Raw genomic sequence first — 144,179 nt, 5'->3', positions numbered from 1 at the left:
AAAAGTCATGCCTTCCCTCTAAAACTTTGCTGACCTGATGCCTTGTGGGAAAACAAGGGCTACTGAAAACAGCTACTAGGAAGGGACGAATGCATAGAAGTGTTTGTCACCTCCAAGCTTAGTACATACATCAGGTACAACGTACAGTGACTAACCCTTTGTAAATAAGTAATTAGGGCACTTAATGTAATTGAATAGCATAATGAATAGTAGCAATAGAAATGAATTGCAAAATATTTCTGTCCTTCAGAGAAATGCATAGGTATGCAAAAAGCATTTGCTGGTATATGTTACCATGTTTGTGAGTGAGAGTCGTTATCAGAGAGACAGAAAGAAATCTTAGGTTTTCCACTCCAGTGTTCTTCTGGGGCAGATTTTGTTCCAGCAATGCACTTTACAGTATTTTGTTACAAGAACTATCAAAGGTAGATGAAATATATACTTTTTAGACATAGGTCCAAGAGCCGCCGTGGGTGTAGGCTGACAGAGAGCCACTGAAGCCAGCAGAGGTGTGCCAAGTTGCGCCGGCTGAATTAGCTAATGCACACACGGGTCAGGTCCTGCTGCGTCCCCCATGACTCTGCAAGCTCAGCAGATTTTTTCAGCGTTAGGAAAAGCCGGTGGCAGGCCAGGGCTGTGTCCTGCCTCCCACTCCCCCTCCAGTGCCGCCTGTCCTTTCCGTTTCTGCCTGGCTTGCTCCCCTGGCTGTGTAATGGGGTAGCACTTTCCTGCCTCAAAACCTGTTGTTAAGGGTCAGTCCATTAAAAGGATCATGAAGTGACTGAGTATCATGAGGAAAGAAACCATTTAATTATCTAATGTGAATCTACTGGAAGTTGTTGCTGGGTATCAGAGGGTTAGTTATAACTTAACTTCCGTAGACTGAAGTGTAAGGATATAGATCCTGGTATGTAATTAATGTTTATAGAAGTTTCATACACATAGCTCCCAAGTTACTACGGGAGCCAAATATTCATGAAGTATAACCCTAAGGAAAGCAGAGTGTCTGTATAGTTAGCCACGCCACCTTTTCCTTTAATTAAAAATTATCCTTTTTTCCCATTATTATTTTGTCTCTTGTGTTTGCTGAAGGCCTAATTCAGCTGCTTTTCAACTGTATAGCACGCTGTTCATGCTTGGCTGTAATCAGTTCTGTGTAAGGAAAGATGGGGAATTTGGTCCCAAAGGTGCCCTTCTGGTGGAAAACCAGATGGTCCTTTAACCTGCAGAGAGGTCATAGCTGGAGTTACCCCTCAAGCCTGGGCCCAGCATTTTGCACCCCCATGAGCTGCTTGCCAAGCCCATAGTGTACTCCAGGAGCCCAAGACGTTGCTCCTCACAAGGACTAAAAGAATACCACAAGTGAGCTGGCTGTGTAGTATATTTGGAGCTGTATTTGATGTGCTCATGTTTAATATAGTTCTCTAGGGTAACATATATAATACTGGCTTATTTTATGTATAATCTTCTATGCAAACTACAATTACAGATTTCTGTAGAGTTACATAATGCAGTTGTAAATCAGAACAATAAATAATATCTGAGTGAGTGAGAAATTAAGAGGTACAGGTAAATGAGAAAATATGTTTTCAGATGAGATCTGAAAAGAGATGGGGAGTCAATGCAGCATGTAAATGTATTCTTTAATCTACATAAAGGAACTTGTGCTCCAGAAGGATTTTACCAGTTACTAGAGTTTCTCCTTTAGGCTACAGAAGATCAAAACCACCTGGTGTCCTGGGCTGTAGCCAGGCTGCAAGCAGTCATCCCACAACACCGCACATCCTGGGGTTGCGCAGGACCAGAAGCAGCTTAAGAGATTTCAGAACAAAGCAGGATACAAAAGCGGTTCCTTGAATAAGAGATGCAATTTAGGGCAGAAAAACCTCCTCCTGCTGAGTCTCTCCTTTCCCCAAGGTGCATTCTCATTGTTGGGAGTGGTCCCCAGAAAAGCATCCCTCGCTCTGGTCTCTTTTCTCTGGTCTCTAACAGCTTAGCAGGCAACGTAAGTGCAGCACCTCAAGTTGCAAAGATGGGGAATCGCTCGAGCTGGTGTTGGGAGTGTGTATACATGCACATAAATTATGCGCACAAACCCTCAAGCATATATTGAACAGCAGAAGACCGAAGAACGATTTTCTGCAATTCAAATAATGACTATTTTAATTTTTTAAAAATCTAGGTTACCTGGGGTTTATTTAGACTAATCTTAACAGCCAAAATAAAATAATATGCTGAAATAAAATTAAGACTGCTAAACAGAACAGCATTTGGCAAATAGTCTGTTTTGTAAAACAAAGGGGTGGGTAATTCCTACCTGACCCATAATTTTGGTCTAACAGGAAAGACTCACTTGATTTAACAAAGAGCTAATTCAAGATAGTTGTGAAGTGTAGCAAACTAGGAATAAAAGTAGGGCTGTTTAATGGAAATTTTCAAAAGAATTAGTATTTTTTTCTTTCTTCTCTTCAACTTTTATCTGCCTGTTGGCTGAAGTATTTCAGGACTAGGTTAAACATTGTTTAAAATGTCCTTTTTTAAAGCTCTGCATCCCCTAGGTTTTTACTGTGATTTCTTTGAATGAACACAGTTTCTGCTTCTGAGTAAATGAGATGTCTTTGAGCTGCTCTTGTTGTGTGGTTTGTTTGTGTGCTTTTATAGGTTAAAAGCTGTCTGCATTCACATCTAACTGTGCTGGAAATGTATTCTTTTCCCTGAAATAAGCTTAGACAAATGCTTTCTGTCCTCCCAAGCCTGGAGTCCCTCAGGTATTTTATCCTTTAAATAATCCCTCCCAGTGAATGAAAAATGCCTTGTAGCTTCCCAGTCAGGAGGGCTGGTGAGATCCTCTGGTGGGACCGAGGCAGACGAGTTTCCCCTTGACCTGTGCCCCCTTCCCACCACCCCTGGGTCTCCAAGGACAGGGGAGGCCTGTGTCCTGGCACTTTGTACAAGCCACTGCTGATGCCATGGGGCTTTGAGCACCGCCAATGTGTGTGTTTAGACATCCTCCTCCTGCCCATCTTCTGCTTTGTTTTTCTCCTTGCACTGGGACACCCCAAAAGGCAGATGATGAGCCTTCTCATGACCCCGGCTGCTTGGCAGGGGGTCCCCTGTGGGCTTTGCAGGCCCTGACTTCTGCCATGCCTCCAGTGCTCACAATGAGCAGCTGTACAAAGCGTTTCCCTCCAGCACAGCCTGCAAGGAGCAGGCAGGCTGCAAGCCTGTCCGGGCAGGTGGCAAAATGCACCCAGCAAAATGCATTCAAGCCCTCCGGGGACCAGAGATCTGGTTACAAGAACCACATAAATCCCCAGGTTTTCTTATCAGGAGCCTGGCCACAGCTGCCAGTGCCTGCTCTGGCCGTTCCCCCCCGCTCCCTGTGGGACGTGGGGAAGGGGGGATGTGAAGCGGGGCGGTGGGGGGATGCGAGCCTGCGTGTGCTTGCCCATGCATGTGATGGTGGGGGGCAGTGCAGGGACAAGACCCATTAACAGCACGGCCGCTGTGCGGAGAGCTTGCTTTTCCAGTGATTTAGCCCAGACCGTGTGATTCGACACAGAAAGCTGTGCCTCACCTAGCTGATGCTTTATTAGGCACTTTCCCAGCTTCGACTTTGCATGGTTAAACAGACTTTGAACCCTATTACGTGACCTCTCGGGTCCTTGCCTGTCAATTGAGTTGCTTCCCACATGCTGCTCTCCCCATTCACAGCTAGCACCAGACCTTGCCCTCTTCGAAAAGCATCATGTGAGTGTGACCTACTGCTATTTTAAGTGAAACTCGGCTGTTACCAGCTATTCCTACCCATACCCCTCATTTACTGAGAGAGCAGGCAAAAACAGATGTGATGATTACAACCTGCATTTTCCCTCCCTTCCCCAAAGTGGCCTGAAACCCAAACCTTGGATTTATCTCTTCACCTACATACATACTGAGAAAGAGAGATAGTTGTTTCCAAAGTGGCCCTACCCTGCTTAATTTGGCTTGCACCAACGTGCAACACTCTGTCAAGCATTGTCTAAATTCAAGGCTATCTATGCAGGCTGGCTTGGGGAGAAAAGCCACAGGGACACTTCTCCCTTGTATCTGTCCCTGGGCTATTCAGGCCATAGGTGTTTGCTCCCAATGTGCAAAGGGGTGGAAAGAAGAAAGAGACCACCTAGAAGACTGCTGGGGCCCCATCCTCCTCTTGCTCCGGTGGTCCCGGGTGTCCCCGTGCCGGTAATCATGCACCGATTGTATGCTTTGCATTTCTGAAGAGCCAGTGTTTGCATTATAAGGTCCTTCATGCCCTACTGCAATTTACACGTTAAATAGTAATAAGATAATGAATTAATTATGCTTATTCTTCCTATTACATGCAACACAGTCATTCAAAAAGACCTAAGCAAATAAAGCCCTTTAATGTGAGAAAATTATAATTACATCAACGTTTGAAGTGAATTGTGCTCTTTTCAGTGAGTCTGGCAAAGGTATCTGAGAATATTTTAGATACGTATAGGTTTTACCTCAGAAAGGTAAAATGAACAAGACCCACCGTCATGTTTATTGCTTTTTTTTTTTTTTGCACAGCTACGAGATGTTAATGGTAAGTGAAAATACTGTTGATTTGAAAACAAGCAGAAACATTTTTTCTGTTCTGATAACTGGTTCATTTGAGATGCACAACGAATGCCAAAAGAAAGTAATTTTTCATCAGGAGAATTCCTGTTGAGGGACTTGCAGTATCTAATCTTTCAACCACAATCACTGTTTGTACTCATGCGTGATACAAAATAAAGTCAAGAGCACTTTCACCTACTGCTCTGACATATGGCATTGCTTGTCCACCCCACAAAATGTCTGGTGTGTCAGAAGGATGCAGCTGTCCCACTCTGAGATCTCCTCAGTATTGTTCCCTGTGGAGGAAAGCCTGTGTGGTGAAAGCAGAGGAGACTGGTGTTTGCATTGCTGTGCAAATTATTGCCTTACGTTCACGCGATGAAACAAAGTCCAGGGTTAGCCTGTATATCAGTGCTGTCAAAAATGTCTTCTAAAGGATTAAATTTTTTTTCTTTTTTTTTCCTTTTTTTTTTTCTTTTCTTTTTCAGCTGCCTGTTTTGAGAAGGGGGAACGTGAATAAAATGGGTCCTTCGGGTCTGAAATGCCCTGGTGCACTCCCAGCCTCTTTGGCAGGCACTGCTGCCTCAGCCAGGGACTGGAGCTGCAGCTTTCTGTGTTTGGAGGAGCCCCTCCTGTGCAAGGCAGAAGGCTGGGTCTCCGCCTTATTTTAAATGAGCTGGCACAGTAGGCCTGTGTGGACGAAGAAGCTGCAAATTTAAAGCTTTCTGTATTAAAAAAAAAAAGAAAATATCAACAACAACCCTCTTAATGGCAAAGGTAACCTTGACTAGCAAATGAAGAATTGCTTTACAAATTGCTGAAAACTACCATTGTATTTAAGGAACCCGCTGGATAACATAAGCTTCATTAAAAGCTGGTTTTCTGTTCCAGTGCTGCGGCTGCAAGGGCAAGGTCAAAGGCTCAGCCTGGGTGCAAGGCTGAGGGCAGAGGAAGCGGGTTCTGCTCTTGGCTTGGCCATTAACGGGATATAAAACCTGAACTAAGTCCCTTCATCTCTGTTTTGCCTTCCACCTCCTTGGATTTCTGACCTTGGTGGGTGCAGCTTTGATACAAGTAACAGCATCTCAGCAGAGACCTGCAGAGTTTAAGTAAGGAGCATGAAGTAATCTCAGCCTGGCCCTTGGTAAATCATGGGCTCTTAAGTTGTCTGGTGGCCCCCCTGTGCATCCTGCAGGCAGAGGTTTTAGCTGGGCTGAGCCATCTCACACCCCAAAGGCCTCATCCCAGCAGCCAAACAGCACACAGCCCAGGCTTCGCATGATGCAGAGGCGCTGGGATGCTGCTGTGACATCCCTGGCAGCTGGACTGTGTTCTTTGGCAAGGCCAAAAATCACTCCGCTCCCTCTCCTGTGTGCACTGACCATGACCACCGCTGTGTTTTCCTACAAAGACATGGCTCCCACTACCTCCCTTCAAGGTGGGGTGCACACTGACCCCATATGGCACATGGGAGCCAGCCTTTGCCTGATTATCCAACCTGAATTATCCCATTGGGGCGGTAGGTTCCCGCATACCCAAAAAATCATTGAAATGTGGCATTCAGCTCAGCTCAGTGAGCAGCCACAACCCATCCTGCTTGCTTCTCAGTGCTGGACAACCAGTACAGTATCTGCAGACACTGCTGTCAAAAATTTTATATCATCTTTTGGAATATTGATTAAAAGCAAATTAAATAATTTTGGCCCAAGACTCAGTCCTGTGAGAACCCTGCTGGATCTAGCCCCATTAGTAACTGTACTTTAGGATCTACCAGAGTGTCAGTTTGTAATTCATCTTCATGCACAATTAATGCAATATTGTTTTGGAACCAAAATGTGCATGTCTAGACTTTACTGGTGTTTGAAAATCCTGGAGGACAACATCTGCAGATGGGAACTTTAGCATAAATCAGAAATAGGTCTCAAGGCAAGACCTCCTTCCCTGCTCTTATCGCTCACAAAGATATGTGAATGTGAATACAGTGAGTGGCTGTATCAGGTCTGCTAACTGTCACAATGGTTTGTGCTGCGATTAAACGAAGGCTAACTAACAGAGGGGAAAGTTCACTGCTTCTAACATTTTCTCACAAACAATTGTTTTCTTTCAGGCTAATCTTTGGTATCTTGGTCTGACCTAAGAGATGCTGAAGGCTTGAATGATACTGATGTAAGCACTACCAGGGACATTCAAGAGACGAATGTGTTGCCCGTGTCTGTGGACAGGGCAAGTGAGGCAGCACAGCCAGCTCTGACGGTCAGTGGAGGCTGTGCGGGATGTACAGGGCAGTGGGGAGATGTACGGGGCCGGGGGGGATGCACGGGGTGGCGGGGGGATGCGCGGGGCGGAGGAAGCCTGCAGACAGTGTGAGAGCAGTGTAGGAAGAGGAGTGTGAACCTTCCTCGCCTGTCTCACGCTTACAGCGTAATTAGGATCACATAAATGCCAGTGCTGTTAACAACCACGGTGATGACTGTTGTATCAGAAAAATCCCCCCGCCGCCCGTCTCCCAGGTGTTTGCACTTACATATCACTTCCCATTAAAATGGTCTGCAGCAAGTGCCAGGGGTGTCAGAGCTGGGTGATGGAATTGAATTAGTTTGAATAACTGAATAAGTTTTAGATCTTGGACTGACAGCTTGTTCATATACATTTTAAATGCCCAGCAGCAGCTGCATAATTTGCTTTACCCAGGCACAGCTGTCCACAGCGGCATGGCAGGGCTGTACATGGCTGCTGCTTACTTTTAACCTCGCTGCCCTCAGGGTGCCTTCCTTGCGGGGAAGCTCTGAAAGACACAAACTCAAATGGTGTAACTGCAAATAATCAACTTATACATTTCTTTCTTTTTTTTTTTTTGAATTTGAGAGAACTGAGAAGCCTGTAAAGTTTCTCAGGTACAGAGCGGCTTCAGGTTCCCTGGGAAGTGTCTCTGCTGTGCCTTGCAGAAAATGGCATATATTCTGATTTATTCTGATTCTGCTTCATCCTGCACAGCACAGGCATGATGGCGAGGAGGCGAAAGTTTCATAAAGGCCTTTTGTGTATCTCGCTCTGAAATCTGGTATCAGTAGATGAAACGAAGACCGAGCAAGCAGATTTTGAAGAAACATTTAATAATTTATGATGTACTTGGCACTTGTATAGCACCTTTCATCCATGGTTCTTAAAAGACTTCAGAGATGTCAATAAGTGATACAAACATAATAATGTCTTATTATAATAAAGCCATTTTGCATGTCCATAAACAGGAAGAAAATGCATTCCTAGCAAGATGAATTGTTTTATCTATAACCAAAAAAGCTAGTCTGTAAGAAAGTGGGACATAAAAGCAGAAGTCTCTGTTTCCATCTCTTCCTTGTAAACTTTTTGAGGAAATTCATAGCTTTAGGCAGAAGAATTATTTCATCCTTTACCAGAAATACCTGCTTGACTGGCATTTATTATCCACGGTGCTTGTAAGGCCTCCTACACATAGTGGATGTTTGCCCTCCTGTTTGGTAGCCTGCCAGCAGAAAGGGTTTTACCTCTGTGTAAAGCAGCAATATGTGAAGCCTCTGTCTCTGTGATTAGGCTCATCTGCAGATATTTTCTTTTATATGTTACCAATAAATAAGATATTGTCTGTAAAGTCTGTTGCTCCCAAATGCAAAACAGGTGATGGATGGCTGTGAAAATCAGAGCCATCGTGTCCTCAGTCTCCCTTGGAGTTTCGGTTTGTTGCATTATTTCCCTCCATCATCTAAAGTATATATGGGCAAGTGTTTGAGATTTTGAAGCCAAAATTTCCAAGAGGTTTTTCAACTTACAGACAGGAGTTTAGGCTTTAATAAGGCATAAAGCAACCCAGAGGGAGGAAGGCTGAGGCTCAGTGTGTGGTACTGGCCAGCAGCGTGCACTGCTGAGAGCGACTGATCTCATTCACTTGGTGCTGTTGTATCCTATAGAAATGTCCTTTAACTGATGGCAAGTACAACAGTTGTTCACCAAGTGGCAATGTGGTGGATGTAGCTATGGAGGTGGGTTCAGAAAAGGTCTAACAAAATCTAAAAAGTACTGCACATTGAATTAAATGAAAATGTAGAAATTAAATGGAACTATTCAGAAGGAAAGTTCCTTAATGCGCAAAGGTCTTCAGGTGAGAATGTTACATGCAGTACTTACCATTAAAACATTGTTATTCACCAGTGCTTACCACATAGTGGCATCTGAGATGTTATTCTGATAAGCTATTCTAAACAGATGGGTTAACTGTGGTTTCTTGGAAAATGCACGCTTTTTAATTGCAGTAACATTACCTGCATTAATGGACATGGTAGGATGTGGGTGAATATGTACTGGTACTTAAGGCTGTCCAATATTTTCCACTGCAAGAAGCTGTTTGCTGCTGTTTATAGTATCACCAGGCTTTGTCCAGCAGGAACGCAGGGGCCTCTGCTAGGTGGGTGTTTCAAAACGATGTTGCTTCTGAAGTACCAAGAGTAGTGGTTTGTGCAGCCATGGTGAGGCAGCTTCTCCCTGCCCCATCTGAAAGCCTCTAACGCCTTCTCGTTTTGAAGTTTCAGGCATGCTTTGCAATAGTGCAAGCTTCTGAAACGTAGTGGGGGATTAGGGTTCTGTTAGCCCAGTCAAAATCCTTTTCACTCTGACTGAAACACACACTTCAGGAGCTATGTCAATACATAATCCCAGGAAGTTTGTTAGCATCTGACAGTGAATCTTCTTGATGCTCTCATATGCAGACAGACAAGCTAACTATGTATTTTACCATGTTGCTTTGCATTCCACTTTTACTTTCCTGGCAGTTTGCCTGACTTCCTTTATTTGTTATTTGGCTCAGTTCTTGCTTCAGTTACAGAAGCCTTCTTTTATTTTTCTATTAAACATAGGGTATTAAAAAAATACATATAAATATACAAATACCTGATGGGAGGGAGCCAGGCTATTCTCAGTGGTATGCAGTGACAGGACAAGCAGCAATGGGCACACACTGAAATACAGGAAATTCTGTTTAAACATAAGAAAAACCTTTTTTTATTGTGGAGGTGATCTAACACTGGAACAGGTTGCTGAGAGAGGCTGTGGTGTCTCCATCCGTGGAGATACTCGAAACCCAGGTGGACACAGTCGTGGGCAGCCTGCTCTAGCTGACACTGCTGGAGCAGGGGGGTTGGACGAGATGGCCTCTGGAGGTCCCTGCCAGTCTCAGATGTTCTCTGAGCCTATGAATACATCTGGATTCTGTAACACGCACAAATATACATTAAAAAATGATGATTTCATTATGTGGTCTGGGGACCTGGTCTTATCTCTGCCAGCCCAAGCTGCTGCCCAGCAGAGCTTGCCCAGCCTGTGTGGGGTGTTACAGCTCTCCAGTGCTTCCTCTCTGGCACAGCCAGGGTCACAGCAGGGACCAAAAACATCCTGAGATGAGAGGAAGGAGGAAGAGGATGTGGTCCTGCTCCAAGTTGCTGGGACTGAAGATCTTCCAGGCCTCCTTGGCACAGCTGCCGGTCGGGGATGGCAGGCAGCCTCCTCCCCTGCCCCGGCGCCGAGGCACAAGGCTCACCGCCATACAGGGCAGCAAAGGAGAGCAGGAAAAGAAAGGCATTGCCATGTGCATTGTGCTGGTCATGCAGACAGCCCGTTGGCAATTAATCTGTGGGACCTTCCTGGCCCTCCCTAGCCGGGAACACAGAACAGCCCTGGGAAAGGGACAGCAGCCGAAATAGCCGTGCATGGTAGGTAGCCCTTACATTCTGGCACTAGCTTCCACTTAAAATAAAAATAAACCCATACAAACCCTCTATAAATAGAGAGAAAGGCTAAGTGAAGACCCTCCAAGCTACTTTGACAGCAGCAGTACAGCTGATGACTGATTAGAGAGGTAGCTCACCGAAGCCCAATTATAATCTAGTGTTTAATTGCTCCTGGCCAGCGCCAGCCCCTTGGGCAGGAGGCAGCTGACTGCCTGCAGTCCTCATACCCAGGAGGAGAAGGGGAAAAAACTTTGCTGGCTCTGTGGGTTTTTTGTCTTTGGCTCAATTTGGAAACAAATCACTCATCATTTTTATTGCTGTAAATGTTACTTTTTTTTCTTTCCTTTACGTGAGGCAACCTTTAATTAGCTACATGAGTAAGACCACACCATCTCTCTTAAATTACTTAAATTCTAGCCTCATAAGGTTATTTCTTTTGTGGGAAGCTAGCAGGTTTCTCAGCACCATCTACTCCTACCCTCCTCATGGAAAAGCCTGCTGTTGCGCCCACCCTGCCCCCCTACATTGCTTTCTTCCATGACCGTGACCTTCACACTTCATTTCTGAGGGAAAGGTGAAGTCTCCGAGACCCCTGGGCACCTTGCTGTGCCTCACCCCAGTGGCAATGCTGCTCCCTGGGGAGGGAGCCCCTCCTTCGCACCTGCCACCCCTGGGCTGCAGCACCGGGGCAGCTCCCTGCTGCCCCTGCTAAGCAGCCCTTTGCTTGCCCGGTAAAGCCATGTGGAGCTAAAAAAGGTGCAAATGGCTACTTTCTGGCAGGTTTTCTACAGCTATCAAACCTCACTTTCGAAGGGACAAGGAGAGGAGGGAGAAGGGATTGGTGATTGTCAGCTCTTGAAAAATAAACTTCAAATTACCACTGCTGGGAAGAAGTTGCTGTACCAAAAATTGAATATATGCAGTTAATTTGTTGTATACTATCAAGCTGAGTATTGTTTTTTAATATATATAAAATACATGTAATATATCTGTAATATAGCTTATATATTATATATGTAAATTATAGAAATATTTATATCTATATTATAATATCTTTTATATATCTATCAATAAAGTTGAAGTTTTATGGTCAAATTGCTGCAGGATGGCTTCTGAGAGCAGAAATCCCATGATGCTGGAGGCATCCCCTTTGCCTGCCCATCCCTTGGCAGCTGGCCGTGCCATGAGCGTCTGTGCAGCGTTGAGGGCAGGACAGGGGCTGTGGGGCACAGGGGGGCTGGTATGAGCTGGTGGTTCAGCCCATCACCCGCGGGTGGACACACATCTCTCCAGGCAAGGCAGTGACGTGCTCTGTGGAGACCCCCCCCAAGTCACCTGCAGCCCTCGCCCCCCAGGGCAGCATGCTGCTTTCCTTCCCTGCTCTCACACCACCAGCTTCCCTTTTTATTCTTCTTCCACTCTGTGGGAAGGGACATTTTTTTGTTCCTGGATCCTTTTGCGTGAAACAGGAGTTCCCGCATGCCTGTCCTATTTGGAAATTCTTGAGAAAAGATAATTCTTTTTCTTTCAAACCCCCTTCTTTTTTTCCTCTGTTTCTGCCACCTGACTCTGTGGGCTCTGGAGCTGTGCCTTTCCTCAAAGCTGCCAGTTAAACCAGGCAGTTTGAAAGAGAATGTGGATGAGAGTGACCTGGGAACTTGTGACTGCCGCTTTCCCTGCTGCTGGTTTGCAGGTAGCCTGGGACAAACTGGCTTCAGTCCTCGCTTTGCCTGCTCATGAAATGGGTCATCCAGCCTATTCTGCATCAAAGTAGCCTCAGCTGGGCCAGCAGCAAGATAAGGAGGAAAGGAGAGAAAAGAAGAATTTAAAAAGGAACAGCCTGATTCAAACTCCTTTTGAACTACATGAAGGTTCCCTGCATTCTTCAAATCAGGTTGAAGGCACCTGTGGAGGCCCACAGACTTCCAGGCTGGAAGGCAGTAAGAGCCACTTTTGTGCAGCCACCGCAGAGGACTGTGAGCATCCTTGCCGGAGGCTGATCCTTGCACCCACAGCCATTCCCCCCGCCCCGCACCGCTCACAGCACTTGTGTTTTGCAGTGCCAGCCACAGGAGCAGTGGTGACTCTCAGCCCTTCAGTTTTTTTTATTGCTTTTAGGCCAACTCTAATTATAAGTACAGTCCTTCCCAGCATTGTAGCAGCTAGTAGTTCAATCTTCAGGTAAGCTTGTTTTTCTTACTTTCATTGGAAAACTAAGATGAACAAAAAACCCTACTAAATTGTATTTGTTATACAAAATGCCATGTTCATCTAAAAGCAAATACTCTGGAGACTGTTTAGTTTTCAGCCAGCCAGCCTAATGCATTTCATATTTTCTGTTCAAGTATCAGAGAAGATCTTGTATCATCTGTGATTAAGGGTGAGACTGGCTTCTGGACAGTCTAAATAAACTAGGTGGTGAGCTGGTTACGCTGGGAGACAAAGCCAAAGCCCCAGCATCGCAGGCTGACTAACTCATGACTCTTCTCCATCTCAGAAAGCCCCTGCCTGAAAGTCAGGTTTCCCTGCATTGACTAATATTTAGTATGAATTACTCACATTGGTAAATGTGTTTGTCTGTATAGGGTTTTTAATCTTTAAATGCAGATGTACTGCAGTTAGGAGATATTTAAATGTACACGTTACACTAAATGAGAGCTGTTTGAATGTAGCTGTGAATTATTTAAATCTTTGGTAACTGGGCACCCAGAGTAAACAGTTTAGGACAGTGGGGAAGTGGGATACATTGCTACTCAGAAAATGTTTATATAACCATAGTGCATCTCTGGGCTTGATTACCTGCTGATCTTAAAGATGAAATCTCATTTAAATGCATATTAGTCCTATTAGCACAGCAGAGCCAGTACAGCAGAGGATGAACAAAACAGTGTTACAGGCTGCAACAGCCAAGACCTATTCCTCTACCCTTGGTGTTTCCGACATGGCCACGAGGACAGCTGGTGGGTACCACGCAGGCTAACCGATACGTCCACACAGAGTCAGTGGGACATGAGCAAGGAGAGTGGAAGAAAGGCCCAAGTCTGCAATTTACCTTCATTGGCATGGCACTGCTTTATGCCTGCTCAGCTCTGTCAGGTAACTCCTTGAGGTTTCCTGGCTTGAAGGGCAGTTGTTCTTGGGAAAGATGCATGGCTGGCTGCTCTGGGTTGGTGTGGGCTCAGCACCATTCTTAATGTGGCTAGCATGTTTTCTTCAGGAGAGGCCTTGGGGCCCTGCCCGGAAAAGTGGTTTTTCAGGCCCAGTTTTAAAACTGGGAGCTCACTGGATGAAATTATGCTTAAAATTAAGTCTTTCCCTGGGTCAGCACCTGTGCTTCTGGCAGGAATGCACTCCAGCTCTTCCAGGGTGCTCATCTGGATCCAAACACTGCTCTCTCCTTTACCCCTGGTCACCCTGCCAAATTCAGTAGTTCCCCAAAGTTCACATTTCTGCACCGACAGTAAACGTCAGCCCTTAATCTACCTGCTGCTTGGGCTATGCTGTGCTTATAAAGATGAGTGAACATCTCAGGACATTTTTCTGTGATTTTTTTCCCCCCTGTTTGTCAGTTACCTGCAGCAGAGAAACACTCCAGGAACTATTCCCAGGACCAGATTCGGACACATCACCATGCATACTCCAGCTTGCCATTGTCCCAGGCTCTGCTCGAGGCACGAAGGATCATCTGCTGCAGCAAGGTGGTAAAATTTAGCAGCTGGGGTGGGAAGGCAGCACTAGGGATCAGTACATTGGGTGCCTGCTTCTCAAAGACACAGTCCAGTTAACTTGGGAAGGTTTGCTGTCTGAGGCTGCCAGGGACAGCTGGTGCTGCCTCTGTCATCTATGAATGATGCTCTGCTTAAACTAAATGCTGTTGTTTCTGAAATACGGGCTTGCCCTTTCTCCGAACCAGGCAAAGGGAGTCCTAAGATCCCGTTCCTATCCCCAGTCCTGTTCAAATCTTTTACCCAGTGATGGTATATTGCAAAGCAACTTCTTCTAAAATATCTTGTGAGAAATTAGGTGTGCCCTCACCACTAGCCTTGCTGAGGCTTGGGCCTTGTCGATCTGGATCTGTTGCCTTGTATGCACTGTCGTAGTGCTTCTGCAGTTGGGCCAGCATGCTTTTTTAATTGGACATAATGCTGGGCAGAACTGCATGGGTCTGGGTACCCAGGTTGCAGCTGGGAGGATGAAGGATATGTTAGCAGCACTGCACAGGGTCACATATTGTCTACCTAAGGACTTCAGTGTATCAAGGTCTTGAGAATTGTCAGGGCTGGGGAAAGCATTTTATACATCAATATTTCCGCAGTCTTTTAACATGCATAGGAAATGCACCTAATGCTGTGTCACTATTATCATCATCATTATATGACAGCAGTACAACTAATGAAAGAGGCATGCAGTCAGGTAAATTCAGACATAGTTATCTCGTTTGGATAAACAGCTAAGTTTTCCCAGTTAGAAGCTTTGGGTTTCTGGGTACACATTATTTCCACATAGGGAAGGGCAAAGTGCTTCTCTCAGATGGGCAGAGTATTAGGCTTTAATTAAAAGGAAGATCTGGACATGTGTCTGATCTTCCTATAACACACATGTCCAGATCTCTGATTAGCGTTGCAGGGTGCTGGTTTCTGCTCTACTCCCACCAATTTATATTGTGTAGTATAGGCTCCATACAGAGGAGAAAATACACTGGGTCAGGCATGAGGACTGTCTGAAACTTGAAATTTGGCTCTGAGAATTTTCAGTTATTGTTTTTTTCCTTATTCTGAAACCATGGTGCTACGGATGAAAAGGCTTGGTTTTGATAAAAAATTTTCTTTTCTGTTTAAAGAAGACATTTGATTATCAAAGAGAAAAATGTCCTTCAGATTGTGGGTTGCTGTGGTACAGGCTTGTTCTGTTCTTGTGATACCATCAAAAGGTAAAATTGGCCAGCAATACCATACACCACACCAAAAAAAAAAAAAAAAAAAAAAAAAAGAGGGTCAGGAGAAACACACACTCGCACACACAAGTCCTTGAACTTCCACAAAGAGATATCACGTTACATTTTGCAGTGTTTCCTAGGAAACCATTTTAGTGTAAAAGGAACTCTTTGTCTCCTGCTCTTTGCAAAATTGTTTGAACCACCATATCTCATAAAAGGTTGCTTCACAGGCAATTTAAGCAGCATTAAAAAAAGCTCAATCTGCAGTTTGCTGCACCATCAGAGGCAATACCTTTATCAGCAGCCTGAATACTTTAGATTGTATTATTTGTTGAGAATTGATAAGTTTATGTCATAATACCTAAACGTCAGAGAAATAAAATCTTGTTTTCTTTTTTTTTTTTTTCCTTTTCCAACATGGAGTGCCTTTCTCTACACAGTAAGGCAGTACTAAAAAAAAAAAGGGCAGAAATTGTTTTGGGAACCTCTTATCAGTACCTTTTTACTTGCATGTTGGCTGAGGCAAAGGTACATTTTGGTTTTTTTTTCCTTTGACCACAGAAGAAGCTGGAACAGGATTTCCGCAAGCATGGCTCTTACTCCCTGGTGTTAGCTATCGTGTGGCTGTGCCCACGTGCTGATGTGTGCCACCTGCGAGCCCAAATCCAGCAGATCAGAATGAAGGACTCGTCCACCCTGAATTACTTGTGCCCTTCACTCCCGCAGGCTGAGCCCCTTGGCTGTGCAAGGTGCTGCCTCAAAACGGGGCAGTTTCTCAGCTGGTGCCGGGGGTGGCAGTTTTGCCACACCGGGGGCAGCCTGACCTGGCAGTGTGACCGCACTGGAGGGTGCAACCATACCAGTCCTGGGCTGCAGATGGGGGGAAAGTGCTCCATGGGGCTGAATGCTAGGGCAGAGCTTGCAGGCCAGAGAGAGAGCTGGGTTTCCACTGAGCTCTTTGCCAGCGACCTTTCGTTATTTATCATCTTCCTTTAAATCCAGCGTTAGACGTCTGCTATTTCATCTTAAGGAGGATGAATGTGAGGGCACGCAGTGCCTCCACCGCTGCCGGCAGGCTGGCCTGTGCTTCCCCTGCACTTTGCTTAAAGAGCTGACCTAATGAGTTTTGTTCCCTCCTGTAGTCCCTGTCATTTATAGTTGTTATAATTTCCTGTCATAGCTACTTTTTTCCTCCCCCCCTTGCAATATTGCAGGGTTCAGCTATATGGCTGATGTGCTCTGACTGCAGCCTGCTAGATTTGTCTTCGTCTTAATATATTATTTATGATGCTATTATTCCTTGCAGCGGACTGCCAGCCACACTCTGCATACAGTTGCTGGTCTTCCAAATGCATCATGGCCAGCAAAGGAAAACACTGATCTAATTGAATTAACAGTGGTGCTGTTAGCCTTAATAGAGTTTGTCATGAAACACTAAGCAGATGTGACAATGATCTTGGTTAGTCATATTTTTGTCCCTACTCCCAGACACAGTAACTGTTAGCCAGATCAGTGGGGAGGATAATTCTCCTTTGCTGATCAGTAATTGTGCTTACCTAGACATGTGGCAATCGCTTTGGACTGATGGTTGAAATAAGCCAAGGACTTGAATAGCAGAAAGTTTTATATTCTGATAATAAACTTGGCTAATTAAAACAAGATGCAGATGGTACTGCCACCTAGCAATTTTCACCTCACTTACTCTGACTCCAATTATAGCCTTTCCCTACTGACTTACACTGTTTAAATTACAAAGTCAGGGGATAGATGACTGTTTACCTGTTTCTATTCATACAAAGAAGTCTAACACATCATCGTTCTCCTGCACAAGGCATGTGATGATGGTCTTAATACTTACTCTGAAAAGTATCTATCTCCACTCCTTAAAAAAAAAAGGGAAAAAGTAATAAAAAGACTACTTAGAGACTCATTAGCAGACACACGCATCAGCAGGAAGCATATGAATATTACACACACAATGTGTTTCTCTAACACTTGTTGGTTGGAGCAGGTGTCATACTTCTGGGAAATTAACTTTAATTGGATAAATAGAAAACTGGCCTTAACTAAGCCAGTCCAACCCACTTTCTTAGCTTATTATTTTCTTTAGACACTCTGAAACGCTTGACGCTGATCCCTTGGGTGACTTTCGCTTCTTCCCAGGATAAAACACATTTACAAGGAGAGGTTAGACAATTAGTGGGGTAGACAAGAGTACCACTTGAGGTCCTCCACATTGCTTTAAACAAGCTTTATAAGCCATCTTTACAGAGCAAGAATCAATGATGTCCAGCCCTGGGAGAGAGCCCAGAGTAATCCTGCCATGCTAATTCTGTGACAGAAGAATCATCTGGAATTGCATCCCAGAAATTACTCTGGCCATCAGCTGGACCACTGTGTTGTTCCTAGTGTCGATGCGTTACTGTTCCGGCACTTTATTCTGGCACCCCCTTTCACGCAAAATCAGCCCTAGGTATTGCCATCCTGCTGGCAGTAAAGTGCACTGAACTGCCCACGGTTTTCCTGATTGTCTTAAGTTTTTTTTCATGTGAGGAGCTTTCAGGTGCAAAGTATTCCCTGCTGTAGAAGCTATAGTGGGGTAGGATTTGCAGTTATCTTTGAAACGACACTCTTGTGTAGTTTGAAAAGGTATGCCTATTGGAAGGAGAAGGAAGGAACAGGGTGGTGGACCAGGACTTATTTACAGAGACCTCTTGTTTTGAGTCATTCAGCTGGGTTCCATTTAGTGTAAAAATATGTACACAAAATAATGCTGATTGGAATGGAACTTCCATGCATCCTCGATGACATGCTAAATGAGGTCAACATGAATACCATTATTACGATGAATAAGGTGACGTTAACTTGACTGAAGTGCTCAAAGCACCCCTGCTTTCTCCTGGGCATCTTCTTTGCCCTGTTTCTGGGGTGTGGCACCAGTGGCCCCTGCAGGGGACGGATCTCATGATTCAGGTAGACAGTGGGTGGCTCAGAGGTCTCCTCCCCCGTCAAAAGCCACCATACTGGAGGCTGAGGGCACTGCCTCTTCCTGGGGGGGGGAGCTGTGGGTGCTCAATGGACGGACCTTTCCTTGGCGGGGTGCTGCTGTGGGTGCCTGCACTGCGCTTGGCTGGCCAAGACCCCACCAGGTCAGTGGGGTCTGATGCACCCTGTTTCCTTCATTTCCTCTCCTGGTCATTTCTGCACAGCAGTATGGTAAGACAGGTAAGACAGGTAAGTCAGAGACTAAGTGCGTGCCAGTGCAGACATGCACATTGCTCTAAGAGGCTAGGTTCACAGCTTCCTTTGGGCAGCAGTTTGTGACCACACAAACAGAGCCGTTACGGACCTCACATGGCTCATGCGTCAGGGCATCCCCCTTCTCACCCTCCCTCCTTCATGCCCATGCTTTAAATGGACCTTCCTTTCACTGGCAACAGATGGAGGCAGCCAGTGCCACTGCTAGAGTTGGTCTTGGGCCCCGTCCTCCAGGCAGCAGCCTGCAATTGTTTATAGAGGAATATGAATATTAATGTTAAAATAGAGGTATATCAATCTTTCTTTGAATAGCTTCACTAGGCGCTGCTTATATGAAGCATTTCAAACAAAGCTGGGCAAACTAACATCACTAAGGACTGGCTGCAGGACTGGAAATGATACATGTCTCTCAGCTCCTGGAGAGCATTTGCTTTCCCTTTTTCTGTGACTCTGGGAGCACACAGGTCAAATATAGCAGAGTGTGGAGCACTGTGTGACTGTACAGTGTTCCCCCATCCCCAGGCTAAGGGTCCCTCAGCATCACTCTGGGCAGCCTGCCAGGTCCCGACCGTGGCAGGCATCATCCCCACATCCATGCTGCACATCTGCATGCCAGTGGGCCTGGCTCAAAGGAAGCCTGCACCTGAGATAAGAAGAGAGATGTGTCTGTGGGCAAGGCACTGAAAAACCACGTTTGCAATGCTCTGCTCTTGTGTGTCACTGCTACACCAAAGCCACCACCTTCGGAGCCCTGGTGTCCTTCAGGGCAGAGAGGGGGAGATGGAGCTGTAGAGGGGCCTCCTGCTTTCCACTGAGGAGAGCACGCCAAGGCTTTGTGACTTCTCTTTTTAAATTCATCATGTCCTGCTCCTTGAGGAAAGCTAGTACTTCACCACTTTCTGCTGAGCCGGTGTCAGGGCTATCCGTGGTGCGAGGTCAGGGACCAGCACATATTGGTAAGGCTCCAGGTCCGGAATGAGGTGTCCTGGCAGGGCAGGAAAGCTGAGTATGACCTGAGCAAGGGTAAAATACTGCATCAGATCCCTCATTTCTACAGGGTCACACAAAACTCGTGTCACTAAACAAAATCACTAAGCCCACTAACTAACGTGACCAAGCGTTCACCTGTACTGTAATGGCTGAGTGTAAGTGAGTGATCCACAGTTACACAAAATCAATGTGGAAAACGCAGGTATGTTTTAATGATTCCCAGGACTAGGGAGATTATATACTCTTTTATCTATTCACTACCATTTTCTTGCAGAATTAAAGTCTCATGCAACATCCTCTAACGCAGGCCTATGAAGCACAACAGATTTATGCCTGCTAAAAGAAAACACAGCCTCCTCCGTTATTAATATGTAAAGCCTGGAGATGAAGTCACATCTGTATGATGATCTATTTTGGTGGACCATGCGTGCTTAAATCCCAGCCTTGATCTTTTAAACTATCAAGTCTGCCATAAATATTTGATGATGAACAAGCTCATAAAAAGAAAATGCAGAATATGAATAGAGCGAGAGCAAATGTGCGGTTCAATTTTTAATTACCATCACCTTACTCTAAAGTCAAGTTCATCTTCTGTGAGAGACAGAAAGTAACTAATTTCTTTCTTACCATAATCTGATCTAAATGATCATCACTGCATTTGCCTGTATTTTTTAAGGAAAAGGATAAGTCATCATAGAAACAGAAGAACCAGGACACAAGAAATAAGGTAGAACAGTCTGGTTTTATTACCATATGTAATCAAGAGCTTTTATTTCCCCTTTTCTCTTCCTTCTTGCTTTCTTTTTCTTTCTTGCTTTTTTTTTTTTTTTTTTTTTTTTACAACATACATTAAGTTGTGAATCAGATGTTAGGGGGATGTGGAAATGAAGGGAAACTGGTGACATCACAATACTTTACAACTTTACAACAAATGAGAGTCTGAATTTGTTGCATCTACCAGTGTATAGCAAGGGTGGAAAGCAAAGGCACACATAGGTTCATGAACCCCTCGAAACAAAGGGTGGAAGGGAACCGGGAGTGGGAAAGGATGAAAACAGAAGACCCACCGAGTACAAAACGCATGTTTCAAGGTCAACCTGGTAACTGGCGTGGTGTACATCGCGAAGGCAGATCGCTGCACAAGCTGTTGCCATAATTATTCGCCTCTACGTTTTTGGGAGAACGCTTCGTGGGGTAATATAAACGGGACCTGCGCATTTGGTGCACCAGGGGTTTGGAGCTTGGTAAAAAGGTTGCGAGTTGGTTCTTTTTAAAAAAATGACCTTGCTACCTACTGTTTTCAAAGGGGTTTCTGTTTGTTTTTATTAAAACAACAACATTGCTTTGGATACAGAACTATCTACTCCAGTCTGCATAGTTCACTAAGGGTGAACAAAACTGTTTCATAAAAGAAGCCATGATGAAATGAAAGAACATGCAAGCACCCTTGTTACACACTTTGGTCTAGACCATCCAGACTTTATATATACCATCTATAAGCTAATGGACTTAAAATCTGTCTTTTCAATCATTCAGAAACAAAACCAAAACCCTGAAAAACAAATGGAAGTATAAAATTTTAAAAAACAAATTGAAACAGAAACAACCACCTTACTCAAACATACTGTTCAGTAGATATATATATATATATAAAAAGCTTAGAAGCGATCCCCATCATTTTTCTACAGTATGTTGACACAGTTATTGTAACAGATTAAAAACACGCCTACGTTTTTGCATAAACTGAAAGACTGGAAAGGAACTTACACACCTGCGCGCGCACACACACACACGCACACACCTGTGCGCACGCACACTCCCACGCTAGCTACATGCACAGTCACACAAAAGAAACAAAGGAAAAAAAAAATACGTTTTTCCCCAAAGAAGTATATGCAGCATCCTTCTGAAGCAGCAGGTAGCTACAGCAGGAGCCCGCCTGCCTGTCCTAGCTCCATGTGCCCTGCATGCTGCGCAACATGCAGCTGGGCTTTCTGCGGGGCTTGGCCCCTCTTGCCGGCGCTTGTCCCCAGCCAGGGGACACACCAGCCCCATGGACAAGGGTGTTGGTCACTTCCCTGCCGCCCCGTGAGAATGATCCCCATGCTGACGTGTGGTAAAGGGGGACCAGGAGGTATGGGAAGGCAGAACCCCCAGCACGGTGCCTTGGGATCATCACTCCTTGTGGGTGGTTTTGAGAGAGGACTTGGCACAGCTAGAAAGTCAAATTGAAGCGGAGGGTATGGTGCTAGCCTAATTTCTTGAGGGACACGCGGTTATGACAATAACCACCACGTTCTTCTTTGAATGTCTTTACTCCAGTTCTTGAAGGGGCTCAATAAATATTTGCATTACTCAAAGGGGAAAAAGAAAAAGGTTTTACATACTACAGTTCACAAGTATACACAACTGAGGGTGTAAGGCACAAATTTACATGTGGAAGAAAACAGGCTATTCACAGATATATTCCCACGAAAAACCCGTGTGATAAGACCATAATTTATGCATGGTAACAGCCGGCATATTAACTAGTTCACACTGTTTGAGGATTTTGTTTGCCGTCTCACATGCAAGGTGAAATGAGATGGCACATCACAAGCTGGTGCCTTCACAGAAAGTATTAGCTACTGACAAAGCCATGTTGATAGCAATGGTGCACAAATGTGCAGCTTTTAAGAGTTTCTCTTGCAGTTGCGTTAGAAGTTATGAACTTGCGGTATTTGTTGCCGTCTTAGGTCAGAGGCCCAGCCAGCTAATTAGCTGAGAGACTTAAATAGATATCCCCTTTTTTTTCAGCTAATCAGGCAGTCCAGGCACAAAGTTCAGAATTCCAGCTCCAACTTATCTAACTCAGTGAATTCATTGGAAAAATAAAAGAGTTTTAATTACTCCAGTTAATGGGTTTCGCGTTAAATAGGTATAACTTTCAAGATACTTCTGAAGAGCTGCTCACAGATGATATGCAGAAGTCATTTCCTTAGGAAAAACAAAAGTTGAACAATAAATAAGAGGAGTTATTTGCGTTAACAGTCACGTGTTATTCATTAAAAGAGAAGGGTAGCAGAAATCTATGACATAGTTTGCCCAACATGGCATTTAACTGCTGTAACCAAACGGCTGTAACACTGATGGGCATCATCATTTCACAGTACCTGCACATAGTAAACTTCTGCCATTGTTAAGTCAGAGTTAGCTTTATCAATGGATTCTTTTTTTTCTTTTTTTTTCTTTTTAAAATTTGTTTGTTTTTGTAATTATTTGTTTTGTTTTTCAGAGCACTCTTTCCCAGTTCAGGAATGCGCTGTGCAGCTGCGGGGCGGGGTGAAATGTCACAGTCATCTTTCACCTGTGTGCTTTTGGCTCAAAGTTTGTGATGGAGGGTTAGTCTTTTGAGCAAAGAACTGGCGGGTTGTGGGGGAGAGTCCTGCAATTGCAAACCTTCAACCATGGGTCATATGGCTCGGGTTTAAAAAAATATTCCACTTTTCCCAGAGAGCAGAAATGCAACATGTCTTCAGCTTGCAACAACCATCTTCTCAGAGGAGCGAGTGGTAACAGTTGCAGAACACTGGCTTTCAAGGGCAACCTCTGCTTAATTGCTGTCCTCCACCCCCCCACCCCCCCCTCCACTCTGATTATGTACACGCGTCGTTGGGCTTCATGGATGTGGAGAGTGGAGCAAAGGAAGGTTTGGGAGGTACGTCTGGCTTTAGCGAGGGCGTGCGTTTCAACCCCGACCTCGTCAGCGAGTTGTAGGTGGTGAGACTCGGCTGCCGAGATACAGTCACAGCCTGTGCCTGCGCAGCGTGGACTTGTATCGAGTCCACTCGCTGCGGGGCCGGCGGCGGGTTGTCACCCCGGCCGAAGCTCTGATTGCGGGAAAGGTGGGACGAGTTAGAGGAGTTAGTGTTGTTTCTTTTGAGGGTCGACGTCTGGTGACTTCTCGTGAGCGAGTTTGTAGGGTAGCTTCTCTTGTAGTCCACGTTGTAAGCAGAAGAGTGCATCTCCAGCCGCTTGCTCAAGCCACTCTGTGACAGCGAGGCGCTCGGGGGCCCAAGGGAAGCTTCCCGCTGGGGTACTTTTGGTGGCATGCTGTCGAGATTTTCCACCAGGTTAACCCCGTGGCTGGGGCTTTTGCTACTCAGATGGTCCTTGATAGTTTTGTACTCAAGGGTGGCATTCTGGTCCTCCATAGGCATCTGAGCCCCATCGCTCATTTTTGGCTGGTCAACGTACTCATGCTGGTAGCCTTGCTGGGCTATGGGCAGGACCACAACACTGGGAATGTGGCTAGGAGAAGCCCTGAGCGGCAGGTCGGTTGGGATCACGGGCGAGGCCATCGGGGGGATATCTTTTGTGCAGGCATTGATGAGGTTCTGGTTTCTCTCCCATTCCCTGCTGCCACGGCTGGGCTTTCTCTTCTGTTGCAGTGTTGGGGTGGACTCAGGGGTTGGCAGGGCGGCCAGGTCCAGATGGTGCTGGTCAGCTTTGATTAGCATCTTGGCAGTGCTGCCTGGGGTAGCCAGCTTGCCATTGTGCATCAGAGGTGTGAGGATAGCTTCAGGCTTTGGCTCCTTGGACTGAGCGTCCCCAAAGAGGCCACTGAGCTTGGTAACACTGCTCATGGAGCCACGGCGGGAGTGGGTCAGCTCCTTCTCCTTCCTCTGCACAACAGCCACATCTCTGCGGCGATGGTCACAGATGCAGTACACTATGATTCCCGAAAAGACGGCCCCCATGACAAAAGCAAGAATAACAGCAATGGCCAACAGGGTGACTGGCACCAGCTGATCGTGACCTTTCAGGTAACTTTCACGAATCACTCCTGCAATAAACAGCATACAGTGGTTAAACAAACTAAGGACGGTGAAAAGCTACTTATCATTAACTACTTTGTTCAAAGGCACACCCTGGGAGGTTTGTTTGTGTTTTGCAAGGAGGAGACAGAAGCTCTGCAAATACCAGAGAAGTGCACCCCACATTGTTTAAGGCTTCTTTCTCTGCTCCTCATTCTGTTATCTTTATCATGTGTTTTAAACGTCAGTGTCACATGCCTGAGCTTCAGGAAGTCGCTTAAATAACTATGAAAGACAGAGCACAGTGTTGAAATCTATTGAGCCTGCTAGATGACTGTCCTTGCTATTTTAATTTTAAAAGCTCTCTCTCGTTTTGAACACATGAATAGGTCAACCTCTGTGCTGAAGCCTCTGCTTTCTCAGCTGAAAGCCCTGACTCGGAGGGCCTCATCTTGTAGTCCTGTGCTGTGGTCAGAGATCACTGTCAAATCTTACTCGGCCCTCCAAGCACCCGCTGTCAGAGAAGGCATCTTCGGCAGTGTGCACCTCCTCCATCTGAAGTCCCTAATACAGCATTCATCAATACCCTGAATTTCTGAAGAAAATAGTTTTTTCTGACATAGTTGGGCACCAAGCCAGCAGCACTAATGAAACACAAGCACAGAGCCTCTATTTGGCTTTTTTTCATTTCTGGTTTTGTTCTTAGTGCTTAACAAGAAGCAGCCACAGCCTGACAAGGAGCTGAAGGAACATCTCTCCCACCTCCTTCTCCAGAGAGGGTCCAAGTGCCAGGGCAGTAAAAGCTCCACATACTCTAAGGAAATGTAATCCTTGTCCTTATTACAGGAGAGACAGCAAGACAAAAAAATGTACCTCCAAGGGCTCTCCTGAGACTTCGTGAAGATACAAAACTTTCATGTTGTAAATCAACTCTTCCTAGAATAATGTCTTTTCATGTATTTGGCAGACAAGGTATTAGTGGCCCAGAATTAGAACCAAATGCAAAATATTCCTCAGCAAACTATGTTAAAAGAGCATGGAAAAGTTACCACTTTCTCACACAAACCTTTGACAAGTATTCTGGCTAGGTATAGTATTGCTTCTATAGTATATATTTTTCTGTTCCCATTTAATTGCAGCATTTAGGTGGACAAGGGACATTTGCTTACAAGATACGAACTTCATATTTAAAAGCAAACCAGGTCTTGAAATCATAAGCCCCTGTGTGTGACATCACAGCTGGTTGCCACGGAAATTATTGTGCTGTGACAAATAGAGGATTATGATTTCATGAGGAGAATAAATAGCAAGAGGGGATGATTGCTTAAGAAAATAAGATCCTGCATTCATATAAATGTCTTAATAGTAAAAAAGGGGAGGAAAGAAAATCTCAGAAAACGATATATAATTAGAAACAATCTTCAAATTAAGTATTTCTAAGAGAACCCTCTTTTAAAGCCCAGCAGCTTTTTAAGAAGCAGATTTTTCTATTTTTTGTCATCAGCACTTAATAAGTGGTGGTAGAACCTACCCCTTTAATTTAAATCCACATATGAAATTGCTGTATATAGACCAGAAGCACAGTCTAGTGGTTATGGCACAGTCAGCAGTAACTACATTTCACGGCAAAGGTGTTGGTCTTCTGTGGACCTTACACCTGCTGATATTTACATGCTAGATTCTGCAGCATTTTGAGACCAAATTTATTTACACTTGTAAAACTGTCTGTGGTCATTAACTGGAGAATTGGAAATAGACAGTCTTAAATGGGTGGGAAGGATGGTGAGGGAAGCATTAAGTCTTATCCAGAAATGCACTGCTGGGCATGAAGTTAAGGAAAGCTTGAACTTAAAAAGCCTTATTTAATGGACACCTTCCATGCACAAACTTCTGAGAGATATGCCCCTTTGAGCACTTAAGTCCAATTTTTTTTTTTATTTTTTTTTTTTTTGTGAAAAAGACTCAAAATCCCTGATCAGTGCCTACGTAAGGGTGTAAGCACCTACAGTCAAAGCCAGCATGGGTTCATGAAGGGAAAGTCATACCTTACTAACTTAATATCCTTTTATGTATAGACTAGGGGACAAGAGGCTGGAGTGCAGCCCCGCTGAAAGGGATCTGGTGGTTTTGGTTGACGGTAAGCTCAGTAAGAGTCAACAATGTGCCCTGTTGGCCAAAAGGGCCAACCGCATAAAAATATTAGAATGTATACAAAGGAGGGCAACAAAGATGGTGAAAAGGCTACAGGACATGACTGATGAGGAACGGCTGAAGATACTCGCTCTGTTCATCTTAGAGAAGAGGAGACCTCACTGATATCTAAAACTTCCTCATGATGGGGAGTGGAGTGGGAAGCGCTGGTCTGTCTCTCAGGTGCCTGGCGATAGGATGCGAGGCAATGGCTTAAAGCTCACATCCATGCCTGACATTTTCTACTGGCTAAGTGAGGTTGTTCTCCACCCTCAGCCTTCTGCTTTAGGCTCAGTCCTACTCTGCAAATGATAGCCTTGAGCACAAACCTGCATCACTGCATACAAAAGCAACATGAAATCTTCAGTTCTACATTACCAATGGATATTGAATCATTACTACTCATTTTACAAAATTACCACACAGTTCAGACTGAGTGACCATGTGTGTTCAAGAAAGGGGTAGCTAAAATGATATTGCTCACGCTGCAGGTGTTTTATCAGCAGAAATTTATGAGGGCCTTAAAACAGCTAGTTCCTCTTGAGTTCAAACTTTCTTGATGTTTATTATGTTTTCTGTACTAGAGTTAAAGGATATTTAACACTAGTGGCTTTGCTCTAGGCAGGCGGATTTTCTCTGGACATAATGTCAGGTTAATGATATAATTTATTTTTTATCATGGATCACATCCATGTGTCTTTAGTTATGCAAGCAATCCCAACAACTTTAACTTAAATGAAACAAGATGGGCAAGATTTGACCCTGCATTAATGTTTATGGAATAGATACAATTAAGTAATGAAAAAGTACAAGGAACATTCAGCATCCTACTGTCATGACCATGGGGGAGGCAATCTAATATGAAATAGGCTGATAATTACAGTCGTTGTCAATCAACATCACAAGCCCCTAGCATCAGTAGTAACTGCATTCACAGACTGGGATGAATAAGCGAGTGTGTGACTGCAACTATGTCCCCAAAACAAGCCAGTTTGACAGCAAACAGATAGTACAGTGTTCGTGCCACTTTACAGCCTGCATTGTGCGCCCTTCCCCTCTCCTGCAGTTCTTAAAAAAACAACACAGTCCCCAAGGGTCAGTCCAGCATCATTCATTAGCACTCACTATTCAAAGAATTAAAATAAATGGAAAAAATAATCAGAAGAATGTAGGGACTACATTTTTGAAAGTCAAGTAAACTATTCGGACTCCCAGCTTTGAGGAAATATATGCTGTTGAAAGGTCTTATAGCTATATATTATCTGACATCTTTCTAAGACATTATGTCCTGGAAAACTGACTGGGTTGGCTGCATAACATGCTATGGAAACAGACTGTAAAATATGATTGATATAAATACCACTATATTATTTTTATCTTATATTTAATAATAAAACAATTATTCTAAATTAAATACCTTTAAAATATTATGTCTAGCACTTTCTTGTTTGCAATATGTTCTTTCCAAGTGTGAAAATACATTGCTTATTTCAATTTATGGGGTCTGAACTGCTCATCCATACTCTTGACTGTTTTCTGTAGCATGTGGAAACTTATCACCATGGATAATAAACAACTATTCTTTGCAAAGGGATATTGTTGACAGAATTACCTGTATTAACATTATACTTGTGAGAGGTCTGGTGGTAGAAATAGTAGTAAAACTGAAAAAGCTTCAAAGACATAGACGAGGTTAAATATTTGCACCTTCAAGGATCAGACCTTACGTGTCGCTAATGTCACAAACATGCTGACACTTACCCATCTCCCTGAAGTCTTACAGTTTAGTCAAGCTCTGTCCCTTGCAAATCACGACTGGGCTTACGACTTCAGGGTCTTCCCACATGTGATGTACTATTATTTCTGGCTATTAAAAGAGCCAGGCTAGTCACTTGATACCCTCCACTTTTCATGGCCATTCTGATTCCTGCAGACAACCTGATCCTTCCTCCTCCACTAACTTTCTGTAATTTCATCCCATGTCCTTTTGTCTGCATCTCCTAACATCACCATTCATTTTACCAGTCAGTATGCCCTGTACCGTAACAGTCTGGAACATGCAAAATCACCTCTTCTTACTCATCTAATGAGAGAGAAGACCTGATATGGTATTGTATTATTCTGCTATACGTAATTCATTCTTTCTTCCAGCAGAGCTTGTAGGTAAGGCACACAGTGTTGGCTGGCTGGTTGGTTAAGAGAACATTAAGAAAAATGTTTCCAAACCTTCAAAGTGTTTCAATTCTGAAATGAGCTAGTGCTTAGATAAATCACGAGTAGAGTATTGATCTAGCTTGTTCACTAAAGGTAGCTGGGGAAAAAGCAAGGAGATGTTACATTTTATTTCAATAATACATATAATTTTTCTAAAGTTCTGGTAAAGGTGAGAAGCAGACTTGCTGAATGTCTCTGGGTGAAAATAAGAGAGAAAAGACCAGAAGTGATAAAATGATACAGATCTACTGTATACTAGATGATTGTAAGCAGAAGGGAGCTGAGGTTTCTTCTTTTCACCAATTAACAAAAGTATTCCAGGGTTAGGACTGTACCTCTATATCTGCTAAAAAACAAGTTAAAAAGGAAGGTGAGAGTATTATTGTATGAAAATGCTGATGAAGCTGTTCTGGACATGTTCTGCTCCTTCTAATTCTAACAGGAAAGAACTTCCAAGGGCAGAAATGTAATTAGGATGAAATAATCACAAAGGAATAGAGTTCATCATTCTAAAGAACACATGGCATGAGCATAACTAAATAAGAATAATGAATATCAGTACCATAAACTTCAATAAAGTAGGACAGATAAGAAAAGACATGGAGACTGAAGCATTTACTCCTTTTCCTGCTTCGCTTTTCAGCAAAAATCCCCACTCTGATCTGTGATCAGAAACGTAACAAAGTCAGGGAATAAGTGTTGACCAGAACAGAAAAAAAAGAGGTTAAAATACCTAGATAATGTAGATGTTTTCAAGTTGCCTAAAGGAACTGACTGCTTAAGGAGCTAGTCAAAGCAATTTCTAGACACTGTCCAGTATCTTGGAGAATGCTGGAGGAAGTATGAGTATCAAGAGCTCTGGAAAAGGACAAGCATATTACCTCCCTTTGAGATGAGCCAAAGGGATGACCTAACAAACTTCAGACCTGCCAGTCCAATTTTTAGAATGGGAATGACACTACAACAAGTGATTAAACAATCAATTTTATGAGCATCCAAAGGATGATAAAGTAATTAAAAAAAAAAAAACCCAAAGCAAATTTGCCAAGAATAAATTACATTAAACCAGACAAACTTCCTTTTTTGACAAGATTTATGGCTTACTTTTTATGGGGAAACATTAAGTATGATACCCTTTGTCTTCTGCAAAGTCTTTGACTTACTTCCTCAGAAGCAAATGAAAGTGAGCTAAAAACCTGCTGAAAAGCTGCAGTTGAAAAACATTGATCAAAGGTCTACCTGGAAAGAGATCTGAAGTAAGGTGTCTGTCTCAGGAGAACAGCAATTAACAGGCATCTGCAGAAGGGAGACCTCAACTCCAGAGGCCCAGCAAAAGAGCTGTGTCCTTTTAGCATGTACAGTATAGAAAGAAATATCCCATGATAACGCCTGAATTTCTTTGTCTCATCTGTGATCAGGGACAGGGATGGCAGAACATCAAGAAGAGCCTCACAGTCACATTCCTGTAAGTCTAGGTTCTGGTGTACGCTTTGCAGTGAGCACAAACAGAAATTCCAGCTTATAACCCTCACAACTGCTTGACGAATGAAAACAAACAACAAACTACTTCCCAGTTTGAATAGTGTAATGTGAGAATGTTTTAGTGGTACAATAGTCTGGATGCTGCCTTCTGTCACAACCAAGCTGAAGCCAGTGAGACTAACAAGAGCAGGGCAGAGAGCCATACCTGGTCCCATAATTACAAGTTCCTGTGTGTCAATAACCTAGTTACCTGTCACCAAAAGTAACGCCTTTCAGTTTAAGCGCTACAGTTAGCTGTAGTGTGGACACAAAGACACCTCTGTCCCAGAAATGATGTATGGCCGTGAGAGGCGTACCCCGGACCACACACCATGTGCATCAAGAACGCTCTGTGATCACCTCTGCAGGGAACTGTCATTGTCTAGCTTTCTGAAGTTGCCTGCAACAGATGGTAAAGTAATAACCCAAAATGGTGGCACACACAAAACTGAAACACAGAGGTGGGAAATGAAGAATGATGTTTTGGCAGGAAAGTGGGCGAATAACTATCAGGGAATAAGGTAATATTTATGTCTAGACCACACATTAACAGCAGTCAGGGAGAGAGTGTGATTGCTCTCTTAAACTTCACCTCTCTAGCTAAATGGGAATGAGCCCACTTCCATCTCCAACACCTACAAAATCACTTGATACTTTCCACAGAACAAGTCATTGTTCCAGAAAGGCACAATGATTTCTTTACTGTTGTTATTTAAGGGGAAAACCTTGCAGTTAATGTCATTCTTCAGTGCAAGCTTCCCTGTCTGATGTACGTCTCCCTCTGTTTAGACTTGCAAGAAATGCTGGTAGAGACTCATTATGAATGGAGGTTTTTATGGGCTTCAGAATATCTTTTTTAAATACCACTGAATAGGTTTTCAACATGTGTCTCCAGGTGTTAGAACTGTGTTTACAGGCAGTCTCATGCTGCTAAAAGACTACTTCAGCCTGGAAAATCCCTGCAGGTATTAACAAGCTTTCTTCCTCCTTTTTAACCAGCAATAGGAATAAAAAAAAAAATCAGATTAATTTAGACTGGACACCCTGACTTAAAATGATAGCAAATTCAGGAACGACCAGAGTCTACCACGCATTTCTGAGATCTTATTGTTTCTCTTGAAGGAATAATTTCAAGGTTTGACATAAACCAACCACATTATAATCCCAATGATTTGATGTTTGCCACTTTATTGGAACTTCTTTGTTGAAAACAGTAAGTAAGCTTTTTCCTTTATCTTCCTTCTGGCTGCCAGGACTTGTTCTGCTGACTCAGTGCAATTCTACCCAGTACTTGTTTTTCTGGACTCTTGGTGTCACCAGCTAGAAAAAAACAGCTCAAACATTCACAGTTAAAGCTGCTGGCAAATGCTTTTTTTTCCCTCCCCTCGCAGTAAAGCTGTATTGTTGATTTGTAAAGGTCTGCAACTCTAAGTTTTGCACAACTGTGCTAAGAAGAGCCATCCACCTCCCTCCAGATTCTGCCCTACGGCTCTCAAAGCCAGTTCCCCAAGCTAGCAGCCTGAGATATCCAGCAAACAAAAAGAGGATGCATGAGCTTGGAGGAAAGAATGAATGTGGTAAAGAAAAAACCTTGAGTTACAAGAGGCCTGGGGATCATTAGAGGTATGAGGAGAAATGGTACTTCAAAACTAAGAAAAGAAAATCAATATATAACGTGCCTGAAGTAACACGTAACAAAACCTTGAAAAGGATCTAAACAATCAGATCAGCCATAGTGGCCTCTGTCAGGATTGTCTGGCCCTTAATCAGACCTATTTCAGAAGCAATCCCTCCAGGATAGGTTCAGCTATTGATCTCTAAGGGTGGTTTTATTTCTCCTTTCAAATGGTCCAAATTATATCTCTCTGCACTTTTTATGAATGACTGTTGACATGACTCTCTATAGAAAAAAGATGGTTGTAACTTACTAAAAGAGGGGAGATCAACAGGTGGCTTTGGTCTCAATGAGAAGATGGAGAATTTTCATTCTAGTATTTTTTTAAGACAGATAAATTAACCAAGAAAGGTGAGAGAAATGACTCTGCCATGTCCATATGAGATAACCTGTGAGTCTTGAAGTAACGCTTTCAGAACAGATTTCAATTATCTATTTTTAGTTCAATTATGAGCCTGCAATCCAATTTTTCTGCATGCCACAGCGGCCATACAAAACGTACACCATGCCCACACTTGTGAATTTTGAGAAATTAGAAACAAGCAGCTCTTTTTTGAAAGGGATTGTATAGATGGAAATTACAAGATCTGAACAAGCAAATTCATGCTCAGACAACTCCCACCTCCACCGAAACAAAGGGGAAGCAGACCTGAAAAAGACTGGAATAGCAAGCTCTTAGACGTTTTTTAATTGTGTTACTTCTAAGCAGTATCTCTGTAAATAAACCAGTTTATTAAGTTTGCATGTATGGGAGAAGGTTTGAGAACCTCCTGGATCTGTAATACAATGATGAAAGTCATTGAAGTCCTGAAGCCAGCCCAATTTTATTTGTCCCAGCAGCTACGCTCAAGGCCAGCTCTTGCACTAGAAAGTGCTTGACAACCTTTCTCCCACTGGCAGGTGGTATGCGGTGGCTGATCATTTTGAACTTTCCTGATTTCAGTACCTTCCTTCACTTCTCACCCTTTCCCGGTGAGCAATGATAATTTTAGATGCCTCTGTGTGATAGCGAATAAGCAAACATAGCAGGTCCTTTAAAAAAGTAAAACACAGGCATTCATAGTAGTTAAAACAAGATGTATAAAATCCAAATGTCAAGGAAAATTAATTCTTTTGTAGCTTGTCTCGGCAGAGGCAAACTTTATGCTGCTTTGCATCTTAAAACACAAATTTCCTTTAAAATCTACTGCATTTCCTCCAATGACGTAAAAAAGGCTCAGTGCACATTCTGGGACCTTTCTATTATGCCTGGGATGAGCTTAAACGTATCCAGCTGCTCTTTATTAGTTTACTTCAGGGGATCTTTCACAGCTGGGTTAAACCAGATTTACATATGTTTGGCTGAATATGAGTCATAGAATCACAGAATCATAGAATCACAGAATCACAGAATGGGTTGGGCTGCAAAGATCATCTAGTTCCAACCCCTCTGCCATGGGCAGGGACACCTTCCACTAGATTACAAAGCCCCATCCAACCTGGCCTTGAACACTTCCAGGGATGGGGCATCCACAACTTCTCTGGGCAACCTGTTCCAGTGCCTCACCACCCTCATAGTGAAGAATTTCTTCCTTATATCTAATCTAAATTTACCCTCTTTCAGTTTAAAGCTGTTAATCCTTGTCATATCACTATGCTCCCTTGTAAAAAGTCCCTCCCCAGCTTTCTTATAACCCCCCGTCAGGTACTGGAAGGCTGCTGTAAGGTCTCCCCAGAGCCTTCTCTTCTCCAGGCTGAACAACACCAACTCTCTCAGCCTGTCTTCATAGGAGAGGTGCTCCAGCCCTCTGATCATCTTTGTGGCCCTCCTCTGGACACACTCCAACAGGTCCATGTCCTTCTGATGTTGGGGACCCCAGAACTGGACGCAGTACTCCAGATGCGGTCTCACCGGAGCAGAGTAGAGGGGCAGAATCACCTCCCTCGACCTGCTGGCCACCTGTCTTTTGATGCAGCCTAGGATATGGTTGGCTTTCTGGGCTGTTAAGCACACATTGCCAGCTCATGTTGACCTTCTCATCAAACAACACACCCAAGTCCTTCTCCTCAGGGCTGCTCTCAATCCATTGTCCACCCAGCATGATTTCAGGGATCCAGAGAATTACTGTAGCCTGCAAAGTGAATCTCTCATCTTCACAGTTCCCATTTCACCGCATGGAGCTCCTCTGATGGCGCAGAACAAATGCCTTTTTTTTTTTCCCCCTACTGTGGGCATTATGTATTCTGGGCAGCCCAGTGTCTTTCTGGAAGCAGTTTTTATGAACAGTGTCAAGGAAAGAGAAGCTGTCACTGAGAAATTCTGTGGCTTTTCCTCTCCTTTTTTACAGCCTGTTTTGAACTATGACCTTTCTGCACAACAGGGAAAAGTGAAGTTTGCTGATGTCAACATAAGCAGCTCTGCTTAGCAGGCTGAAGCTCAAAGCAGCCTTACGGAAGAATTGGGGTTAAATTTCAAACACTGCATACGACCTAAAAGCAAAAATTGTTTCCTCATCAGCTCTGATCTTCTTTAAAGACACAAAAATGGAAATGCTAGTTTTGAGCTACTAGTGTGACTGAACACATTACAGCTGAACTAACAACGGAACCACCTATTAAACATCCAAGATATTTAAATAATAAGACCGTACCCTATATATCCTATTCCCTGAGGTCTCTGGAAATTATTATTAAGCTGCTGAACAACTATGTGATGAAGCCAATAATGTTTACTCATGCACACAGACTGTATTTCTTAGGGATAGTCCCTCTGCCCACAGCGGGGTTGCTGGTGCATGTTAGGAACATGGCTGGACTGCATGCTAGGTCTGCTCTTATAGAGGGAGGATGAAACCTCTTCTGTCCTTAAAATGCCAGCACTGTGTATTTTCTGACAGAAAGCAAACACTGTGGATTAACTCTTCGTTTCTCCTACATTCATGAATACTGCAGGTGTAGTCAAAAGACCTAGTCTTAAGAATAAAAACATGCCCCCAGTGATCAGTAAAAGACAAGACCGCTTCTTCTAGAAATATTTGCAGGGCTGGTGCTGTAGGCAAAAAATAGCTTATACATGTCTGATGTTATTTTTATCATTTCCCTCCACATTGCAGTCCCATAGCCTCATCTGCCTTTGAATATATTAAGTGACTGAGGAATTGCGATGAGTTTGAAACACTGGCCATAACAGTCATCAAGACTAATTTCACTGCTATTTCTTCTTCTGTATCTCACTGCTCTTCCAGTATAAATACCACAAGTTTTCTTTCCTCTCAGTTACATTCACTCAAATCCACAGTATCTCCAGTAAAGCAAGCAGGGTTACTCCAGCCACATCCTGAGGTAAAAGACAGCATTTCCCTGATGGACTTCTTGTCCTGGTGCTGCTATCATCTCTCTCTGACTTACTTCATTTTCTGTCTCCAGGCGTGGCTTCCTTCATGAATTTTTCTCTGCATTTTTTGACCTAATTTTTTTTTATCGCCTCCCCACCTTGCAGGCACCGCATGTACATTTACACTTTGATGCCATCACTTCATTGATGTTTCTTGTCTGTGCATTTTTTAATGTGCTCAGTGATTACTCCAGCCAGTCTGCTTCCCTGGATGAGGTGAACCTGTAGCTTCATCTCAGAGGACATACTTTAGCAAGCAGGTGCCCAGCCCAGCTGCAAGAAAGCTGCCCTGGGGCCAGCAGCAATCTAGCCACAGTAGTGTGTGCAAACCAGTGTCTTCTCCGACATACATTCAAAGCCCATCCAGACACCCTCTTGACTGTCCAGCAGCAGGCCAGGCAGACGTACCTGTATATTTGCTTTATCACAGATCTCACAAGCAGCAGTGTTCCTGCTACAACAACTCCCCCAGCCTTCCACTCAGTTCTGGTACTGGATCAAATCTCCGTTTTCTGGATTTATTGTAGTGTTTGTTCAGTTTCTGCTCATGCTCTTTCTTTAAGCCAGTATTTTCCACTGCTGCAGGCAAACCAGGCAGCTTGCACAGCTAGTTAATCCACATGAAGGTAGGTGCTATAACAAGGAACATGATTGGCTTTTTTCATATCTGTAGACTAATTCTCAAGATACATTTACTGATCTACAGACATACAAATTTCCATGTGAGAGGTTAAACCTCATTTTTTTTCCCTAGCATTGTGAACTTAACAAATTCTATCACAATCTCTTTTCTCTCAGTAATACGTATTTACTCTCTTTCCTCCTTTCTAAATACAGTGTAGGTGAGACCAAACGCGGAAGCACAGCTGGTGTTATCAAGTTGTCTTGCCATGAGCAAGTAGAGATAAACTGTATTGTCTTCCCAGGTCTTGATGCTGGGTATATGAAAGTACTCACTGATTTGATATTAGTAATTCAGTTCAATGAGTGAGAACTGCACACTGAGATATACAAATCCCCCTGGGTATGGAAAATCAATTGCTCTCACTGGATGAGTGCCTCAGGGCATTGCCTGTAGCTTGCTCATATTTAGGCAAAAAGCATATAAAGTGCTGCAGGACTGTAAGACCTCTTTAAGACACTGAATAGAGACTAGTGTTTTGTAGAGATAAAGCTGAACGCTATCTGCAAAAAAAGAGCAGTGCTCTTTATGTTCTTTATTATGAGCTGTGATTGCCCAAACCTCTGGGCAGGCTCTGTGGTGAACACAAGAGGTTCAGTGGGGAGAGCAGGCAGAAGAAGGGACAGTGGGCACTCCTGCTCTGTGCCCTCCTTTGAAAGCCTCTGATTGGGACTCATTCAGCAACGAATACACACGGAGAATTGTTGAACTGTTTGATGGGAGCTATAAGCTGGTGGCAGGAATTAGATTTGTCCAGTGCTGACCACAGGCTCAAAGAAACTACCAACGGCCTTTTCTACACCACATGACAAGACCACTTCTGTTAGCTTCTTTAAAAACAAGCGGTACTCAGTGTGTACCCAGCATTATGGCTTCTCTCTCACTCACCCAGCTTGCTTCCAAACAGGAATTCAGCATAGTTTTCTGGTTTAAAGAATAAGGAAACATCTGGAAAATATGTGCTTCTCAAAATACTTTTGGAATTATTTTAATGAAGGCTTCGGTGTGCTGCTGCTCAGGAGGTGTTTCTGTGCACGCTTAAATTCCCTGTCTGTGCTGGTACTGTTTGTGTTTAGTAATTGCAGATCTTTCAGGCTCTCCAAAAAAACCTCTCTGTTTCTTTCTACAAGAACATGACACAGAATAACAGTAGCTTTGTAGAGCTTTAAAAATGTGCCTGCTTCCCCCCCACCCCTTTTTTAACAGCTGTTCTTTTATTTTCTATCACAATTGTGGGTAAGATGGGATGGAGCACGAACAAGATGGCATATTATTGACAGCATGCAGCTGGTGTTATTTTCCAATTAAAAAAATCCTTGTTGGGCATATGAAAGAACTGTCTAGTTTATGCCCAGTTGTGACAATGCTATCAAGTGGCACCTTCATCTGAGATTTTATTTCACAGAGGATAGCAATCTTCGGTTGCTGATGGGAGAACTACAGTTTAATATCCAGGGCTAACCACTTTGGTAGACGTGGGAGGCTGGAACTGGTTTGGAGGCTATCCACTGGGACTCACTATTTCAGAGTATTACAGGTATTCTTCCCAGCCAACACAAAGTTGGTGATGAATGTGCTGTTAGCCATTTCCAAACGTTTGCTGTATTGCACAGCTGTGCCAGAAATGCCTCTTAATGCTTCCTGAGCAACTTCTCTATAAACTGCCCTAAGCTCTTCTAATGCCAATGGAGCTGTTAAAATCTACTTCAGCAGGGACCCTGACTTATTCTGTTCTGCTGGGGCAGGGAGAACTGTCAGACTATCAGCTGGTGGTTAAAGTGCTTATCAGTCGCAGCACCAATGCTCAATGTACACGGAGTTGTCTATGTATTTAGTTGCCTAACTGTGACAAGTCTCTTCTGGGTATAAGGGCCTGAGATTTCTCAAAAACTTACAGCTTGGCCAATGAAGCTCCTTTTTCCCTCAGGGGGATGTCAGGATGCACATTTTTGATCTAATGGTAAACTTGCACTATCAGCTTCAAAACTTTCTCAATAAAATGCCCTTAAGACTCTTTTTTTGTAACATGAGAATAACAACATATTTTTCCCTATCCTCTTTCCCAGCTACTGGCACAGAGAATCTTAGAACACATGATTAAAGTCTAGCAAAAGTCACAGCAACGGTAATCGGACACCAGAGACTACAGTGTCTCACTAAATGACTATTAAAGAGCTCGAAGTAACACCTGCCTAAACACCTGACTAAACTAAGGATATTCACAGAAACGACTACTTTCCAAATGCAATGACATTTGTTATCTGTATTTTATGTTCAATAAAATTAACATGGTAAAATCTAAATTATGCCCTCTCCAGGATTTTCTTTCTTTAATTAAGTGCATGCTGTTAATCAGTAAGCACCAGCCCATCCTGATATAAAGAATTAAGCCCACCTTTTTTACAGTCTTAAGGAAAACTAAGAAAAGAAGGAAGAGAGTCTGTCAGGATCCTTCCTACTTACTGAAAGGGATGATGATACCATTCACTAAAAGGTTATCTATATGAGAAGAATGTAGGTGGTGTTTTGTACAGAGGCATGTAATTAAACAGTTCATAGTCCACAGACAGTATTAAAAGTGATCTGAACCAGGACTGTCAATGTTTAGGTCGTTGTAAAATTACTACAGGACATCTTACCTATTAATTAATATGATTATTGAAACTAGGCACATCCTATATGAGAAAAATTAATTATTCAAATATCTTTAACAGCATATTGACATTTTAATTGTACACTAGCATTAACTTAACACCAAAAGGCACTTTAAGTGTCTTTCAGCTACTAAATTTTCTGCTCTTAAATCCCTTCAAATTGCAAAGCAGTTTCAGAAATCTCTTAAACAGCTAGGTTGCCCTCCCAATTCAGCATCTTTGTATGGCACAACATCTCCCTATACTCAATATAAATGCCACAACAATGAAACTTGGTGTTACTTAACATCCAATTATGCTTTGCTATTTCCAGACAGAGCAGTGGCCCTGTGGGGCCAGCATACCCTAAAGTGAATTCCCAGCTCTTGATAAATATGTCAGTGCTACAAGGGTCAAACAAGAGCACGAGGCAGTCTGTGTTCCTCCACTGAGCTGTCCTCACCGGCTGATGTGGATGAATGCAGCTGTGGATCTAGTCCACCACACAGGGCTCTAATGCCCTGAACCCTGAGCAGCTGCCTTGACAAATTAGATGTGCCCTCTTTTATTGAAAAAGCAGATCAAGGTCCTGGGGCAATGACAGTTTTTCCCTGTTTTAGTAAGACAGGCTTCTACTGCTCATTGCAGCCTGGAAATGGATAGCCTGACTTTAAATCTATGCAGGCGGACAATTACAGGTCAAGGATACCTGCTGTTTCCTGCAGCCACATTTGACATTTGATGAGGTCTATTTTAAACTTCACCCTTATTTGTAGGATCCAGTAATTTGGGGACATTCAGAAAGAAAAGCTCTGTTGATAAGTTTTCATAACCTATTAACACTACCTCTGTTGATAGTTCTCAGTTGCACATTGACACAACCTCTTCTACTACCAATGATGTCTTTTTTTGGCTACTAAACAGCAAATTTTTCTTGGTTCTAATCTTGTTACTCACGTTTCCACTTCTGCTAGTTAAATCTGAAATCTGTACTGTTAGCAAAATGTAGAAACAATTTGATTTCTGAAAATTTTAAGTTAGTGCCAGTGCTGAAATATAGGCATTTCTTTAGGTGTGGCACAGGCAGTTGGTGTGTGTTGGATTATACCCCCTCTGTTATTTTGATTTCCTCATCCTTGCTTATCTTTTGCAGTGAAAACTGTTCCTCTCCTTATAGTTTCAGGTTACTATAGAAAATCTGTGACTACATGAGCCGCGGCTTTTTATGTAAAGTTTGAAATGAAGATTTAGTCACAGAGAAGACGATACACTAAATCACTGCCCTGTATTCTATTACAATCCTCATTTTTTATTAAAATTGGCTTAAGGATGTGGCCCTGTCCAGGGACTTAGGTTCTGTCATCTCTTCCGCATGCCTTTTCTCTTCTCTGTCTCTTCGCTCTTGTTCTCATAGAAACTTACAAAAACATAATGAAAACAAGTTTGAAGAAAGTCTGTTGTCAGAAACATCCTTCCAGCATTCTTCTTTCACAGATTTTATATACAATTTCCATTTTATTAATTAGCATCTAGTTTTCTACTGCCACTGTTTGAACTTGAGGATGCAATCTGAGATGATTAGCTGTCTCTAGCCCTGGGAGCAGACAGTTCGTACACGCAAGACAGAACAGAGGAAGGATCAGTGTCATTCCTCTGGACAAGTGTGGTGTGTTCCCTTAATCCTGACTGCACAGCCCTCTGGTGCATGTCACAGGATACCAGCGACTCCAGCATGGTGAGGTCGTCAATCTTCTGGCACGTTTGCTAGTTATTAGCCTGGTCTGGTGACACAGGTATCTGGCCATTAAAAACTCTGCTGAGAAATATGGTCCCATTTAACTGCTAACAGTGGCTTTCTGGTATTTATCCGATACAGAGCTAAAATGGTGCTCCACAGCAGGTATGCCGTGATTAGTCTGTGAGACATTCAGTTCCTGGACAAATTACTCATTAGAGCTATTCTAGACAAATATAAGGTTGTTTGTTTGTTTGTTTTAAAAAAAAAGATTTTTTTTAGTATTTCACCTAAGCAGCTAGTATATGTGACAAACCTAAATAAGCCCCCCTCTAGAAACAGGGATGTTTACAGTAAGCTGATGCTAATTTACCTAAGAACATTTTAGGGAAAAAAATCTATAGGGCTTTGTTTAGCATAGGCTCATCCAACCAACCTCTGTTTAAATCCTAATGGGAAAAGTAAGTAGGTTTTAATCTAGATGTGGATCTATACAAGTTTAAATGGACTAAGTCCTGTGTCTTCTTGTCTTGTGTAGCTGAAATCCCTTTGTGAAGCACTACAGCTCTGAGTAACCACACCTCTCACTTCAAACCTCAGCCAAATGCTACAGAATTGTAGACAGAATCAGGGCAAATTCCCTACTCCCTTCCTCACAGCACACTTTTACTAGACTGTGGGCAAAAGTATAGTAAGCGAAGGATGGGGTCCGATTCGATTTTCATTGTTTCCTCAGCACTTGAAACTGCTAGTGAACTGCAAAGTACTTGCAATCTGCTTTATGCTTGTGTGTACAATGGTTTGAGACATGGGAAGTAATAGCAATGTTTGTGTAGCTTCCTCCAGGCACGCATGCTTTGAGTTTATCGCTCTTCCCAAGTCCCACCCAGGCAGAACTGACTATGGTGCAACTCCGGCTCCCATTTGCCTAACACTTTTTTTACAATCAGTCAGTTCCTTCTGACAGTGCCAGGCCGACGATACAGATCAAATATAGAATATTTGCTTCACCTTGAAAATCCAAGCCCTTCCCCTCAGACCTGCAAACACTGACTCAAAGGATAAGTTTTGACAAATTTTGTGCCACTTTAAATCCTCTTCTGAATTATTACAAAATGCTAGCAAGATAATAACAACTTCTCCCTGCTTCCTCTGATAAAACACACTTTGAATCTTTCAGATCCTTGCACATATTAGCATATAACAACATTTTTGTGTAAAAACATACTCTGCAAATGTACTTCCTGGTGCAAAACTCAGCCCTCCCATAATGAACACCAGTTGTTTAATTTATGCAAAAAAGAGTCCAAAGCTTTGCTTTGTCACAGATTTTTTTTTTCTCTCGTTTCATGTCTACTTGTAAAGTATCTTGTTAAATCAGCACTTTACATTCTTTATCATAACTGTACCTGAAGTTTCATATAATTCTGTCTCACTGCAGCAGAATCTGCCTGAACATTTGCAGACTCTCCAGAGACAAGCATTGTCAGCACTTGGCAAATCTTTCAAGTAGCGATAATCACAGTAAAATTTAGTAACACTGCCACTTGTGTACAATATGAAATACCTTCTGGAGTCAGGTTTTGAAATGAACAGCCCTTGGGCTTCCCGATAGCACAGCCCTCTCCAAACAGAGGAGTTGACTATTGCTAATAATGTCTAATTCTGTACCAGAGGAAGGGCTGCAGTTATTATTATTATTAATAATAATTAAATTAATTACTAATAATTATATTATTAATTATTAATAAAATTAAATTATTATTAATAATAATAATAATAATAAAGATTCTACTCTATACAATAATAGGTTCTACCAGATACTGTATCTACAGGAACATTCTTGAGATCCAAATACACCAGCAACTCTTAACTTTCTAAACTGTGTCCATCACATCCCACTTCTAATCAGCTTTTTACCATTGTTACTTGGATATCGACAAAAGGCTTGTTAAGGAATGGAGATACCACGTCATAGTCTTCACTTGTGAAGTGTTGAAATAAGTAAAAATACAAACATTAAGCCCGCTAACAGCAACGCTACGCTTTTGTCATTCAGTGCCCTGCTCAGCCACGTCCACCTGAATGCTGCAGAGAAGCTGTAGCAGAATCACAAAATTGTAAGCTGAATTTGCAAGCAATTTATCAACACTGTGATTAAAAGGCAAGCTCCAGGCATTTAGGGAGCGAGTGAGAGAACCGAGCAGTTGGCTGCGTTTGTGCTAATGAACCCAGGACTTGAAAGGCATTTCTGAAGGGAAGCAGGAAGGACAGGAGGCAGCAGAGAAAGGCAGCAAGGTAATGAGGGGCAAGGCCAGCTACTCCTGAAGAAAATCACTTTGTTTTCTTCACATAGGCCTCTCTATGAGCAGTACGTGTCTACTCCCCCATTCGTTAGTAGAACAACTACAGAGAGACACAGCGCTACAGCACTACTGGGGTGTAAAGGGTAAAGCCTTGGAGCGCTCCACAGGAGGAGCTTCATGACTGTGGAGGGAGGGAGACCAAGTACAATGGCAGCAGGGGGGGAGGTTAGATGGCGAGGTTAGGGAAACTTTCGACAAAGGTGAGAAACACACAATTAAATTAACACTAAAACACAGCAAGAAAGGAAACAAAACATAAACATACTCTAGAACATGTTTTTTTTCTTTTTTTTTTTTTCTGGGAAGGAGATAGAGAATAAGAAAGAAGGGTGCAGTTTGCCCAATCAGAGCTGATTTTTTTTTTTTTTTTTTCCATTCTGCAATAGGAAGGGCAGGTTCCTTAATGGCCAAATTCAAAATGCCAGTGGGATGGCAACGCATAGTTCCCACTCTATGGATTGCACTACACATTTTCATCTTGGCAAGAAATGTGATGTAGCTCAGAAACAACAATCCCAGAGTATATTTAGCTACTAAAGCTGTGGCACACAAATGTCACATTCCCATGAGTCAACCCTTTTAAAGAACCCCCTCTTCACGCCCCCACAGATATTCCCCAAGATGCCTGCACTGAATTAAAAGTGAAGCATATGGATGGATGTGACATCATCAAAGCACCCATGTTACAGAAAAGAAAGCAGCAAGTGGATTCTGTACAATTAGTACAATCAGTAAGAAGTCATTTGTGAGCACAGGAAAAGAAAGAAAACACTGTCCAAAGGATTAGACACAACCAATGAAGAACACCACAAAGCACCTTGCAAAACAAAGAGAAAATGTTAAAAAAGAAAGGAGAATATTTGTTCTCTGTGAACGTGTGAAAGTAAGAGAAATTACAGCAAAAGTGAAAACAAAATCTTGATAAAAGGATAGTAAGCGTAACATTTTCTGATTTAATTTTGTGTAAGAACTCTTTCCTTTGCCCTTTTAAAACAACAAATCAATAGCAATTTTGGAGCCAACCGGCTCTGACTGGGCAAGGCAAGGAGGAATAACACACAAGTAGATGGTAATGGTAAACAACCATGCGGTCACCTCTGCCGCCATTGTTCTGATTGCGTGTAGACTGCTTCCAGCTTTGTCAATATTCATAATTAGGCACCAAAGAATGCATGATATTTAAATGACCCTGTCAAGTGTTAATAAGGCTCTCTGGTAACCATCAGTCCCTGGGGAGGGCACTATTGAATGTAAGCCACCTCATCAGTCAGTGAATTGAAGCGAAAATTATTAGAATCCAACAGCTACACATTTATTAATATTTTCACTGCATGCTTTTCTGGAAGCTGCTACTGGCATACAAGATGCTTGTAAGACCTAGCTTTCCATCTATTAAGCATTGCTTCGCACAAGATTTGTGAAGTAGGGACCCACACATAACAAACAGTGCCATTAAAATGCATACACATCTCCACATTCCTCCGGGTACATAAAAGGCCAGATCTTCCACTATCGGTGGTTTCTGACACTGCTCCCTTCTCTGACGCCAGCAGAATAGCTGGGTTCAAGGATCTCTTCCTTCCTTCTTCATCAAATTTGCTTAATGACATCCCCTCCTCTCAGGGTGGAGGAGAGAAAGATACCACTTACTTTCAGAAGAGGAAACACTGGATTTTCTAAGAAATGTCCTCTCACCTCAAGCATTTTGAATAACAGATGTTACTAAAGGACTGGACAGAAAAAGAAAAAAGCCTTATTTTTTGGCTGTCAGCATTATCACTGATTTGTTGCTAGGAGGAAAGAGAAGTGCTAGGTAAATCACATGCCATCTTTAGAAGAGCGTACAGGCTTATCTGCCTTCCCTCCTCTACATATGTTGTACCCAGAAATCACTTTTTCTGAATTGCCCCTCTATGGCTGAAGAGCAAGGGCTGAGGAATTAAAAAAATGAGGTCAATATGTCAAACTGAGCTTAAGCAGGAATTAGGAATCTGAGCTTTCATCTTCAGCACCCTCAGCCCCTTGCACCCTAAGTTACAGTTTTGAGTTTGAGTATTGGAGCTGCCTGAAATTCTTCCTCTGCTGCGGCTCAGCAGCCCATGGGTCTGCAGGGTGCAGAGCAGCTCTGTGTTTAACTCACATGTCAGCCTGATCAGGTTCTAGAAATTCTTTTTTTTGCTTTAGATTTGCAGTTATTCTCCCAGAATACCTACAGGATCATGCTCTGAAATAAATTTTTCGAACAGGGACCACTTCTAGAACCCAGTTGAAGTAAGAGTAAATGGCAGTTTTTCCCTTTTTTATAGGAAAAGCTCATTGCTGGGAGGTGGGAGACAAGTTCACACCCTCTGCCTGAGGGAATTCAAATCTTCATATTCCATTTCCTGTCATCAAGCCTAAAAGCCAAGGCTACTAGATTAATGTTTGCCATGGCATCTCAGGAAATTTTACTGCATCTCCTGCCTAATTTGACCGGCCTCCTCAGCTGGAAAAGTGCTTCAGGCTTTGTCTCTGCTGGGCCAGCCAGGTGATGCCCATTGCCTTCATGGCTAGGAACCGTGAAGGCTCTTTGAGGTCAATCCTGAGGAGTTCAGTGAGAAATCCAGGATATCGCAGGACTGCGGGAGGCACTGTTTCTGGGGCTGTTGTGCATAACAGGTGCCGAGTTCATAGTCAGGGTCCAGACCGCCACCAGCTGTTCCTGTAGCCCTGCTGAAGACTGTTCTGCAATGATAACGTGCTCATTATCCCCTGCTGAAAGTCTCCACAGCCAATGCAGAGAATTCAAAATTCACTGGGTTAAATGGAAGGGATGGAGTATGATTTAGTAACCTACTAGTTTGGGCAGACAACGCAAAGCAGCAGGTCTGGCATGCCAGTAGCTTCTCCAGGAACAGCTGATGCTTTTGTCTAATGAGTTTTTCATGTAAAATGCATGAACAATAGAGACTGGAATCCACATTTCAATTAATATTTTAAGTGTTTTATATCAAGTATTCATAGCAGAAAGGACTGAAGCTCATGTGTGTTCTTGCCCCTGGTGAGTGCCCTAACCACTCACCAAGTGAGTTTTGTTCATACCCATCCTCCTCCTGGCCCACTGAGTACTTAATTAGTCCATACAGAGCGAAACATCTTCAACAGAGAAGAGATTGAAAGAAGCGATCTAAGAACACCCTGGAGAAGAATAACAAGGACTCAGATCTCTCTAGGCAGTGGAGCTATTTGAACCTAAGTAAGTCCCCTATTTAGAAAGGAACCATTTTAACCTCTTTGAGACACAGACTAAAAGGAGCTGGGAGAATGATGGAGGGCCAAGATGGAATGAGGGGACACTGCCATCCTTACAGTGGAGAAAAGCTTCTTCTCTAAGCACATTCAAGTGGCAAATTTAGGTAATTCTCTGCCTAATTCTGCCTAAGTATAGCAAAGGGGGACTGGACGCCAAATGACAGGGCTGTCACTTGTATTAGACCCAAGTGTGCTTCAGCACAGGGCTGAACACTGTGAAACGACACCTAAATCCTAACCTTTTGGTGCTTTAAAAATGCAACACAGAATCTCTCTCCACCAGCAGTCACCTCTGTATCTTTTAAAATACGCTAGCAACGTCCTCAGCCCCCACTCTCAAAGGTATTTGATGCTCAGGTCTCACTGGAGACAGTGGGACTTAGGCCCAGTGGCTATGACTAGTGTCAGTTTTACTTCAATGGTTAAACTAGAGGAGCCCTTCAGTGTCTCTGTCTGTCCTTGTGAGACAGAAATAACGTGAAATTAGCCGAGATCTGCTGCGCTGCGCTGGGAATTCAGACAACAAGGCAATATTAAAGTGCATCCTTAAGAACAATGGGAAGCCACGGATATTCCTCTGCCAGACAACGGGGGAGATCAAGTTTAAAGAGAGATAAATCCACACTGTTTCCCTCCTTCCCGTACACATGCACAACACACACTGCAAAGGCATATACTTCTGTTTGTTTTGTGTGGTTTCCTCAGGCAGTGAATTATCTAGGACTGAGTCTGAGATTGGCTGTTTAGTTTCAGGCTTTATGATAAGCTTTTAATTATAGCACAGGAGTTTTATTACATGTTACTATGAGCCAGCTGGAAGCAGTTACACTTTAGTCCTCCCCCCCTCCCTCACCACAGGACGTCATTTCCAAGGCCTTACCCTTCTTGTCTTGATGATTATGGGATGAAACTGCCACATATGGATCTGTATTTTCAGATGAACCAAGCGGATCCTTCCAATCCAGCATGCGTCCCCTAGTATCATAACCCTGTTGAGCGCGAGAGTCAGAAGTGGTGGTGCTTGGGACTAGGGAACTGGAGTGTCCTGTTTACATTATAAATACAGGCAGGGAAGACAAGTCTCATTAGTCACTTACCACGCTACCTCACCACGCTCAGGAATGCACGCACCGCTTTTCTTCCATGACAGACGAACGTCTTGTCTTAGGCTGAGCAATGTTTCAAAAGTCCTTCAAAGCATTGCCCCAAGGAAACGGGATTTGAACCTTCCAGATCAGTCAGGCGGAGGGTGTTAAGGGGTGCGCACATGCCCTGGGCTGCTGCTGAGCTCGCAGTTGCGTGCTCTTACTCAACAGACTTAAATGCATGTGGAAGAGGGTGAACACACTTTATCGGAGTCAAGCATCCTTTGCTGGATTCAGTACACATGCCTGACTGACACTAAAGTGTCAGCCCACGCTGTCTGGTACTGGCTTAGTTAAAAAGCAATTTTAAAAACAATTTAAAATGGAACAACTTCTAATACAGCTGAAACTGAAGGGGAATGCCAGCAGAGCTACAAAAGGGCAATGTCCGTGGCTTTCTGCCCTGTGCCCCGGGGGGATGAAGGACTGCCCAGCACCGGTGTGCTTGCACCATGGCATTGCCTTCCGGATGGGAAATGTGCAGGGCCCATCAGCCGCTCGCACCCGCTAGCACCCTCGCCATCGGTCCTGTCTGAGCTGATGGTCCAAAATGGCTCTGAGATAAGCATGAAACTGAACATCATTTCTGCTCAGAGTGACAGTGAAGACACCTTGCTACGTGGATCTGCCCAAGAACCCATGACTCCAGCAGCTGCTGCCACAGCCTCCTCTTAGGACAGAGGTCTTGCATGCCCTTCTTCCATTACAACTACTCTAGACTTTGTTACTGCTGTCCTTAATAAGGCTGACGAGCTCCTCACCAATCAAATACACCCCAACAAACAGCACGTTCACAGGATATGCCCTGCTGGAAACACTGTACAATTTTAACAGTGGTTTGGCTGGGGCAGAGACGTGTTTGTAGATTCATACATCCTTTTCTGCTAGATGCTGAGAACTATGTCAGCACCCAAAATGCTTCGAGTGCTTGGAATCTATGGTCTCTGAAAGATGGCTCCAACCTGGACTTCCCAGTGGCCCGGGCTGTTCCCTTGCTGCTGGGGAGGGGGTACCAAAACTCCATCCACACCACAACATTTTGACCTTAAAAACGCACATGTCTCTGAAAGTTCGCTTTTGGCACATGCAACAAAATGTTATTTTCAGCAGGACTCAAGTGGCTCTGGGCCTGGTTAATTTGATGTGGAGTAACTCTATTTCCCTTCACCTACTTTCCTGAAAGAGCTCATCAAAAGAGGGGTTTTTGAAACATGCTGAAACACAAACTAACTGAATTGGATTATTCACAGACAGAATGGCAGATAACACTTTCTCTGCAGATACCGCTGGACAGACTGACAGCAGCCCGTCCTTTCTCCTGCCTCTTTTTTAACAGCCCCGCAAATTAATTTTCCTTCCTTAGATGTGAGTCTCCCTTGGAGAGGAGTCCAATCACCAGGCTACAGACTGCCCTAGCAGGGACCCACTGCCCGCTCCTTCCCTTGATGTTGTTTCACTGCTCAGAAAAATAATTTGAGACTCACTGGGGCAGAGACAGAGCAACACAAGGAGCCCAAATTTAGAGCCTCACAGGGAAGGCACGGAGCTGGGCAGGTAGAGGCCATGCTTCTGTATGTTATTTTAAACAGTCACTGCATAAGCATTAAGTTTTTGGAAGTTGTATCTCAAAAAGGCTGCTTTAGATGGCTTCTAAAGCAATCCAGCTTCAGCTCTCAGAAGCACACAGATTGCTGATGAACCTAGGTCCCCAGTTTCACTCTAGCAATCAAAAATCTGAATGTTGGCCACCAATGCTCCCGAGCTTTTTGATGCACCCATATGCATTCGTTTATCCAGCCCTTTCAGCAGCTTCATAGGGTTGAACTACTGATGAAGTCAGCAAAAAAGCTGCAGCTTCTATTAAGATGCTGCTATGATTTAAAGAAGTCCTGCTGAATATTAATCATCTTAGAAAGAAAGAAAATGCCTGTGCTCCTCCATATATTTTTGAGGAGCCCTTTTGATTTACTGCACAGGATTATATATGGCAGCACTGTGTGTGGACTGTTTTTTGCAGAGGACATGGATACAACTAACTCCTGTGACTGGTATGCTTAGCAGGGAAAATTGGTCAGATTCACAGGGTTCTCACCATGGAGCCAACCTTCAGCTACTACAACTAATCATTAACACAATTTAGCTCTGGACCTCAGGCTGAAGGCTTATACTGACAAGGGCACTATATTATTTTTTACCTTTCATGATAGGAAGTGTGGTTTCCCCCAGCCATCTTTCTTTAACATGTGAATTAGAGGCTGTGTTTTGTTGAAGACAGAGCATTTAATGTCGCTCAAATAGAAAAGAGAAGCCAAACATTATCCACTTCTAAAAAGTTTCCATAAGCTACAGCATGGCTGGGAGCATTGATTAACACACAGTTAGATGGATGATGGACTCCAATCCAAATGTGTTGCCTGCTCCACAGCAGTCCTGCAGCAGGGCTGCCTCTTTTCAAAAGTCCAGCGACTGAAAACACATGCCCTCCTGAAACAAGAATACACTGGAGCGTGAAAGCTTTCACCTCTATACCATTTTATGTTTGTCAATTCCTGTGCTCGTCCCCAAGAAATAAGAGAAATAATGGGACAGAGAACAGGCCAGAAAATGGAAATTATGAGATTTCCATGTCTTCTTTTCCCTAAGGACTAAACCACAGTGCCAGCATTCATGGGGTTCCAGTCTCCAAGTTAATACCCCATTCAGCAACCGCAATAATGTGTACAACATTTGGTCAGCCTACAAATAGTGCTGCACTCAACATAATAAAGCAATTAGTCATAGCTTGATAAGGAGGTAAAAGAGAAGAAAATCTTGCCAAGTAGCAATCATATTTTATGCCTATGTTGGATATGCATTTATATGCCCATATCTCTGTCCAGACACTTGCACTTTAGGTGTGCTTAAAGGGGGAATTCTAAGGAAAAGCCATAAGTACGGCTAAAGAAAAACATTTCTTAATACAGTAATCTAGAGGAAATATATGCCTAAGGGACACATTTTCTGAAAAAAAGATTTCCTGAACCATATGCTGCAAATACATAGAACTTCTTCGTAATGGAAAGCTAAGGCTTTGTGAAGATATTAATGTGTACCAGATGGTCGTTAGGTAGAGAAGGGTTTCACACAAACGCAAGAAATCACTCTATTCACTCTGTTACTAATGTGTTAGTCTAGTACACACTGAGAAACAACCTTCCACACGTAACTGAGATAAACTTTCTTCCATTTGATTTTGCGGAAGCAAGGCAGTAGCTGATCAGACCTTAATAGCCTGTCCCGCTTGTGTTAGAGCTGTATTCTGCAAACACTTAACTACTGGGCAGTGGCTGCTCCTGTAAGCAGAGCAGACACTGTGTCTTGTAACTGCCTGAACCGCCAGTCCCACTGGGTGAATTTCACCTCTGAGCAGAGTGGCACCACAAATGTATGAGCTAGTTAAGTTTCTCCCATAAACAGAGAAAAGGCTGAAGTGGCAGGCAACCCAGTCCTGGCCCTCTCACATGCAGCCATTATTAAACCTTTACAATGTGCTGTATAGTTTGCAACACGTAGTGGGCCTTTTTTTACCATTACACCATTTTTAGCACTCTGACTGTGTAAATAGGCTTCACTGCAATTTAAAGAGGCTTTAGCATATCTGAGATGTGGCCAGTACCTCTACGTTAATATTGGTTAATACCTAAACATCTAAAAAGACAATACTGCCTTTGTTTTAAAACAATCCATCTGAAAAACTGCAGACAGTGCTTTTCAAACTTCTTTGTTTAAAGCAAACACGTAAAAACCAAAATAGACACACTTTTAAAAAATCTGTTTTAGGTGCTTCCATTATTTGCAAAAACTTTTCATTTGGAGTGCTGTAATCAAGTAACAGAAGGAGAGTAAAAGCACTCAGTGTCTACAGGCATGGGTAATGATTCAGAAGGGCCGCGCTTCTGTAACTACAGCTCGTTCTGAAGTGCACTTGTAAAATATAAGGAGTTTTTTTTCAGGTTTAAAACAAAGACAGGGATTCAATACGTATTTGATAGTTGCTCTAATATGCACAAGTCATTAGGATCTCAGAGGTTAAGATGTCTGCACACTATCCTATTAACAGCTATAGCAACCTAATTAGACAATTAGAGGGAAAGGCTAAATCAATACTACAGAGGGAGAAAGAACTATGGCTACGGGGTAAAATAAGGGCCCAATTCACTAAGAATTGATGTTTCCAAAGGTAATTGAAGCTGCTTACAATTTTGCAGAGGAATCTAGCCTAATCTCCTCATTTAAATATGTGTCTCTTGCATCATTTCTCTCTGACCTTCTGCAGCCAGACCTTCAGCCTGCTATCTTCTCCTTGGGTGTCAAAGGGATGCACTTGAACAGTCACCTGTGTGGACTTTGCATTTTACTTGTTTACAACTGATCACATGAAACTGCCCCGGAAAAGGGAGCTCATCTGCCAAATTGAGGAGGAGGCTGCTGCCAAGAATACGAAGATTAAGGGCTTCGTTCTCCTTTCATTCATGCTGCTACAGATTGGTAGTAAGTCTGTTGAAGTGAGGTGATTTATAGTGGAGTAAATCAAGGGAATCAGGCATTAAGACTGCTTTTGCAACTGGAGTTTCAGATGCCTTTGGATATATTTAGACCACTGGATCCAAAAGCACCCTGAGCATTCACTTGGTTGGCATTCTGGTATATCCCAGTGTTCTATTACTAAACACCATTTACTTATGCATTTAACTGTACTCAATAACATTAAAATGCACCATTTATAAAATTTTAGTTTTCCTTAAAAAAGATGACTCAGAGCATTCACTACAGTTAGCAAACATGAGCATGTTTACTGAGACTGGTTTACTACCTCATGCTGGAATTTTTTATACTTCTCATGTGGCAGATCAATAGAGGAAACTAGCACATTTCCTTTCGTATTTTGCCATGGTAGGTGAAAAGAAACACTGGGTATGTCAGAAGGGGTATTTCAACTAAACCCATGAAAGGAAGAGCTGGCTTGCTTAGAGACCACATTATCAGGATGTACCTAAGGAGGGTCAATGAAATCATCTGCAAAGGCATGGCATTAATGGGAACCAATGTTAATGTTGGCTCACCATTTCTCCATTGCACCTGGCAGCAGGGTCCTACTTGAAGAGATGGCTTAATTCATGGAGTCTGTCTTTGGGCTTGACATGCTGGGACAGTAGAATGGGCCCCTTTTGTAACCTGTACTCCCCGAGACTGCAGCTTTTTTCACTCTTCTGCTCACTTGAACCATTTTTATGCTTTCTTGATCAGATGAAAATATCAGCTTTTCCTAATGTCCCTACTAATATGGTAGCTGATGGGATCCAGAACCACAGCCTCACAGCTATAACTCTGCAGCCTATGAATGCACCTAGAAGCAGGAAATCTAGGACATTTCTGGCACATCAGCACTATGCCCAAGGCCATTTTCTCCTTCTTTACATTCAGCAGTACAGATTTTATTATTACTGATCTTTAGTTACTACTCTGCCTTGGAAATACAGCAATTTTCAAATGAAAGAAAGTACAAGCTGTATATGCAGACGAAACCATGAGTCTTCTATACATTATGAAGTATCAACTTGTCTTTGATTTTGTACATTCCCTTCACTGGTTTCATTATCATACTTTCAAACAAGTTTCACCTGCACAGTTTCCATTTCCTGGTAATAAACAACATGGGGAATTTGATTTTATTTTTACAAATGTTGAACAGTATTACTGTGCATCCAGTTATTTATATTCTGCTGTACTGCGCTGTCATTGGTTCTGCTTTGTACCTACATATTTTGCAGGCATGAGATGAAGGGATCAATTAAATGTTCATCGCAACTGCACACTAACCTCTTGCTACATTCAGCCAAACACATGGTGAATTTGCCCTAGCTCTGATGAACTGCTAGTATTGTACAGCCTGAAAGTAACTTCACAAGCAAGCTCCCATCCCACGTGGAAATTTGCCGTTTACTTTACTGGGAGCAATACCACACACCCTCTCAGCTTGTGAGTACTTTGTTCAGGATATCTGTAAAGAGAAACTATTGCGGCATCAGTCTAGGTTTGAATTTAAAGTGATTATTTATTCTGCAATAATTCCTCACGAAGACATATATTCTGCACTCCAAGTACCAGGGTAATCCACTTCCAAATATATAGAACAAAGTGGTGGAAAGTACTGTAAGCACAGATTAACAGCTGCCTTATGGGAAACTGCTACACTAGGCTTGCAGAAATGCTCCTCTTCAGCTCAGGTCATTTAATTTGCTATGTGAATCTCTTTTTTTTTTACAGACCAGGCACCACCCTAGAAGTGACAGGAACTTTCAGGAATCGAGGCATAACCCAGTCTCAACTGCCACGGGTAACAGGTTAATTTTCCTTATGAGAGATCTTTCTGTAACCCAGGGACAGTTCTGCTCCTTTCCCTAAAGCATCTCTGACTGGCTGCTGCAGCAGTCATGACACCAGCCTGGACGACTCGTGAGTGGGATGTGAGCTGCTATCTTGTTTTTTTCTGGCAAACAGATAAGATGCATCACTATACCCAAGTGTTCCTTTGTCTGAGTGTTCAGATGGAGCATGCTCTTAATCATGTCTGCTGGCATGCCATTAAAATAGGCCATATCTGACTTTAATTCAATGGAGACAGTTTTGAGGGAGGACTAGAAAAGAAGGATTGAAAATCAAGAGGTATGACTTAGTCCTAGTTGTGATTAGTGAATCAGGCCCTCGAAAACAAGACAAAACAAGTAAAAAAGGGTAATGGCTATTTGTGTACAGGAACTACTAGCTAACACAAGGATCTGAGGAGAATTTTTAAAAACACCCATGAACTGACCATACACTGTGTCGTAAGACATTTCATGATCAGGTGAAGCAGTTGAAATGTCTATGAACAAAATAAATTGGGAAGAAACATTAAATAAAACAAAAGTATGAAAATACTTAAAAGTTTAGTAAAAAGTGATTCCTCCAAAATGTATTTGCTATCAGTAAATAATGAAACTAAGAACTTCCTTACCATTCAGGGCTACGAAGGAATCTGAAAGACAAATAACAGGGGAAAAATCATTATTTCTCTCTCGTTTTTTCTTTTTAATAGTTTGCTGCTAGCAACCTTCTATGCTTCAGCTGATATTTATATGTATGTGATTAGCACCCTAAGGACCCAGGCAAAACTAATATTCAGACATAACCGAAAACAATGTCTGGCTTTGAAAGTGTTCATGACCAGCCCTGTGCAAGGGATACCAAATGGGAAGGCCAGTGTCCTCCCTGCCATGGCTTTCTTTGCAAGATCAAGTCCTGATCTAATGCAAGGCACTACAAGTGATACAGCCAGCAACGTAAGTCAATGAGGACAAAACTCACATGACCTAATACCACATGAAGTAATAAGATCAGCTGGGTTAGCAGGGAGTCGAATCTACCCCTGTGCAGTGTCAAGGTTCAATGCATCATTCTGGGCTAAAGAGGGACTTAAGCAGGGTATGGGCTTTGTTGCTCTCTGCACAGGAGCAGATCTCTCTCCATGAGCACAATGTGCTGTTTCTGAATAATTTCCTACCTTTCTTTCATATTTAACTGGTATCAGGTACACTCTGCTCCTCTCTAAGGTCTTTGCTCAAGGAGAGCAGAACTGGCTGAAAAGGGCAAAGTTGCACCAGCTGGGAACTGACCTGATTTTGGTGCTAACCCATTTTACAGGGAGCACAGGACGGACTATGTGTACACCTTCTTCAAAAAACTTAGAGACAGCCTACATAACCCTGTCTTAGGGCAGAGGCAGAGGGAGGTGTAGCTGAGATGGAGGGCATGCAGAGGCTGAAATCCTTGTACTCCCTCAAGCACAGTGATCACAGTAATAAATGGCTCTTGAACAAGGATGCACAAGGCATGAGAAGGCTCTGGCTTTGTCCAGAGCAGCTGGCCTGCACTGTATCCCACGGCACACTCTAGCCCTCCATTATTTTGCTCTGTATTCCAGAAGTAATGACGCTCTCACTGTATATTACGTTCTCAGCTTCAGCAGTTTTATTGCAGCTACAGGCATCAGTGCAAATTGCACCGAAAAGAATGTGATTCTTGATTTCATAGGGTTTATAAATAATATCTGGGGCTCAGAATTAAACCAACCTTGGCAAGAACATTTGGAACAAGAGCTGTCCTGAACACAGATGTTGGTATTCCTGAAGGCTCAGAAATCAGCATGCAAGGTTTCTTTGCCTGCAGTGCAAGCTGTGCACTTTTAAGCACCTCAGTGCAAAACGTAAATGTTTAAAGACTCTGTTTAAGCTTCCAACTTATGCTGTCAGTACCTAAGGTTTAACATTTAAATTTCTTAGGCAGGGTCAGTAGTGCCTGACCCTTAATACCACTATGTTGTCCTGTGTGTAAAATCCGCTAAGATTCACAAACTAAGTAGATCCCAATTCATGATCTGGACCCAAAGCTGAAGATGCATTTCACTGTCTCCCTGTCCTGCATGGGAATGTAGTCCAAGTCACAGCCTACACCAAGAAACCAAGCCACTTCTGTACATCTACATAAACAACCCAACGACCATGGCTAATAAAGACAATGAACACTCAATTCATTATGTCATTGCTATAATCAATATCCTCTGGAATGGAGGTTTTCTCTTTACACAGCTGCTTTGAAATCCAGTGTTTGTATATATCACACCAACTGCGCTATTTTCTTTAAATACATTTAAACAACCATTCTTCTTCTGAACCTGCATCGCTAGCCGCAGTTGCTGTCCCTATTGTGGCTTGCATTGCTACAAAAGAACGCCTGACAGGTAATGGTGATTTGAGGCATTCAGAAGGATGCTGTGACACATGGTAAATAGAGGGTAAAAGCTTTGCTTACTTTGGCAGTCACCCAGGCCATCTGTATTGCCATGTTCTACGTCCTGTTCAAATGCCAGTCTAAATAATAGAAAGAAACAAAACAGTATGAGTAACAACAGTCACAGGCACTACCAGAAAGCAATTATCACATGTGCAACTGAAATAAAGCCCTGCCATGAAACTGGCCATTTCTTTGGAACTTCCAGAGGAAGGCTGAAAAATTGCAACATAAACATTCGAGTTATTTGTCACTCCTTAATGATTTCTTGGCTTCTGATGATGCTTTGTCTTTTTATTATTACTTTTTAAAAATCCACTGCATTGTCAAGGGAGGCAAATAGATTCAACTTTTTGAACTGTTAACTCTATAATATATGACATTATCATCAGGAGCAATTATGATCCTACCTTAACTTGTCCATATAGCAGACAAGGTCCACTGATAGACGTGAGAAGGAAGATAACCAATTGGGTAGGTACTGTGCTGGTGGAAGGCAACCTGCATTTCAGCGATTGTTTAGGTACTGTACTGGATGAGGCTGCAAAGCATAAGGTCCAATCCACAGAAGGCACTCCACTGAACTCAAGGGGCTCTACTGAAAAACACTCACAGGCTTTTCTAGCTGCCATGCCCATTTTATGCTCCTAACCTCTGCCTGTGATTTTGGATAACCAGTGAAGCTGTTCTTCCAAGTTCCTGTACGGTCAAAGGTGAATGTCAAAAGCCTTGGAAAACCACCAACACAAGCCCTTGTCTACATTAGTTAGGACCCTGCCCTTGAAGCATAATTACCCTTGCAGGCACCTCATTCCAACTCTCTGTTCTTAAAACTCCTGCTCAACTGTCACCTACTCCAGGAGGGCACCTAACATCTCTGCCTCCTGTTGGCTAGTTTAGAAGTTAACCAGACATCTTCACAGCTCATCTGGATCCCCTTCCTAAGGGCTATGGGCTGGACAGAGAGTGACCTGCCTTGCTTGCCTCTTGGACTGCACCACTGCAAGCTGCACTGCCTCTGCCTTGATGGATCTATTGATAAACACAGAAGCTGCCTTTAAGAGCAAGGTACAGAAGTCCCCTACAGGTTGCCATGGAAGTGCAAAGACTTAAGGCCCTTGGGAATGCTGAGAAAACCTGATACAGACACAGGTGCACTTTAACATTATTCTACCAAATGTCCAGTCAGGAATAGTCCACACTCTCAAGGTAAAGCATATACAGACAAATATAGCTATAGCATCCCCAGTGGACAAACAATTTGAATTGAAATAGCAAATTAGGAACATGGCACAAGCACAGGGATGGTAACTTATCCATTATATACTGAAGACCTATACAGAAGCAGGGTTAAGCAGGGCTGGCTGTGGGGCTATGGAGGTTGTGTGATGTTTGTGCTGCACTTCCACCACTAGCTTGAAGAAGCACAGCTGTACCTCAGAGTGAGCAAGCACGAGGTGTGTCAGATGTGGCCAAGAACTGAGAGGTCTGAAGTGGGTCTGCTCCCTGCAAGGAGGCTTTCGTAACCACATTTAAACAAACCTTCACAGACCTTCATTATTATAAAATAATTAAATTCTACTGTTAAGCAAGGGGAGATCCAGCACTTCTCTGAATCTGCTTAAAGCTCTTACTGTGCTCTGTGATTCCTCTTAGTAATGCACAGTAAATTAGAAGGACTGGTTTTGTTTTCAGTGGACAAATTGCTTCAGTAATTTAATTTGGATTCTATTGCCTCTTTAATCAGCTGTGATGGCTCCAGTGTGGGCTGCTCCAGACATACCAATCCAGTTCCCTCCTTTCAACAACACGCGGACCTTAGTACAGCTCTTTCATTTTCTTCTTCCTCCTCTTTGAGCAGTTACCAATCAGCTGAGAGGTCACATCAAAAAAATTTGTGAGACATTTCAGAGTTGAATGCAAATAAGGTAGAAACAAACACTTCCCACATTTTTCCTTCACTAAGGGCCCCATGTTTCAAGTAGCTCTGCCCAAGACCGCCCGGCACCACAGCCAGAGCTTCACAGCCCATCCAGCCAGAATCCTTACTCACTTGGAGCCAAGGACCAGCTGTGTGCATGCCCCGCTCTCCTTCACCCATCCGCAGTAGGGGTCTCTGGACGCTATGCAGGCCCTTGAGAAAGAAGAGCACAAGGTGGCATTCATGAGTGCTCCCGCCTTCCCCACGCCTGGCGCGTGGGCTTCTGACAGCCACCAGAAAACACATACTTTTTGCATTTGCCATGACGCTCACAACGTCCCAGGGGAACCTTGATGACACAGGTGGAGAAGGCAATGTACAGGGCGCTGCTGGGCTTGTCAAGCTGCATGCCCACTATCCGTTTGTCCTCCACGCCGTCGTAGCTGCACCTGATTTGAAAAAATGTGAGATAAGGTTATAAATGAGTTCTGCTGGGAAACCAAATGAAAACTTAATGATTCCTCAAGCTGAAAAAAAACCCCCAAAAACTCCCACAAAAAAACTCTGAGAAAGGTAGAATTGAACAAGCCAAGGAAAAAGAACACACAATAGCCACTAAAATCACTGAGAGACATATAAGCGAGTATTAAAAATGCATGGTACAGGGGAATAAGAAGTGGAGAGAGACGGCACACCAGACAAGCTTTCTGAGGGCCCTTCACTTTTTGTGTTTATTCTTCTCCAGCACTCAAAGTAGTTGAAATTTCTGCATGATTATGGCCCACTTCAAAGCCCCCTTAGGCATATTTGAGGAAGGCTGAAATGTGGGAAATTTCCCTTGGAGCGCAGCTTGCTGGTTGTTGAGTTATTTGGAGAGGAATCAGGTTTTTTATAGGATTAGAAAATTAATCTTCCTTTGCAGAATTTCACTTTTAATTATCCATCAACTGCTGCATAGGATGGGCTATTTTCTATGCATACTGAATAAAAAAATATCTTATTGCAATGTAGAGACTGATAAGCAGACATCCCCTCCCCAAACAATTTAAAATGACTCAAAAACTTGGCTTGTCTAACCACTTCCCTTTTCATGGGACAACCTACTCTCTGGGAAATCCAAAGTTCAAAGTTGCCCATACATGAGTACAAAGAATCAGATACACACTTTTCAGGATTGTAAACGTTCATCTCCTCCAGGAAGAGGCTATCATTTAGGAAACCACTGTTTCTTGTCCGTGCCAAGAACTTCAGGATGATTCCCTTCTCTGATCCTAAGAAAACCACAGTGTAGTTCTGATACGGCCCAGCAGCAGAGTCCACAGCAATTTTGGTCAGGCGGTATCTAGAATAACAATACAGCATTTTTCATTTGGGATTAGATTGCCATTTAATTTGTCACTTTTTCCACTTCAGATAACTGCGTGGTAGCCTTCTAGCAACCATATAACATATTTAAGCACTTTTCCTAGCTGCATAACCCTATAAGTCAACACAGACTGTACCAGTTTGGCTCCTCAAATGGTGGGGAATTTTCCTGTGTTTGTCTGCATGTCCATATGTCCAATGGAAGCTAGGTTAATGGTTAGACTTGATGATCTTAAAGGTCTTTTCCAACCTAAACTAGTTTATGATTCTATGATTCTATGAATAGCTACCAGAAGTGTTTGCAGAAAGCTGAAGGGGTGCTAAGAGTCTGAGGCCATTTAGGAATTATCTTTCCAATCAAAAGCACGGTACTAGCCTGGTAACTTCTTGAGGCAGGGAAAGAAAATCCGCACAGTGAAATTTTTGATTAATTTCAAGCTCTGTCACATTAAAAGCAGCAATAATGATAACTGATCTACATTCAACTTTTTTGGCAGGAAAGGCTGTGTGAGTGCAATAGTGAGATGCTAAACACCATTTTACCTCACTAAAAATAACCACACAACCACCAGTAAGTGAGTCCAGTGCTGAGATGATATTGAACCTTAGGATGACACAATTTACTGAAAATGAGTACTGGTGATTTGGTACCAGTTATCTGGTACTGGCGATCAAAGGAAAGTGCTCTGCGGAGCTTGCTGCTCTCGTCTTTGGTTGGAGGTACAGAACCTGACATAAAAACCTGACAGAAGATACATTACTAAAACTAAGTCAGACCCTTCCAGAGCTAAACACTGCCTGGCACAAAACTCTACCCTTGTATAGAGGAAGAGAGGAAAATATGGCAAAAGTTAGTCACGTTATTCTGTTCACAGCTTGAGGGTAGATAAGTAATATAGTGACCACAGCAGAGAGTGGGAATGTACTTTGATAGGAAAGGGATGATGTATTTGAGGCTTGCTGATTTATGAATCTTTGTTCAAATATCTTCATTGTTATTTTTCTCTTGTTGCCATAGAAAGGATACAGATTATGTAATTACTTCTGCCTGTACACTTCTGTAAACATTAAAACATACCAGTATATATCCCAACAGACATCTTCGTATCCTCTGAACATATCCTGGCAGACATGTTTGTATCCTGAATACATAATCCCTGGGCTGTCTGCGGGTCCTTGCCCAAAGTTTTCTACAGAGCTGTCTCAAACACTGACCCATAAGCCAACAGGTGGGTCAACCTTCCCCACACAGCATGTCCTCCAAGATCCCGGCTCAGCACAGAGTAGTTGGAAAGGACAGGTTTTTTCCTATCTTGAAAGCTGCTCAGGGAGTTCTGCAGCATTTGCTCAGTGCTGCCATCATTCCTAGCTGGATTCATGCCCAGCACACCAAGGATGTTTACAGAGTTTGAGAGTATTCTGAGGAAGACTATTAGCACAACTTGACAGCTACAATGAGGACAAGGGTCCACCTGGAGGTACGTTACCTGACCATCGTCCTTAGGAACCAGGGTCGATTGACAATGGAAGGTACAGCCTCATCCATCAGTGGATGTGTTTTGATGAAGTTCAGAGTATCATCCGGAAACTCGTTAGAGGTTACATATTTTTCTAATGACGTAGAGCCAGCACAGCAACCAGGCCTAAATAAAACAAGAGCGTAAAGCCAGAACACTTATTTGATGCCTAGTGCAAATCTCCTTTTGTAATGAGGCCCTCAGTGAGATCTGATGTGCATTACAAGGGTTTAAATGGAGGATTGAGGAGTCTGGTGGGCTTGTTCCGCCCCTCAGGGGAAGCCTAAAATCCTGCTCTGTCCTCCCCTCTAAAGGACTTAACATGTCACCTAAAAGCACAAAGACATTTCTTCAGCAGGAGTGTGACGCACACAGTTTGTAGCTCATCCAGTCACATGGAACCTAATCACTGCATGTGTGCATTTGGCTTGATGATGCCCACTGGGCACAGGTGCTTTGTGATCTGTAACTTGCCTAGTTGACTGCTCTTTCTTGGAATAAAAGCAGTCCCTAACATACAGAAGGAAGTTGACTTTTTTAGCATGTGTGAAAGAACACTGCTTTCAGTCCTGTTTGGTAGAAAGTGGACTATTGGAGAAGACAACCCAGCGAGCATCCCTGTAAACATTGGTTTTACCCTTCTTTCAATTTGGATGAGACGTTTTAAGTATGGTAGCACATTGAGGACTTTTACTGAAATGTTATCTAATCGTTCTTCAACAACTTAAATGCAAATCTGCTCACCCTGTTCCTAAAATCTACCCTGCTCCTCAGAGGTAACTTCACCTTCCTGCCTGGACAGGTCATCTCGTCATCTCTACACCGGAAGCAGCAAAATGCTTTGCCTGTTATTAATATTTTGTGGGTTATTTTCTCCAACAAAAGGTCCATTTGATCCCATTTCCTAGAGCATTATGATTCTTCAAGCCTTTGAGCCACTGTGATATGGGAAGATGAAAGACAGATCAACCACCCATAAACACTCTGCAGTGTCCAATTTTCATCCGTTCTATTGTGGGTAGAGCCACTGACATCAACGGAGTAATGCCAACTTGAACAAAATATAGTGCTGGTCTTATCATATCTGTCACTCAGATTTAGATGAATATTCAAACCTTAGGTAACTTAAATGTTATGTAGGAAGGTAGCACAGGACCAGAGGGGACTAGCTGTGTCAATGAGCCTGGTCCCACATAGCTGCACAATGAACACTACATGCATAGACTGTGTGCTCTGCCTTTTTGTATCCAAAATATTTTGGTTGTCTTGTACCACATACAGAATTAGCAATAGAGGGCAAGGAGGAGAAATCAAGGGCATCACTGGTCTCCTAGGTCTTTGCAAGGGCACTGATTCATGAGGTGGTATTCCCAGGAACTCCAGGGAGCAGCCTCCTGGCACTATGGTGCCTAGGGTTTCTGTATATCTAATCTGGAGGCCTATTTCCTCCTAAATCCTAATCACATGATTGGATTAATCCTGTTTTAATCTCAAAACCGGTTTAATCAAGTAAACATAAAACCAAGTAAACCCTGCTGTGCACCTCAGCCAAAAAGGGAAGCAAGGCCCCTGAAGGGGTCCGGTATGTTTCTGAGAAATGCTAGGATCAATAGGAGCACTCATGTTTCTGCACCATATTGAGATATCCAAATAAAAAGGACCTTATTTCAAAGGCATATTGTGCCTGTCATGCATTTCAACATGAGTTAGAAGTAATAATTATTTCTATTAAGCAGATTGATGGCCAAATGTTACATGAAACAGCGTTCACCAATTCAGTTCTTGTTACCTCCTACTGGCTTAGAAGGAGCAGTATTATCTTCATCATAACTGTTAGCCTGCTATTGGCTCATCCAACAAACTCACAATACAATTTTGTCTTCTTTGTCCTACTGAAAGAGATTTCTCTTTCTCCTTTCCCCCTTCCCTGCCAGGACTCTTTATCTGAGTAAGTTCCAAACAAATGAACTTGGAGCCCTCATGCAGCCTTGCACTACCAAGGCAGCCCATCATGTCAACGAGTTGTTGAAACACTGCAAAAAGGAGAAGGAAATACAGCAACAGTGCTAGCAGGTGGCCTATTAAGGCTCAGACTGAAAAAAAGACACAGAATTCACCAGATTTTCCAGTCACCTCCAGGCTCTTCTCTTGAGTGACAACCTCAGAATAAAGACAGCATGAATACTATCTCAGCAACTCTAAAACATCATGGGCCAACTTTGCATTGAGGTAGAAGCTCTGTTGCCACCACAGAGCTACAGATGTGTTTTTCTTTTGAAGTTATGCAAGATATCACAGGCGATGTAAAGCATACATTAAAGTGGTAGAGCTTGACTGAGATAAATGAATTTGCTTTATCTACATTCATATCTTATTCTCAGAGCAAAATGCCACTGGTGTGAATGAGTTAACAAGTGGCTGTCAACAGCAACTTGTACGAAATGGGTGCTTGTAGGAAATATGAAGAGAGTGTAACAGAGGAGCCACATGCAAAGAGGAGGGAAGTGGAAGCAGGGAAAACAACTCATAGGAGGAATGAGGTAAACTGCATCTCCATTTTGATGGAATGCTGTTTTTTCCTCCCCATGATGCATCCTCTGTGGCACATAAATTGCACGTTAACTGCAAAACAGCAAACCACAGAACTGGTGCAGGCTTTATAATGAGATATATCCATTACCGAACCAATTTGCAACAGGTGTGTAACTCACACCACTCTTAAGTGATAGATTATTCTGACCAAGTAGATCTGACACCGGCCTGATTTATGTTACACAAATCTTGCTTAAGTGGAAAAATTCTCACTTGCATACTTTAGATCCAAATGCAACTCAACTTCTATTTTACTGTTACAACATGTATCTTCAATTGTATCTGCACCTTACAAGGCTGTTTAAATTGTCAAAAACTTCTGTGCTGTGTGCAGGAACAGAACAGTATCACTGTACGTGAAACGTACCTGGGCTTGGGCACTCGTTCGTCAGGAACTGGTGTCCATGTGGAATCTGGAGACTTTTGCTCTTTGAATCTCCCAGTAAATACATTGGCAATGTCAAGCATGTCATAGGCACAGACTGCAGAGCCAGGGATGCTGCAAAGTGACATTTCCCAGAAATTGTTACTCATTCTGCAGTTATGCATAAAATCTTGAGTGAAAAACATGCTGTATAGAAGTCTTCCTGTCACAGGCTACTCAATCCTGAACTCTGTAACCTCTGAGTATTGACAGGAAAAGCCAGCCCCATGGAAAAGCCTGAAATATACCAATCAGCAGACAGCTCCTGCCAGCACAATTTCTTTCAAAGCCTCTATAGAAAGAAGTAATTGCAATAATCTTGAAGAAGGGAAAGAATCTGGGAAACCCTGTGTACCACTGGCAATGCATGAGGAGTAATAGCCAGTCTCATTCAGAGCCCATTATTTGGAAATTTAAGCTCTTGTAAGTCACAACATCTCTTGGTATTAGTTCTCACAGTCCCTGTCATGCCTCAAAAATACACTGCAGACAGTTCAGAAGTTGGTGCTCATCAAACTGGGAGCATGCTGCAACGTGCCATTGACCTGGCATTTACACATTATTACTCCATCCTCCCACAGCCTGATCTCCGCCAATTTTTCCCAATGGAAAGCAGTTAACTATGCTTAGGAATTTCCTTAACTCAATGAGGTGTAAAGAGCTTATAGAAGCAAATTCAGTTTTATTTTTAGATGATAAAGTTATAAATTTCAACTTTTTTATTATTTGCATGCAACTGCACGATAACGTTGTCTAAATGTAATTATATCCTTCCTACTACATACTTTCTGAAAGGCTTAGGGGTTTCCCATGGTCAGTCACTTGGAAGCATGAATTATGCATTTACCCACCTTTCATTTTTTTACACATGAACTACCGTATTCGTGTCTGACTTTCACTGCTTGATTTTATCAGGTAAATAGCATGAACCCAGCTGGCTGAGGCTTTCAATTCTGCTTTTAGCTTGTAGGTTATTATACACCAAAGAAAAAATGTAGGAACTGTAATACTGTTACAGAGAATAAAAATAAACTCATAAAGGTATATAAATTGATAGGAAAATAACTGTTTGAATATTAAAAGGTTTCAAAATGCTTGTTACAGAAGGAAACGACGACTAGGGAGACAGTGTTAGTCTTATTTTGATCTCCACAGATTTTGTTTTTATATGGAATGAAACTTCAAAGCTCTATATTCATGTGATACTACACAGCAAGAGTTTTAAATGGAGGCACATGTATGTTGATGTAAGAGATTGTCAAGGGTATATTTGGCCACACACAGGACCTCATCCTAAAACGTACATCAAGAACCACTCTAGCTAGAAGATTTTGCACTTTGCTGAATCAAGCCCTGAAGAAAAAACAGTCCTAAAATCTTGAGGTGTATCATACAGAACTAAAAGCGCTGAGAACTGTGCTCAACATATAACTCCACAGTGATGGAGAGATCGCTGCAGTGAGAAGACTGCAACAGCTTTTACTCTTGAGGATGGCAATTCGCACGTCTGCAGTGTGATAAAGCCGTACAGGTGGAGTACTGTGGGTCACAGCCAAGCCAGCTCCCAACCACTGGACTACAACCCATCACCAGCTCCTACCCTGGGTGACCTCAGGTTAGACTGGGGAATCTCTTCCCTCTCACTCTAGGGGGAAGCTTTGTTGCATAGATCAAAGATATTTGTTGCAGCTTTTCCTCAGCAGAGGAGGAATGACAGAGATGCATCCACATCAGAGGTAGGTCTGTTAATGAGGTGTCTCCAAGCCTATGTGCCTTCCTGTCATCTTCAATGTCTGGCAAAAAATGGGGCCTATAAAACAGTACCTTGATTTTAACACCAAGTACTTAGGTTTTAAAATGCAGGGTTTAAGGAAAAGTATTATTCCTGACACACCACAGGAAATACTAGCAGAGCGGGAGGACAATCTCAATTTTGAGATAATCTCAAGATACAACCTATTTTCTGATGCTGAATCTCTGTTCACTTGTTTTTATTAAGCCAGTTTAAAAAGAGATCATTTTAATTTAAGCCTGTATTCCCTATTGGTGGCATAATTATTCCATTCCAGTTCCTATCATTTTGATGTCAAAAGCAGCGATTACAGGCCTGGGCTTACTCTCATTTGAAGTCAGTTCTGTGCATGACCTCACTGAGGTCAGGCTTTGACAAGAGGTGGCGAGTGTACAGCAAAACCAGATGAATTTCAGCAATAAAGTTTCCCTTCCAGCCCAAACATTACTCTGTGAAACAGCCATGTATTTTTTAATTAGAATGCTACTATTTTTTTAACTTCTCTGGGAGACCTCAATAATTAGATACAGTTACTCTTTGAATAACTTCTGGAGAAAAATGTTATAATGTGTAATGGTAATAAATTCTTTGCAGACGAACCGATGCTTTTGGAAAACCACATGAACAATGAAATACAGGTGTTCTGGGGACCCTGTTCCCCAGCCAGCAGGACAGCATAGGATCCTGGCTTTCCCAGGAGAAAATGCAAGAGTCAGCAGGGATGCATGAAATAGAGGGAAGGAGTACTAATGTGCTTCTTGGGGGTTTAGACGTAAATAGGACAGACGAAGTCCTTTCTCTGTGAGAAGAAAAAAAACGTATTTTCTCTCTGGAATAACATTCTGCAAGTTACATGCTGCAAAACTTCTTGGTGGCCAGTCTGAATTATTCCCATGTAAAGAAAAGTATGTCCAAGGAACGTGTCCAGATAGTAAATGGCTCAAAGCTGCTCTAAATTATCAGATATAAAATGCAGTAAGCAATACTAGGGTATCTTAAAATGAAACACAAACTATCAGTAAGCACGTGGTACATAATAATTACATTGTATAAGCAATCATTTCTTGTACCTTCATAAAGTAAAAAGAAACTGCAGTGAAAAGCAAAACATAAAGGAAACAGAAGGTAAAAGGTTATTGCGCCTATTACCTATTATATGGAGTGGAGAACGTTGCTAAAACAACATCCCGGCCATTGAAATGGATAACATCTGTAACTGCCTGCAGTATGTTAAAGTAGAAGTGTGAATCGCCAGGAACTGAGCAGTTCAAACGAGCCTTGAGAAAGGAAGTCCACTGTTTCTCCAGCACTCTCTGAGATCCTCCCATGTCATTTTTGCAAACTTGAGCCACCCTTGGGAAAACTACCTGGAAGGAGTAGAGCAAAAATAATGGAGAAAATGAAATGTTTGTTTGAACTAAAAGACTTCACTGGAATTCTGCTTTTAAAATGTTTGGAATAACACAGCAAGGTGCTTAATTTAATCCCACATTTCCATAATCAGTGACAAATAAGAAACAGAGAAAAACTCAGTGTTGGAACAGTGTGCTACAAAAGATAAGGCTGTGGCATTTACTATACAGCCATAAATCCTTCAGGAGATCTGTTCTCAATTCATATAAAACTCATTTCCATACAGACTGCTTAGCTTTCTATTTCCCCAAACAAAAGCACATTTTATATTCACAATCCCTGCAACCCACGCTGCCTGCTCTGACTCCTGTGTTTTCAGCACTTAAAAACTATGCAAATCTTGCTGGGCTTTTATTCCTGCCCTCCACCTTTGTGACCTTGGTCAGCTTTTCTGACTGCTTAGTCAGAAAGCTATTGTGAAATTAGCAGAAATGCAGAAAGTGTTTAATTATTCTTTGCAGAACGGCAGAGCACAAAATTCCTGCCCCTGTTTACTCAGCCCTCCAATTCAGATTTCTTAAAGAAAAATATCTCTCTGCTTTGGAATCCATTTTTAACAATTACCTACTATGCTGAACTAACTACATTTGCCTTGTGCTTTTTATGATTCGAGGAAACAGATTCCAGCGTACACCATCACTGTAAGAAACCACCCTGTTTCTTTTCAAGACAGTGCAATGTTTCACTCCAACCAACTTTCTGGCTTGAGCAATAGGAATCTTCTCAAAATGATGACCTTGTCATCATGATTTATGGTTCTCATTTCAAGGTCACTCCTAACAGCATTGGTCCAAGAATAGCATATGTTTTCCTCCTCCTGAATCTGACAAAGTCATTCATGGCAATGTTTTTGCCCTTACCTTTCCCATGCTGTTGTACTCCACTGCTATTTCCCGGAAGAAGAAGTAAATGTAATTGCCATAGTCCACTGCCTGGACAAAGTACGGTTCTAGAAAAAAACCAAGACATCCTATTTAGGCGCAATGTACAGCACATATCATGCAAAGAGAAGCCAAATATGTTCACACTAAACAGTCAAAGGTGAAATGCCCGCATTAGGCAAACTGGCTCCATTTTCAGAACCAGCAACATCACCACTGGAGAATGAATCACTGTCTGGGGACAGGACAGCTGGGGACAAATCTGTGCAACATCACCACAAGGTAGTTAAGTGTTTGCCACTAATATGTCTGCCCTACATGGTGTACCAGGAACGGCAAAGAGGCAATATATAATGGTACGCCTGAGGGGTGCAAGCAGTGCTCTTTATGGCATGCAGGCTGTGTGTGGAGAGAATAACAAACCATGTAACTGTTTCTGCCCACACGTGTCTGTAGCAGCAAGCAAAGTGGGACAGCTAAAGTTGACACCTGGCAAAACATTTCTGTATGTGGAAAAAGACTTCAAACTATGGCTTTGCTCCCTGCTAAAATCACTCCAAATGCTAACTATTCATAATGCCTACGTGAAGCTAAACAGCACCGTTCTTAACAATGAGGGCATTTAGAGCACAGAAATTGCCTAATTCAATGGCAGCTGTACAGTCCCTAAGAACCATAAAAGAAAGGCTTTGTGCAATATTCCCATAATTTTATTTTCATTGATGAATCTTAATGTTACAGGACAAACCCTCTATACTTCATGAAGCCTTGACTGTTACCTAACACAGTCCTGTGGCAGGAATATTTCCAAACACAGCCCAAACACACTAAGCCCTGCAAGTTCCAACATTTACATCCAACAGCTGTAAACTGATGAATTTCAGCTTGGAAAGCTTGCTGGAATACATATTCTGATCTACCATGCTCACAGTTTCTGTCAGGTCCAGTAACTTGGGGTCAGGAGAAGAGGGAAAGAGACGAACAGATCAGTGTAAGTAAGAGATGTAATTTAGTTCCTTCTTTCTGCCAGAAAGCGGTGAAATGAAATGACAGAGAGGTCTGTCAGGAATCCAAGACTCTCATGAGAGATGCTGCTTTTTTTCATTTTGTTTGTTTATCTACCTTTCAACCACTTTGAGTCATGTTTAACTGTCCGCAGAGTTGGGCTGTCTCCAAGGCTCCGGTATATGACTGCATCTATTGCAAGGAAGTCGGTCACTGTGGCAGAATACAGCTTTCCCTCTGGGGAGGAAGGAAAGAAGAAACAAGAGGGGAGAAACATTAGAAATAAAATAATTGCTTTCTCTTATCAGTCAAATGAGATGGGGCAAACGAAATCATCACAATCTCCTTAGGAACACTGAAGGGAAAACGTCCAGCTAGGTAAATGGGGCTGAGCACTGAACAAGCAAGTCACCAGTTTTCAAAATGATAATTTCAGAGGGATGCTGTGGGAGATGAAACCTTATGGAGTGATTCTTCTCCAGTCCAGGTAAGTCATACTGAACTACCCTATCCAGTTTCCCTGCACATGCCTCTGGTTCAGTGCTCATAAATTCTGCCTACATATGTGAGCAAAATAAATATAGGGAAGCCACAACAGAACTGTTAGTTTTAACAGGGAGGGCAAACCAGACAGGTCTTAGGGACTGCCAGCTAATTGACACTTATGCAAATTTCTCCCTTTGAGAGCACTTCTCCTCTGCCAAAGATCACTAGCAAAAAATTAAATAGTGTGCAGGGAGCCCAGGCAAAACAGGGACCCAAAGAGATGAAGGAGGATTGCCTATCTATATTTCTTTTCTAAAATGTGTTTTAGGCATTTCCTGCATGAATTATGCATTCCTCTCTCTTAAAGAAATGGATAACAAGCAATAAGAAAGGGTCTACAAAATGGCACCCCAAGGACAATCAATAGATGCAAAACTATCAGGACGTAAAATCATGAGCTCCAGCAACATCTTTAAATTATATTTGTTGTCTAATCTGTTTGTAGGTCATGGTAACTGTACAGGGCTGTTTCCATGTGTGAGACAAATGATGCAAACACGATGTCTGATAGGAGCACAAGCATCACTGCTCAAGGACAGCAACTTGTGTCTCTGTTGTGTCTACATAAAAATCAGAATGGCCTACATCTCCTTTGACAGAGATTATGTTGGGTGCTGGGCCTTGAAGGTGCTAGCACTCAGGACATACCCAGGACAAAGCAGAGAGGCTTCTACTGGTCAAGCTCTCCTCATTGCACTTACAGACAAAGTTTAATTTCAGCTGAAGATTTAAAAATCAGACTGTTTTTTGTTAGTAGGACTGTACTCTTTGCTCTGAGCCCCACAATTCCCATCATTTTTGGCTATTTAAAAATAGGCATTTTTTCTTAGCAAAACCAGAAAAAATAATTACAAAAAAAGCAGATACTAAAACCAATTTTAAAATAGAATAAAAAGCTGAATTGTTTAGATATGGATGTCTGAACTCATGTTAATACAATCACACATTTATTTTCTTTCCTGCCAAGTTCCTGAAGACCATGTGACCAATTACAATTCGCACATATCAGCTGTAATAACTACAGGCTGCAAGAAGAGCCATATTCATGTAAGTGCACCCAACAGACTCAGATGAGCTGGATTAGTGCCCTAAACTGCTCTGAAACTGCTTTTCACTGCACTCTGAAAAGTTATCATGGGTATCAATACGTATGGCATATCGAACAGTGATTTTCTGAAGCTAGCAGATTTACAGAGTATGTTCTACAAGAACTCATTTGAACAGTATTGAGTTTACTTTGAATCATCATGAAAGAGTATGATCATTTCTATAAATTTGCCTTTTATTTTCAAATAATGCGAGGACTTCTTCAGTGACAGAGGGGGAGTCATCTTACCAAACTTCAGCTGCATGCAAGGTAAATGTCTACATTAAGTTGGTCATAAACGCTTTCTTGGCCAGTATAGTGAGAAAGACCCTTCTGAAAGGTGATTCAGGCTGCCCTAAGGATAGGGAATCTGAGACATATGAGATAAATCTTTCTCTGAAGGTGTCTCTCTCTTTCCATGGTTTATGAATTACCTGCTACAATCAGAGAATTTCTACTTCCTGTTCTTTTGACTGTAATTAAGAAATTACATACTACCACCATCATCATCACCATTATTTTTGAAACAAAAGGACCCGTCTATTTACACTATAAGGAGTAAAAAAAAAAATTGCAACCTGCTATAAAATCTCTCCTTTGCAAGGCAGATGATGCCACCTCAAACACAGTAGTGCTTAATACAGCCCTTCGGTCACACACTCAGTTGAGAGTGGCTGGAATACTTGCCACACTCTTAAATCTTCAGAGGAATAGCTAAAGTATTTCCACGTGAGCATCCAGGCTCTGCTTTCTAGCATCACACCTGCTGAAGAGGACTGACATTATCATGGGTGACTTCTGTACTATCTTTACCACCTATTTTACAGCCAAATCTAAGGAAAGATCAGTAGGGTTCACACTAAGAGAAGTTCAATAAAGAAACAATTTTAATCAGGAATTCATGAAGAGAGGTACAAAAATACCATTTCACAATCAACGGCCTAAACTTACCCCATTAATAAGCACTGACTTTTTTAAAGTATTGTAGTAGAAATCAGAGTTAACTGTATTCTGCTGCATACAGCATAAATCATTATTGAGACACACTTCTCTCCTTTGTCTACAACAGCTAGTAACACCACATTGAGATGTTTTCTGCTTTAAAACAAAATTACCTTCCCTTTCCTTCTAGATCTAGAAAAGGGGACATCACAGCATGTTCCCTAACTTCCTTTTATTATGAAGGTTAACCTAAGCTTGGAGTTGTTAAAGAGCACATCCTGCCCACTCCTCATTAAAGTTCACACAGGCCCTGACTTTCCTTGACTTTTGCAGAAGCCGGATGCAGCCAGAAATGGTGCCTCACACTGGTCTGGCATCATATTATCACGAATTCAGGAAATACTGAAATATCGAACCAGGAAACTGAGGCTTCAGGCAATGCTTATGGTAGTGAAGTTAATCCCAGAGAAGGGAAGGCTTCCATGCTAGTGATTTCCTTGCGCCCCCTATTTTTAGTCATTATTCACACCCTTTGCCACCTTTCAGATTTTGGCATTCTGGACTCAAGAGACACAGTGCTATGGCGAGCCTGCACTGCAGGACAGAATGCAAAAAGTTTATCTCTGTCACTTTACCTGCGAACAATGCAACGTTGGCATGCTTTGCATCATAGGGACACCTGGCCATTCCACTGAATTCATCTCCCAGGAACTCCAGGGTATCCATCTGAAAAACGAAAGGTAGCTCCTCAGATAGATAGAGAAACAAAACTTCTTACCCAGGATGAGACTTATCACATTGTTTCTTCTTTTCTGGGCAGTGAAGAAGGTCCTTTCTCTAACTGTGCTCCTGACTATAAATAAAGAACCTGACAAAAACCACGGTGTTAAATAAAATCAGTCTGAAGAAAGTGCGTCCAGTAAGTCAGGCATTCTTTTGGAGTTAATCACTCTTACCCCGACACATTTTACAAAAGTCTTCAGTCTATATTTTATCTGTACACAAGCTTCCTGTTGAACTGTAGCAGGCTATGTGGTCTGTGGTTCTGGCAAGGATTCAAAATTTATCCTCAACAGTGATCCAACAGAAGCGCTCTTATACACAGAAAAGACCACAAGCCACAGCAGTCAGAAGAAACAACACTAGGACAATTATCTGTGTGTGCATTTTTCTCCCCAAAGTCCGGAGATCCTTCTGCTCTAGTCTCAACAGTGGTGCTCTCTTCCTTGATTTGCATACTCAGAAGGATGCTCTCCAAGTCTTACTGTATCAGTTGAGTCTGTGTCACGCAGAAATCCTCTTACCATCAGGCAAGAATTAATCTGTGCAGGAATTGCAAAATCTGAGGCTTAAGTGTAACTCCTGGGAAATAAATTCACCCTGAGCACTGATAATGATACAAATATACAGATCAACTTTACAGTAAGTTCAAGAGAGTTTAGTGAGCTATGGGGGAAAGGTACAGCTCTTACCTCGTTAAGATTCTTATACTTCCATATTTTGGGACTAAGAATCTTTCAAGCATATTCAAGTAACTTGAGCAGCTCATACTGTATAAATCACATGCGGTGCAGATTCACAGAGCATGAAAAATAACCCACCCAGTACCATCAACTACTCCAATCAACTTTTGGCTCATATGTTACAGCACCCAAGACCTCCAGTGGATGATTTGTCATCATTTGTTTTCTGTCATGTATCACTCCTGTCAAAATCCACTTTGAAGGGAATCAGTTGTGTTTACTCAAGGGCTTTCATGTGATAGTGAGAGGAAACGAGTTACAGTCCTGAGCAACTTTCCTTGCACTGAGCCCCACACCCCAGGCTCATCCCCACTTCCACTGGCAGTGTGGAGGGACAGCCCTGTTTTGTGTTTGGCACATCTTTAGTGTTCTCTCTGTATAATGCAGAAATACATGGAGGAAAAGCCAGGGCAGGTGTTGGAGAGACCTTCTGCTGATTCCCAGAGGTATCGTTATCCAGCCCCCGCAGTTCAGCAACAGGTAAGGCAGTCTGCAGAGGCCATGCATCACAGGGAATGAAACACCTGCAGTAAGGGTAAGGACGGCCATTATATCCCTCACATCGGGATGCCAAGGAAATCTGTATTTGTATTAACAGACAGCTTTCTAGCAAGGGGACTGGTTGAGATTTGTTAGCTGCATTAATGACATTGAGAGCTAAAAAATGACAAACTGTGCTGGAAGACTAAGTACGGCACTGAGACCAAGAAGCTTCATTGCATGCTAGGAGCGGGATGCAAGGAAAGGAAGAAAAGAAGAAATGGCTGTTAACAGAGCAGCTACCTGTACCACAGTTACCATGATGCAGGCTTGTATTTTTATTCAAATTTGATTCTTCTTCCACAGACTGAAAGACTACGCTGAGCTTCTCTCCTGTGTTCCCCAGCCTATAGCCTTCATGGTCGTTATACAAGGTAAAGCAGCATTGCAGAAAACACAACGAAGAGGAGCAGTCACAGTGAATACCACTAAGGAAGTTGCTTTCCTGGATGTTAATGTCTTTACTCTGTTTTTTACAATAACTCAGAACCCAATGAAATGAATGAGAATTGTGCCATGACTTTGTCAGAAGCAGCATTAGCAAAGCTGAATTTTCTTTTTCCTGAAGAAGGATAAGAAATGACCTGTGGGACATAGCAGTGCCTGGAAAAGCAGAGTCTGGCTATCAAGGGCCTAAGTGAATTCATTTCAAAGCTACTCCAGAGACATCCACTGTTGGGGGATATATCAGATTATACTGGTGCAAGCCTGAGAAAATGGGAAATATTTGAATAAATGGGCCCTGTTAAAATGCAGATGATGGGTACACACTATGTCAAAGGAAGAAATTGGGGTCAAAGAATTTTGTCGAGTATCCCTGGACCAGCACAGTTTTCTACACTGCTCTAGACAATGTTTTGGCTTTGCAGATCTCCAGCTAGTGAGGAATAGATCACCCTCCCTGTGATCACCTTTCCCTGTGGAGATCTGCTGTCAATCACTTTTACAGCACACCATGCCATAGGATCTCCCCAGCTGCCATATCTGCTGGGTCCCCAACACTGATCCTCCCGGCTTTTGCTGTGCTAAGCCCTCAAGTGTCTTGAGAACCAGCTTTGGGATTGAGAACAGTACAACAGAGACATTTAAAAGATGCTGCCCCAGAAGTAACCCTCAGCATCAGTCTGTGACTCGATGTGGGTGTCAGTCACAAGATGAGGAACTTTCTGAGTGACCACATCCCCAGGCAGGGATCTGAAGGACTCTGCACCTATGGCAGGCAATGCAAAGTGGCAACCAACTCTGATGTGCAGGAGTTGCAAAGAAGGAGGTAATCAATCTGAGCAATCCTCAGAAATCCAATCAACATTGAACTCTGTAGCATTGAAGCAAGTCAGGATAAATGTTACAGAGTTAAATGATGCACTGTTGAATGACAACCTCATGCTGTTGCCAGCATAGTCACAATAAATCCAACAGAAAGACAAGGCATAAATGAAATCCCAGAAACAGATCACATACCTTGTAGTTCCTGCAAGAAGGGTTGAATGCATTTGTTCCACAGATAAACAATGTATCCTCATTTCTTTTTAGGAGAACCTTAATAAAATTATGACATTCATCCTGAAGAAGAATAATAAGAAGTATTTCAACTACTGCATTTTGGGTGTCTGGTTTTATTTTTATGCCATGATATTTCATTGTCAGGTCTAAAATGAAATTGGCTGGTAGCCACTGTGATATTCTGGGCTTTATTTCAACTATGTTTAACTGACAATGAGCAAGATGCAATTGATTTATATTCTAGTGGTTTAAAAATGGTTACAAAGAACTGAAGATATGATATTCATATTATAGCTCAGATTTTGCTATTGTTCACATAGGTGAATTTTGTTTGAATGCTGTTGGTTTCATCAAGAGTAAAAAATCTGATCTTCTCATCTATGTTGCTGTAAGACAGTAGCATCACCAATGCAATGTATTGGCATAAAGCATCTGTAACTAGATGAGGAAGCAGGTGTAAAGAATCAGAGTCTGCTCTAATTCTGATACCACTTGTGCTAGTCATAGGGTAGCACAGTAGGGCAAAATTGGTGTGAGAAACAGCCCTTCTACAACTGTACACATTCATGCTTTCTAATGCTTTACACAAACTACTCAGTAAATTCCTGCAGGAGGGTAGACGTCAGCACTTAGCTTTTGAGGCAACGGAAAGCAAAATCAGTACACTAAGCATTATGTCCAAAATCCCCAGTGCTTTAAGTATTTCAGGATATTGCTGTGGCTCCTGTCGTAATGTTTTATCACATTAAAAGTAAACCATTTTTGCAAATTAAAGCCTTCAGTAAGTTGATGGAAAAAGCAATTACTGGCAAGAAGTGAATGGCATGATCCATTCCACATCACAGACAGCAGCCCGAGATAATAGTGAAGCAACTAAACTAAAGTGGCAGATGCAGAAGAAAAGAAAATTGCGTACCTTATGTTTTCCCTTCATTCTGCATGTGTCTACATCAGCTTGTCTAGATTTCCATGTCAATTTCTGCAAGGATCAAGAAAGAAATCAATTAGGGCCCAGAGGTTGTTGCATTTGATTTCAGAAGTCCCTTAGGGGAGACTAGTTGTTGAACATATATTTATTGAAAGCTTTCTGCACCCTTTCTCCATGATTAATTCACCACAACAATGAAAGATCAGTGATGTGGAGCATTCACTTAATTTTGTATTGCTATTTATTCATTAGACTAGAAACCTATTCCATTTTTTTAAAGGCTAAACCAATGGAATTCAGCAATAGGTCAACTTTCAAAAATATGTGCACTTTTCTTAAAAGTACTAGATGCTCTGTTCTTTTAATTTGATATTGTTCTGCAAATCAGAATAAACATTTACGGACTATAAACCCTAACTGGATTCTAAATGAAATACGCATTCTGGAAGACGACGTTTTAGATTAGCAAAGAAATCAAATTCAGGTAATTCTTATCACTTCAAGTCAGCTAACAGGCTCAGAGAGCCCTCCACCTATCAAGATGCTGCTGACTTTATCTGCTAATACTCTTCCTCCAGAACATTTACAGGTAAATCTCACCCTGGACTTTTTTGGGGTGAGTTTCAGGAGTGGTCAAATGTGGTAGGCCGATTAATTAAAATAAAACTTTATTTAAAAACATATGGCCTAAGATAGTATCACCTTAGACACTATAGCGACAACAGTTCTGACAGTGTTTCCCATGAGTAAACTGAGGCACTCATGTGCATTCATGAAGGGCCCCTAGCTCAAAGAGTAATCATGAATGTTTATTTCCATTACAAGCCTGTGCCCTCACTTTTTGACATGTAATTGGTCACAAGCTCATCTTCAGCATCATTCATAGTTATGACGAAACATTCTCTACTCCTACAGTGGAATTCATCCAATGCCCAAATTTGTATGATCTTCTGCTGGACCAAGGCTGTGTTTGGCACATGTTACACAATGTGTATGCAATGCAAAGGAGCTGAAGGGAGATTATTTCTGGTATGTTTATGTTAATATACAACATGGTAATGCAGACAAAGCTCTTAGTTTGAATGTAACTTCCCATGCAGATAATGTGAATATATCTACAAAGTGATATTATAATAAGATTTTATTTAGTGAGTACTTGCATGAGTGAATAAAATTTGTGTGCATGAAAATATGTAAATATCACTTGCTTTTTATGATGAAAGTCTCAGTATACTTAATTGGGATAGTATAGCTGTTACAGAAAACTGCTGAATATAAATGAATAGATGTTTGACAGATGTTCCATCAGGGACCTCACTGTATTTCAGTATGGATTGCTTATCAGCCCAGCTAAATCACTTATCAGAAATTCACAGAGGACATGATTGCTATTCTAGCTTTCCCCAAATATGATTAGCAATGCCATCTTACTTGCTTATTACAGTTTTTACAGCAGCGCTGGCAAGTTGTTTGAAACAATGTCATCTTCCTATTTATTTGAAGCTTGTTCTAGTGTCCTTGGTTTCTGGATGATGATAAAAGCTACTTACTTTGCTAAAATAAATTTCTTCTGTATGTGATGTGTCCATATCAACAGTATAAATATGGTCCCTGTAAACAAAGGCAAATGAATGCAAAGTCAAATGGAGTAGTCAGACAGTTCATTTTCTATGAAGAGAGCTATCTATCACAAGATAATCCATAATCCATTCAAAAAAAGATCACAGGTCTTACCAGGGAACATTACTGACAGCATTGCCTGCTTCTCCCAGAAAAGCACTTTCATATATAAATTATCTTCCTTCCCATTAAGAAAAAAAAGAAAAATGCTACAAAACTTCAAAGCAAGATTCCTTCCCAAAAGCAATTATTTAAACAAACGCGATTTTGGAAAGGAGATGAGCCTTATATCATTTCTGCTCTATAGGTCCTACAGCAGACACCACGATCTAGCATGCAGAAATTTTTGTGTATCCTGAAATCAGCTACAATAGTTCTTAGGCAGCCTTTGCCAGATTCCTGGGCTAGCAGTCACTGTGCCATATTTAGCCATTCAGGGTTAAAAAGAGGTTAATGCTTCTTTTTTTTTTTTTTTTTTAAAATTATGCATCTAACCTCAGATGTGATAATTTGATTGACAATATGGTAGGCAAAAGGCTGACAGCCACAAAAATATTCCCAGAAATCATTCTTCTCTTCACACACTGGTGGCCAAACTAAACTGTAAAATACTCCTCTGAAAAAAGTTCACATTTCTTGCTTGCATTTACTTTCCTGTTTTCCTGAGAACCTGTCCCTCTCTACAATTAGCTGCCAATCTCTACTTGGAAAGAGGAAAAGACTCGCTACTCAGGTAAAGAGGTATTTTTGAACATTCTCCTTTGTGAAAGCTGAGAACAAGGACATCTCTGCATGGAACCTAAAAATCTGAAAAAACCCACAACGCTGTAGTAACCGACACATCAAATTGGGACTGACCATCTCATTTTTCCTTGAAATAACATTGGCTTTTTTCAAAATGCAGGAAGCTGTGCATCTGGCGCATGATCCACAGCATTGGAGGGGTCTGCTGAAAGCAGGATACAGACTGTTTCCAGTTTAGAAATCCCTGCTCTCAAGGTTAGCTTCATTTTATTGCATTTTGGGGAAACAGTGCTATTCTCTTAAATAAAGCAAACACAAAACACTGCTATAAAAGGAATAAGCAATGCTTCTCTCACGTGGAAATAAAGAGGCAGCATTGTTGCGGGGAACTGGCTTTTGAAAATCTACTGTCTGCTGCAGCGCTTGAGGCCGTTTGCTTTGTAAGATGCCAAACTGAGGAGTTGTGGGTTTTCTGCTCCTCCAAACTCCGTCAAACCAGAGCTGTCATTTACTTCCAAGATTGGTTTAATGCTTCAGTTTATTATTTGCCTGACTTTATTGGCAGAGCAGTGGTCAGGGTTGGGGCTGGACTAAAATTACCTATTAGTGTGATATCAGCTTCATAGATTACTGCACGGTTCCCTTTTTATGTACATCACTCTTTGTTGCTGTCACTCCTACTATATAAAAGTGGGAATAAAATCTCTTGAATTGCAAATTAGGTGCGGCTGGAGCTCTAAAAACCTTCTTCCAGCACAGCTCTTGATTTTAATCATCAGTCTTGCTTTCCAGTGGTTATGATTTTTCCCTTTTAAACAAGACAATTAGAAAATGCAGTGGTGGTATTCAGAATGAGGCTTGAGTTATTTAGCTCCACTCTCAAGAAAGCAGCTTTCAGGGGACTTACTTTCTGGTTCAAGAAACAGTTCAAAGAAAACTCAGATGCTAAGTTACAGGATCATCTGAAAGAGGTTTAGTATCAGGCAAATTACATATCATTTTCTCATGCCGTACTTGAAACATAGTTGCTGCAATGTCAGCAGAGAGCGAAAGAGCTGTCAAATTCAGGGGAGGGCTCTCTAACCACAGACAATGCGGGATTGTCCTTGCCCTCCTTTTCCCACTGCTGCCCAACTCCTACTATCTACTAGCTGTGGTATGTGTACAGCTCGCTGCTAATCAAGTTATTCTAACACAAATTGACTTAATCCTAGAGCTTCCGTTTCTCCCACCTCCAGTCAGCAGAACGGAGTTTTGTTGCCATGGCATAATCTTGTGGAGGAAGGGAATTTAAATAATGCCACCGGCTGTGCATGACCCTTGGCCACTCAGTGCATCGTCTGGAAACGCGTAACTGCAAATGAGGAGGGAGCCATCCCTATGCTTCGTGGGCTCAATAAATGGTTTTGTACGTACCCATGAGGGCTGACAGATAATGTGAAAAAAAGCTGCCACCGCACAAGACAATGGGAGGAGGAGACATGGCAAACTTAGAAAAGGGTGTGTGTGCGCGGGTGTGGGTGAGTGTGAGAGAGACAGCAAGGGAGCACCCTTCCCACGAGAAAAAAGAAAACAGAGCTGGTCCTTTGCAGACTGCAAGCCCGATATTCGGACAGCACAGCTTCATGGGCTGCGGCTGAGTTATTCTCATTTGTACTGGCTGGATATCTCTGCCTGATAATATAAAATAAAGCCTTTCTGAATGACACAAGATTTTATTCAGTAATAGCTAATACAGGAGTCACGTATCCCATATGACAAAATAAGCAACTGACAGACAGAAATTTTGTTCTAGGCCAGTCGCTCAGTAATAAAGTGTTAGCGGTTCTCAGAGTTGGTCGTCTCCTGCACAAGGAAACTGTCTGCAAAGTAAATGCTGGATTTTCTAAAACAAGCAAACAAATAAAAAAACCCAACCCAAACCCAACAACCCCAAAATAAAAACTCTCAATGTTTAATCATTTGTTTTGATTGATTTTCAGATAATTGGGTACAAATGTAAACTTAGCATCGCTATATTTCAATGTCTAAAAAAACCAGCATGAAAGCAACATCTGATATGATAGCTAAAGGATTTATGTTAGCTACAGTTTTCAATGAATCTTGTTACAAAACTCTTTGAGAAACATCTTTGATTGTGAATACATTTGCTTCAGTCTCTAGACTTCCTACTACCTCTAAAGGACATGCGGTACTGCAGTTATAAACTTTCATTCACACTAGTTATCAAACGATGACTCATTTTCCGAAGTTTATTACTTAAAGATAAAAATGACCTTTGAATTTTAACTTGTATCACATAGCCTTCTCAGCCCAGCAGGGATCTTATTCAGTAACATGTGGAGAGGGAAAACAATACGTCAAAGCATTTTTTAGTTACCATAGGAAAAAAGTGTAAGAAGATTTTTTGGGCTTGTGTAAGTACAAAACAGACCAGGTCTTTACTATTTTTTGTAGGTCACCAGACCCTAGGAGTATATGAGCACTCTCATCGTAGTAAGCTGTTTTATACAAATACATAACCACATAGTATGTAAGAATGCATATTCACATACCAGTACATACCAGATAGTACACATACTATCCCCCAAATATTAGCATTCTTTATATAATTTGTGCACACAGTGGTTTCATATCCCAAAATGTTTTCCCGGGTTTTCCGGCTGTAACACCGGTTGCTTGGGCGCTGCGACAGTCTAATCACGTCAATCTCAGTCTGGGAACAAACTATGAATACAGCAGAGCAAAATCCACAAAGCGGATTTACCACCTTCTCACTGCAAATGATTTCCTAATTTAAAGGAAAACAAATAAGGAAAGCAAAGGGAACTCAGCCATGAAAAGGAGGAAATCCTGCCACCACCTTTCAAACCCCTTCAGCCCGCTCCCCCGCCCCGCTCGTTATCCCACTAAATGCAGCAAAAATACTAAGCCTGGAGCTCAGGCAAAGCACAGGGAGGCCTTGCTGCAGGACTGCCCACTCTTTATGCCCTACAACCAATGCCACCGCAGCTCCCCGTGGAAGGATGTGTGCTCTTTGCCTGGACTGGATGCAAGGGCTTGGCACAAGTGAGAACCCAGAGCTCTGCCACCCAGACTCCGTACAAACTGGCACACGTGCGAAGCCCAAAGAAGATGCGCTTAGCTGGTAAGGCTGCAATGCCTGGGTAGGTCAACAGGTAGAAGCGTGGTCTTCCTGCAGCCAGGGACACAACTATGTAAAAACAGCACTCACTAACTCTGCTGGTGTAACACAACTAATTACTTGGTGCTGAGTGGAGACCAACACGCAGATCTCCACCGCAGGACACATGCGATCACCCAGAAGATGGGGAGTGGTTTGAGTTGTTTGAGAAGGAAGCCAGGCAGCTCCCGGAGGCTGCCAAGGGCTTTGACAACAGGGCTGGTGGCGAAAGGCTGCCTATTCAGCAGCTGTTCCCTCTCGCCTCCTGGCCATCCCACCCACCACTTCTCCCATCTGGAGCAACAGCCTGGCTCTCCGTGGCACACACAGAAGGGTGTGTATTTCTCCAATGGAGGAGAAGGACCAGGAAACCAGCAGGAAGCAAGCGGCTACCAGAGGGGCAGCTTGCAGGGAGGTCCCAAACAGTATCTGGGTCCAAGAGCTCCTAAGCTGGACTACCCACCCTTGCTAATCTGTACCCTTCTTGCATTTATCCTACGTCCATCAGGTAATCCCCACTCTAAGATCGTCAATCTCCTTCACTAACAACAGCCAGGGAGAGGAATTGTTAATGTCTGATCTGTGTCATGTTGGCAGCTGTATAAATCTGTGTAGCTCCACTGAAGCTGATGGTGCCACGCTGAGCTACGTGAACTGAATGGGTGGCTCTATATGCAATTTTTATAAAAAGGCATGTGCTGCACAGTATAGCTCTCCAAAAAAATTCAGACACCAAATTCAATTAACCTTGCTGAGTACATCAAAAGAACAGCAGCAAACATGTTTGCCTCTTTTTTGTCTTAAGATATTAAAACTATGCCTAAACCAGCCACGTTACAGTTTAATAACTCTTATCCAAACATGCATTTGTGCAACAGCAGAATCATTCTCTAAAATACGTCATTAATGGTGTGCACAAACAAAATTACAGGAGGAGGACGGACTCTCCCCTCCATGGGGCTGAAAACTTCTCTGGCAACTTCCCCCTTGTTTGACTCAAAGGAAGGCAGAGGTCTGTAGTCCTGAAAGGACTGTATCAGCACCTCGCAAAACTGAACCTTAGTTGATTGACTAACAGGGTTTCCAATATGCCTTACTAACAGGCTGCAAAGCTCTCTCTGAGTGTGAGAAAATCCTAAAAATAACCAGCAGAGAAGAACTCAGAATATCCATCATCTTCTACTTCCTCCTGAAAGCAGCAAGGGAGGAGCGGCCAAGCAGGGGACTACTGACCTAGCAGCAACGTAGAGGGTCCTGTTCATGACCATGACCAGCTGGATGTCCAGCCGGTGCCTCTGCGTGGTGTTCCGCCCTGGTTTGTGACCCACAAACACTGGATACTGTCTTGTATCTGCAGGAAGGGACAAAAAAACAGGGTCAAAAGAGAATCACAAACTGAAATCATGCTAACATGGAGCACTATGGGGCCCAGCTATGGCCAAAACCTGTGGTTTCTGTTCTGTCCTGGCACTACAGCTTGGGGGTGGAAGGCATGAGCACAGAGGGCTGGAGAGTTCTTCACGGTTACAATCTTCACAGCGGTGAAGGAAAAAGTCATCACCTTTGTGGAAGACAAAAATTCTGAGTTTTTACAGACCGTAAAGCTGTTCTGGAGCTCTTGGCACATAGGTACACAGCACTTTCTCACAGTTTTTCTTTCACTGCTTGCAGAGCTTAAATGCTTGCTCCTGGCTGCCAGAGGGTGTCTAGCAGGACAAGGCTGTTTCACAGCGGCCCATCAATCACCACAATGACTGGACTGGTATTGGTTAAAGCAAAAGACTTGGCTCTCCTTGGTTCAAAAGTGCCAGCTCCCTGGGTTTCCTACAGGATTGGACTGCCATCGTAGAACAGCTGCGGGGATTTCTGAGAAACGGTGGGAAGCCATCACTTGAACTTTATAAAAGGAAAGTCACTGCATATTCTTTTGGCAATCAGTCTGATACTCCAGTTCTTCTGGCAACTGGACAGCAATACTGACTGGAAGCCCAATACTGAGCTTATGCTATCAACGAGTCAGCTTCCCCCACTCTTATCAGTCAGCAAGAGAATTTATTCACTCTATTCCCACGATTTTTTTGGTGAGACCTCAGCATACATGGGGTGTGCTGCTGCTGCCCAGATGATCTGTGTATACAACCTATAACAACAGTGAACTTCTGACCAAGGGCCACCTTGCTGTTAGACTTCATACGTATATGTGATCATGACATCTAGATGCACAAACTAGGGAGCTAGTTAAGTAAACAAAATGACACTTAGAAGAAGGAGGAAGCGGATAAACCTCTGATGAGCATCGTCATCAATGCAGAACTACTGCGTGTGCATGTTATACAGAGCTGACTAGCATCTAGCTATGCCTGTGCCTTCTCCCCATCAATATGCTTTCCCAGAAACCTGGAGCTGTTTGAGGGTGTCTGTTTCTTCAGAAACTGAGCAACTGCTGTACTGTTTTCAGTTATTGTCCTCTAAAAGTATTTTCCCTATTAAGCTTGGTCAAAGTATTGATTCACACTATGGCTTCAGCAAAGCATTTGAGAGCACCATGCGTCAGAAAGCCTGGTGATAAAACTGTATATAAACAGGAACTTCCCTGCAAATCAGATGCTGAGAACTCTTGGAGAAACAAATTAAGATACCCAGGCAGGATTTATGTTCAGAAGCTTAATCCTTCTGACCAAGTCCTACATGCAAAATGCCAAGTTTAACTGTCAAGCTGTTCTCTGTCCTGTACCATTTCTTCTGTAACCCATGGATCTAGCATGAGCTGGGGGCTTGTATGCTCATGTGCATTTCAGCATGCCATGCTGCAGAGGAAGAAGTTACCCCATGTTCTGTTTCTCCAAAAAGATCAAGACTGGCTATTTCTGCATTAGCAAGGACGATTAGCATCACCCTTCTGGAGGGTGAAAATGTTGGTGCTGTTCACATTAGACATGTTTCAGCAGGGTTTGCTTCAGAGGAGTTCTGCCCTGTTCTTGTATCCCAGATGCCTATTAGCACTTGAAGCACATCAAGTGTGCCCCTGGAGTCTGTGTTTCAGCTTAGTCTTACCCAAGACAGACAAGTTTATGGGTGCCAAGGCCACCCCAAAGCACAGTAAGCAAGTACAATCAAGAGATTCACTTGAATTTTAATTCCTGACCCAAAGTAGGCTTAAACAAGCCTACTCATTGCTGACTTGCCACTCCTTTAGCATACTTTTACAGACCCAGGCGCTAAAGACTTCCTTTTAAACATCTGAACCTTTGGGACTGCAGAAGACTTTTCTCTGCAGTAATCGTAATTGAGTTGAGATAAATGTAAAAGAATCAGTTATGCTAAGCCTGACTTGCATGGAGAAATGCACAGAAAGCTCTTCACCTGTTTAGCCCGCAAATCTCAATACTGAGTTGCAGCTGTCTGTGTTACCCTAGATTTTGGAGAGTTTGCCAATTACTGCTGGTAAGAAAGAAGAGATTCTGTTACAAAAGATTCTTTGTCTTGATTTGGTTTTTAGATACATTTCCAGCTTAGCAAAAAATGCCTAATGCTAAAGCAGAATCCATCAGAGCTTAAACAAGTAAGTTCAATTACTTGTATTAGATCAACAAATTATGTTTTCAGAGCTCATTTACTTTAGTGTGCTATGCTTGATACTCTGAGGTGCTCCACTGGTTATTCAGAACTACATTTTCACAAGTCAGGTGAAGGCCACTTTGATTATGGGGCGGTGGAGGGGAGAAGGCTTCCTTTGCTGCTGGATAGAGCAAGATATTTGGTTTGATTATGCTACTGAAGTGTCTCTGTTTGAGAAGAAGAAAGGCCATGGTTTTGGAAGATCAAGCAGTTTACCACCCAGTAGTTGTAAGTCAACATGAAAAAGTCATGTTCCTATATTAGTATCTGAGAACGTAAATTGGCTGATCTGGGAGACATAAAGAAAAACAACTTTATTCATTGCAACTGTAACAAAATACTGTTGATTTGAAGCACCCTGATCAGTATTAAGCAAATGAAATCCTCTAGCCTCTTATACTTACAGTTGCCATGCGAAATACTGATCGGCTCAGAATCTTCTGGGAAACCAGCCCCAGCAAAGTGTAGCAGTGTGAAATATAGCAGCAAGGCTTCTGACCTCATAGTAGTTCAGCTGGGAGGCTTCACTTCTTCACTTCACCCTGTGGAAGACAAACAAGGGCTTAAGTGCCTTCCATCGATTCAGTTTTAACCACTGCATACAGAAAGCTAAAAAGAGTCAATGGAAAGTAGAGGGAGCTTTCCTTCTCCTCAAGCCTCTCACTGTACCTGAGGACATATGTCATGTTTCTAAGCAGAAACTGCCCTACCAGGCCAGTTTCCCTTTAGCCCATGCCCCAGCAGTGCCACATCTTGCTTGAGGATAGACTTAAGTATCTGTAAGTTACGAAGAATTTTCTGCCTCAGCTGCTTATATGCAATGAAGAAACTTCATCTCCTGCACTGATCGACAGCTGACAAGAGTTTTTCAGGAAATATTTTGTTTTCCCCTTCTTTGGTTTATATAATTAGATGATGACACGATGACACACACCATAAATAAAAAAAACCACACTACATTATTCTGGTTAAAAAGAGATTAAGGGTTATACTACAAGACTGATTCATACCCTGCAGAGTTGTGAATCAAGTGAAGAAACACTGAGAGAGCTTGATGGAGCACGCAGAACATGTCATTGGGCTTTACCATAAAAATATGTACCCATAAATTTAGGTGCCATAAAACCAGTACTCCAACTTGCGATAAAATAAGGGAAAACAGAACTGTCTAAACCCAGCATTTTTTCTGTGTTCCACTGACGCATTCACTCATTCACATTTCATGTACAAAAATATCCCTAAATCTTGAAGATAAAAGGAACCACAGGGGCCTTTGGATACAGTGAAAGAAAACAGCACATAATACAATAAATAGCTCATAATTCCCAGGCAAATTTCACACAGACGTTGATCTGCAGGGGAAATCAGTGTAAAAGTGGGGTTTTCTTTTCATCCCTTCCAGAGTTTCAAACCTTTGATGCCGCCTGCCAAAGATTCCTTTTGAACAAAGCTATTTTACAGTAGTCTGTCAGTCATTCAAGATTTACGGGCAGAAAGTCAAACTTCATAACCTACATAGTCTTTGAAACTTAATTTGGCAAACAAAGTGCTAACTTGCCCTTCTGCAACACCATTTAATATTAGATACCTATGTCTCCTTTCTCAATGCCAAAAAAAGCATTAACAAGTCTTGAGTGTTGCATTTTCATTTGTAATTTCACAGACACAGCTGATTCCTCATCTTTTACCCAACTGAAAAATGTCACAATAATTAATTTGTCTTATCAGATATCTACTTTAAAATAAAATTTCAGCTCCTGTAACTGGATTGGAATAGAGACTCTGATGCAGGGCGATACAGTCCATAAGGACTAATGATTTATTATAGTCTGTGTTTGCCTATTATTATTCAGACACACAAATTGGAAACTTGGCTGATTCTCTATTAACAAAATAACTCTCAGACCGAGTTAGACTGAGACTAGAAAAAATAAAATTTAATGTAAGGCAATGACTGATACCTTAACTGAACAGTGTCAGATAGACGGCAAAGGATAAAAATAGCAAGAATAAATGCAACACAATGCAGACACTGTCTGTCTATTATATCTTATGTGAGAATGCATACTAGAAGACAGTACATACAAGCCTCAAGAGAAGCATTTCCGTCTAGCACCGGTTAGGCCGATAGCTGTGTATGATTACTGACACAGCTATGTCTGCCTGCAGACACTTTCTTTACCTGTTTCCTCCATTTGTCTCTTTAATCACCTCTTACATTTTCTCTTGACTGTTAGCTCTCTGGGGCAGGAACTGTTTCTTTCTGTTTGTTTCCACGCCCAGCGAAACATTATTTGAGGCCCTTAGGAATACCCAAAGTAGAAATAAGCAGAAGTAAATATAACACTTGGAAACACAGTCTCCCTCAAAAGGTTTGAATTAGAAGTAAGATATACACATTAAAGGCGTTAATTCCTTTCTCTCTACACAATTTTTCAAAATGTAATTTTGTGGCTTTAAAAATTTTGCCCCTGTAAGTACAATGCAAAGTGACAAAACTAAGTGCCTTATCTTAATACACAAATAGAATGAAATTCTTTCCTTCTTGAAATTGTTACAGTCCAATGCAGAAGTCTCTTCTGAAACGCACACGAGGAGCAACAGTTTAATGCGAAGAAACTTATCAAGCAATCCAATTCTTCCACTTAAACCTTATTCATCCACAGGATCAGTCTGCAGGCTGACAGTTCAAACCACTTGGCTCACAGTGAGACTCTGGAGCATTAAAGTAACTGCTTTCGGTTACTCCCTATCAGCACATCATCCACTATCTAACAATGTGTGTATGCTATGAGGAAAGCATGACGGTACTGCAGACATATCGCTGCCACTCCACTTCAGAGCTTGAAAAACTTTTCCCATGGGCGATTCTGCACCATCATTCCCTACTTCTCATTCAGACCTGTGTACTGCTCCGCGTAAATATATACAGGAGACAGCTTCCAGGAAAATGAACAATGCCCAGCATGCTTACTTTGTCATTTTATGTACATGTTATCAGGCCAGATCTTTTTTCTTTTACCTGAAAAGAATTAACTGACAAGTGAACTGACATATTGCCTTCTAACAAAGACTAGATTAGTAAGTTTTTAAATATACAAAATTCTTTGTCATTCTTAAGGGTAGCTTCTGGGGAAGAAGAGAGGGAGAAGGGAGAAAAAAAGCATTATTCTCTGTTGCTCTAGTGCTAACATAGTTGTTCAAATTCATACAAAGTAAATGCAAAATGTCTACTTTGATCTATCACCGATTCAAGTGGACTACACATCTGTATCAATGCCTGTGCCAATAAAGTAACATCAAGCAGGTCTCAAGTTGCATCCAAAGGCAGCTTTTCACTAGGAGGCAATTATTCAAACATAACATTACTTTTGCTGTTCTTACAATGGTGGAAAGAGCCGTACTGTTTCAGTGGAATTTCAGAAAAGTGCTGATTCGAGAAGGTCACACTTATTTTTAGCACAAATTTCCTTTTCAGCAAATACTCAGCTCTGGTTGGGCTCCTGGGAGTGATGCAAATGTTCTCACTTGCAACTGTGCTGCAACTACGTTCTAATCAAAAGTGCTTGTGAACGCAGTGTCTGATGAAGCATGAGTAGCTAGACAGTGATGCCGAGCCAGTACAGGCACTGTCTCCAAATAAAAGGTTTGCAAATGACAATGGAGAGATCTTCAGTCAATGTAGACCACTGCAGTTCAATCTGGCCTGCATTAAGCCATACTGGTTGAGACAGAACTGGTTCCAGGCCTGTTCGAAACGTGAGTACCGCTCCTGTTGAAGGAAGGTAGTGGTGACAAGAAGAGTGAGTTTTGGTGGTGTTGTTTTATTAGCAGACATGCTAATAAAATATAGCCCTGCAAATGTTTAAGAGCATGTTTATAATCTGTGTCTAATGCAATGACTTGTAGCCATTGAGTTTGTGGAGTAGATCAGATTTCTTCCAAGCTTCAAAAAAACCCCACCTAATCTGCTTCTTGCATGCCTAAGACCAATGTAAATACAACTTTATGCAAGATACTTTGGTGCTCTGATTCTTCTTTCTGAAGTTTATGGTTTCAAATACCTATGCAAGATGACTTGTTCTGGTTACTTCCGTGTTCTCTCCTTTGTGTCATATTATGATTAAGTATAAATAAACCATATGATCTCTTAATGTATATAGAAGTCAAAATTATGCCCTCCTAGATGGAATCTGTTTTTCTGTTTGTACACTGCAGCCCAAAGGTGAACCACTTCTAAGTAGGATGTTTGGATACTAGTGCAATACAGTTGCTATTACTATTATATTTACTCACTAATGCCTAAGTATACATATAAATACACATATACATATTCATATTCATATACCTCCCCATAGATGCTTGACATAGGGGCATTTAATTTTGTAAAAATCATGCTGCTGGCATGAAGGAGTTTCTGAAGCTAAGAAAGTAACAATCATTCCAAATAAAGGAGAAAAGTCTGATTTTTCCGTGCCAAGTGCCCTCTGCTATGTCTATCCATGGCTATCTGAGCCAACAAGAAGCCACCATGATGAGCTCTGCTTTTTGCTGATATTTTTAGCATTTAGCGAACAACAGTCTGAGTGGAAATGCATATAGAATAGCTGCTTGGCTAAGGAAATGATTACATGGCTGCTGCCATAATACCCTAGTAATCAGGTTATTGTATCTACAGCTTGTAAGTTTCAGAAAGGTTATACAAATCACATGAAAAATCCTAAACGGAAAAGCTAACTTCCTGGTAAACGCCATGAAACTGTAAGGCCAGATTTGATCCGGAGAACAAATTCAACAGCAACAGCAATGACTGCATAGACATATCTATAAATAACTATTGAAAGGGATGTTCTTCCATGTTAGAAAACCTCCCATCTTGTTGCTTTGGCCTCACTGTACATTCAGCTAACGCCAGTGTAACTCCAAGTAAAATCAAAGTATGTAACCTTGTCAGAATTTTCCCATGGCACAGTAAGCCTGCTCAGTAACGGACAGATCTTGTTATATTCATTTATTACAAACCTTCTTTATACCATGATGGGTTGTTTTCATACATGACAGCTGCACTTCGATCCACAAATTATTAAGCTTAATGTGAGAATTACCAGACAAAATCCAATGGTCTGTGTTATGCATGAAGCAAGACCAGAAAATCTAATGGCCATAAAAAACCATGACTGTCTTAAACAAATTCCTTTGTTTCTACAAACATGTAGAAATAAGTTATTCTTCAAAAACACAGTAAGTCTAGTAAGATGGAACAGCATTTAACCAAACAGTGAGGAAACTAAAAACTGAAGCCAGATGAATTTGAACTACCACATAAGAAAAAATGCATGACCAGAATAAGTAGCAGCCTCTGTGAACTGACCCTGGAAATACTCAGCAAAAAGCCCTCCTCATCACAATCAGCATTTCTTACCCTGGGAAAAAACAGAAGGACCATAAAAAAGCAGGGAAGAAACTGATCTGAGTTGCATAACAGAGCTAACAAAAAGATTTGAGATTCTCCTGCAGTAAGAGCTTTACAGGCATGCAAGTGAATCTGAAACTCATGTCCTACTTCAGTGTGTCATTGAAAGAGACTTACAGAGCAAAATCTATCTACTCATACATAAAAAAGCACATATTGATCTACACAGCACATGCTTTGCCATGCTGAAGGCAGAGTGCAGAAACCAGTCGGCCGACCTGACTGCTGTTCCCTGCTATGGTACAGATTTGCCATGCGACGCTGGCAAGCGTCATTCATCTCCTTTGGCTAAGCCTTTGGAAATCTCTGAGTGGAAGACGATGTTACTGCTATTTACCCCTATAAATTCACAGTTCCTAGACAGTGAAAGACAAGAGTTCTGTGCAAGTCAGAGAAAGGAATTAGGAATAATGCAACAACAACAACAGAAAGAGAGGAATACAACCTGCAGGCTGCAGCTTCCAGAAAACGAGGAAAGTTAGGCCAGCACAGCAGAGCTGTTCAGGAGAGCATCCTTTATCTACGCCTGTTTGGGTGGTGGGCTAGCTGCTGTTCAACCACCTTGTGCGGCTGCACCTGGCAGCAGAAGGGATCATGCAAAATGCCCAGGCTGAGTGGTGCCAAGGGGATCAGACAGATGTGAGTGAACAGAAGCTCAGCGGGTGCTTGGGGAGCTCAAGAGAGAGGAGACACAAGTGGCTATCAGCAAGACACAGAACAGAGTGCCAGACATTACAACTGAATTGGCACGTGGCAGGACAGTGTCCGGGACGGCCAGCTCTTTTGCTCATATTGTCCTTTCTCTACTGATTGCTGCTCAGTCACCTGAATGGTGGTGCAGGTGGCCACAGAGACTTAATGCCAGCTCTGTGCCCGTCATCACTACCAACCTCCAACATCTTTTTGTTACCGATGGTGCAGCCATCATTCATCTTTCCTCTCCTGTCCTGCTCCTGTTGTCTCTACAGCTGGCCATTCATTTCATGTGGCCAAAAAAGCACTCTAGCACTCCAGGTAGCTGGCCCTTATGCCAGAGAGGCTGGTGCATGAATGCATTGGGGTAGTCACCTGTACTCCTTCAAATCACGCAATAACAAGGGGTCACTCCTGAATGCTGGTGGGGGGAGGTAAGCAGTGCCCAAGGGAAGCCCCCACCTCTCCAGCATCCCTGTTGACCCTAAATTACGTGTATGAAGCACACTCCCTCTCATCTTTTGTGTGTATCAAAAAGTTCTCCCTGACCATAAGAGGAATGAATGGGTGCCCTCTGCTATGCACGCTTTACTACCATTTTAATTGGATTCAGTACTGCTTACTCATTGCCCAGCTGCTGTGGGCTGCACGCCAGACGTGACGATTAGGCCCAAGGGAAAGACACCAATGAGAGCGATTTTGCCTCATATAGTAAGCAACAGCATCTACCTTCATTAAAAAGAATAATACAAACTTCATTACTAGATTGGTGAAACACAGATACATGGACCATGTGGATCTTCCCACTAAGACTTGCAAAAATTCATGTCTAGAATAAAATTTCAGCCAAAATACAAAGTACTTTTCAAGCAAGTTTCAGGGTTACTTGCTTATTTTGTTCAGGTTTGTGCAAACATGAGTCCTTACCAGCTTTCCTCTCTCCTCGTTTGCAACTTTACAAGGCCATACATCACGCACAATAATGTCAGCTATGATATGTAACATCACTACCTCCTGCTTCAGTAAGCGATAAGCTGAAAAGATCTGGACAACCCCCAGGCAGCACTGATGAGCCTCGGCCTGCCGAATGGTAGTAGCAGGTGTCAAGTCAGTAGGCAAAACTCAGCATGCTTAATGCTGGCAACCTGTCTTGTCAAGATCAACATTACTGCTCAATGCAGCGTAGTGCAAAAAGAAAATGTAAAGAACAAATGGAGGCCTAAATAGGAGAAACCTTCTGCTGACCCGAGTGAGACATCCCTGATGACTGCAGCATTAATAGGATGCTGCTGTTCAGAGAGGGAACAGTCAGATGGAAGATGAACATCTCCCAGATGGAATTAGAAGCATCTCAGGCCTATCGATTTTGGTTGTAACCTTTACTGTAAACAGTCCACGGGGGCCTCATCAGCCACCTGTTCAGTGATATTTGCATTGAAATATAGAGCCAACGCAAATGAGAAAATGGCCACAGTTCCTTGCTAAAGCATCTGCTCTGTTCCATCCCTCTGTCTATGCATCACCAGCAACAGCAAAGGTATAGGTTTTAGAGTAAGGGGTAATGCAGTGGCACCAGCTCTCTCACACAGCACCAGAAACAATGAATGCTCCATTTGTCACGATGTTGATGGTGGCGGTAGTGGTATTATATCATGCAATATTTCACTTTCTAATAATTGCTCAGTTTCATACTGAAATCAGGCCTGCCAAAACTGGGAGGAAAGCCATCTGTGCCTGGAGGATGACTGCCAGAAACATTTGCAATTTTATTTTGGGGTTATAAACCTGCAGAATGGAACAAAGGCAATGCCTAAATAACCCCTTTCACTCACCACCCCCAACCACGCAGAGCAACAGACCTAACTCTGGAACAGCTTGGTCGGTCATTACAAAGATGTCTTTATTATTTTTAAAAGCCTCACTCATTTAAGAGATAAAAATAGCTCTATTGATTATTTGTGGGACTTCAGCAAACCTCTGTCAAGGTTTTGAATTGATTTAAGAGCTAAATGTAGCAATCACTGCCTTTTGACAGGAGAGAACGCCATCTCTAATATAGACTTTGCTGTTTCATCTCAGCATGCTTAATAGAAAACAGATACACTACCAGCAACACCATTACTCTCCCCAACCCTCACTTTGCCTGGGAAATATCAGTGCCAGTCAACTGACCTTCCATTCTCTCATCTGAGGGATGGAATAAAAATTATGTAGCTGCAGGTGACCCAAAGCTGTAACTGGAAAGAAATGTGGCCTCCCTTTGTTTTCCTCTCCTTTTAGATAACAAAGGTGAAACTCGAAGCCTGATATGTTTTCACAACAATATTGACAATTGTCACTGATTAAAAGTTTGACACAGCCCTGCAGACATTGTCTCAGCTGCCGCATGCCTGCTGTAAACATAACATTAGGATCAGGCAGTAATCCTAAAACAATCCCTACAGCTCAGCCAACTCTTCAGGTCAGATTCCCTCAGATACCATTTGCTTCCTTTCACTTCTGGTACATACTTAAATGGATTGCAGCCCTTCTTCACCCTCTAACCAGGAAAAAAACCTTAATTTCCAGTCCTCTTACATCTGTGTAACAAATCATACACAAATGTAACAAATCGATACACAAGGGCATAGGTTAACTCTGAAGAAAAAGTTAGGATCCCATAGAACATAACACTGTGTTTAAAGCTCAATGTAATCACAAAAGATTCTCCTTTGCTTTTTGTTAATGTAAGAAACATTCATGCATTTAATACATGAACCCCAACTACAGTTGGTTGGTTTCTTCAGGAAACTTATTGCATTTATTTGAAATGAAAGTGTCCATTTTTTAAGGTGATAAAACAGTAGAAAAATGCAAATCCTCACATTTAAGTCAGCTGTTAAGTAATCAGAGCACACTGCTTAGCTTTCATGCAATTTGGCCAGTTCTGGCCCTAAATCCATTTATGCAAAAATTGACTCATTAACCTGGCTTCATTTACCTTGAGTGAAACAGGAAGTTTTGTCAGAGTATTTTTTCAAAAGACACCAATCAACTTTGTCATGAAGTGGTTTGATACAACATCAAGCTACATCCCTACCCTCAAAATGTGAATGAAATCTACTGTAACACTGCAAATGCTAAGAACAGATATTACCATTTTTGTATTAATTACTCCAGCTGTGGACACCATACTACGCAAAAGTGCTTTACCCTGACAGCCACCTCTGGAGAGCCCACTGCTTGTTCCACACTGCAATAGTCCAGTCATGGCAGCAGGAAAACTCAGGCCAAACCTCAGCATTGTATTCTGGGGAAGGCTGCTCAGCACAAGGACATGCAGACACATTGTGGTCAGGCAAGCTGACTCCTACAAGTGGAAAAAAGGGTAAGGCTTTTCCCTCTGAAAATCAGGCAAACTCATCAGGATAAGTTATGTTTGTCCCTGACAGATAAAAAATGCAGGTAAGCAAAGAGTTCCCCATATGTATTTATAATTTTAGCCCCTAATTTGTTTATGAAATCAGTTTTTCCAGATTTCTCTGAACCTTGCAGAAGAGCATGAAATAGATTACTGCAAAAATGAAAAATGTCCATAAAACAAACATAATCCCTGAGGGAAATTTTAAAAATGCCTATGGATAAGCACTAGCAGGTAGGGGAAAAAAAGAGAAGACTCCAAGTGCTAAGAAAAAAATCAAATTAACTGGGAACATTGTCTCTCAGCACTTCCTCTGACATCTCTCTCCCTCAGACATCCATCCATTCACATGTGCCCATACACTTATAGACATTCACCCAAATTTAAAAGGCTCAGATATCACAGTAAAGGTTTTTTATTAAAACTTTAGAGAAATTTCATAGATCTCTATCTTTCATGATTACTCTTTGTTGCCCAATGTTTTTTGCTGATATTTTTGGAAACCTTAAAGGAGTAGAATAAATCTGACTCTGAGACAGAAAATCTATGTAGTTTGCTTTTCCTCTGAGATGAGCACGATGCTTGCAATAATCCAGTTCCTGCAGTTTGCTAGTACTTGCTAGCTGCAAGTAGCAGACTCCGAGCTTTGCTCTGCCTATATTCATGCCCAACAAATTCCCAAATTTTACATCATATATAATCCAAACAGCTTTATGGACAAGTTAATACAAGAAAGTACATTATCCTCAAGAATGCTTTTTGAGTAAAGGGATCACTTCAATATGCCAACATGACACATTTTTCACTCTTCTCTTCATTCCACCACTTCAGCATTATGAGGAAAACAGAAGGCAAAGCAAGAAGCCAACAGATACATAAGAAAAATCTGACTTCCAGGATAGTGCTGAGACAAATTATATTGTCTGTTAACCTGGACATAAGGTTAATTACTGTAATTAAATTTATTTTAAGGGAAAATGCTATATGCAGATATCATCAATTAACCTCTGAATATAAAAATCACAATTCCTGTAATTAATAGAACAGTGCAAGATCACTCTAATTACTGGGGGTCTGTTATTAGAGAGGAAACATGAACTATCTGATGTGATTTCAAGGGCAAACTTAAAATTGAGGTGGTGTGGGTCAGAAAAAGTAAAAAAAAAAGATTACAATTACACAGAGATGAGCCCCTGCACCACATAAATACACTACTCTCTTCTCCTGACACACATTTACCCACATACTGAAGAATACAAGCATCCTTACACATCTGTTCACACCTGCTTCTTGGCACAGCATGAGGGAATTAGAGCAGCATAGAAAAGGAAGTCAAAGCAGCATTGACAAATGCCTGTAGTACAAGTTACAAAAGCAATAGCTCTGTTATTATGTGCTTTACTTCTTTGGAAAAACTGTGGAGAAAAAGGTTCAGTGTAGCAAGAGAGAACAAGCCCACTGAGTATGACTGCCTGAATGGGGCATGATGGATGAGCTTCCTTGCAGATAGGAAAAGCCTCTAATCCATTCTCCGGCTCATTGGTAGAGCAAGGCAAAGTTGTTCTCTTCTGCAGGAAATATCCTCTGCCTTTTCGATACCACGTGCGAGGTTTTTGCAAAGGACAATCCAGACTGTCACCCAGATGAGACAGCAGCCTGTTTCCAGGTCTTGTACTAGGGCAGGCTCAGCTATGCAGCCCAAAACCCTGCAGCAAGACAAAGACGTTTCTATATTGCTCGCGCTTCCTACGGCTATTTTAGGAATGATTGGCTGCATTCAGGTTCCAACTGCAAATAATGAGATACACGGGAAGAGAAGTCATTTTCACGGCACCAGCACACAGCTAATGACTGATGCTGAAAACATCATTACTAATATTCTAGCTAATTTTGTGGAGTAGAAAAAAACCATTCTGTGTGCAACAGACAGAATGGAGGTATCATCCCAGCGATGAAATAACATCCACCAGCACCAGGACGGGAAAACTCTTGCTCTGGTGTTCACTGAAGAAAGTTTGGCTTCAACCAAAATACTAAGGGCTTTCTGAGACAATCAAAGACCTATTCCCAAACCTCCTACTCTTCTTCCCCACCCCCCTGCATTTTAATTCCTTAAAGGTGGGGAATGCAGGAAAAGCAATGGTTCATTAGCTGAGTGCATCTATGTGGACTCAGCAAGATTGCTTGATTAATAGGCACACACAGTTATGGGTTTTTAACAAGTCTGCCAGGTGTTTTTGAACCCAAATGAACCCTTCCTAGCTTGCCTGACAGAACAGAAATTCCCGTGCAGGAACAGAGAAGAAGACAGCGTAGCTGGCAAACTGCTGCTATTTCTTACTCTGCAGTTCTGCTGCTTATGTGATTTATATCAAATGCTGCAGAGAGAGTTTCCTCTAACTTTGGGTTGCCCTCAACAATGTGGACATTCAGCTGATCAGCTGCCAGGAGCTGATCTACAGCCAAGACCCAAATTCCTGCCAGCAGATAGAAGAGGAAAAAAGCACAAAAGACATTAGACCAGATAATCAAATTACTTTTTAATGAGATTGAAGGCTGTATGCATGGACTGTGCTGAACTAACTAGAAAAGCTTGAAGAGATCCAGGTTGGCATCAAGGTGTGACGTTCTCAACTGGACTCCAGTCCAGCAACCCCATGTCAAGCCTTGCCTACGTGTATGAATGATGTCTCACAGATTATGCTTCCTTGCACCACAGAGCAATGACTCTCCAGCTTGCAGCACAGTCACACAGTTAGCAGTTAAAACTAAAGGGCATTGGCTTGTTTTTATTTATGCCAGTGGAAACGCTGACACTGACGTCTGCTAGATTGTGGCGTACTGATTCCCACCAGACTCCAGAAAGACCTGTAGCTGCTCTACAGCTCATATCATCTGCATCAGCTCATGGGTGATGTTGCTTTACCTATTTATAAACCTTCCACTTAAAAAGAACTGTATATATTTAATACTTTCATCCTCACAGAAGTACACATCCTTACATAAAGATTCAGTTAAATTCTGCTAACTTTATATGGCTTTTGGTCAAAGTCTCCCATCTCATGTGAGGAAATGGAAGTACCACATCCAAATTTCATGTGAAATTTGAGGTTATACTTATTCTTTTAAAAGAAGAAATTCTTCTTTTGGTTTGAATTCTTGCTTTCTTAGAGTAAGCAAATTAGATGCTCTTGGTCATATTCCACACTGTATTTCTTGTTAAAATTTGCCTGTGAGCAATTCAAAACAGAATCTCATGGGTATTCTTCTGTGGTAAACACCGCTACATCAACTTTAAGTAAGAGACTATTCTTTGCACATGCATGCCCCTGTATTCAACCTGTGCTTGTGCAAAAGTAAATTTTGCAATGTCTATGGCTATATACATTGATAATTTCTGGTATGCTGAACAATAGGACCAACAATACCTACAGCATGGTCTGTGATGGCTCAGTGAAAAAGCTTTTTGGAAGAAGACCTCTCTCAATGACTTGCAGCAACAAAGAAATCTGAAGGACATCCCCTCAGGCTTTTCCCCTCTTCTGACGGAAAAATGTAACTTTGAAAGAAACCACTTAACCTACAAAATCTTTTCTGGAAGCTCTGAGGGACCCTGTAACCTGACATTTGCTTTACCTCAGGGTTGTCAGCGATAGCTTTTCCTAGTCACTAGCCATAGAGGTACCTCAGTGGGACAAACAGCCCAGGGCTTCTCCACACTCTCACAAAACTTCCAGAAAGAAGAAAGACCTTTATTTAGTTCACTTACCGGTAAGCTACACTTACTGTACGTGGAGTAAGAAACATGTCCAGCCACAGAACAAATGGCACTCTTGGAACATGCTAAAGAACAATTTTATTAAAAAAAAAAAAAAAATTGAATATTGAGTATGTTCTCACATATTTAATAAACAGGAAAAAAGGTGGAAATTCATTCATAATTTACGATTAACTCATTGAATACCAGTGCCTACCACAACTCCCCTCCTTTATTTAGTGCTAGAAACCAATTTTTTTCCCCTCAGCGAATTACCATACTTTTTTCCCTGCTGTCCTGAAAGTATTACTTACTGCCCCAGACAGGACGGAACAACCTGCACAGGGTCTGCAGGAAGGAGCATGCAGCCAGGAGGGGCAACACAAACCTATGACTAGCAAGACGAAATTCCAACCTGACAATGCTCTACAATAAAGTGCTTTTATAAAGAATGGAATTGGTTTGTGAGACTGAAAACTCTGATGTCTCCCTGGAACAGGCTGTGAGAAATGTTTGTACGCTTCCTTTCTGAATCCCAAGGAGCTCCCCACAATTGCTTTCCTTCCCGGCACTTACATACAGGGACTCTCCCTCGTCAAAGGACTTGGCTTTCCTCACGCAAGAACAGATTTGGCTTTCCTTACACCAGAACAGATTACTCCCCTTACTCACACACACCCTTACGTTCCCCAAAAGCTGAGAACATTATTTCTGCTGCAAGCTCGTGGGGACAGATGGTATCTTCCCTCCTTTTTTGGACAGCTTTAAGAAGATCGCTAGTGCTTCACATAAATAAAAAAACAGCTCTTCATGATCAAAGGATAACGAAACTTGGCATATACCTCTTAATGTACATTTTAATAAAGCTGACTTGTGACATTACTTATTTTAGCTGAATGCTGGTAAGCTCTGAAGGCAGGCGTCACATGGAGAAAGCAGGATAGAGAGATGGGGTAGCTTTCTCCTAGGGGTTGGACAATGAAGAAAATGGAGAGGAAGCTGCTTCCTCCTGGAGCTCACCAGGCATGTTCCTTCTTTCTCTGTCATCAAAACAGATCAACTGCTATGCTCTTTCTCAGTCAACAGAGCTAGGCACCGTCTTTTTCCTTGACCCACCAAACCAGGAACGGGGCAGGTCGCCCCTGCTGTGCATTCCCCAGTGGAGGGACACAGCCATTTAGAAGAATTTTGTGTGACTGGAAATGCAAATAAGGACAGAAATCTTTTCATCACAACTTCCACTTCAGTCTCTTCTCTTGCTGTGTATGCTTAGCAATGCACAAGACAGAACACATAGGACCAAAGTTCTAAGCCACATGTCCTCCGTACAGTCCTCCTGGCTAGATCTCTCTCAGGTAGGATTAATTGTACTGCATGAACCAACACACACAAATTCTATAAAAAACTTTCATTTCCAATATGCTGCTTTCATGGTATTTCTAATGTAAACGCAGACAAAAGGTATGCTCTCTTATATGACAGGCCTGAAATAAAGCAGCTCTAATTAGCAAAACCAGATACAACTTCAGAGGTAACATAGTTTTGAATGAGAGGATAAGAAACCCCTCCTTTGAACTTACTCAGCAGCAAGCAGTCTTCCACCTTTTCTCCTTCTTATACCCTTTTCTCTTTGACTCTGCAAAGCTATACAATAGATGAATTGATGATTTCCTACAATAGCAATTTGATTACTGATTACTGCTTTGTCACGAAGCAACTGAACATCATCTACAGTCAACCAATGTCCTGCATCAGTTGAACAAAGTAGTGCACTAAGCAGTCCTGTCCACACTATTACTTCTATTGCTGGCTGGACCCAGCTATAAACTAGAAGACTGTAACCTAGTTTCTGTCTGTCACTGGTGCGATTATAAAGTTTGGGCTACAACCCCTATAACAAAATACTGCTAGGGATTAAAGTAGCGCTACCAACAGAAAGAAAAAAAAAAAGTATCTTCACCAGCAGAAGCTACTACTGCACTCGAGCTCCTTTTAGTTATTTTTTCTAACTTGTATTTACCCTAAGAATGCTAGGTGGTGTGCAATTTTTAAGAAAAAAAGGCCTTGTCCTGAAAAATTTACAATCTGCATAGACAATGCATGCATATGTGGATAAAGGGGTTTTTTTCAATTTTTACAGGTACAAGAAAAAATGTTTCCACCTGCAGTTCCTGATTCAAACACACAAGTCTTCTTTGGCCCTGTTCTTTCCCTAAGCAAACATTTTAGTTACCAAACTGTAAAAATATTGACAGCATTTCTATAGCATAACAGCCTCAGAAATAACTGACTTCCAACATCCCAGATTGTTCAGATCAATGTTTTGGGCTTGAACAAATGCTTTCAATTGCTGACCTCCAGTCCAGCACCAAGTCCTTTAAAACTGAACCACTCACACGTGCACACACATGGGATGCATTCCCCAAGATAGATCAGTTATTGCTTGCAGTTTCTGTTTCGGCAGGGACATGGCTTCGGAGCACAGTTTTGCAGTTCAAGGAGCACAAACATGATTCACCTCACTGGAAATATTCATGTCATAATCATGCATTTGTTTAGTTTTTCCATCATTACCAACTGGTCAGTCAGAGCTACATTTTTTTCTAGCTATACCTACAAAAGTTACCCAAATAACAAAAGAGTTGTTACCAAACCTTTCTCCTAAACAGCAGACTTTAGAAACACTGATGTTTGAAAAACCCTGGGCAGGGTCTGGGAACAGACTGCAAAATTTACCACTCAGTCTTGGCTTGATACCAAGAGAAATAGTGCCCCACATTTTTTCACTTGTCTTATGAAAGTTTTCCTTCATTCTGTCTAATCAATGAAGTTAAATTACGTTTAATTATTAGACTCCAACAGCTGGGCTTAACCAGAATAATCTAATCATTACAACAAATTCACACTTAAAAGCAAACCTCAGTCACAATGTCTTGGACAAATTGAAGGTTTAACATGCAAACAGTTACCAGATGATACAACTTAAAGAATATGGCTTCACTCAACAGTCATAAAGTTTCAATTCTAGCAGTAATGAAAAGTAAGATATTAAAAATTACCTTTCTTTTTTAAAGAAAGACAGACAGAAATTCAGTACTGAAAGAGGACAGTGTCATGAGCACCAGGGACAAAACCGAAGAACAAGAACAGCCATCTCAGCACATTACAGCTTTCTGTTAAAGCCACAGCCAGATCTGGTACGATAAAAACAGCAGCAGCAATTCCCTTGGGACTGCAGTGTTGTGTGAAGCTACACACAAAACACTTCACTGATGTCTCTCAGGGACTAGAGGAGGTTGAAGGTCTGTTTTAGCTAACTATTCTAATCCTCCCATTGCCTCCTCCCAAACCAACACTTACCTTCCTCTCCAACTACATCAGCAGCTAAAAGCCTAACTATGCCCTGCTTTGAAGATCCTGCACTTAATAAAGCTCTGTAAGTTTGATTTCTAACTAGAGGTTTCTAAAAATAAACTTTATAAAGCTTACTAGTCTGTAACTTTTGTATCCAAAAGCAATGAAGGCTCCCGAGACACTCGCAGGTATCTCTGAAAAAAGGAATTAACACTATCACATCTCAGTCTTGCATTGCTTACCATTTACTCCTCCCCCTCCCCTTATTCTGCTGACAGCAAGATGGACAATACATGAAAATTTGATTCTTGGTAAGCTGAGTCATGCAAATTAGCTTAATGAAATAGATGACTTTGTGTATGTCCCTTTGATACTGATTAAGCTCAAGTATCCACTCAGCTAATTACTAAAGCAATACCATGAGAGCTCTTGTGGAGGTGTCATAGCTATACTTTTTTTTTTTTAAACACCCTTTAGTCAGCACTTATTTCTATCTGAGATCCCCCTGGCCAGGAAAACAGGCCAGCTTCCAAATAGCAGACAGAACCAGTTAACAGCTTAAGACATGACTGACATAACATAAAAATCTGCAGCTACTTCGCACAGCTTGGGCCTCAACATATAAAGGAGATACGCCTTTGTGCCCCCAGTTTTCAAAGCAGATTACCAGTGCGCTGCAAGGGGCTGCTTTGACTCTGTAATTATAGCCATCCTAATAACAATCTGTTCGATGGCTGCCTACTGCTGGTGCCCAGACAGTTTAATCACTATGCATTCGGCTGTAGAGAACTAGCTATCCTTCCTGTCATTTGAAACATGGGACATGTTGTGTGAAGGCGGTGTAAATGAGCTTCCCCTGAACTAGCTGGCTAATACTTTCATCATTTAAAGCCTAAATTATAAAACAGACCAGTAAAAGTGATAATGCATTGCCTCTTATTACAAAAAGATGTTTCACCTCAGCTGCACTAGATGAACAGTCACTCCTTACCAAGCCTATACATATATCACTTATTGAGCAGCAGCTGTGTGCTCGGTACCGCACAGACACAGAGAGATGCGCTCCCTGGTCCTGGGAAGCTTTTATACTCTAAAGTAGTGGAGTTTGGCATTCATTCTGCATATAGAAATCCCATTGACTTCACTATGGGGAGCAGTTGCAGAAGCAGGTATTAAGGTATTTGTACAAGCCAGTATAGTATCAAGTGGTAGGTACAGTGAGAGATGAAATTCAAGCAGTGCTTCTACACGGGCTATGTTTTAGGCCTTGTGGAAACTACTGTGAATACTGACACAGAAGAGGTATGAATATACCTGAGCATATGTGAAGATGCAGAAAGATGACGCAGTGTAACAAGTTCCAACAACCCTTTGTGCTGACGCTGGCTGCATCTCTCCACACCCCACCGCTGTGTGGTTGCTGTCTTAATTTGTTCTCATACTATGATGCTTTCAAGGCAACACTGATCCAGTAACATCCATTAACAGAAGAACCAATGTCCAATGTCCTCCAGTGCCAGAGATTTGTTAGGACTCCTAGGTAAACACAAGGAGTGGGCCTAATGTGAGAAGGAGGCATGAATCACCACCACAACCACCAAAATGTATTTTATACTTCAGATGAAATCCTACTCTCTTGATTCCTACAAAGATCTCCCACACTAAAGAACAGAATTGGCTGAAGATGCAGTTATATTTACACACAATGGATGGAATAACCTGGAAAAGAAATGGGGAAGAGCAAGGCTAAAGCGGGAAAAAAAGGGAGAAGACCTGAGTACAGGCACTGGGAAGCAGTGAACAAAGACTGTGAAAACTGGGAAGCTGGAGGTTCGAACAGGTGAAGCAGGCTAGGGAGAGAGCGCTGTTGTGGCACCTGGGCATGGAGGGAGAAAAATCATCAGTGAGTGGGAGATGGAGCGAAAAATACAAAGATGAGAAGGACATTTCAAAATGAATATAGCTGTAAAAAGGCTGTGAGGCAGAAGGACAGATGCAGATATGTGTAAAGGAATCTTTAGAAGTGAAGGAAGGCAATTATGGGCAAAGGGAGAAGAAAGGGAAAAGATTCAGAGGAGATTCATAAGAAAATGGAAATAAGGACATCAGCTGGATGAAAGGAATTGAAAGAGTAAGACAACACATCGTTACCGCTACCATTGTATATCACACTCATTTTCATTTGGAGTCTGTGCTTGGAAATTGGGTCTCATGGGTGTGTGTTATTTTGTTCCTTTACTAACTCATCAATTTTTTAATCTTAGAGAAATAATTCAAGGAGAGGGAAGGACACAAGGAAGTCTTCTGTGTATTGACTGATGCCACGTATTAAAGGAGGCAATGATGCTGCCCTCCCAGCAGCTGGCTCACAGGAAGGCTGCAGGTCCCAATACTATGGCTACATCCAAACACAGGTTCACAGTTTGTGTCCCATGGGTCACGACTGGAAGAAAAGACAATTCCCCATCACTTCTGCAGCACCTCTCTGGTCACAAGCCATCTAAATACCTTAAAATACATTAAATACATTCTTAAATGCACTCTTCCATGTGAGCAATCACTGTAGTTCTCTCAGAGGTGCATTTTAATCATAAATGAAAGGGAAAGTAGCTTTCAGATCATGGGTGGGAAGGCAGGTGATCCACCAAACAACAATACCACTCTTGTGACATCCACACTAAAAAAAGCTGGAGACTTGCTGAGCCAAGAGAATTTTTCCTGTGCATGAGAATCGTCCTTACGTTTCAGAGATGAAGGATTTGGAGTCTGGGCCCAGCTCCCTGTGTGTATCCATGTGTGGCTTGATTTATACAGTAATTTTGTCTGTTGCCTGCAGCACAGGGACTTGCTATAAAAGCACAGGAAAATGTCCTCCTGTAGAGCACTATTGCACACCTCAGTCAGTGGCTGCATCAGAGAGGACTGACAAATGGCCCACAAGGAGGGGAAAAGACTTCTAAGCCTCAAGGTGGAATGGAAGAAGAGCAAGACGGGAACAACAGAGTTGGGGGAGAAGCACAGGCAGCGGGAAGGGAACCTGCAAGAAATAAGAGGGAGCATGGATATATACAGGAAGCCCAACACATGTACCTAACTTGCCTCATGGGAGTTGGGTAGATAACTCTAAATGGAACAGACCTCTACTTTCATACAGTTGTAAAGATAAACAACCTTCCCATGAAACCATTATAAATCCCTCATCTTCAGGGTTGATTTAAAAATTGTAACTCAGCTGTTGCAATTTGTATCGGACTGGAATTTGGCAGTCCCAGACATCAAATCAATTCCACATGAGAAGGGGATCTACAATGCTCCATTTTACAGCCTGAAATTGTAATTTCAAAGGTTTTAAATGTTTTCTACACCACTCCAAAGTGAAAGAAAGACTAGGGTAATTTTTAAAATGAGGGATCAGTTCAGCTCTCAGTAGTCAGTGGAAAGATTCCCGCTGGATTGAAAGGATCCAGTCAGAAATACAGATGACATGCCTTCAGCATTCTCCCTCTCAAAAACAACCAAAAAAATGAAAAAGCAACAAAGCAAGCACAAATATTTAAGGTGAGAACATTTAAGTCCTGAGCACATACAATAGATATTTGACATTGGTATATCACTTACCAGCCTGCCATGCTGTTATCCAACACATTGTTGTTGCTTGCATACATTCATTCATTGATTTCCATGCATTTTTCCATGCATTTTTTTCTAATACTGTCTTATTTTAATGGGGTTACATCTCCCGCACAAGACACACAAGGTTAGTATCCCATATGGCAAAGATCAGGAGCCATGCACTGTTACACTTTCAAACTGTTAAATATATGCAAACTGTGGGTCTGGATCCTGAAAAACGTAGGCAGACAAAACTGCCATTTAATTTAATAAAGTCAATGGGAGTGTAGCCAGCAAGTCAGACCTTACGAAATTAATATTCTGCACTAGCTAGTCTGCTAGTTTATGTTATAGGATGTGTCGGGCACTGCGAAATGCAACATACCAAATTCAGCCTCACACAACCCTACAGCAAGAACGTTCTGTTTATTTATATGGAATTGTTACTACTAAACAAGCACTGGAACCAGTGAAGCCTGGTTGTTAGGAATTTCTGTCCTGATGCTGATGTCTTTAAAAGGACAGAGTTCCCTGCATGCCCTTCACCTCTCTGAAGCCAACTCTTTTACCTGCTTGCCTGGTTTCAGGAGGGACCTCGGAAAACCACTGTCCTGCAGCCTGAGCTAAGTCAACCCAAAAACTCACACGTTACTGGGAGCTGACAACTGCGTATACACAGATAATACGATCACACAAGTCTTGTTTCTTTAGGATGCCAGACTAAAAATATAGCCATTTGCATTAATTGCTCAGAAGAATTTCAGCCCTGAACTGCAGCGGGAATTGTACCCCCAGTTGCACAGAGCCAAATTTAGCCCTGGAGGCTGAATGAGGCTGAGCTTATCTCTGACCCCTCTCCCTTCTGTGGATTTCAGACACTTCCTTCACCCTGTCCTCACACAGTTGTTTGTGCTTAATTGGAAACAGTTGAATTTCCTGTTAACTCGTAAGCAAACAAAGCACCGTCTCCACCAGCACTGGGATCACTGCTTGGCTGACTTTAAATAGATGAGGCTGACCAGATACTGACCATCAGTTCAGCAAAGAAAGGGCTGTTGTGCGAGAAAGCCGCATCCCCCCACTGGGGACCCAGGCGGCACAATGCTGCCATCGCCCATCAGAGCCCCACTGTCAGCTTTGGAGAGGTGGGTTTGGAAGACAAGAAATATGGACTTTCATCATGTCAGGAAGACATCATCGTGCAAAAATCCTGGAACAGATGCTGGCGGGTGGACAAAAATTTGTTACTTATTTACAAGGATTTTAGAATGGGAAAGGCACAGGGGGAGAAAATGCCTCGGCTCTCCATGCAGGGATCTGGCAAATCCCCAAGACCAATTCTTCCTGAAAAGCTCAGTGAGCCAGTGTTTCCTGCAGGTACTACTTCAGTGTCGACAGCAAGATGTTCTCAGCAGCAGAATAACAGCTGCACAATACAAGCAGCAACTGAATGGTTGAACAGCTCTTTATACAGTCATGGTGTGATAAAAACCTGGTGTTCTTTTGTGCTTCACAAAGCCTCTACTTTGCTGACTCCAAGTTCAAATCTCACGGGCTATTAGGAGAAGGAAGAAGGACAATGCATTAACATGCATGGTAGAAAAGAATGTGCTTTATTCTGGAAACCAAGCCTGAGCTAGGAGCTGTGTTACATCCTAAATACCAAGCCAGAAGCTGCTTTCATGTCAATTAGAAGGTATGTATTTTGGCATGCAGGGATCAAGCACTTAGTCACAGAGCAACTCAAGCCTGCTCTTCATGACAAGGCGTAAGTGGAGCATTTTCCCCTAACTAGCTGTGGTCTCCAGTAGGGGCAAACACAGGAGATATAAAGCTGTCACCAATTGGCAGTCTTGCAGCTTATTTTTAAAGGCTGGGAAATGTGTGATTTTTCCCAGTTCCCAATCTTTTCTCCCCAAAGAATAAATCATAGCCAAATAAATGAGAGGTGGGAAATTCCCTTTAGACTGCTGAGTCGAACCCTGTGTTAGCAGAGACAGTTAAGCCACTGCTAATTCATTTGAATTGCACTGGAGGAACAAGAAGAGAAACAAAATAAAGTATCAGGAGAGAACGGCAAAGCAGGAGTGGAGTGGCTGTTCAAAGTGGAAAGCTAGTAGCCAACTGAAATACCAGGTCTCCAAACTTGTTCTTTTTTGGGAGGGTTCTTTAACGTTCTCCTCTTAACATTCCAAGCCAATTTTCTCCAGGAGAGGGATGCCAGGCAGTCATGCCAAATTAAGACTGAGCACTGTATGGGTGGTTCACCGGTAGATACCAGACCACAGTACGTTAGCTCGTCCTTGCTACGCCTTCCCAATCTTCTCTTGAGAATATTTATGACTTTGCTGAGAGTCCCAGGATCGCACCTTTGTTTATTCATCTGCAAATCAGTATCATAATGCAGTACCTGCCTTACAAGGAAGCTAAGAGGCTCCATCAATTCTCGTAATGCGCTTCAAAATAATCAAATAAAGGATGCTAGGCAAGTGCATGGTAACATTATTCTTCCCTGGAAATTCTCCCTTTTCCTAGTTGGCACAATTCTCCCTTTTCCCTGCTTAATTTTAATCTCTCTTAGCCCTTGGGCCACAGTTTATTGCTCTGTCTCTAAACTGAGGCCAAAAACTCTTTGCAAATAAATTTCCACTAGCAAAGTTGAGTCAGCGTCAGAGTTTTTAGTGTAAACTATGGGAATTAAAACAAGCTATACCAACAGTAACATAAAAATTCAGTTCTCTCATCCCTGCTGCAAAAGCTCTTTATAGAGCTCTCTAAAAGATGACAAAACGTTTGAAGATCAACAATTGGTTTTGTGCCATATGGGCTGAAGGCTGAATACGCCTGAGAACACTTGCACTGATTGGGGGGGGGGGGGGGGGGGGGGGCAGGAGGGGCAGGTGCAGAGTGTAGTGAGAAAAAGCCCAGCAGTAAAGGAAAGCTTGAATTACACACTGGCCTTGCTGAAGCAAATTACTAATTAATTGGAATCAGCTTAGTCTAAGAATCCTGAACTTTTTGGAAGTGAAACCAGACAACGTAGTCCTTCCATCTATCAGTCTTTTAAAAACAAGGTGTCCATTTTGAGAAGAAAAAGAACAACGGCAGAGAGATTTCATTTGAAAGCCATGATGTTCTGAATGAATAAATCATACAAGACAGCATACTAAAATTATAGTTGAAGTAACTGCTAAAAAAGAGATTGCCATGGACACAGGAAAGGGTTAATGATTATATACTGAGGAAGGTAGTCCTCCCACATAACTTTTGTCTGACAGTAGTTAACACATTATTGTCACTACAGGTTGAAACACTATAGTAATTCTAGCACGCTTGCTGCTATCTTACATGCGGCTGTGTATCTAGGGCAGGAAAAAGCTCTACGTTCTGTAAGCCTTAAAGAAGATTGATTTATGCACACAGGAATTCTCCTGTGTAGCTGTACTGCACCCTTGTTTTCATGTTTTTTGCTTTCTATAACCCCCATTACTAAATTAGTGCTCTCTTATTTCAGTGACTTATTTCACTCTGCCAGATTTCATAAAATCCCTCCAATCACAAAAAGAGCATTCAAAAATGTGCAGCAGACCCTATGCTGGTGGATGGCAGAAAGCACTTCTGAAGGCTCAGAGACTCTGAGGACAACCTCAGCCCTCATGGACATTTGTTCACCAACATGGCGCTCCTTTCAGCAGAACAAAACAAAGCACTTTAAACTTCAATCTACTGAAAAATATGCATCCTGCTAGTCCCAGCAAAGAATACAATGCCAGCAGTAGTGAAAACTATGCAGGGACTCTCACTGTTTAAATTCTGCTCTGCAGGAAAATTCCACGTTAGGTTCCCACTGAAATAAAAGATCCTTACCTAACTGCCACCAGGTTGATTCATACTCAACAATGGTATTGGCTTCGGTGGTATAATTCCCGACTTCCTCTGCTGTGAGAGTGAAATGAGGTACAACATGCTTTTTACTAGAATTCAATGGACAGCTAACCTCCACAGTTCTCATTAGAAAGCATACATTTTTAGCCTTTGCAGTGCTTAATAACATGGTGCTTTGCTAAGCCAGCTTTGGGGGCCTTTCCCCCTGAAATAATAAATAATATAATGCACATTGTCTATTGCTCTCACACTCCAATTTATCTGCTATTTTTCTCTTTGCCTCAGGAACTGGAAAGCCTGGTTTACAAATGACTAAGAAGAACACCTAAGTTCAAGTATGAAGAATTTTTTTTGTCAAGAATCGCACACATGAAGGTCATGGCATTTCCCATGTCAAGGAACATTCAGAATACCTTAATTTCACTTTTTTTTTCTGACACGTTTTGGACTTTATTCTTTGCTTCTTAAAAACTTCAGTTATCCAGTTACAAGGTTCCCGTCTCAAGACTTTCTGCACTCACATTTGTTGACCCTGCTTGTGATGAATAATCAACATGTTAAAACAAGCTAATAAATCTGAGTTTCCGTAAACCCCACCATTGTGACTAGAGACCTGTTTGAGCCTAAGTGGCATTTCTATTTACTTGAAGATTATAAAAAGTTGTGCAGATGAACCAAGGGGAAAAGCATATGCCTTCACCTTTTAGCAAAACGTTCTTTCAAAGGCAGTAAGGTGATGACAGGTTTGAATAAGTGCCAGCTGCAACTGGCGCAACTTTAAAGAGTACCAGAGGGTGTGCTTGTTAATTTTTTCTGGCCAGACCTGAGCAACTGTATCTTGGATACACTCTTTGTTAATGTACCGAAACAACCCCCGTCACTAGGGATTCCAGCTGGACTGCTTCTGGGATCCACTTGCAAGCTGAACCTGGGGCATGAAAGGTGATCTGACTCTTCCCGTTTTTCTCATCCTTCATTTCTCTTTCCCTTTTGAGAATTTATTTTCAATCGAAGGGTTACCTCCATCTCTACTGTCACCTTTGTCCATCATTAGAACCAACAGAACAAACTGCAAGCTATGTACACACCAGAGTTAAAATAAAAATGCTTCAACTACTACAGGCTTTCCAAACCAGGAAGCAGTATATACTGCTCTTAGACACAAACCCCCCATGTGTGCACTAGTACTTCTTCTGAATTCCAGCTTTCAGAACAGGAGAGAAAGCAGCCTTGATCCCGACGTGAGCAAGAAGAGACGGATCTGCACCAGAGGCAGCTCTGACTGCCAGTTCAGAGGGCTGAGAGCACAGACCACTCTGACAGGGAGTAATGAAGGGCACCCCAGCTGTTTCATCCCTGGATAAATTCATACGTGTTCAGAATAGTCTGGCAAGAACCTGGAACAAAATCACGGTTAGTGAGATTTTTTCCACTGACCTCACAAGAGCAAGTATTTCTCTCTTGCTGTGAGGCTCACACTCACTCTGATGCCAACAGGAAAGCATCCATTTTTTATTAAGATGAAGAACAGGAAAGCACCCATTCTTTTAAGATGGAGATGTGCTAGTCTATTTTGTGGTCTGCCTATTTTGTACATAAAGGTTAATAACCTAAACAAAAGCTTAAAAAGGTACAAGTTTTGCAGCTAATCATGTAGACAGACCTGCAGATGATTGATTCCTCTGACGCTCATTCCCAAGCACACACTATAGCTAACACTTTCTGTGGCTGCAAGGACAGGCATTATTAAAAATGATTTAACTACCAAAACAGCTCTGCTAGTGATGATTCTGTTCATATTAGCAGGTTATGTATTGGTCCAAGTATTTTCAATGATACAGAAAAACGAACACAAGTCTTTTCCTTCGATACAGCATTAAATTTTTGGTTGAGTTAGCAGTAGTTGCTTCTCTCTAGAGAAAAATTAAGAACCAGCTGCAACCGGAACTCCAGCTCAAATCCTGAACCCCATTCACATTTTCTTCACATTTGCAAAAATAATGCTTCATCTCCATGCCAGGCTCACTACTTACAAATAAAGTATGTTTATTAATACAACATGGGGATCAGCAAATACAAAGTTGTCTGCTTCTCAAGGATCTCCTAAATCTTAGATGATTCAGGTGTTCCTCAAAGACTGACGGTACAACGTACCAAAGAGCCTGAAGATCAGACCTCCTGAGATGTCACACACTGGAAGACAAGGGCAAACAAACAAGAGGTAAAGAGTCACAAAGCAAGCAAGACAAAGAAGAATACGGAGGAGCAGGCACCACTGCAATCAAGATGTAGAAAGAAAGGCAGCTGCAATTACAGAGAAGAAGGCTTGAAATATGAATCCAGAAGAAGAAGAAAGGATTTGGTTGAACTGCAGTGAAGATCAGAAGCTTGTCAATACTGGGATCCTAAGGAAAGTCAAGACAACTGAAGACAGATGTGAATTTGAAGTTAATTCTTAAAACATACTAATCTTCCAAAGCATGCAGAGTTAAGCTGAGGTAAGGCCACTTCAGAATAAGATCACTCATGCAGGGATCAATGCACTTTAATTAAAGCATAGTTGTAGATAATGAGTCTTAGCTATGTATGTCCTGGAGAATAAGGACATGGTGACATACAGAAAAGAAGATATGGGAAGATAAAAGACACAGAGAAAAGAAGAGATCTGAAAAGGTTTGGTTGGAAAAAAATGGTAAGACTTTATCCTAGCTGAGCAGATCTCTGACATCCTCATCTGTACTCAGTGCCTCCAAAACCCTTATATGTAGGAGTAATATTTGGCATTGCTGGTAAGTTGTAAAAGTTTATTCTGGAGGTTCAGCAAGAGATTACATCCTAGAAGGTTCCTGTAGATGTTGTGAAGATCACATAGCCTACTAGGTCTAATCAGCTGGATATCCTGTGTGTTACTACAGGAAATAATGAAAGCAGCAAAGGCATTTCAAGTAATAGCACAGGATATTTCACCTCCCTTGTTCCTGTTATTTAAAAATTTAGCTGAGGTAGTAAGACTGCAGGACTTTGACATGCACTGGACTGTTCCTTCACACACAAACCCACTTCCCACCTCAATCCTGCCAGCAGTGGTTTGCAAGTTCCCCTAATTCCTTTCCAGCTACCCATATGGCATCTGCACACACAAGGTGTTTGTTTCCCTTGCTCCTTTCAGACAAAAGCTTTTTGAGATGTTTTTCAACTATAAACTACAAGAGCTCACTGAACAAATAAAATAAAAGTACCTTTTCTCAAGTAACTGTTGTTGAATTCTCCGATAAGGATAAAGCTAGTACAAACAACTGCCTCACGTGGGCTACCTCTTCGCACCGTTTCCCGCCAGCCATGTCTCTGTTTACCCTGGTAGAAGACGGCTCCAGCCTTGTCAATGGAGAATTCAGTCCTGTGGAGTGCAGGTGTTGTACTTCCAAAAGGCATGCAAAAATGCTGAGGTCTACTGTAATTAGTTTTCAGATTAAGCCTGGCAGTTTAGTATGTTTTATGTGCAATGAGTAACAAAAATAAAAAACATGTTCTAAAATTAAAGGGAGTTGAAAAAAAAAAACCCAAAGGTAAGAAATATTTCCTTATCCCTTCTTGTTTCATGATAAAGAACTATCTCTGCTTTTGAACTGCAAGCATGAACAGCACTGTTTTGGCCAGCTCATAGGAGAAGTTTTTTGGTTCAGACCCTTTCAGTGCTGGAACAAGACTTTTTCAGAAAGGGAGTTGTCTGATGTTGGCACAGAGCTGCCAAGTTGTGTCCTTAACTATTGCTTCCCAAAACACCACTGTACGGGAAATAAAGGAGGGAAAGAAGCCACAAACTATGTGTCTTTGCATCCTACCGGTTTCCAGGAATAGTACAGCTGGCCCCTGGCTGTGACACGGTTTTCACACACCTCTCCCCAGCACATCCCCAAGCCAGGCTTTCGTAACTGAGGGCTGCTCTAAAGGCTCATCATGCCACGTGCAGGATTCCCACAGGTTTCTGCCACTCTCACGGATCTCACAAGCTATTAAAGACAATGCGAACTTTCTTCTATGGAGTCTGCAGTCAGGGTTTATAGCTTCCCCCCCTCCTTTCAAACCCTGAAAATTACAGTATTGTTACTTCTCCAAAGCCAGGAGTTTCAAAGAGCTGCAAATTAGCTATATGAGACTGGGTTGAATAATACCTTCTAACCACTGTGAATTCCAGTAGGAAATTCATTCCCACTAACTGACTTTATTTCAAAAGCGTTCATACGCTACAATGGTTGGCTGCAAATATGGTTTCTACATGAACTGAAGTAGGTTTTTTTTAATGACAAGGAATTATCAAATATTTGGTCTTTCTGTAAGGAAGCGAGATACCACTTAGCATCAATTTAACATATCTACTTTACCTGGAGGCTATATCCTGTTTTTGAAAGCGGATGAAAAATCTTAATATCCCTAACATCCATAAGCCTACCTGATTCATTTGTGAACGTCACCAGAAAATATTTCTGTTTACAGTTTTTATACTCCTTTTCACTTTCTATACAGAAATACTCAAGTAAATGAGTTAATTTCCTGGAATATTCCACAGGAACAGTAAGTATTACTTTGTGCAAGCTTCACATATATCGATAAGGTAAAACAACAGTGAGCCTACATCAAACAAGGGAGTGAGTTTATTACAAGACCCTGAAAAGCAGAGTTTACTCACCCTGGCAAAGGCCTGTGCTGACAAAGCCATAGGGCTTCTGCGCAAAATCACCAAGTGCCAATTGGTAAACACATTCTTCACATTGAGCCACGATGATGCTCCTCCTGTTTCCACACTCTAGTGCCTACATAAAGGGGGTTAAAAATGCTGTTCCTTGTCAGTTTGCTCTACAAGAGCACCTAGGCGGTGCAGGCACAGAGCTGCTGCAAATCCATTCACCAGACAGTGAATGTACTTGGAGCAAATTTACTGGACCAATTCCCAGCTCTTTAGCAGATTTTTTTAATAGGGTCATTGCTAGATGTGCTGGTGACTGTGGAACTACTCTCAGCCTATTCAGAGCGACCTTCACTTTTTCTATTTTTTTTCTTGGTCAACCCTGATTCAATAGCTTTGGTTCCTACTTTCAAACACATTAGGATTGACAATCAGATACAAGTTCTGAAAACTGTTCTTTTCTTTAAAAAAAAGGGTTCACTGCAGATGATACGTCTTTTCCCAGTGACAGTCTGATTGCTGATGACAGCCTAAATTTCTTGTATAAAGTTCAAGAATCAAACTGCAATGTCACTGCTCTTCGTATTATTTATGAGTTGTAAAAAACTATTTCCCAAGAGTCATGCTCTTCCCAATTTCCCTCTCGTGCTGCTCTAGCACTCCTGAATTTTTAAAGTTATCCTTAGTTTCCTCTCAGAAATACATACCCACTGTCTAAAAGACCCACAGAACTTGAGATGCTTTTTTTCCATTTTGCATTTAAATATGCAAAGCAGATGCAGATGTCTGCTTGCATTTTTCAACCATCTGCTTTAATAACTACAGGATGGACTCTACACTGACCTTGCTTTCCAGTCCCATAGTCTATGAATAAAGCTGTTTAAAACATGACTTAAATCCAATGACTGATTTTCAAGAAACCCACCACTACACAGGCCTGGAGTCTGAAGGCACACCATTATTTTCACACGCTGTCTGCTCACAGGTTTACTCTGACATACCTGACAATGAATGAACAGTAACACCAAAGTTTATAAACCATTTATTTCTTTATTCATCCAGTCATCTTTTCTATTAAGTGGCAGCTGACAAAAACATACACCTTTTTGAAGATAACTTAAGAATAACCAGGTCACTAGCCAGCTAATGCAATGACTATTTATACCTTTAAAGAAAAGTCTTCCTGTGTGCCAGTGTTGCTAACTCCTACAATTTTTATCACAAGACTATATAACATTGGGTATTTTCTTTGATGCTCTGGCTTCTGGAATCATGATATTAAATGTATTTCCAGGAGTAAGAGAACGCTTTGGTCTCTCAGTATGTGTTGCAAGCTTCTCTATTTCACCATTTCGAAGGCCTGATCAGTAGAGCTTGGCAACACTGTGTCTCTTCGTATTTCCAGAGACTCCAGAAAAACAGCACTCTCCTATGAGTGTTACGAAAGACTTGGTGACGTATTTTATCGTCACTTGTCAGACCCAGGTTAAGGAATTCAAACCACTGATAAAAATAAGCTTTTCGAGTACCACTTCTTGCAGACAGAGGTGAGCTTGTTCTGGCCCTTGGGCAGAGCTCAGCCCAACCCAGGAGACACAGGCAAGGGGCAGAGCGGGCTCGGATGGCTGCACCAGATGAGCTGATTCTACCTGATGCCAACAGTCCACGGGGATTTTGCATCAACAGAAGCTGCAGGATCTGGTTAAGGAAAAGATCTGTGGTGCCTATTCTTGTAAGCAAAAAGTACAGATCTGTGGCCTGCCCTTTGAAACCTTCCAGTGCCACCGACTGCACCAGGAAGTGTTCAATATTCAGCAGTTCTGAAAGTCGTGACATCTTCCTTAAGCCTCCATAAATGCAAACAAAGCTAAACCGTACGAGCAAACCCCTGGAGAAAACAAAACATTAAAATCTCTTTATTTGTAAGAGGGGGAAAATTATCAAATGCATCTCCAGTAGAACATTCCCTCTAGCACTAACCTTTATTATTAAGCAAAATAAGAAAACTTATCGCTCCTTAGTATTTCCACTAAAAATACAAAGCAGGCAATTAATATTACACCTCTTTATGTCCCTATATAGAAAATATTTTCTTCTGTTTTGAAAAAACTAGACAATATATTTAGTAGTTAGCACCAAGTCATGATCATTGAAGGGATCAGAATGAAAATAATGATACCCATGGCACTTTCCCTGCCAGTCCAACTCTCCCGTGTACAGCCTGTAAATAGGTCTCTGATAGTTAACTCACGTTCGTCTTCTACATAAGAGTACAAAGAAAAATTATTTAGCCATATTTCCATTTTACTTTACAATGTCTAGATCAGTTCTCATACATACTGAATATTAATGAACTACCAAGAATAGAGATCATCCTATACAACATACATCTATACTTCAACACCTTTCACCTGAACACAAATTTTAATGTTTGCAAATTTTCATCATCTCTCTTAATACAATCTGTCCCTACTCCCAATTGCTGAACCTGCAGTTTTCTCACACAGAAGACACAAATGTAAGCAGCACTTGTTTCCATTTAATGAGTGTGGCTGAAATGAGCATCTACCCTGATGGTCGCCACACATTCAACACCACTTACAAGGATTGCCAAAAAGAGATCTCTCTCAGGTATTACTTGATACAAATAGACCTGCAGTCCTTTAATTCTTGGGCTTGAAATTAGCACTATGAAGTAACTGTGGGAAGTCACGAATCATTCTGGAAAGTTTGTGAAATTACTGTGTCACCAAGGTGGCATATGGTTATCTCAACGTTTCCTTTATTATTTTGTTGACTTGACCCCAGCAAAGAGCTGGAGTCATAATATTACTTTTTTTCATTCAATCTGCATACAAATCTCCACCAGTAATTCTTCTGCTGAACAGCAGACCAAGGCATGTGTCCGAAACTCTCCACACCATCACAACATTAGAATGGACATACTGGCCATTGTGACCAGAAGTGCACCTACCCTGGTATCCCATCTTTAGCAACAATCATGAACAAACCTCCAGAGAAGAGCCATGAACAGAAGGCATTACTGAATGCTTGTAGCATTTCACATATTTAAACTGCCTTATGGCTTTGTACCATTTTCCACATATTTTTGTGAATATCCAACTTTAGTGCTTTAGCTACCTATCATCTATCTACAGAGGTGGATGGAGGGGGGGGGGAACAATAACTAATTAAAAATTATAAACCTTGGAATGACCCAGTCTAGGTTCTTCTAAGCGTGTTAATGTTTTATATTCTGATACCTATGTAAGTCACACAACAAGGAGTCAAGTAGCATGTTTCTCCTCAGAGGTATGGAAATCTCCTGTTCTGCATATTGCAGAGCACTGATGCTTGATAGGGAGCAGTGAGTGAGCAGATACAAACCACCTGGGGGTCCAGCCATCTGCCTCTCACCCTACCAGATCAGAGGATCTCAGCTTTAAACCTATTGCCTACCTCAGCAAAAAAAATGTGTTTTACCCTTGGCAAATGTACTTCTAGATAGGACACTCTTCATTTGCTAGGTAAAAAGGCAACCCTCCTATTCTGGGCTGGGTTTTCTGTTTGGTTTTGTGGTTGTTTTTTTTTGTTGTTGTTTGGTTGGTTGGTTGGTTTGGGTTTTTGTTCCTTTTGTTGTTTTTTTTTTCCCTTTAGGAAAATGGCAGCTGCCTTAAACTGTTCAAGATGACTGAAATGGTTAAAGTAATCTTGAGGGAGAATTAGGAAGCACAGTGCAAGTAAGGTGGTCAAAAGTGTGTAATGAATGCTATTTAACCTCTTGACTGTCATTCATCATGGATGTCACTGAACATGTGTGGCATATACAAAAATGCTAATAAATTTCAAAAGGACTTTCCCACATGGCTTTTTTTGCTTCTAAATTGTAAGTTTGGTCTGGGTTAAGCTGTACTTTTTTAAAATTATATTGTATTATCTGGCTTAGAAGGAACAAAACAATATTTTACAAACTTTATTTCAATGTTGATAAAGCATAATACAAACTCAGCAATTGCTTACCAAATCTCTTCCCTCAAGACCACCCTGAAACTCTAAACAAGTCAAAAGGGCCACACTGAGAATAAATATCAAAGACATTGCCAGCTTCATCTTTCTATTTAATTAGTAGACAAGCTCATTAGCAGAGCTGCATAGGAGAGTATGCCTGCAGCCCTTGCTCACATCAAGGATTGCGGAGAAGTAGGTTGCAGTCACACATGCAGAAAGCCGCCCAGCACTGGCAGCAATAGCAGTATATGGCAGAACTGGGGACAGGGAAGTCTGTCCTTCTAGCAAAGGTGAAACTCTGCAGCACACTGTGCCATAATGTGAAATTTGGCATCTTTGGGGGGAAGCCAAGCGATGGGTTCAACAAGACAGAGCACGACTGGCAGCGCATAACCTTGCTCCATTAACCGCGTATATTTTCTGCATGAGGGAGGAGCGGGTGGGAAAGACAAGCGAAGTCCTCAGCATCTGAACGCTGTCTTGTCCCACAGAGCACTGCTCAGTGAACAAACCAACATAGACACGGGTGGTAAACACACACCACCATCAGACAACATATGCGATATATGTGTGTATGGGAGGGGGTGAGAGTCTGTGCCTAGCCTGTGCGGGGTGTGGGGGGTAATTCACAATGCAGTCACGGCAGCCTGCTTCTGGGTTCAAACAGCCTGTCACTGAGCAGCACTGTTTATAACTAAGTTAGATTTTAGTACTTGTTCAGCATGCAGCAACTAATACAAAGTGCTCCAGGAACTGAAAAGACTGTTTGAACTAAAGGCAGTTCATTGCAGCCTCTCCAAGCAGGAGCGTGTCCACCTAATTATTGCTGGGATGTTGTCAAGCACATTTTAGCTTAAAGTACAAACAAAATCTTCATTTACAATAATTTGAGGATTTCTTGGGGGGCTTGAGGAGTCACAGCTGTTACTAATCAAATTTATTTAAGAGAGTAACGTGAAACAGCATGTTTGCGAAAGTTCATAATCACAGCAGAATTAAATCATTTTTGCAGAGCATTTATTTGAAAAGTTCTGTACACAAACTTTGAATATGACAGAGAATATTTCCCTCACAGTTTAGGTTTTATTTCATTCCTGGAAACCACTATAAAAATCCTGCTCGCTTGCAGCAGGGTTCTTTATTTACACTCGGTTTTAGTTTTAAGACCTGTGACAAACACCAGATTGCTTATGTTCATCACTATGCAGGCAGAGCTGCCACACATACTGCCCTGTCTCCTGGTACTACCCGGCTAGCCAGCACGCTGTACTCGTGGCTCACTCCGGAGCAGCCAGCTCAGCAGGTTTTTCCTCTGCGGACATCCAGGTCCGCAGCTGGAAAAGAGGCTTTGAGCATCACACATCTCCTGGCACATCAGCAGTTACAGTTACAGCATGACAATCACACCTTAAAATGATGATCCTTGCGCCGATGTTATTCTTTCCCCACTACAAAGACCAACCCTACACTTGTTGCCTGCACAAAGACAAGTCCTGCTCATCTCGGCAAGAGTTTTGGGTCCAGCGGAGACCTGGGGGCATTCTGCCTCCAGAACCACCATCTTCTCCCTTTCCCTTCCCCACTCATAAAATCCCTACCTTCAGAAACAGAGGCTGCCATTTTTTTAAAAAGGTATAATATACCAAAATCCAACTTTTACAGATTTTAACCTCTGTGTTGAGCTACACTTTTGCTTCCCCACTGAGGCTACCGACAATTTTCCTAAACAGTGCCAGGTGCAGGGATTTTTTTTTTTTTGAAGGAAGTTTTACTAGTTCAGTGGAAACTGGTCAAAAGCCATGAACTTGTTTCAGACAGCTGACCAGCCAGCTGCAAAGGGTAATGCCAATGCCCTTCCCTCATGGCTGCAAACACATCGACTCACTGCTGGCCTGGCAGCAAAAAGATCATACAGCCCATGAGCAGCTTCCCTCAAAATGCACATATTGTAAATCCTCCTTCCACCTCTTTGCCCAAGATTTATTACAATAAAATTGCTTACTGTACTTCTTTTCTGTGCCTCCTCTCTCTGCACTGCTATGTGTCAATCTCTCTTTCCCACAGAAAAAAAAAACGCCTTTCCAAGCCAATCACTCGAGATGTTTGGCAATGATGGAAAACCTTCTTCTTTTCTCTACCAATAGCTTGTGAGAGAAGTCGAAGGAGTCTCGTGAGATTTCCCAGGGGCAAGGAGGAGGGTGTGGTGACAGAGGAGAGTCCCATCTGGGCTTTTTTCCTCCCCCACCTACCAAATTCTGTATGAAGGGTAAGGAAATCAGGCAGAGAGACAAATGATGTCACTTGCATCTCCCCTGTGCCATCTGTTTTTTCCACTCCAAGCTTCCTATATACTTTAGATGGTGACAGCTCATCAGAAAGGAATCGTCCCACGGCATACTGCCGGTTTATAAGGTAGACAGTGCAATGAAATACAGCATTTTCATCCTGCCCTCCCCTCCTATACCTCCGCACTTTGGCTATCCATCTGTACCAGTATGGATATATGCCTACAGCTATTCCCTTAATCCCCGTGTTTCTGAAACCTTCCATGCCTCAGCCTCAACCTTACGGCTACTTTCCTTGCTCCCTATAACCATTTTCTCCTTCAAAGTTACTCTACATATCTGTGTTTGTCCTACCACTTGTGGAAGTAGGTGGGATCCAGCCAGAGCAGTATTGTACCACAGCTGTATCTGATCATAATTTCAACATTTATGGGTTTCTTGTTGACTTAGTCATGATATCCTCTTTTCAAACATAATGTTTTTGAGAGATTACACATACCAAAAGCACTGATATGCCTCCATTAATTTAACTTCAACTTAATTAACTGGGGAGCACCTATCAAAAACATCTTTCTCTTAATTAAAATATTTTGAGTGATGCTTCAGTCAAAAAAATGTGGCCAAAATAAAGTGATACCTCAACCTGGACCATCTTAATGGTTTTGCTATGGGGGAAAAAAAAATCTGCAACTTATCTATAGCTTTCTTGCAATCTCTCTCACAAGCTCAGAGAGCAGGCATTAACGTGACATACAAACTTCTCCAAATATTATTAACATTGTTAATATTAACATTGAAGTAGATAAATTCTCTATTGCTTATTCTCCTCCAATGTATCCTTCAGCAGGACAACACAGCTTCCCACCTTTTGCCTGCTGAGTTAATGTTGAAAATATGCATTAGGTATGAAGTACTCGGTTCAAGAAGAGGGTTTCATCTAAAGTGATAAAAAGTAAGGATTTTTCCTGCAGTTAAGGGAGACATCTTGCCCTTACTTTTCCATTTAGCCTTGCAGGCTCCAGAAGGATGTTTAATCTTTTTATATCTCACACTATAACATAAAGTTGCAACAGAGTTTAGAGCAGAGAATGACAGCAGTGACTTTAAGACGTCCTAGTGTTTTCTAAGCCAAAGCCATGGCAAAAGACAGTGTCCTTGTTTCACACCTGTTGATGTCAATGGAAATACTGCATATGTTCCTAGGAGATCACAGGTTCCATCACGAGTGTAACATAATATTTTACGGAGTATCCCACCTACTTCTTAAAAGTTAATCTGTCTAGTTAGTAAGAGCTGCCTTGTCACTCAGTGGCACCTCTGTTTGATCCTAACTGGTTTCACCACAGAGTTGCAGAAACCACTTTTCCTTGTCTGAATTGGCAAGACCTGAGCTGGAGCTGGCAGCGTGTCCACAGAGCCAGGGCTGCTGAGACACCACTCTCGGCAAGCCGACTTCATGCTACAACACATTCTCCATCTCTTTGCACCTTGTGTTGGTCTCACTGAAAAATCCAACGCCCTCTCCAATGTACAATCTCCCTATTTTCCAGGCTATTCAGTGAGTATTGAGATGGGCTTGGGACAAATGACTACAGAGCCTGTGGTTTGTACTGGAAGCTTCCAGTCTTAACTTCTCCAAACCTGAAGTTACTAGCTCACACAAAGTAGAAATCTACACAAACAAACGCCTGGTCTGAGAAGTCTGGTTTACCAGCAGGTAACAGGTGTGAGTGAAGCAATCAGGCAACATCTTTATTTGCAGATGAATTTCCATGCATCACCAGAGCATTTCCAGCGCATCACCTTCACGATGTACCCAGGAAGAGAAAGCTTGGAGCCTTCCATAATTCTTTCAGCACATCTGATTTATTTACGTATACATTTGAGTTGTTTCTATTCTAACTCTCCAGACATTTTAGCCAATACACATTTTAAATACACACCACTCACTTTTTTCTTTAAAAAAGTGAGACCTGATCAGATGAGACTGAAGAGCTGAGTGCTTTCTTTGTGAACCTATCACCTTCCTTCTACCCACAATGCCAGCTGCTTGACACCAGCTTTCTACGCAAGGCTTTGCCTAAAACCACCTCCAGGCTTGCAGATTTTTTTTTTTGCAGGCTGAGGTGTGGATTGAGCGGAGGGCAAAGATGTGAACAGGGGTCAGAAGCATACATCTATCCATACAGCAATTGCAAGATGTAAATACAAACATGCCACGTTTTCAGAAAGGTCTTCCCCAGATGGGAGTCCACTGTACCCCAGCGAAACAGATTTGGGGCAGGCACAAATTTAAAGGCACAAGGGAAGTCAAGAGGCCCAAAATCAGCACATAAGTGTAGACATCTTAATCAGCTAGCTGTGCCCTTCTGCTGATTTCTCAGCCTGCGTTGATCTGAAGTGATCAGCAGGAGTGGGAGCAGAATTACTCCAAAACATACAAAACTGTCTCAGTGGGTATCTTGCTTTGAAGTAAAAAAACCCAAACCCACAACAAACAAAAAACCCCCAAACATGCTAACCCTGGCAAGTTCTTTTTGTTAAGATTTGACCACTTGGGCTTGAGTCCTTAATACAAGAGTAACTCTTGGATGGCTAAAAGAACCACTTCCAAAATCTGCATTTTACCTGTTCCAGATCCATAATATAACTATTGTTAAGAAAATAAGGCTGAAAGATGCTGTGCCTCCAGCAAGACACAAACAAAATGGTTTAAAATGAGCACAGAGTTCACATGGGACTGACCTGAGGCAAAATCCAAATCTAAATCCAAATGCACACTATTTCTCAAGAAGTTAAAAAATTGATTGGAAAACTGAAAATGAAAATGGCCTTAGATTTGTGGGTCAAACCCATTTCTAGCACATTTCTAAGTCACTTCTAAAATAAAGAATTACTTGAATTACTATTTCGTTATTCTTCTAAACACTGGGACAGCATACAGCTGCTGCGGTCTATTTTTCTGCATCTTGCAAAAACTTTATATAATTTGAAATTCTGGAAGCTCTTTAAACATAAGATAGTATTTACGTACTCTTTTGAGCTACAGAAAATATACTTCATACGAGCAAGGAGAAGTGCTAGAACTACTGCCAGAAACTATTTAATAGCTTGAAGCAATTTCTGCCCTCTTGTTTGAACAGGAGAAAAAAAAAATATTGTTTAAAGGACATGGAATCTCTTTCTATCTTCCCTTCTCTCTAAAATATCCAACTAATTTCCCTTAACTTAATCTGTGCTTTTAGCCTCCCTTCCCTGTGATTATTAAAGAACTAAGCAGTAAGAGAACAGGAGCTCAAGATACACCAAGCAAATGTTAACCTGGGACACTGTTTTGCTAATATGCACAGCCACAGTTTCTGCTCAGTGCAAATTGTATTATTCTGTGTTCAGCTGGTTGCACTTGTATAGTTTGATTGTCTTATCTATCCTGTAGGGCTGAGCAAAACGGTGCAACCACTGAAACTAAACATGAATTTATTTTCTGTAAAAGCAGGGCTGAGACATGAAAGCTGTGAAAGAATCTTGTTAGCAATTCCTTGTGTAGGCAGCATGTCTCACTTTAATCATATGCATTACGGCCTTTACCCATCGCTGAGAATTCACTCCTAGAGCTTTTCTGCACATCAGTTTGGCTAACCCACTTTCTAATGTCTCTGTCTCTGCATAAGAAAGCTGAAAACTATATTGCTTCTTATACTGCAAACAGCAAGACAACACACACACGCACAAAATCAGTGCCTTTGAAGAGCATGGCTTGTGTCCATCATTTCCTGTTTTTGTTCCATGTTTTCCACTGCCGTAGCTATCATCTGGATGCCTGAAGCATCTGCACTGAGATTCTGAAACACAAGAGGGCAGGCTACATGCAAAGGAAAAAGCACAGTGCATTTTCCTATTAGGTTTCACAATGTAAACAGCCCAGTTGAACAGGCTGTCGGAAAACTTTAAAAGAGGTGCATTTCTCACTTTCAGCATAAAAATATGTGACCAAGCTCTCTGTCTGCTTCTCTAGACAGTATTAGACTATTAGTTACAGCTGTACCCCTGCATTTAGAAACTGTGTCAAAAGGTGAAAGGTCTTTTTCTCTTGAAATCTGTAGCAATTTCTAAGGCTGCTATGTAATGGTAAGAAAAGTTACTTGCCCTCTTCCAGGCTTTGACATGCAATGTAATGAAAATGGAATGGATTCTCTCTCAGTAAACTCCATCCGTTGAAATCTTTAAGGCCCCTCCCCCCCATAAATGTATTTCAGTAAATGTGTTCTGTTCATTCTTACACAACCCTGTTTTTTAAGTGCGGGTAGTTGTTAGAGCAGGCTGTCATACGATGGTTGTCTAGAAGTGGGCAGCGCAGCTGTGAAGTAGCACTCCAGCCCCCCTACTAACACGTTCTCTACTGGTTTACTGTTGAAAAATTTCCAGTACTAGACTCTTTCATGCTGAAATATCAATTCAATGTACAGATGCCATTACAGTACAATGTCTTCTTGAAGGCTTTGATACTAATTTGCTTGTGAGTTAATTTCTTCCAAAAATTTTATATTTCAGTAATTAACGACTCCTACTGAAGTCAGCAAGATTTATGTCACTGATATGAACAAGGCCGATGTTAGCTTTTCTAGACAAATCCCACGCCTCGTGAAATAAATATGGACATGCAATCTGAAGCAAAACTGTGCCCTCATTTTTCTGTTTGATGTTAGCAGATCAAAAGTTAGATCCTGCTAACCCATATTTTTGTGCCTTGGCCCAGCTCCTCTACACTTATCTACGTGAGCAATGTAATTGGTTCTGATGACATATTCATGTAAGCTAAGGTGACTTGTTCGAATAGAGGTTTACAGCTGGGAATCCAGACATTTGGATCTTGGGAGCCTGGCACAAAGGAGGAGGTCAGGATTAGTCTGTCTAAAAAAAACAGCGGTGTAAGCATCAGTGTAGGTGCTCTAGGTTTTGAAAAGTTCGTTAAGTTCTTTGACTGTGACAACAATGAACTCTTTCATCTGTTTCAAACTAAACTGGATTACTGACCATTTATGGGGGAAAAAAAAAAAAGTCTAAAGAACTGATTTGCTATTCAAGGTAAATCAATGCAAGCATTCTTACAGACCCCTTCTCTGACATTAGCAGTCATTATACAGTCTACATTTTCCACCCTTCTGCAGCACATCACCAGCACTTAGTTGCACCAACATGTTACCAGAAAGGGCCTGGCTGACTTGCCTTTCTCACATAAACAACACTTGAGTTGGGCGCTACTTGGGTTTTTTTAGCAAATTACATTACCTCCAGGATTTCAGCTATACAAGAGCACTTATGACATAAACACAGATGAACACAAAACCAGTTGGTCAAAAATGTAAAGGGTGCACCAAAAAGGAATTAGAATTTGTGTGTCGGAGAACTTATTCCATTCCAAACTTTGCCTTTTATTTTTAAAGATTTTCTCTGATAGATACTTTAACACATGTATGTAGCACTCTAAGAAAAAAGTTCTGATGAATCAAAACTGCATTATTCTTGCAGTCAGCCAGTCGGTCACCAGCCTTCATCTCACACCTCCAGGCTATTAGCTCCAGGTTGGCTAAACTTGCTTTTTGGACTACACATGCTGTTGAACAAGAACAGGATCTTTTTTTTTTTTTTTTTAATCTTGGGAAAGGAAGTGTTCTGGCAGTATCTCTAGGTCTTATGCTTAGAACAGGATAAAGCAAAAAAGACGACACCACCCTACAATATGCGCGTCTCGTGACGGAATTAATCAGTGTATCTGAACATGCTGAACTTCCCTACCACAGAATTAAAAGGAAACACCTTGCAGATAATAACGAAAAAGTGTAGTAGCTCATGCAAAAATCTTTCCTCTTCCCACAGCGGCTCTTTAAGGATTTGGTTCTTACTATCTTTTTAAACAAAAACAAATTCCTATTCAAATTCAAGAATAATTTCACCGGGTGAGAAAAAAAAGCATCCCAAATAATCACTAGAAAAAAGTTTGTCTTCTTACTTCTCCACAAAACCTGAAGAGACTCTTCTCTTTAATTCCTTTCCAAGAACAAAAAAAAATTCTGCACATTGTATTTCTATGAAAGAAACTCTTACTGCATTGACACAATTCTTAAGACATATGTTATATAATCACCTTCCTATAACAGACTACAGCAAAGTTAAAAAATCAGTCTAACTGTGGTCATTTCTGATTAATATGGTTAGGAAGTTGTAATTGCAGTAAGCTGTAATTGCAAAACCTGTGCATTTGTAATTAATAAGTACAAATTATTCAGAAGCAGAATGGGTTGAACACTATTAGAAGTTTATACACATAGTACCAAATTCTGTTCATACATAAAACTAAATTCAAAAGTTGATTTTAATGCATGATGCCCTTCTTTAATTAGAGAGCTATGACAAAAAGCCCGTACTATAAAGACTACGACCTGAGGTTCAAGATCGCAGTTAAATAACCTGTGATCCTCTCTATACAATAAAAAAGGCATTTTGAATCAAATACTAGGCTTCATTTAGCCAAGCTCATGGAGTGAGTACTATTCAAGAAGGATAGTCCCATGGTATTCAACCTCTACTTTGCCATCAGGTGACAGACACTGGGCTGTACCCTGCATGTAGGGCAAATGGCGGAAAAGCAGCTCCAGATGGCACAAAGGCATCCCATCCCATCTTCTTCCTTGCTCTGGTGTTTTGGGACAGGATGCAGTAGTATCCTCCTGGCCCGTGCCAGCTGCAACGCAGCATTTCCCACGCACGGGCCAGGGCTCCGGCCACCCTCCCATCGCTCCTCCCCATCCACCCGCTCCAAAGGACCAGTGGGCAGGGGTGTACTCTGCCCACACATGGGGACCGGCTGCAGGCACCGGGGAGCTCTGCAGCTGAACGGGGGACAACTTTACTCTCTCTCAGGTCCCTTTGCACGCATACAGCCCAAGCCAAGTCTTAGTCTTCCAGGAATATGCAGGCAGTAAGATGCTGTTCAACATGTGCAAGACTTGCAAAGCAAAATCCATAACATTGCTATATGGTCACAAATATAACAATTACTTTCCCAGAAATGTTTATTTTCTTTCCTTGATGAGATTAGTACATTTGATGCTACAATTCAGCTGCTTGGGGATGCAGAATAACTCTTATGACCAACCATAAATAAACTGAAAGGACTATATTGAACTGTAAATAGAGTAAGGGCTTGTTGCCGAGGTGTTCAGTAGAAACTCTTCTTCACTCTCCAACAGAAACAAGACTGGGCCTGTATACTGACTATACAATCACTTATCACTCATTTCTCTGTACCTTAGAGGTAAAAAATAAATAATAAGCAACAAAAATCATTAATTAATGTTAATGAAAGCACAAATATACCTTACGGAACTACTTAAATTAATTTCTATACAGAGTGATTCTATACCTAACCGGAAACTAAATGGAGTACAATAAATTCTGAGAAGAAAAACACAACTGAATTTGTACCTCTACAGCTTTTGACCTAAGAAATTTTTTCACTGTAACAATTTTCTTACACAATCACCAGCTCCCTTCCAAAGGGAACTACAAAATGACCAGAGCAAATTATTTTTTTTCTATCAGACCGTCAATCTGCTAGATACATGCACATTGTGAGTTCAACAGGAAAAAGGCTGGGATTAATTTCAAGTAAAATACGCATATACAACAGAGTACACAAAAGCCAGACTATAAAACAGAAACTTCCCTACTATGCAAGAGTATAAAATTACAAATACAGCTTTTCTGTGCATCTACCAGCAAACAAAGCTTTGTCATCTTTAAAGTTCATGTGAAATTTTTTTGCTTTAATTTGTTCAGTTGATAGGGCTCCTGAGGGTGGATTACAAATAACAGCCACGTGTTCTCATTCTGTTTGTTGATCTCACTTGAAAAATTGACAAGATTGGGTAGTAAAGTCCCAAGCTGAAGCTTTAAAACTCATCTTGGAATGCAAGCTAACCATCTCAAAGTAAAAAAGTGGCTAATTTTCCAGATTAGTTCCAATTATACTGAATTCTTTAATCTAAACTGCACAGCTTTTAACATGATTCCTTGCTTGATGTGAATATTCAAGGCTTTTTTTTTTTTGTGAACAGAAGATATGTATCAAGCTTATCTGTGCAAGAACCAAATTGCTTTATTAGAACTGGAGGGAAATCACTTAATTCTGGAGACACTGTAATGTAAAGTGCAAAAGAAATGGGATTTAAATATCTGCTAAAACATGTGGCTTACTCCTGCTCACACAGAAGTGATGAACATCTTTTCTCAATGGGAAAAGAAAAAGGAGACCATGATGTGCTTAGTGAGAGATGTCTGTGCATTATTTCATATTATGCATAACTGACAAAACAATTAATGTTCAGCACTACAGTGACAAGTCAGTCTTCCAGCTACTTTCCTGTTAGACCTATTTACTACTTTACCATTTTTCTCATTTGTCAGAAAAGCTATTTCTGACTACTCAGCTCTGCATTTCTGAAAGTATGCATGTTTTAATGCTGAATTTGTGAACTGATATTGAAACATTATTAAAAAAAAATACTGCCAGTGCCAACAGAGTGCTGAAAGAGCACTAGTTCTGTCTGAAAAAAAGTTTACTTCCCCTTTTCTACTTTGTAATTCAAGCTGCTCTGCAGCTAACAAAAAGCTACTTATTGTCATTCTATTAAATTTAAGATAACAATAAACATTAACTCAGTCTCAAACATGATGTCATGCTTTATGTAGGTAGGTTAAAAGAGAATGTAAAACAAATTACCTGGATTGCTTAGGAAACCCTAAATGCCCTAATTTACCCAACCATTTATCAACAGAACTAATGAAAAGCCTTTCTTGCTGTTGCAATGGGTAAAGGTAGCCATTAGTCTCTGAAGTGTACAATTTTACCAGTAAGACAAAACAAAAAGCAAATCTAGGGAGTAAATATCAGCTGGATGTTCACATAACAAGGTCCAGAGAGAGATATCCAGAAGTTTCCTCTTTTAATCCAACTCTGAATAACGTTGGATGCTGTTCTCTGTTCCTTCAGAGCTCTACTACTGCCAAAATAACTGCAAGGCTTGCAAGTCCAAGTATATCTCAAGCCTTTCCCAAGGCACCCCAACACTATCTGAGGCATTGAAACTATGGCAACCGAATAAGAAAGCAGCTTCCATGATTAATAGATGAAGATCCCAGCGACAGTGCCTAGCTAGGCCATAATTCAGGAATGCAGGAGGAATTAGCATAGAATCCATCTCAACCTACCAATAAAAAGTAGATTTCGAAAGGCATCAACAAAACAGCATTTTTTTTCTGCTAAAAAAATATTCTATAGAACTATAAACTGTTCAAATTCTCATTAACATTTCAATGAACGGCTGCCTCGAGTGCAAGTAATGGATAAATGTTCATGAACAATGGTGAAGGAACCAACATAGCAAATTTCCCATCTGACTATCAAAGCCCTACGTAGGAATCCTCAATATATAGAACATCTGAGTGAAGCTGAGCAGGCGGAGATAAGAAAGTAGAAATAATGTTTGCTGCAGTCAGGAATATATTTGGACACAGTTTTTCCCATTGTGTTGAGGATTCATGTAAAAGGGTACTTTTTCCATTCGCTGAACTGGAACACCCGACCATATCTATTATACACTCTACACATTTTCATTACTAGAAGGCCCTGTGAGTCTGTCAGGGTCATTGCAAAATTGATGAGGGTTAGGAATACCTTTTTTTTAAGTGCATAATCAACCTCCTGCTATTATGTCCAGTAAAACTACTAGTATTATAGTCCTCATCCACAAGATGGTCTCAGACTAAGGTGAAAGGGCATAATAAAAATATCCTTTATTTCTTTCCACTTTCAAAAACATTAAGTTTTCACTAAAGACAACTGGCATAGACAACAAAGCATAGGAATGCTTTTTTTTTGTCTGTATCACACAAAGGGTATAACCCTGCAGTCAAGGCACGGCTTTACCTGTGGAGGGTGAGGGAGAAGGAGCCAAAGGCTTCCCATACCAAGGACAGCACATGTGCTGCCATGTCACATGATGTGCTGCACTGCTGGGCATCTGCCCCTGGAAACTCTTTAACTTCAGCATTGCATGAATGCTGTAAAACTATATTCCTGTATAAAGTTCCTTGGTAGCAGTTTTGTCAGTAGCTAAAAAAAAAAAAATGAAAAAAATGGCATGGGGTAGTCCATGATATGTGAATTTCAAGTATCTAGTATAAATACTCTATATAGAAATGCCTATTATTAACAATACTTTTAAAGGAAAGGTCATCACTGAATGTAGTGAATTACCATATGTCTTCACTCTAGAGATACAGCAACTGGCAGTTCTGTTAATAGCTGGTTTATCTACTTCATTTTACATCTCTATTTCAGCCACTAAAGAAACACTCTGGGGCTTGGGGAAAAATTCCTTTCATACAAAAATGACTCTGTATTCACATAGAGCATAGTACACCCCTCCTTTTGGCTGATAAATAACTACACTTCTATACTGGGAAAGACTTCAAGAGGTTTTGCAGCGAATTACGGGATAATTCATGTTGGGTTTTTCTCGTTTTCTTCTTCCTTTTTTGAAAGCTGTTTTTTTTTTTAAAAAAGTGATATCTACTTCCTTTTTTTATTAAACTATAGCTGGAGCTAAACTTTAGATTTCAGAGGGCATAAGTCTGGCAGCCGCATTTACGTTCATCTGGTGCATGAAAGCTGAGAATATGATTATTTTATGGGGGGAGGCATAGATCTCTCATCGCCTTCCCTGTTTCCAGTGGCTGTTAGCAGCCTTTATAAGTCTGAAGCGACAACTGCAAATGCCTCTATGCCTGTCTTTCAATGAACCCCTCCTAAGACTTCCAGAATACCCTGATGTTGTAGGTGCATACCTCTTTTCTTCTATTTTTTTTCTCCCTCAGTTCCCATACTACATTTAATTTTGAATCCTTTTGCATCTTCCAGCTGCTAAAATAGGATAGGCAGACAAGCAGCTTGGGAACTCCAGAAGACATGCGGGGCATACAATATGTATAATTATAACACAGTAGGTGGCACTCTTCCCTTTAGATCCTAAAGCAGTGCCTTGGAGCTGTGCTGCCATACTTGACATATTGCAAAAGACCCAAAACCCAAAGCATCGTTCACCATGGACAATTAAAGATCTCTTAACACTGTATAAACGTGAACATTCAGTATTTCCATGGCCATAGGTAATGGTTTAGTTGTCTCACAAGACAGCACATAAAGAAAATAAAGACATGTAAACTCTGGTCTGCCAGGTTTGCACTTGAACTGGGGAAGTCTACTTCTGCCTTTGCAGACCCTACACATATCTAAGCAGTTCCTCACTCAAGAGGCTGGTGTGACAGGCCAAAAATAAAAATATTCCTACAGAGAGGTGTCGGGCTCAGGCCCAGCCTTTCCCGCAGCTGCTTGTATGTGCCTTTGAACACTGTTCATGGCTGCTCTATGCTGTTGATCAGCAGCCGGACTCCATGCTAGTATTGTCTGTATCTTACTGCCAAAATGATCTCTGTGTATTAGAGCAATCCTGATACACAGAATTAATGAGCATAAAATGCTCAAAGTCACCAGTAAAAAGCATTGCTTATTCCTCTTATTTTTTTGTTGCCCCATCAAGACAAAGCTTGTCACAATTTGTCAGACGCGACTTGCTCTGTAACACGCAGACCTAGGTCTGACTTAACACTGAAGGTCGATCCAGAGCAAACCTACTGGCACCGTAGCTTCAGGTCCTCACCAAGCAGTGATTCCCAACAGAGAACAGTATTTTCAGACTGGGGCCTAAGCATGAAAAAAAGTCCCTTTTTAAGTAATATTTCAGCAACTGCCTTTACTCTCAGAAAATTACTCAGGCAAGGAAGGCTTTGCTGAGTGAGCAAAGCTTACTTGGGTGAATGAGTCCGGGAAGGATAAGGAAGGGCTAAACATTTACCTCCTCAATAAATGAAGAGTAGGAAGTAAAACACTGCAGCATCTGTATCAAATTAGGATAGTGAAAACTTCTGTTTTAGTATAGTTCAACTTTTGTCTAGCGTATGCTGCGCCTAAGAGTTGAATGTTATTTTCCAGAATTTACCCGGTTGTTTGTTTTCAGCACTCTGCTATAGCGTATGGGAATCAGGTACTATACACAAAACATTTGTTTGGGTAGTATAACAATGTGTTCTTGCAAACAAGTTGGATGCGAGGCATGTATTAGCTCAGGTCAATTTAATCCTAAAACATTTTATGTCTCCCCTGCTGTAAACCATGTGAACTCCTTTTATGTGTATTTATGTATGGCTCTTCAAAACAAGATGACAAATTTCCCCTTCCCTTCACAAAACATGCACAAGCAAGTTCACAATCACCTACTTCCTTTTTAATGCAAACAGTTCTAGTCTGGATTTATCACAGGTCATTAATTTGATTTCTCGCCTTTTCTTTTTCTTTTTTTTTTTTCTTTTCAAAAATTCAATGAAGGCAACTTCTCATCCTTAGCCGGACCTCCCTCCTTCTTCAGTCTTAAACTCCAATAACTGTGATCCTCTATTTACAAACGTTAAGAGGGTACTATGGCTAATATTCACTTTCATCTTCAAGTAGCTAGTCGTGTTTCTCATAGATGTTAGTGCCCAATTATTTTTTGGTTCAAATAGTATGAGTTCAGTTGATAAGGTTGGTTTTGCCAGTAAGTAAGAATATACAGTTTTAATGTAGACTAATTGAGAATACATAGAACATCTGTGACCATATGATTCATCTTCCCTGAAAGTATTCACCCATGCTTCAAGCATTTGATTCCTACTACATGAAAAGCAAATGTTGCAAATATACTTCACGGTATTACCTAGTATTTTAAAATTCATTTAGCATTCAGACAGAAACCTCATCTGTGCATTCTGCTCCTGAACTAAACTTCCATGAAAGCCAGAGATTTTCTCCAGTGAAGGGTGGTGGGGAACGGAGGTCAATGTTTTTATGCATAGGAAATTGTTTGGCTTTAAAGAGAGTTAGTATATATTCCCTTTGTCTTATAAGAAGCTACCATATTAAAAATGGGTCGCCTTTAAATAAAATTACACCCTAGACAGTGAAATGCCTTGGCAACTGTAGTTTTTTAAGAGTAGCAAACCTTCCCGATCTTACTGAAGCTAGTATTTGCTTTCAACCACGTACGAGGCAATTCCATGAAGAAAGGGGTTTGCTGGAGCAGACCCAAATTTCCTCACAATACACTAGATTAGTCTCATTAAAAAAACAAAACAAAACAAAACAAAAACAAAAACCAAACAAACCAAAACCAAACCCCAAAAAAACAGAAGTTAGCCAGAGCAAGATCATTTTGCTTTTCTGGTCTGAAAATAAATGGCAAAGGAAGCCCAGAACATGGTAACAGCTGCATAAATCTTACTCTGAGAGAAATGCCATGGACACCTCAAAATCTCCATGAGTTCTGCAATTAAAAGAGCCTGACTCTGCTGGACTTTCTCACGTTGATGCCAAAGGATCTACCCGCCAAGCAAAGATTACTTGCGTGAGAATGGCTCACTGGATGACACTTAGATTAAATGCATGCAAACCAAAAGCAGTCACTGAACTGATCTTTGCAAAGACAGTGGGAAAATCACGCCTCTAACTACTATCTTTGAGGTTAGCTTAATAATTAATATCGCTGCTGGATGATACTAAACAAAAGTTAGCAGAATCTATGTCTAATAATAAGCCACCGCATGCAGCCCTGTGACAGAAAATGGTTGTGGAGATTTAGCTCCTCGTTATTTACAACACCTGCAAGCCGTGCGTGCCCCTTTGGAAGATCACGCGTTCACCTTGCAGAGTCAGAATAAGCGTCTTTTACAATTTATCACAGAGCTGACTACAGCCTTTATTTTTGCCGTTCTATTAGTGAAATAATTTTCTGTCTCCAGCAGCTACAGATCCGCGCTGCACAGACGCTGGCACAAACGCGCATGTTTACAAACTTCAAAAGCAGCAATTAGCTCGTGAGAGGAACGGCAGAACAAATTTCCCTCTAACCAGCGGTCAAGGTTAGAAAAAGAGCCATTCGCCCAAGGAAAACCCACCGGTTACCGCCTTGCGACTCACCCTGGGAAGAGCCAGGCAGGACGGAGGCGGCGGCGCCGGGCAGAAGGGCATCTCCGCTGCGACTGACCGGGCTCCAGCCTCAGCCCCGCTTCCCCCGCCAGCCCCCCACCCGCACGCCGGCCGGAGCCACCCCCGGGAAACGCCCCCCTCGGGCGGGCAGGCAGGCAGGCAGGCAGCAAGGGGCGGCGGGACGGCCAAGCCCTCGCAAGAAGCAGGTACTTTCTCCACGCGTGATGAAGGAGACCCAAACTTTTCGCCGCCCTGCCCGGCGGCGGAGCGCGGGGCGGTGCTGACCCTCCGCCGGCCCCAGGGGCTGCCCGAGCCGCCACCGCCGCCGCCCCCCGCGCCTCGGCTCCGCGTCCCCGGCGCTCCGCAGCCGCGGCTCCGAGCGCACTTGCCCTCAGCTGGGAGCCCTCCCTGCCCGTGCATGTACGGGGACGGGGTGTGTATGTGTGTCGGGGGAAATCCCTCCCCTCCTCAGCATCCCTTCTCTCCAGCAGCATCCCGTCCCCACCTCAGCATCAGCAGCAGGAAAGCTCCCCGCTCCCGGCCCCCGCCCTGCCTCCCCGCGCCGCGCCGCTGGCCCGCAGCCCCTCTGGCAGGGCTGCTCCAACAGCAACTCCGTTGTGCCGGCCGGCCTTGTTATCCCCCCTTAGAAAAACTTTCTCTTTTCCGCCGTTTCGCCCGGCTCCCCCGGGGCCGGAGGGAGGAGAAGGGCTGAAGCAGCGGCAAGGCGAGGGCGCGGGCGGAGGGAGAGGAGCCGGGCTGCCCCGCGATGCTCCCCGCCCGCCAGGCCGCCCCGAGGGGTCCAGTCTGCTCCGGGCTCGGCGCCGGGGCCAGCCCGCCTGCCTGCGCTCCCCCGGCGGGGAAAGGCGGCCGGCCGAGCCACCGGCCGGCGGGGCAGAGGCTGGCAGCGCCCGGCAGAAAGGGGCGGGGAGCAGCCCTGCCCGAGAGCCACCCTTCTCCCCGGGGCTGCGGGAGGGCAGCCGGCGCCCCGCGCCGCCGGGGCCGAGGCGGAGGGGAAGGCGGCCGCTCTCCGCCGGCAGCGGGCGGGGAGGGGAGCCCGCGGCCCCAGCCCACGATCGCGAACAAAGCCCGCGGCAGCGCCGGGCGCTGCGCCGTGGAAGAAGTTTCCTCGGTTCCCAGCTCCTTCCCCCAAAACGCAATCCCAGCCTTGAAAAAAAAATTAAAAATAACAAAAATAAATAAATCAACCGCAACCCAACTACCCCTCACGGAAGAGCGGAGACCGCGGGGTTACGCCTCTGCACGGAGCGCCCACATTGTCCCTGTAACAAAGACCCCCCCCGGCCCAGCCGCGCACGATGCCCGGCGGCCCCGGCGTGCGCGGGCGGCGGCCCCGGCCCCAGCCCGGCCGGCGGCGTCCCGCGGCCGCCCGGCGTCCCGGCGGGTGCGACCCCCCGCCGCCGGCCCGCTGCCAGCGGGGCTCGGGGCCGGGCAGGCGGACAGGAGCCCGAGGACCGCGCATGCAAGCCGTGCCAGGGGGCGAGGGAGGAGGGCTAACACCTTAAGTAGTTGGGGGGGGGGGTAGAAAAAGAAGAAAAAAGAAAAAAAGAAAGGCGAAGCCACGAGATGCCTGGAAAGTGGCAACAGCCAGCGCGGCGTGTGCACTTGCAGGCGGCTCTTCTCCTCCTCCCCTAGGCGCTGCGAACGCTGTCGAGACAGAAAGCAGCAGCCAGCCTTAAACCACACACCATCCTCGCTCCTCCCGAGCCTGCCGAGCGACCCGGGAGCCTTCCCTTCCGAGGGCCCCAAAACATCAGAGAGGGATACGGACGGGGGAGTACTGTACCTTTTCGGTGCATGTATCTAGGCAGCTACAGGACAGAACTAGCTGATGTAGTGTCCCATTTAGTAATCCATTTAAGGGGATCTCTCTGGGAAACTGGAGCCACTCTCTCCTTTGCAATCCTTTGTCATTACTACATGTGTGCTTCCCGGGGGATGGAATATTTAATATTTCTACTTTCTGAATTGCAAATGCAATTTGTTCATTTCCAGTGATGGGCGAAAAGAGGGGAGGGAACAGGGAGAAGGAAAATAAAAAATAAAAAAAAAAAGCGTTAGCAACTCCTCTCCAGACCCAAATTCCACTACGGTTCCACTCCAGTAAGTCCCCTTCAGTCGCGCCTCGGGAGGTAAGTCATTTCGGGGTCTCCTCCTGCTCCCTCTCTACCAAAAGTGCTCCCGGTGTGACGGCTGCTTCAGGAAAACTCCTAGGCTGGAGACACTCGCCGTGCCACGGCAGGAAAGCGCAGTCGCTCCTCGCCCCGGGCTGTCGGGCATTGGACTGTGCGCGGCGAGGACTGGGGAGCCGCTGTCTCCCGCTGCCTGCCGCTGCCTGCCGCCGCCGCTGCCCTGCCTCCCCTCGGCGCCCGCCGCCCGCCTCCCTGCCCCTGGGACGCGGCTCCGCCGGCGGAGGCGGAGACAAAGCCCGGAGTGGACCTCGGCGGGCGGGCGGACGGGCGCGGCCCCGCTCCCCGCCCCTCTTTTCGCCCCGCCCCGTCCGCCGCGATGGGCGGGGCAACTGCGCGGCAGCCCCGCCCCGCGGTGGGCGGGGCCTCCGAGGCGGCGGGGACGGGGCGGGGCCTCGGCGGCGCCGGGCGCGGCGCGGCGCGGTGGGGCGGGGCGGGGCGGGGGTGGCCGGGCCGCGGGCGGGGGCGGCGGGAGCGGGGCTGCCTCCGGTGCCGGTGCTCGCTACCGGCGGCGCTGCTGCCGGCGCTACCTCCCCGCCGGCGCCGTGCCGGTGCCGCGCGTTACTGGGCTTGTGTCGAGCAGGTGCAAGCGGAGGGGCACCCGCCGCCCCGGTCTCCCGCCCGTCCCCCCGGAGCTGCCGCCGCCTCCAGCCACCACGCCCGTTCCGCCCCCGCTGGGGGAAAGGGGGGTCGCGAAGCCGGGGGTGCGGAGATCCCCGCGAGCGGCCGGACTAGCCGGACCGCCCGCGGCGGCGGCGGGGGCAGGGTGCATCCCCGGGGGATGCGCGTCTCCTCCGCGGGCTGCGGGCGCGGCAGCAGGGGCCGCTGCGGAGCCCGGCGTGGCGGCGGGGCCCCGCCTGGCAGAGGGCGCGGGGCCGGGCCGGGCTGGGCCGGGCCGTGTCCCCCGGGGCGCATCCCCGGGGGGAGCGCGGCCGCAGCTGGCGGCTGGTGCAGGTCTGGGCTGGCCGCTTGTCTTCCTTTCCCCCTTCCCTCCGCCCAAATCGCGCTTCGGTGGTCGCTCGCTGCGCTAATCCCTGTCTCGCAGCCGATCCGGCCAGGGGCAGGAGCAAGCGGCGCTAATACATTAATCCCCCTCTCCCCGGCCCCGCGCCAAGGCCCCCCGCCGCCGGTAATCCCCCCGGCCCGGCGGGGCGATTCGGGGGTTGAGCAGGCCGCCCGCCCCGGCTCCCGCCCCTTCCCCCCGCCCCGCCGCCGCCACCGCGGCCCCGGGACGGCGGCCCCGAGAGCGAGAGGTGCTGCGTGGCCGCCGGGCCGCCCCTGGGTCCGCCCCTTCGCGCCCGTGGGGCGCCCCCCGCGCCCCGCTGACCTCTGGGAGCATCGGGGGTCGGACGGACAAGCTGCGGGAGCGGACTACGGTATAAACCCGACAAAATAGCCCAAAGTCGGTGAGCTGGAAATCCGCGTGCACGTTTCTTTGGCGGCGGCATGCAATCCCTCAAGAGTTTTAGCAGTAATTTCCACCCTCTAGATCTCGCCGGAGTAACGCTGCCTCTAGTTATTTCAGCGCGACGGTATCTGGTTTCCAGAGGATTCATTTACATGTGCAACTGCTTTAACATGATTTATACTTTTTTTCAAACCAGATAAGTGAAAGGACAGGCTGCAACTAGGGGATTTGCTGTCAGGCCACGAAGTGTGGCATTAAAATTAAAATAATTACTTGTTTATGAGAGCTGTTTTGCTGCCTTTTATTTTCAGATAATGAAAGGACTCTGAGAAATTGGTTTTGGTTTGGTATTTGATTTGGGATCTAAAATTACACATGCATTCATTCAATTTCTAGTTGTTAGATTACAAGGGGAAACATTCATCTATATCAAGGAAAAGTTTCTTCTTTCTTTTCAGACAGTTTAAACAGAACGTATACTTAGGGTAATTTTCTAACCAAAGGAACTGAGACCTAATATATATTTTCTTTCTTTCCCTGAAAATCTAAAACAGAAGCGAGTTCTGCACCAAACAGAATAATTGCTGAGGACAGATAAATTTTAGTGAAAGAAACTTACCCTAGATCTGAAAGCAATTAGAGAAACAGAACTGGTACAAATAATTTCTGGCTACCCAAGCGTGTGTCAGGGGGGTAAACCAGATGAATGTACCTTGATTTGCCAAGACCCCAACCCCATTTCCACAAAGAGGCCCTTGATCATCTCATGGTACTTCTTCCTCTGTCAGGAAACGAGAACAGAGTGAACGCAGTCTGGATTTGTGGGAAATACCCTTTCAACAATACCGAAGGCTGATATTCAATCATTACATTATGCTCAATCACTACATTCGTTCTGAGGTGTTCAAAACTTCCACTGACTTTGTTGTGGGTTTGAACTGTAAGCAGATCTAGATTGGTCCCTTGATGTGTGCCTCAGATACTTCACAAATATTTCTGCAATACTGAATGGTTTATTTTACACTTGCATTTCTTCATTTATCAAAAAAGGCTCTCTGACAGAGAACATTTCCCCCCCAATATTTACGGTTTTGAAAAATACAGACCAGATTTTTGTATTATGAAAGTTCTGCAAGAAGCAGAAAGCACTAAAAAATCCTGTTTTCCAGACACTGGTACTAGCTAAGGCATCAGTTGCTAGAAGTTTTATATTCAGTTTGTTTTACAAAAGTGTTTTCCGTTCATTCACTTTCTTTCCCTTGAATTTCCAAGCCTGCATCACCTAATTTCTTCACTTAAAACACACATTATAGCTCTTTTTCATTTAGCCCTCTGCCAAAACGAAAGTCAGCTCTTCTGTCCTTCATTCCCTTACTGCTCCTTCTGCTCTTAACTTACTAGAATCAATCTGCAAAATCAAACATGTCTTTATGGCTTAAAAAAACCACCCTCTTTTCTTTTACCTGACTCCCTGTTCCCTTTTTTCCTCTGTATCCAATCCAGTAAACTATTCTCCTCATCTTTTCTCTCCCACCAAGTTTTTTAGGCTATTTTTGTGGAACTTTAATATCAATCTCAATTCTCCATGCTGTCAGATTTTCTGAAAACAGAGACACAACCTTATTTGTTTTGCCTAGACTAGTTAACAACTGTGGGCTACTCACACTGGCTTGGGGAAGGGAATTGTTACCCTTATTGATGGGAAAAGACATATTTTTTCACTGGCTGCTTTTTGGCAGCTGCAGAGGTAGAGTGCAGTGGGTTTTCCAGTCAGGAATTCTTGGTGAGGTCTCCATGGAGCTGTGCATTTTAAAAGCCTTATCTGAACAATTCACCCAAGCTACAGAGAAGTTCTCCAACTCACTCCAGCCCCTCTTCAGAGCAGGTCTCCACCAAATATTTGACTTGAGTTGGTATGAAAATGTTACCTGTACCCCTCCTTCCTAATCACATATGAAATACATTGACTTGAAGTTTGCGGGACACCTGGCCTGTATGGGAGAATGGCGGTTGGGTCTCCTTCACTGGCAGCAGCTAACTCTTTCAGTTGGGTTGTGTGAAGTGTGATGCCAATTGGTGTGCTGAGCCCCACACTGTATACGTATGTATTTTTTACTCTACCGACTTCCCAGAGCCATGTGATTGTAGGAGCAGCATCCCATTAGATACAGTTTTGAGGAGCTAGGATAATGCAGGGGTGCAATGGCACCTTGTTGTTGAGCACATCCCCACTCATTATCTTCCCACGTCGGAATAACCTGTGCAACGTTCCCCAATTTCTGTATCGGTTGTTATAGTTAGATTCAGTTCAGTTCATTCTTGCCCCTGTTTCAAAGGTTCAAAGTGCAGCAGACTTTTACGTCGACAAGAAACAACACACAAGAGTGGCAGAGCTGAGGATTTTGACAGCTATCTGAGAAGCACTAGGGGGTTTTGCCCCAAGGAAGGTATGAGATGGTTTCGCTGTCCAGGAGGCACTCGAAGGCTGTAATCTTGGGATGGGTTATAACTCCTTTTTCCCCTCTCCCATTCTGGCATCAGAGGAGATGCCTTTACTTGTGGGGATGTACCTCACCACAAATAAAAACAAAATGTTGAATGCTGGGACATCTTAATGCAAAGAATTGTTGACTTGTTTAATCTTACAGCAATAGTGAAAACTCATCAAACTGTAAATATGATTTTTATCAAGACAACGTTATTGAATGCCTGGCAAAGTAACTTATCTTCCACAGAGAAAAATAAGATCTTTCTTTTAATCACTTCAGAGGAGTTCACCAAACTCAGCTATACTCTGAAAATGTGGTTGAAAGTGGGCAGATTTTTAATCAGCACATGGCTGTTCTTGGGCACAGTACAGCTAAAGGAAAGAAGACTCGTAAAAACCAACACAGACCCAGTTCTCAGTCTCTTAATGTAAAATGGCAATGGGTTTTCTTCACAATTAACTCCTGCAGAGTCAGGCTCATAGTTTAAAATTATGAGCCGGAGACATTTTACGGACTGCTGTAAACACATAAAATAAGATTAGATTAAGAACAGGTAGGCCATGAGTTTCCTCCATGGATGTGATTTTTAATGGTTGGTGAATCCCTGCAAAAGTCCTTCCGTAACTAAGGACCTTATTAGAAATGCCACATTTTTAGGTTGCTGGATGGCATATATGGATTTGCTTTTCTTAATCACTTTGTTCACATATCTTCCAAAGGGATACCCAGATGACCATAGACTGACCTGGGGTGTGCTAAGAAGGGCCACCCAAAGTATTCAGTATGCAGGAAAGTAGTTCAAAATATTCACTAGAAATACTAGGGACTCCACTGAAGGATTTCCCTCTGCCTGGGGACCCAAAGGGAGTCTCTTGGTGCCAATTCTGTGCAGGTTGATCTTTACAACTATGGAGGATTTTGGAAGGCAAACAAGGCTGCAGAACAGATGTTTTATGCAGGAGGCTGCCCTGGTCAGCCCCTGCTGTACTGTGCCAGAAAAATCAGCAGAAATTCATGTTGCGCCCTGAGCAACATTCACATGTCACTGTGTCATCTAGTTCCCAGAAGAGGAGAGTGTTACATGGTGGTGAAATAAGCAGAGAATACTGTGGATAGCGGCTGGACCATATGGTGAAGGGAGTGGTTCCCTGTTAAAAAACCAAAACAACAGAGCATGGAAGATCAATATGGGAAAGTGATGTAGAATTTAACAATTGTTAAAACCAACAGAAATTTGCAGAGATTCATTACCAAATTACTCTAAACTCACGTGGGACAGATCCTCCTCTGGTGTAAATTAACATAATCTTATTAATGTTAGTGCATCCATATTGATTTCACCTGCTGATGATATGTTTTGTAAAATCTCACCAGGAAAGGAGCATATGATAATTTTTAACCAGCCTATAGAGCTCCACAACAGGAATATAACTGATCTGTTGTATTCCATAGGCAGTTGTTTAAGTCACTAGAAAAATTATTTGCTATTGAACTCTATCGGATTTTCCATAAAGGGAAGCTTACTTTCTTCACACATTGGATGTTGATGATCTTACATGAGTCTCTTCTAGTTAGAGTCTCTGAGAGGAAAATTAATCAGAAACTGTAGAGAGAGCATCTGAAGATAGTTTTCAGGGTTTCTTTCCCATCAGTTTTATTGTGGGAGAAGACAGTATGGTCCTCAGTTACTTCATGGTGGTTTAGTTTCAAGTATTGTGCTCTACATTTTTAGTTCACTATTTCAGAAATTCCACACACACACCCCCGCACAGCTTTTCCAGCATTGTGCTTCGATGTTGCATCCTTTTTGAGTACAGTGAGGAACTGAACAGAATAAACTATGTCTCTCAGCTGCTGTTTCTCTTTATATGATTAAGGTTTGACACTAACTACTGGGTTGTTTGAACAGCAAGCGAAGAGGTGTAGAGGGACTCTCTGAAAACATGCAAAACATATTTTGATTGGAAAGTTAAGTCAAATTCATACAGTTTTCTTGGGTTAAATCCTCTGTTCTCATCAGGACTCTGTAAAATCAGAGGCTTGATCAAGAGCTGAAGGAAAACAGTGAGAAAAGAGATTTATTTTGGCTTTGCCTGTGTTCTTGCAGTGGATAAATATGGTCCAGAGTGAACCATTGCGGTGGCTCCCAAAAAAAAGCAGTGAACATTTTGAATCTAGATGGGGGAACTAAGTGTAAAATTATCATAATTGAAAAGACAGCACTGAAAGAAGTCAATATTATAATAAAAATGTTTTAAATACAATTACAGCATCAAACTTGAGAGGAAGTCCAATTTTAAATAATAAGAAGTGGTTAGTTTAATAAGTCAAAATCATTGCTTTCAGTGTCCCTTCATCTGAATTGAGCCCTTAGGAACACTCCGTAAATGGAATTGCCAGGCAATACAATATTACCAAAGAGAAACCTTTAATGGTTTCAGAATCTGAAAGAAAGAGGCTTTATTCCATCCTCCTCCCCAACACACACACTTTAATTCAGAACATTAAATCTCATCCAGCTGACTTTTTTTTTTTTTTTTTAACCCTCAAATTGATGGCAGTGGGAAGAAAAAAAAGGGTCTGCAACTGGCAGACAAAAGAAAGAGGAAGGAGAAGAACAGAGGGGGAAAGAGCAGCCAGGACAAAATGGAAGAGACGAGGAGAAGGCTCCAGCTGAGAAAATTTGTGAAGCAGTGTGCAGTGGGGGAAGAGGGAGGGGAACCAGAAAGAAGTGATGGGGGGAAGGAGAAGAGAGGAGGACCAAAGAGAGAGGAAAGCGAATAGTGTCTATATGCAGCAAGAGATTAGTGAGATACAGTAAAGCAATGTAGGAAAAATGGGAATGGTTAAACCTTGACAAATGAGCAACTGATGGAAAATGATCTTTTAGTCAGGTTTTATCCTTTGATCCTGCAAGATTACTGAATTAAAACAACAAGAAATAAGACGCTGAGTTGCTCTAGGTTTACATTTGCTTTTAAACTATATGAATATTTTTACATACTAAAGGAGAAATTAATGTCAAACACATGGCCTGCTAAGATACAGTAGAGTGACTGAAAATGTGTTGAAAGACATGACAAAGTATTTGGGAAGAAAAGAGTGTGTCCTGCTTTTGGCAAAGCAATTTTCATCAGTGTCAGTCACCTCCCCACACAGCCTGATGAGCTATTTGGACCTAATTCTGTGTGGAAAAAGTGACACAGGATAGCCAGGAAATAACAGTGCTCCAGGACACAGGTCAGATGGTGGATCAGTCTAGAAAGGCACCAGGGCAAGCAGTGGCCATCATCCCCGGCTGTGCTGGCTGGAGTTTGGCTCCCCTTGGCTCACACCTGTGAGCTAGGCAAAAACAGGAGGCGAGTGGAAACACATTTCTTTCATGCTCACCATGCACCTGCCCTCATCAAGGGTGAGTTAATATCCCTGGTGTCTGACAAGGAAGAGTAGAAAATGGTTCCTCTCCAAGGGAGGATGAGGGATGAGCCATCACTTTGTAGCAGTGTTGCTTTTACGGAATATGGTGGGGAATTGGCAGTGGGGAGTTGATGGAGTCTTTTCAGTGATTTCTGAGTATACTTTATCTAGCAAAGATGTTACTCAGG

General features: G+C 42.5%; 1 protein-coding gene across 3 annotated transcripts; it reads right to left on the bottom strand.

The window, feature by feature from the left end:
* Positions 1 to 23,144: 23,144 nt before the first annotated feature.
* SEMA6A (semaphorin 6A) lies at positions 23,145 to 136,394 on the bottom strand. Of its 3 annotated transcripts, XM_082336024.1 has the most exons (19): positions 136,275 to 136,394; positions 85,584 to 85,721; positions 82,795 to 82,912; positions 77,564 to 77,624; positions 76,002 to 76,064; positions 75,044 to 75,145; positions 72,155 to 72,245; positions 69,062 to 69,181; positions 67,919 to 68,007; positions 66,795 to 67,012; positions 63,797 to 63,928; positions 60,808 to 60,963; positions 59,121 to 59,297; positions 58,264 to 58,404; positions 58,088 to 58,168; positions 56,056 to 56,114; positions 54,203 to 54,223; positions 46,902 to 47,066; positions 23,145 to 24,370 (listed from the first exon to the last, which is right to left on the bottom strand). In XM_082336024.1, the coding sequence occupies exons 2-19, from the start codon at positions 85,681 to 85,683 to the stop codon at positions 23,181 to 23,183; spliced, it is 3,084 nt and encodes a 1,027-aa protein (XP_082192150.1). In that variant the 5' UTR covers positions 85,684 to 85,721; positions 136,275 to 136,394; the 3' UTR covers positions 23,145 to 23,180. The 3 variants fall into 3 exon arrangements, with proteins under 3 accessions (XP_082192150.1, XP_082192148.1, XP_082192149.1); XM_082336022.1 differs by lacking the exons at positions 82,795 to 82,912; positions 85,584 to 85,721; positions 136,275 to 136,394 and having other exon boundaries at positions 77,445 to 77,574; XM_082336023.1 differs by lacking the exons at positions 46,902 to 47,066; positions 82,795 to 82,912; positions 85,584 to 85,721; positions 136,275 to 136,394 and having other exon boundaries at positions 77,445 to 77,574.
* Positions 136,395 to 144,179: the final 7,785 nt, after the last annotated feature.

This window comes from Platalea leucorodia (genome assembly GCF_965183815.1).
Source record: "Platalea leucorodia genome assembly, chromosome: Z".
Taxonomy (NCBI): Eukaryota; Metazoa; Chordata; class Aves; order Pelecaniformes; family Threskiornithidae; genus Platalea; species Platalea leucorodia.
Note: the sequence above shows the minus strand (reverse complement) of the source record. Positions and strands in the feature narration are given on the sequence as shown.

Excerpts from the sequence above, each read along its gene's own strand:
- SEMA6A (XM_082336024.1), bottom strand. The coding sequence starts at position 85,683 with ATGAGGTCAGAAGCCTTGCTGCTATATTTCACACTGCTACACTTTGCT. Across the intron at positions 82,913-85,583 it reads CAGTATTTCGCATGGCAACT|ATACAAGACAGTATCCAGTG; the intron begins GTAAGTATAAGA and ends CCCTTCCTGCAG. Across the intron at positions 77,625-82,794 it reads ACCCTCTACGTTGCTGCTAG|GGACCATATTTATACTGTTG; the intron begins GTCAGTAGTCCC and ends CTTTGTTTACAG.